We start from the raw sequence: 144,179 nt of genomic DNA, 5'->3' as shown, positions 1-144,179 counted from the left end.
ATATAATTAATAAACTAGAAGAAAGAAATCCTGGAATGTCATATGCACTGAGAAGTGTTTGTGTTGATATGAATCCTAGGTTCCGACTTCCCCGCTAGCCAGGGGGTGCTCAACTCCCTGTCCCCCAGGTCCTGCCCCCACTCCACCCCAGACCACCCCGCCCCACCTCTTCCCACCCCTGTTCTGCCCCTGTCCTACCTGTTTCCCTCCTCTTACCGCCCCCTCCCCTGCGATCGCCCCATCCCCGCTCCTCCCCCTTCCTCCCGGAGCCTCAGGCACACCGTGAAACAGCTGTTCTTCGTGGTGGGCGGGAGGCGCTGGGAGGGAGGGGCAGGAGTAGATCCACAGGGTTGCGGGTGGGCGAGAGGTGCTGGGGAGTTGGGAGGGGAGCTTGGCTGTCGGTGGGTGCTGAACACCCTCTAATTTTTCTCCGTGGGTGCTTCAGCCCCAGAGCACCCACAGAGTCAGAGCCTATGATACGAATAGTGTGCAAGAGAACAGGGCTGAAATGTGCTAGGATAAATGAGGACCTTACACATGCCTCTGTGATCCAGAAGATGCTGTGCAACTCTGGAAAGGCGCCAAAAAATATTGAAGTCAGTGGGAGTAAAAGGGACTCAGGCCCTCACAGGATCAGGCCTGGGGTCAGTCCAAATGTTGGGGACTGCTTTGTTTTAGCACTGATATTCATGAGGAAGAGGGGGGGTACTTTCAGACTCCAACGAGAGATGGCTGAATTGGAATTAATTTGCAAACTGGATACAATTAACTTAGGCTCGAATAGAGACGGGGAGTGGATGTGTCATTACACAAAGTAAAACTATTTCCCCATGTTTATTTCCCCCACCCCCCACTGCTCCTCGGACGTTCCTGTTAACTGCTGGAAATGGCCCACCTTGATTATCACTACAAAAGGTTTTCTCCCCTCCACTCTCCTGCTGGTAATAGCTCATCTTAAGTGATCACTCTCCTTACAGTGTGTATGATAACACCCATTGTTTCATGTTCTGTGTGTATATAAATCTCCTCACTGTATTTTCCACTGAATGCATCCGATGAAGTGAGCTGTAGCTCACGAAAGCTTATGCTCAAATAAATTGGTTAGTCTCTAAGCTGCCACTAGTACTCCTTTTCTTTTTGCGAATACAGACTAACAGGGCTGCTACTCTGAAACATCCCTTAAATAGTTATGCTTCATCAATTGCTTTACAGAGATCTGCCTGACAGCAAGTTACATTCTAGCCCCCCCTAGTGGATGATCACAAATATGAGCCTGAGATGACATGAAGGTGATGTAAGGAGACCTAACGGATAACCTAGATTTTTTCTAAAGTTAAAACAAACCCTGTTAATATTAGGAGGGCCCTGGGCCACAGGAACTGAGGGTGACCCTTCCTTCTCCTAGAGTCAGCCCAAGAGCAGCCAAATATCAGACATTTTCATATGTGTGGCTGAAGGTGGAAGAAGTCATAGCTAGCATTTCCAAATGCTCACCTTTTAACCTGCAGGGGATTAACATATGGTGCAGCTGCTTTCAAAAAGTAATGAAGGCCGCCTGCTTGCATTGCAATATCATGCTGGGGATTTTTTTTAAAGGCTTGCTGCTTTATGATGTGATTTTTGTGCCATAATTGTTTCAGTGCTGAATTAGGTACTTCCGATGTCAACTGTGCTTGTCCAGTGCTGTTGGATGTGCCTGTGATCAGTACCTTTTACTTGGACCAAAACCCAACTACAGAGGTTCCATTCCCTTTCCATATCCCCGTTGCCTCACCCAAGGATGTAAAAAAATACTCAGCAGCCTGAACATAAAGTAATGTGAACCACTAAGGTCTGTTGAAGGATGGGTCCAGGAAGGCCATTCACAGGCCAGGGCCAGCTCCGAAAGCAGATTCTTAGTGAGATGACATTCAGCACCTGGTTTTCTGCATCAGAGGAATCAGGAACCCTGGAGAGACCAACCAGAGCTCTTCGTCCTATCAGAAGCAGCTAGGTCATGTAGAGTCAGTGTTACTGGAAGATTTAAAAACAATTGCATTAGGCCAATGATATTGCCTACAAATGTTGCTCTTAATTTAAAACCTTTATTTGTAATTTATATTTAATTTATCGATTCTGGTAATTAAGGTTGTGGCCTGCCCTAAAGGAGGTTCCAGGGAAAGCCATGGCTGGCTAACTTTCTCTTGAAAGGACATGGATACAGCCCCCCAATCAAGAATAGACAGTCAAGCAGTAAATCTTTGAAAACAAAAGTAATATTTATTTAGAAGTGAGTGGTTATAGTAAAAGAGTACAGATAGATAAAATAAGGTTACAATTAAAAAGGGAATGAAGAGGCACGACAAATAAAAACACAACACTACAATAACAATTTCAATTTAACTCTGGCACACAGCTCCTCCTTGCTTAATGTCATCGTTACATTTTTGAAATATGCGACTAAGCAAAATATTGTTAAGAGAATCCAATTTCCCAATAAGAATGAATGTAAACAGGGAGGGTTAGGTTCCAGAGAAATTTTTTTTGCCAGACAAAAGACATTATATACATATACAGTATAAGTTTTAAATAACTTTAAACAAACAATTTAATACTGTACTCACCAATGATGATTGTGAAGCTTGGTTGAGGTGGTGAAGTCATAGGGTAGAAGACGGTGGATTGTCTGGCTGCTCCTCTTGCTGAACTTTCCCAACTTGAAAAAACACATCTAGAGATTGTTGTTTTGCTTTCCTTTTTTTTCTTCTTTCTTTATAGCAATTTGTTACATCACCAACTCCCCTAATCACTCTGGAGTTGCGTTTCCTGTTAGGATAGTCATCACTAAGGATTTGCAAGCCAGCTTCAATCATTTGGAAAGCTTCAGAAAGACGTTTAGTAGTCAAAATTCAATGGGTTGGTTCCTCTACTTCTTGGCCCTCTTCTTCCATTGCTCTCATCACCTCTAGTAGTAGCTTTTCTCCGTGTGATTGCAGAAGTTGTGTAACATCGGCTTCTTCCACCTCATCAAAACCCACTTTCTTGGCCAAGCCGAGGATATCTTTTTTCATAGCAGGGACATCTTTAAATCCTTTTAAGTCATTGACACATTCAGGCCACAACTTCCCCCACGCACCATTCATGCCTGCCTGAGTAACTTCAGCCCAGGACTCACCAATGCTATCGATGCATTTGAGGATGTTGTAGTCACGCCAAAATTGCTGAAATGTAGGCTTGTCTTCCCCATTGGTGCCTATGATGACTGAGCTGGTCTAAAGTACTGCATAAGTAATATGCCTTAAATGCAGCGATGGCTCCTTGGTCCATGGGTTGGATGAGTGATGTGGTGTTAGGTGGCAGAAAGACAACTTTGACATTTTCGCACAGGTTGTCCAGGTTGATTGGATGAGCCGGTGCATTATCAATAACTAATAAAATCTTGAAATCAAGATTTTCCTTGGCACATTATTTCTTCCATGCAGGGACGGCAGAGAGAGTCAGCCATTCTGAAAAAATAGCTCCAGTTATCCATGCCATCTTATTGGATTTCCAAATGACCCAAAGGTGTTCCTTTGAAAATTCCTTGAGCGCTCATGGTGTTTCAGAGTGGTACACTGTCAGGGGTTTCATCTTCATGTCTCCAGCAACATTACAACCTAGAAGCAAGGTTAGGTGGTCTTTAGCTGCTTTAAATCCGGAAGCTGTCTTCTCCTCTCGGGAAAATGAAACTCTGTTCAGGCATTCTTTTCCAGGAGAGGCCTGTTTCATCAACATTGTAGACTTGCTTAGGTGAATAGACGCCTTCCTCGATTATTTTCTTGAGATAGTTGGGGAATGTTTTAGTTACTGTAGTATCGGCACTATTGGCCTCACCGGACATCTTGATGTTATGCAGGTGGAAGCACCTCTTGAACCGATCAAACCATCCCTGACTTGCCATGAATATCCCTGTCTATGATCTTTCACCTTGGTCTCTCTTCAAATTGTCATACAAACTTTTTGCCTTAGCTTGTATCACTAGCAAACTTAGAGGTATGTTCTGCTGGTTGTGGTCCTCTATCCACACTGCGAGAAGATGCTCCATGTTTTCCATCAAACTGCTTCTTGATCAACTTATTTTAGTAGCACTAAGTGGTGTTACACACTGAGCACTAGCCCTGATCTTGTTGGCATTACTCCGAATTGTTCTCACAGTGGTCAGAGTAAGACCTAGAGCGATGCCAATGTCTACTGCACACTCACCTGCATCAAAACACCTTAAAACATCTCATTTAATACCCAAACTAATGGTTTTCCTGGTTTTCTTACTGCTACTGCTAGGCACTCCACTATCACTTGCTGGGCGTTTTTGACTCATGATACTGGGTGATACAATCACAATGGGTTAGAAATGTTCAGGGAATACTGACACAACGTAAACAATGGCTGCCACACTGAAGCAGGAGTGTCGCTTGGCTTACGTCACAAAGTAGTTACCTACTAGCAGGGGGTGGCCAAACTACATTATAACAGAACATTGTATGACTTTAAACGAGTATGTTCTCTAATAGATCAGTGACATAATAACGAAACAACATTAACCAGGATGACGTTAAGTGAGGAGTTACTGTATAACAATATAATCATTAACTTAATATTCTATAACTTATAACAATAATTGAACAGGTAACCATATATTAAACATTCAATATTAAATACTTAAAACTAAGCATCTAGTAAGCACTGGCCTGGCAATTACTCAATGGGTAGGAGAAGAACTCAGACCACAGGCATTCAGCTTTATTTACAGTTGAAACCCATACGCTCTAGGACAGTGGTGGGCACCTGTGGCCCGCGGGCTGCATGTGGCTCATCAGGGTAATCTGACTGTGGGTGGCGAGACATTTTGCTGACATTGACTGTCTGCAGGCACGGTCCCCCGCAGCTCCCAGTGGCCACAGTTCACCGTTTCCAGACAATGGGAGCTGTGGGAGGCGGTGGCCAGCATGTCCCTGCAGCCCGCTGCTTCCCGTGGCTCCCATAGGCTGGGAACAGTGAACTGCAGCCATTGGGAGCTGCGGGGGGCTGTGCCGGTGGATGGTCAACGTCAGCAAAATGTCTCGCCGCCCACAGTCAGATTACCCTGATGAGCCACATGCGGGCCACAGGTTGCCCACCACTGCTCTAGGATGTTAAAATAGAAGAAAATTCAACTTACAAATTCAGAAGTCCCTCTGAACTGTCTTACAAGGTCCTTCTGCTCTGTCTCAATTAGGGATCGTTTGTAAATTTAGGGAGCGCAGGTTCTCTGGTGAGTTCACCGCAAGCTGCTGCTGAGGTAAATGCTGCTCCGTGGTGGCAGGGACTGAAGCCGGTTGGTAGCTGCTGTGGTGGCTGCTGCAGTGGCCTCCTTGGAACCCGGGGAGGGCTGCTGTTACTGCAACGGCAAGAGCTGCTCGGGAACCAGGCTAGCGAGCGTGCGTTGCAGTGCTATTGTGCGGCGTGGCTGGGATGCCAGTGCTGTGGTTTGTGGTGCTGCTGCAGTAGTAGCTGCTTTGTGAGCGATGGCCTCCAGTGAGCATTGTCTGAGGCTAGCGAGCGTTGTGGATGCTTCTGATAGTGGGTAGCTAGCTTCTTTGCTGCTTGCTGTAAGGAAATGGTTAGCTTTCTTCCCCAGCAGGGTTCCGCTGGTGTGGTTGCTGCAGCTCTGTGAGTGTCTTCTTTCTTCCGGGTGTCCTGCAGCGTTCCGCTCTCCTGCAGGTCCCTGTCCCCTAAAAGGGTTTAGCCTGCTGGCTGTCACCTTTATATATGATTTGCAGCTCATTAGCGATAATTTGGCTGAATTACGATAATAATCCGCTTTCAGGGATTTGCATATGCTAATTTATGTCGTGTACCAACATGACACTCAAGCTCAGCCAATCAGCTTCCAGTTAGTCACATGTACTTGTCGGTCCTCCTCCCATAGACTTCTATGGGCTCAATGTATTCCTATTCAGTTTTTCAGTTGACCTGTGGATGAACCCTAGCTACTTCCTGTTTGAAAGTCCTATGTATTCCTATGGGCTACAATGTATCTGTCTGGGATTTTGCTGAGTCATTCCCCACAGGAAGTGGAATTCACCGTTGCATCACAGAAAGTGAAGTTATTACATCATATGCAATGGACCCCTATGTGCCCTAGAAACTACAGTATTCTTAATTTTTATTTAATTAAAGACTTATTCCTAAAACAAATTACTATCCTAAGCATTCCAAAGGGTCCTGATACTATTATCACTCATTTTATGTCCAATTAATCAGTTTATAATTTTTCCGAATTTAAACCCTTTCCGAGGTTTTTCTGCAAATTTCCAATTTAAAGGTTTTTTGCCCACACTACTCCTTTGGAAGGCTATTCCAGAACTCCATTCCTCTGATGGTTAGAAACCTTTGTCTAATTTCAAGCCTAAACTTGTTGAGGGCCAGTTTATGTGCATTTGCTCTTGTGACAGTGTTGCACCTTAACTTAAATAACTCTTCTCCCTCCCTGCTCTTTATTCCTCTGATGTTTTTAGAGAGAACAACTGTATCTTCCCTCATCCTTTGTTCTGTTAGGCTAAACAAGCCAAGCTCCTTAAGTCTCCTCTTGTATGGCAGGTTCTCCATTTCTCTGATCATCCTTGTAGCCCCCCTCTGCACCTGTTCCAGTTTGAATTCATCTTTCTTAAACATAGGATGCCAGAATTGCACACCGTATTCCAGATGAGGTTTCACCAGTATCTTCTACAATGGTAATAATACTTCCCTACCTCTACTGGAAATACTTTGCCTGATGCATCCTAGGATTACATTAGCCCTTTTCATGGTCGCATCACATTGGTGGCTCATAATCATTCTGTGATTCACCAATACATCCAGGTCTTTCTTATCCTTTATCACTTCCACCTGATACAGCCCCAGCTTACAGCAAACATTTTTGTTGTTAGTCCCTAAATGCATGACTTTGCACTATTAAATTTCATCCCATTTCTATTACTCCAGTTTCCAAGGACATCCAAATCTTCTTGTATGATATTCCTGTCCTCCTCTTTAGTGGCCATACCTCCAAACTTTACCTCATCTGTGAATTTTATTAGCACACGCCCACTTTTTGTGAAAATGTTAAATAATACTGGTCCCAAGACCAATCCTTGAGGAACTCCACTAGTGACGTCCCTCCTGCCTGACAGCTCACCTTTCAGCATGACCTATTGTAGTCTCACCTTTAACCAGTTTCTTACTTTCCTTTCAATTCTAGTATTCATCCCCATCTTCTCTAATTTAACTTCTGTTGAAAAAAGAGACAAGCTTCTGAACTCCACAACACTCTTCAGGCTCCCTGAAAGCTTGTCTCTCTCACCAACAGAAATTGGTCCAATAAAATACATTACCTCATTCACCTTGTCTCTTAAGTATATTTCAGATCACTTCGTACTGTCCATAACCACACTGACCTTCACACCTCCTGAGGCACTCTTCATGGCTTTCATTTCTGTTTGGAAATTGTGTCTCTCACTGTGGGTACTATCACAAATGAAATGTGTAATAAAATTTAGGTAGCAGGAACGCAAACTTCTCCATGCCCTAGGTCTTGTTTTCCCCTCTATTCCCTTCTCCTGTTTCTGCCTCCCCAGAATTTGGATGCTCTCTCCAAAGTGCATATCAACTACTGACTCAGCTAACAGTTATGAGAACTATTTCAGACTCTCTTAAACAAAATAATATTTGGTAGTATTTCTTGGCAATTTACTTGAAATAGAGTTAAATCGTAAAATGAAAAAAAGGTGTAAAAATATTCTAGCCTGGCCAAACTCGATGGAAAATGTTACGTACAAAGTATTGAAACATCTTCTTGGACCTAAATTTCTGTGTCATCTTGACCTTTTCTCCCACTCTTGTCAGGAAACACTGCGCCAGCCTCCAAAAGGAAAATTTCTCTTAGAGCCAAATTTAGCCTGGGAGTTAGTAGGTGCAATTCATACTGAAGTCCATGAGAGTTGTGCCTTCTTATTGAAGCAAAGAAAGCCTACCAGATGCTTCACCAGGTATGTGTTTGTCTGCCTCCATTGTGACTGAAGAACCTCTAGATGCCCCATAACCTCAGAACCTGCGCCAGTGAGGTGGTGAGTATCCTCAGCTCGCTGTAATGTCAATGGAAGTTGATATATGCAGTGTTGTAGTACACATGTTGGTCCCAGGATATTAGGGAGACCAACCGAAGTTGGTCCAATAAACGATATTACTTCCCCCACTTTGTCTTTCTGATGGAAGTTGACATTTACCACCTCTCAAGAGGAGCTCATCCCTTTGCAGAATTGGGCCCCAACTGTTAGCATTTGGCAGTGCCACATCTCCAGTCAATGAATGACCATCACTACCCTTTTGTTTTACAAACCTGTTTTCTTTTCATTTATCAGCAAACTCAGTTATAAGACTTCTTGGGCATGAGCAGAGATAATCTGTTCTTCTCCTGTTAATGTCTGTAAAGCTTAGAGCTAATTGAAATTTTTAAAATGTAAAAAGTCCATTGAAAAATGGCCTTTTTAAAAAAAGAAAAATTGTTGCAAAAACACTGTTGACAGGAGTTCCCCTGCATAAGGACCCCAAAGTACAAGAATCCACCCCTTAATTAAGGAGCCAGTAGTCAAGCTCAGGAAACAACCAATGCTTTATGGGCATGGAGTTGAGCTCCATTTAGTCTTAAATCAGTGGTAACTAAACTTTTCCTGTCATGCCCCCCATTATCAATAATGGAATCTGTCCAACCCCCCTTTCCCCCCCACCATTACTGCATAGTTGGCTCAGCTCAGCAGAGGAGCTTGGGCTGAAGGTGGATCTGGGGGCAGCATTTGGGATGGGGGAGGAGCTGGGGCTAGAAGCAAAGCTGGGCTGGGGGCGGAGAGGGAATGAGGGCAGAGCAGGGACGGAGTGGACCTGCAGCCAGGGTGGGGGTGGAGCAGGTGGCGGAGTGGTGCTGTGACTGGGTGGCAGAACAGGGCTGGGTGGCATTCCCTCCCTGCTTCTTGTGGGGCAGGGAGGGACCCTGCTGTGTGCACCCGCAAACATTCTTCCACTCCTTCCTAGGGGGACACACCCCACAACTTGGGGACCACTGCCTTAAGTGTTTTGATCAGACTAGTGCACATTGTACCAAGAAGCCACTTGGAGCTAAATGTCCTGTACAGAAAAACTACATGAAAAGAATGCAAAAAGAAAAGGAGTACTTGTGGCACCTTAGAGACTAACCAATTTATTTGAGCATGAGCTTTCGTGAGCTACAGTCATGCTCAAATAAATTGGTTAATCTCTAAGGTGCCACAAGTACTCCTTTTCTTTTTGCAAATACAGACTAACACGGCTGTTACTCTGAAACATGAAAAGAATGGTAAGGTTGCAAAATGAAGTGTTCAGGTGTTAGGAAAAGAAAAGAGGTAAAGCTGGTCAGGCCACCTGAATCCGGCCCTCTTCCCCATTTGTGTTTTGATGCAGTCTTTCATTACACAGAATCTGATTATCCACTATACCCAAGACGGGCAGCTGCAGGGAGCTAGTTATGGCTCCATGGTTCAGAGCTGGCATTCTCTGGTGTCAGTTGTGGCTGCACCGGGGCAGCTGTAAATTATGCCATCAGAGGCTTGAGCATCGCAGAGCTCTCCCACACCACCTCCTCCCTGTTCCACCCATGTCCTGAATCCAGAATGCCCGCAATAGGCCTAGGGTTGCCAATTTGGATTGGATGTTTTCCTGGAGGTTTCATCACATGACATAGTCTTTAATTAAAGATTCATCTTTAATTCCTGGAGACTCCAGGACACTCCTTGAGGGTTGGCAACCCTAAACAGGCCTCTTTTCCACCTTACATCCAGAGTGGAGGGGGTAGGTAGATTTAGGATAGTTTGCCAGATTATTATCAACAGAGAGTTCCCCTGCACAACGGCCATTGTCAGCTTCTTTAAAGTCACTTTGCGCTGCGTATGATATATTGAATAGATTCCCCCACCACATCTAGCCACCCCCACACACGCAGTTACACCTAAATATACACAGACTGTCAGACAGCCAGGCGACTGGTCGTGGCTTTAGCAGGAATAGGAGAAGGCACAGTCTGTCAGAACTACCAGGCAGATGGGACTATCCCCAGCAAGGTAGCAATCAGGGTTGTCCTTACACATATGCAAAGTATGCAGCTGCGTAGGGCACCAGGAAATTTGGGGCACCAAATTTCCTGGTGCCCTGTGTAGCTGTGTGCTGCTCCAGGCCCTGCTCCGGCTCTTCCCCAAGGCCCATGCCCTGCTCCGCCTCTGCCCCTTTCCTGCCCCAGCCCTGCCTTTTCCCGCCCTGGCTCCGCTCCCGCCCCACCCCCACTCCCCTGAGCTCTGCAGCAGGGCCGGGCCTGCACTCACCGGCGGCGGCAAGTGCAGCGACCGGGCTTGAGCTGCACCACCGGTGAGTGCTGGGGGGTGGTTCCTCCCTGCCCCCCAAGCCAGCCACCCGTCCCCCCCCTGCGGAGGCCTGCCTCCCCACAGGGGGGCTGCAAAGGCCCCAGAATTGCTAGGGACAGTCCTGGTAGCAATGTTGACCAAGCTGGGGTGACTGCTTTCATTAGGAGCCTATATACCTGCCTCAGAGTGACCTGGTTGGACGCTTGCTTATGGATTGGCTGGACTGTTAGGACTCGCAGGGAGTTACTTCAGATGACTCATCAGGCTCAGAGCACATCAGGCTCACACTCATCACACAGACTATTGTATAATTTAGTAGGAGGGATGCAAATTATAAACCTAAAATTTATCTCAGATCCCATTTAAATATAGCAGCAGTTCTGTCTGCCTCATTGGGAACTACTTGTTTTACTGGTTTTTGTTGTTTCCCTCATGTTGGTTGATTCCAATTCCACAGGTCAAAATGCTGATTTTAAGCTTTGGCAAGTACATTGGGCCACAAACAGGAGATACTCTGGTTTTAATTTAGAATCCGCTCTGCAGAAGCTATCGAACCAAAGAGGACTCAGTTTATTTAAAAAAACAACAGAAAAAATGTATGGGAAAAAATACCTTCATAGTAAACCCTTATATCCCTTCTAGCTGTCCTTACACAACACTTAACTTAGAATTATGTAATGAAGTTGTCTAGAACTGAGTACTTTCTCAGATGGAGAAAGCAGTAACACTCTTCTAATAGCCGGAGGTGACAGAAGCTTTGGGAAGATACTGATATACATTCATTATATTGCTTTTACAGGCTTCAAAATTTCTTCAGGGCATTTCCTGCTCTCAAAGGTGAATTCAATTGAATAATACTGAATCCCTGCTTAAAAAAACACCCCAGACACTCCTTTCCTGTAGAACAATTGGAAATTAAAAGGCCCAGGATTATACAGAAAGGGCACTGGCAGTTATGAATGTAATGCTTTAGGAGATGAGATGGGTTCTCTTGTACAAAATTGAAGAAGAAGTTGCAGCTGGTTGAAAGGCAGGTGGTAGCGTAAAGTAAATGGTAGAGGGGACAGAAATCTACACACACACCGCCCCTTCCTCTGTTCAAAGTACAAACTGATTGAAAGGGGTCCTGTAGTAGCGGTGGGAGAATGAAATCCTTACCCATGAGCTATGTTAAAGAGACGTACTCGAAGTGTATCAGGGGAAAATAAATTACTGGACATTTATTAATATACAGTGTTTGCCATAGAATGCATATAAATTAAATTAATTTAAAAATTATAGGGTGGCTTTAGATTCACAGTGGCAACTTTAAAATATGCAATAATTTTATAACTTTTTGTCCTGTATCAAATATACTGTACATATATTCTGTTTTCTTTTCCCCTTTGTAATCAGGCAAAATTCAGAAACTGTAAATTTCCCCACTCACTCAGAACATGCCAGAGGAAAGAAATGTCTATATATGTGCTAGCTGGTTAACATCGAGTATTGAGCCACTACTCATTAACTCTTACTCAGGATTTGTGTAACTTTCTGGTAATGACAGTATTCTAGGATGGCATTTGTGTAAATTGCTGGATATTATGTAGCGACATTCCCCAGGTGTTATCCAGTCTGGTGGTCTGCTACGTCACTCCAATCCTTGACTCTGGGAGCCACTGCCTCTGGCATGTAAGCTGCTCCTTGGATTGTGCAACCAAGTGACACTAGCCAATATCTCCGGTCCCAGAGGCTACCCTAGGACAGCTTCTGTTATGCTTATGACAACCCTAGGAGCCTCCGCCTTGCAGTGTCCAGGTATGCCCACTGGATACTGCAAGCTTATATGAGTTCGTCAATTTAACAAAGAAATTGATATGCACCAGGCTTGTTATCCCAAGGGGAGTCTCTGACATGCTTCAAACCAAATGCACTGCTTCAGGTAGAATAAACAAACAAATTTATTAACTACAAAGATAGGTAGGCAAAAAGTCAGAGTGGTTACCAAAATAAAATAAAATATAAGCACGCAGTCTAAACTCTCAACCCTATTAGACTGGGCAGCATCTATATTAAGCAGTTTTTGTCACCCCACTGGACATTACAGTCCTTAATATACAGGTTTGTTTCTTAAACCTGGGCCAATCTCCTCTGTTGGAGTCTTGTCTTCTTCTCAGTGTTTTAGGGCTTGTCTACACGGGCAATTTACAGCGCTGCAACTTTCTCGCTTAGGGGTGTGAAACTCCGTCCCCCGAGCGCTGCAAGTTTCAGTGCTGTAAAGTGCCAGTGTAGACAATGCACCAGCATGGGGAGCCATGCTCCCAGCACTAGTAGCTAAACCCCTCATGGAGGTGGTTTCTTTAGAGGGTGGCTTTAGATTCTGCTCTGCTGCGACCACACAAGCCACATTAAAGCGCTGCTGCAGCAGTGCTTTAGCGTTGCCAGTGTAGACTAGCCCTTTGTTGCTTGCAGCAAAGGTGGGGGCAGGAGAAGGGCCCAGTATGTGTCCACTCTGTCTGTTTTATACCCTCAGTCCATGTACGTGGGGAACACAAGTCCAGGCATGTCTGTAGGGCATTGCTGAGCAATTCCTATGGTGTGGCCACATGCAGGTGAGTTATTGCATTGTAGCTCCCTTGCTGGACAATGGCTGCTGATGGGTTTCAGAGTAGCAGCTGTGTTAGTCTGTATCTGCAAAAAGAACAAGGAGGACTTGTGGCACCTTAGAGACTAACAAATTTATTTGAGCATAAGCTTTCGTGGGCTAGAGCCCACTTCATTAGATGCATAGAATGGAACATATAGTAAGAAGATATATATACATACAGAGAACATGAAAAGGTGGAAGTTGCCATACCAACTCTAAGAGGCTAATTAATTACGATGAGCTATTATCAGCAGGAGAGAAAAAAACAAACAAAAAAAAACTTTTGTAGTGATCATCAAGATGGCCCATTTCAGACAGTTGACAAGAAGGTGTGAGGATACTTAACATGGGGAAATAGAGTCAATTTGTGTAATGATCCAGCCACTCCTACATGCCTCCAGCTTCCATCCAGGACACACCACACAATCCATTGTCTACAATCAAGCTCTAAAATACAACTGCATTTGCTCCAATCCCTCAGACAAACACCTACAAGATCTCTATCAAGCATCCTTAAAACTACAATATCCACCTGCTGAAGTGAAAAAACAGATTGACAGAGCCAGAAAAGTACCCAGAAGTCACCTACTACAGGACAGGCCCAACAAAGAAAATAACAGAACGCCACTAGCCATCACATTCAGCCCCCAACTAAAACCTCTCCAGCGCATCATCAAAGATCTGCAACTTATCCTGAAAGATGATCCCTCACTCTCCAGATCTTGGGAGACAGACCAGTTCTCGTTTACAGACAGCCCCCCAACCTGAAGCAAATACTCACCAGCAACCACACACCACACAACAAAATCACTAACCCAGGAACCTATCCTTGCAACAAAGCCCAATGCCAACTCTGTCCACATATGTATTCAAGTGACACCATCATAGGACCTAATCACATCAGCCATGCCATCATGTGCCAGCAATGCCACTCTGCCATGTAAATTGGCCAAACCGGACAGTCTCTACACAAAAGAAGAAATGAACACAAATCTGACATCAGGAATCAAAACATTCAAAAACCAGTCGGAGAACACTTCAACCTCTCTGGTCACTCAGTAACGGACTTAAAGGCGGCAATTTTGCAACAGAAAAGCTTCAGAAACAGACTCCAGCAAGAAACTGCTGAACTGGAATTAATTTGCAAACTAGATACCATTAACTTGGCCTTGAATAGAGACTGGGAGTGGCTGGGTCATTACACAAATTGAATCTATTTCCCCTTGTTAAGTATCCTCACACCTTCTTGTCAACTGTCTGAAATGGGCCATCTTGATTATCACGACAAAAGTTTTTTTTCTCTCCTGCTGATAATAGCTCATCTTAATTAGCCTCTTAGAGTTGGTATGGCAACTTCCACCTTTTCATGTTCTCTGTATGTGTACATATATCTTCTTACTATATGTTCCATTCTATGGATCTGATGAAGTGGGCTGTAGCCCACGAAAGCTTATGCTCAAATAAATTTGTTAGTCTCTAAGGTGCCACAAGTACTCCTGTTCTTTTTGTTGATGGGTTGTTTGACACCCCGCCCAGGCATTGGTTACTTTCCTTGCTGTTGCCTCTGGGGAGCTAGTATCTGGCTGATTCCCCAGTTTACAGCCTGTTTTAGTGACCACCGTACAACACAATTCTCATACCTTCATATGCATTAATGATACACATGTATGGATAGAGAAATGACTTTCAGCAGATCATAACCTTTCCCCTGATACCTTACAAGGCATGCTTTATATGTAAGATCACGATTATATGAAAATGAGGAATATGGGTGTTACAGTACGCTCCCCCAAGGTATGGAATGGCATTTATGTAAATTGCTGGATACTATGTATAAAAGATTTTAAATGTAAACGTACATTGTGTATATTTTCCCCCTTTTTCAGTGGCAGGGAATTAGCTATCCTTTGAAAAACTGGCTTATGACTCCTATTTCTCAATCCTAGAAATAAAATATACTTAAGTCCATCCACTTCGTAGAGTGGTAATTTCAAGAACTTTTGGCATCTCTAAAAATAAGATTTAAATGTCTAGATAAATCAGGTGACACGTGAGAACATTGTGCTTCAAAAGATTACCATACTGTCATGCCAAAGTGTGTAAGATGTTCCTGGCTTGCTGTATGGCACACAAAGTAGCTATTAAACATGCATTATCTTTGAAAAGGCAGAAAGTATTGAGTCAAATGAAAATGATGGATGAAGTGATCTTGATGGGGTACAATTGTAAAAAGTTATGTAGCATTAATACTGTGTAGAACCCAGGAATATCCAGCTCCAATAAAAGAGCACAGTTTCTAAGGTACGTACTTTATATTTGATTCACCCAGTATTGGAGGGCTATATTTGTTATGTTAACCTACTTAGAGGTTGGAATAGATACTTATTTGTAAATACATTGAAATAAAGAAATCAAATCACATGTATCTGTGATCCAGCTATGTAAACATTTCTTTTTTTACTTTTGTTACACAGGGTGATGTTGTCTTGTTGGGAGCTATATTTCTGCAATTTGTCCACCTCAACATAGCAGGTACTAAAATGCTGCTACAAACCTCTACTGCAGACATATTACATTGGTAATTTACTGCACTGTATTACTGGTTTAAGCCCCATTTTAAAATAGTATGGTGTGCCTATATTAGGGTTTTGCACTGGTATAAGTACACTGAGGTATTTACACAATTGCAGATTTCACTAATCTAGATGAGACCGCCCTGAGCCTAATCTTTCTCTTCCAATGTTTTCAAATTCCTGCCTGCATTCAACAGTGCCTCTATTGTGCATGGCAGAGAAGTGCTAGTCGATTGCATCATCTTCACATCTGATACTTAATGCTGTGTGATTATACAATTTATATTAAGCATTACTTGTTACCGATGGAAACAAATTGCAATTTAAGCCCCGATTCAGGCCTCAAATTGAAATTAAGCACATGCTGAAGCACCCTTCCTGCATAGGGACATTTTCCTGAATCAGGGCCTAAGACAGTGGAATTGTTGACATAGCTGTGTCATTTGCTGCACAAAACCACTTGGTGTGTGATATGTTCAGGGACACAGTTGTGAATTCTGTGCACCCCCCAAAGTCCTGTTGATTTCAGTAGGAATTTTGGATGGATAAGGAATAGAGAATGGGAACCCAGGGATTGCTTTACAACTTAAAAATTCTTCTAAATATTAAAAATACAACTTTTTGCAGCCACAGGATCTACTGCATTTAAATGTTTTAATAAAATGTTTTGCATCCTTGAAACAACTGTAAAAAAACAAAACAAAATAAAATTAGAAGTGAGATTTTATTATAGGTAGAAAACAGTTTATATTTTATTAATCCTGAAGCAACTCTAAAACCGAATTCAAAGCCTTCTTCAAAATCTTGAAACAACATTTAAAACACCAGTGGATAAACAATTGCTCTAAAACTCACTACATATTGTGGGAGCAGACATTGTCCCACTGAAATTAATATAATTTTGTCAAATTGCATTGAACAAATTATTATTTTGCAGGCTGGAGGTCTAATCCTGCCATCCTTATCCATGCAGAACTCCAAGTGAAGTCAGTGAGAGTTTGTGTGTGTAATCTTCAGAAATAATCTCTATGATCCTAATTCAGCAATCTATCCCTATTCAGCAAAACACTAAGCATGTTTACTGAACAGAGATGGAATTAAGCATGTGCTTAAACGCTTTCCCAAATTGGGGAGTATGAATACTTTATAATATGTAATCACTATTTAATGTGCCTATTAAAGTGCAAAATAATATATTTGGGTATTTGAAAATTTGACAATATAAATTTGTTACTGATATTCCATTTATTATTGTCAGTAAATTTTCTTTTTGAGGTTGGCATCACTAGTCAATCTTCAGATGTGTCAAAACTGTTGCTTCACTGAGTTGCTGTATAAGGGCACAAGCTAATGAAAACCAAGAAATCATATGGAGAAAAGCTATATAGCTTGTGTTCCTCCCACTTAATTCTAATACTGACCTCTGCACAAGAAAAGTGACCGCTAATATCACAATTGCTATAACATTTGTTCCCACAAGGTGGCATTGATAACACTATTGGGTAAGAAGCATTAGTAAGACTGAGCATCCCATTGAAGGTCAAGAAACTATCTCTACTTTTTTCATCTTCTGGTAAAGAATGGATCAGTTTAATTTGTAGCTGATAGTCACCCATGAAAAATGACACAAGAAGGTAAAACTGGGTGCAAACTGCAGAAGAAAAATAAAAACCTGAATTTACACAGTGTGACCCTAAGCACCACTGTGTTCACGCACTAGTGTAATGATGTTTGTACAAAAGGTGCTTTGTAAGGTAACTTTGAAAACTAACAGCACACTGGTAATTAATATCATTGTAAAATGCATGTGCTAACCTTATACGTGAAGTTATGAATTCCCTCTTTATAATGTTACTAGGCCAGTTTTAAGAGGACAGACTAGCTTAGGTAAAGGTAATAAACAGGTCTGTCCTACCTCAGTTTACATATGAGCCATAAACAAAGCTATTAAGCAAACCAGTGTGGGGGTGGAGAGGCTGTCTTGAGCATGAACTCGAGGGACAGAGATTTAACATGGCACCTGCACCGCAGAGAGACACAAGAGGCTGAATCCCCAGTACACCTTCCTATGTCTAAGAACAAAGAGAGTTCTTTGGGAATATAAGGGACAGAGGGAGATTCCATCTTTTTCTTTCACACCTAAGACAACAAGGGAAACCAACATCTCGTACTTCTGTCGAAGGTCCTGATGGAGAGACAGTCAGCCATGCTGGACCAACAGCAATTGGTGAATAAAACCATCTTAAACAGAAATTGTGCCTTGCCTGATTAAGTTTTAGACTTTTAGATGCGTGTTTTCACTTTTATTTGTTTGTAACCATCTCTAGCTTTATTTCTTTTACCTGGCATCACTTAACCTATGTCCTGCTGTTAATAAATAATCTAAGCCATCCCAGTGCTATTTTTGAATTGAAGTAATTGTTAACTCCATTTAATATGGCTAACTGATGGGTATTGTCTCTTTAAAAGAGCAAACTAATGCTATTATTTCTCTGAGTGGCCTAGAAGAGGGTCAGACACTTCTGGGAAGATGGTTGTGGGGAAATTTGGGATTGGAAGTATTTTTGGGCCATCTTGCCAGGTGTAGCCAAAGTTCATGGAAACCCAGGGCTTCTGTTGTGTTGTGGCAGGCTGCTGGGGTCAGAAGGACTGAACCAGGGCCGCACGTCACATAGACACTTAGGATACTCCACGCTTGTCTGCTGGCTGTGGGCATCCGAGCTGTGAGCCGCAGCAGCAGAGCATTTAAGGCACCGGGGTGACAGGGCAGGTGGTGACACAGCACCTTACTGGTCTGGATTGCACCCCAAAACGTGACACACTGTACATTAGCACACCAGTCAACTGCTTGAAAAATAAAACCCGGGGGGACTTGCAACATCCAAAGGTGTCAGGTGCCGCCTCCTACAAAGCGGAGAGGTTTTACAGAATTCTTTTTGCTAGAAGCAACCTAAATCACAGATAAAAATTATGGTTGTATATAGCAAATATCCTATAACATATTGTGAATGACTTCCTTCCCCTCAATTCTTCTCATTTCACCACTTTTCCTTCTGTATCTTGATACATTAAAAAGCTGTCATTCACAAACAGTGATCTTTTTCAGTGTCTTGTTATTTCCCCCGCAACATTAAAAGCCTCCTGGAGGGGAGGAAGGGCTCTGAAGCTTCTGCCCCCTCATGTCCCACTCACCCCAAGTTTCAGAGCTCCACGCTGAACGACAGCTTCAAAGCACTGTCTGCACAGCTATTTTTAGAGCACTAGTGCAAGTCCTGCTAGCCCAACTCTGTCAACCTGGGCTTGGAGACTTGATCCCGCAGGCTCCAAAATGCTGTGTAGACATAGCCCTAGCCTCCAAGTACTGGACTGTGGCTGCATTAGAGCAGGGCTACAAGAGGGAAGGGAGGAAATTGTTAGCTCAGACCCTTTTCTGCACCAGCACAGGTGACAGCCAGAATTCTGGTGCTTGCACTCCCCGAGTGTTACACAGCTGGGTAAGTGGAGCCAGCAGTCCTCCACACCCTAAATTGGTAGCATGGCCTGCCCCCATTGCTAGTGCTTAAAGGCTATTGCTGGGAGGACTGCATGCTGCTGATGAAACAGTTCGTGAACGCACACCCCAGGACCAGTGGAGGCATTCGGCCTGCCTCAGCACTCCTCACCCAACATCTTTGACAACTGCCGCTTGTGCGGTAGACCTCAGCATCAGCCCTATGAGCTCAGTGAGAATTTAATTCCCTGGATACAGCATTAACTATAGCCCAGGTACATATCAGTCGCTGGAAATTTCAGGAAGAAGTTTTGCAAGCACAGTGGTAAAACATTCCTAACACATGCAGCACACTAGATGGAAGAGTTGTTCAGGACAGGACTACCTAGTGCCCCTAACAAAGTTTGTTGGTGACATCCCTGTGCTTGGGACAATGAAAATATGTGAGCATTTGGTGGTACTCCATCGGAAGAACCTAGAGCCCTTGACAGCCAGTCTCATCATCTCACCAACAGACAATGCTGGAGAACTTGAAATACCTAGATGTATATATTAGAATTATTAATGAAATAGTTAATAGTATTGTCAGTGTTAGACTTCATTTTGATGAATGGGGCAATTCATCCCCCTTGGCAAGTGTTTTAGTTTACCAGAGAATTGATAAGACTGCTTTGGTTTATATTCAGTTCAAATTCTGAAAATCCTCCCTGCAACTGGCTAGAACCATTTGTATTTAAATAAAAGCATACATCCTTCAGGGATTGACAACTACTGCCACTGTCTAGTTGGAGACAGGTTGAAAACTTGGCCCTTAGTGCTTTAGGTGTCATGCCGAAATTTTCATAATTTATTACCTGTAAATCCCAACATTCATTCCTCTAACTTGTTATTAACAACAGATCCAAGCCCTGCCAGCCCTCTAAGAGATATTTGCATCAGAAAGTCACACTTCCTAAGGCAGAGGTGCGCAAACTAAGGCCATGGGCTGAATCTGGCCCTCGAGCTTCCGTTGGGGAGCAGGGTCCAGGGCTTGCCCCGCTCTAGCGCTGATGAGGAAAGGGAGGTTGGAGCAGGGTTGGAAGCTGCTCTGCGTGGCTCCCAGAAGCAGCGGCATGTCCCCACTCCGACTCCTATGCATAGGGGTAGCCAGGAGGCTCCGCTCTGCATGCTGCTCCCTGCAGCTCCCATTGGCCAGCAACCGCGGCCAATGGGAGCTGCATGGGCAGTGCCTGTAGACAGGGCGGTGCACAGCAGAGCTGCCTGGCTACGCCTTCACTTAGGAGCCAGAGGGTGGACATACTGCTACTTCTGGGAGCCGCTTGAGGTAAGCACACCCCAGAGCCTGCACCTCTGAGCCACACCCCCGCCACGCCCCAACCCCATGCCCCAGCCCTAGTCCCCCTCCTGCCCTCCAAACCCCTTGATCCCAGCCCAGAGCACCCTCCCGCATCCTGAACTCATCATTTCTGGCCCCATACTGGAGCCGCACCCCCTCCTGCACCCCAACCCCAATTTCATTAGCATTCATGGCCCGCCATACAATTTCTATAGCCGGATATGGCCCTCGGGCCAAAAAGTTTGCCCACCCCTGTCCTAAGGGGTAGAAGCCAGCCCAGCCCAGATGAGAGGACAAGAGGAAAAGAGGTAGACTAGATCAGACTTGCTTAAGAGAGAGTGGGGTTAATTAGATCAGATGGGTAAGAATGAGTCTGTGGGAGGAGGCAGGCAGGAAAGTGAGACTGTGTCAGCAGGAAACTGTAGTTTGCTACCCAATACCAACGTGAGCAACTGTCCTGTAGAGTCCAAGAAGGCTCACTCGCTTGTGGCTCCTGCAGATGGAAATTGTCACAGCCCTTTTAAATATTCTAAAGTTGCACATCAGGGATAAAGGACAGATGGACATCCCTTGTCTAAGGGCTTGTCTATACTTGAAACGCTATGGTGGTGCTGCGGTAGCACTTCAATGTAAACCCTATGGGAGGAGTTCTCCTGTTAATTCACCTCCCTGAGAGGCGGTAGCTGGGTCAATGGAGGAATTCTTCTGTCGACCTAGCACTATCGACACCGGGGGTTAGGTTGACAATGACGTCGCTCAGGGTAGTGGATTTTTTACACCTGTGAGCAACATAGCTGGGTCGACCTAACTTTTTTGTGTAGACCAGGCAAAAGGGAAAAAGGATTAAATAATGTGAAATTTTAAAGTTATTTCAAAGTTTGAAACCTTGGAAGATTTCCTGTAACATATGTTCATTATAGCATAAAAAGCTTTCTTGGACTTCTGAAGGACTATATAATTCTTATATTTTTAAGCCATTTCTTAAATTTGTCTTCTGAATAAATCTGCTAATTCAGTCATTTGGAATACATCCAAGTATTTGCAGCATGGTTTCTGGGTAAGGGTTATTTCTGTGTAGGAGGAAATTAGACCAGCAGTATAGAATTATCCCTTACATTTTCTGTGCCCTGGCCGGCCTGTTAACTTTTTCTTCTCATTTTGAACACATGCTGTAGAAAGTCTTCTATCTTCTGGACAGACAGCTCTTATCTCCTAGGTCAATGAAAGTTAACCATGCACCTTGGCCCAAAAAGTGAACATGCACTGGGATAATACATTTTGACAAAGATGTCCTTGAGTATCATGACAAGCAGAAGAAATGTATGCAGACAGAAGAACATATTTCAAAATAAATATTGCCATATTATAAATAAAATAAACTTTACAGATAGTTTCCAGTACTCCAATTTGAACTGTCAGTGCAAAAAAAAAAAAAAAAAAGTGTTAATCTGAAGATCAGTGAGCAATCACCCAGCCCCTTTTAACTTGGAGGCTTTTTTTAAATTAAGAAGTGTGCTTGGTACATATTTAGGGACACTTGCAGCTTAGATGGGTGATGAGTCTAATGGAGAATGCTCCTCGCTTCCCTTTGAGGTATAAAATAAATATTTGGTAATTTGTTAAAGAGGCTTACCTATACACTTAAAGACAGTTGCCAAAACATTAATAGTTGATCAGCTGGCAAGAGCAAGCAGGACAAATGTGCACTTTTGTCAAAAAGTGGGGTCCAGAGGAACACGCGGGAGGGAGGGGAGAGCGGTGACGCAATCCCTGTGCGGGGGGGAGGCAGGGCTTGAGTGAGAAGCAACAGCAGCCCCAGTCTCACGCTGCGGGCAGGCAGGGCTCAGGCAATCAGTGGGGGAGGAGGGGCTTGGGCTAGCCCCACGTGGTGTCCCGTTTTCCCTTTGGGAAATATAGTCACCCTAGTAAACCATCTCCTGTTTGTCACAAAGTGTTAAATTGTCTTGTCGCACACAAAAAGGAGACACTTTGGTCAAGAAAATTAGATAAGTTGCTTCAGTCTGTGCTAAGTAGTTGCTGCTCTTAACATTTACAAAATAATAAAATACAAATAAAATAGAATATTTCAGATATCTTATGTCACAATCTGATATGACTCAATGTGATAGGACACCTCATATTATGCACTGCTACTAGTGACGCTCTCAAACGGATCCTCACAGCTCCTACCACAGTGAGGTAGGCAGGAGAGGCTTGTTATCCTTACTTGACAGGAGAAACTAAGGCTGAGAAAGGTGAAGTGACTTGTCTTAGGTCATGAACTGCTCAGGGACAATTATTGGAGAGAAGCAGCAAGATTAATCAGACACATGATTGGTTATGATTTATTTGCTTGGTCTTAAGTTAAAAGAGAACAAAATGATCTGAGTCTCCTCCGCGTCAACAGCCCCCTGCTCGGCCAATCAGCATTCAGACTCTCGGAGCTGGGAGGCTGAGCAGTCTCAGGAGATGCCCCGAAGGATGGGATCACTCTCAGAGCACTATTCCAGCCCCCCACCCCTCTTTGTGAGGGTAACCTCTTCACCCCACAAAACACAAACATCCTTGGGGGAGGGGGTGAAGAGGGAAAACAGAAGCAAGAGAAGATGAGAAAGGAGGGAGGGAAAGAGTAAAAGGACAAACCCCAATTTCCCCAGTGATTCTACAGGACAAAGTCCAAGCGGGAACGTGGCATGCTCAGGGGAGGAGGTGAGACCAGGGCAGGGATTTGGGGAAGGAGTCCAATAGGGGCTGGGTGGGGGCTGAGTTGGGGCGGCAACTTTGGGGAAGGGGTTGGAATGGGGGAGGGGCAGGGGCAGGAGGGGGCATGGCTGGAAGCTGGGGGTGCGAGCACCCACCCGTGCCAGGAGAAGTTGGCACCTATGCCTACAGCACAGCAGGAAAAAGCCATCCAGCCCTGGTGTTACATAGGGGCTAAGCATAGAACAAACACATGCTTAGGACCTGTGTTATCCAGAGGCACTGAGCAACATGTGGGGGTTAGCAGCTTACAAATGCATTATAATCGTACAGTGTAGACAGGCCTCAACTGTGTCTCAGTCTCTCACCCCATAAAATGGGGATAATAAATGAAACCTTGATTATCTCTATTTTCTAGTTGGGGAAACTGAGGCACACAGAGGTGAAGAGACTTGCTCATAGTCACAAAGCCAGAAACAGAAAACAGCAGGTCGTCTGCTTGCCAGTCCTGGGCCCTAGCTCTGATTATCCTGGCCTCTCTGCTCTAACTTTAGTCTCAGCCCAACTCGAGGGTTTCTTCTTCTCTGTGTCCCTTAACTCCACATCACTACAGAAAAAAGATTTTCTCTTAGCCACCTGGCTCTCATGCCTTTCCAAAAGCCGTGCTTTGGCTCAGTCACGTTATAGGTTTGATGGAGGAACCACTTGGTGACATTGTACGGCCTGTTATACAGGAGGTCAGACAAGAAGGACAGAATGGTCCTTTCTGACCTTAAAATCTGTGAATCTACACATTTTCCTGCTGCTGCTAGTAAGATAACTCTGGTCATATTTTCTATCATTCACTTTCAGTTGGAATAATAAAACAATACTTACAAGCAGGCAATTTATTTATCCAGTATTGGCTCCTAATCCATAACACCAAATTAGCTTTCTTCCTTCTCTTAGCATGTGCTATATCTTGCCTCCTTTCCCACCTCCACCCGCACTCTCTCTTTGAAAAGGAACTACCAGCAGTTTGCAGTAATACAGGGTAGAAGCAGGCAGAGTTATATGAAGAGAGCATGAGAGAGATCGGATGAGTTAGCAGCAGATACACACTGATTATAGCATCATCTGCTTACTTTTTATTAATGAACAACCTCAGAGAGGGGTGCATATAGTTAGCACTGGAAAAGCAATTACATACCGTCTGCATCCATAGAGTAGTGTGCTGTTGTAAGATTTCACAAGATAAGCAGGGTTGGTTGGTGCTTGGATAAGTGACCTCTAAAGAAAACAAAATGTGCTGTTGGGAGTACTGTGGATGTTTTAGTAGGAGGCACGTCTGTTTGAGGCAGTTTGGAATCAATGTCCCAGCAGGGTGCTCTTGGACATGCAGCTTTTTGGCAAAGATGGAAAACGATGCTACTGACCACCACTCTCATGCTCAAAAATCCTAGTCCTAGACAAAAAGAAAAGGAGTACTTGTGGCACCTTAGAGACTAACCAATTTATTTGAGCATAAGCTTTCCTGAGCTACAGCTCACTTCATCGGATGCATACTTTGGAAACTGTAGAAGATCTTTTTATATACACACAAAGCATGAAAAAATACCTCCTCCCACCCCACTCTCCTGCTGGTAATAGCTTATCTAAAGTGATCACTCTCCTTACAATGTGTATGATAATCAAGTTGGGCCATCCCAGACAGTCTCCTGGCCAGATGCCAATATAAGAAGCTACAATCTGCCTACCCAACTCCCCTTTGAATATAGTATGCTTTCCGAAATACGTGTCCTCAACGGTTTTCCCAGAGCTTGCACAATTATCACCTTCCTCCCCAGAGGTAGCTGCATTTCAATACAAGATAAAATGGTTCCTCTTTCATGAATCTGATTCAAAACCCAGCGAAGTCAACGAAGTTGACAGAAAGACTCATAATGAATGTTGGCGCAGGTCCTATTGGCATTAAGGATAGCCTTATTAGATCATAACCTGATCAGACCTTTCCAAGAGTTACTTTGTATAAGAAGAACCTACTATAAAGGTTAATCCTATGGTAAGGAATTCATCAGCCTTCTGAAGATCCCTTAATTATGTCTGGAATGGATTTCAGGGCAGCCAGAGAAGTGAAGGATTCTGGAGATTAGACACCTCTATGATGGGCTTCATTATAAAACAGGAAAGTGAATGTAAAGAATTTTTAAATTTGTTTTATTATAAATTAACTTAAATTTCAAAACAAAGTTGTATCACCTCCAAAAATTAGAACTTCTTTGTTTAGAAAACGTTAAAAGTGATGGGGAGGTCTTTCGATAATTTTGAAAATATTTTTTCAATTTTTTGTTTAGCGGGAAATTTGTCACAACCATTCTTTTTCCATGAACCAGAGTGGATAAAAATCAATGATTTAAAAAAAAATCTGATTTTTAAAATTTAAATAGGATTTTTTTGACAACATGCTTTTTGAGGAAAAAAAACCTATCTAAAGATAGTTTTAATTAAGATACATTATAGCTCAAAGATATCTCATCGTGGAATAAGGATTATAAATTCTAATTCTATAGTATGAGACAATATATTCATGTAACATTTAAGAAAAAGTTTTCTAAATGAGTTCCAATCATTCATGGATTAGGGACCCAATCTTATGGGGTTCCAGGGGCTTTTGTATAGATTATTTAGGTCTTATATAGAATCTTTCTATCTACCCAATGGGACTCAGTGCTCAGTCTAGAAGATACCATCAGAGATGCTTAGTTTTGCAGTTCTTAGACTGTGGATTTGTGTCTCCAGAGGTAACATGCTTGTTAACAGCAAAAATGTTTTAAATAAATAAATAATATATAGAGGTGAGAAATAACAGACCTCAACACTATTATCTCTCTGCAAATTTGTGTACACACAGTCAATCCCTTACCTCTCTATAAAAGTGCAAAGTTTCAAAAAGTTCAGTGAATAGAAGATTGTTGGGCGCGGAATAGATCTGGACAAGGACAAGAAATCTCAAGATAAATGTGAGAAGCGAGGGACATATGCTTCTTTTGTTAAAATATTATATGTTTGCTGCTGAAGAAAAAAATCCAGAATACTTAACGTGGTTTTAGTTAAATAAAACAATTTAAATGTCTGTCTGGTGATGTTCTCCTCCTAATACAGCATGGCAAGAAAATCCTCCAAATATTAATGATTAACCTGTTGAATTGGAGATAGTTCACCTCCCAATGACTTCATAAATATCTGCTTCAATTATCTTTGGTAAATGAAATAACCAAACAATCATTCATTTTCTGATATAGCTGTAAAACTAATCTGAAAAGTTTTCAAAATAAATCACTGTTTAAAAATGTATAGTGTGTACCTTCTAAAAATGAAACCTACATCTATTTCTGAGTTGTGAAGAATATGTATTAAGTTTATAACAACCAGCAAGAATGCACTTTTATGTAGAAAACCATGATTAAATCGAGTATTCCTAACTAGTGATTTAAATAATGATTTAAATCAAATCCACCCTGCCATGAACAGTTTCGGTTTGAACAAATCAGCATTTTCCAATGAAAGCACCTTTCAGGAAGAAATTCCCATCCTGCTCTAGATCTGAGGGTTAGCCCCATTGTTGCTGTGAAGCTCCAAGTAGCCATGACATGAAAACTATGAGCTCAACTATGAGCTCCAAGGTGACTTCTGGCTTCTTGCTTAATTCAATCCAACTAAAATGCTAGAATGCTGGATTCAGACACTGCCAGTCTCTCCTGTTGGAGCTGTTCCACTTGGTATAAATATTCATTGAGCCAGAAACAAAGACTGACTCTATAACCGGGTGAGTAGGAATCTGAGGACCAAGTCCCTGCGCTGGCTGATTCAGTTCAGGGACTTAAGCTGGGGACTCCCACATCCGAGAAAACTGTCCCAACTACTGGTATTCTGGGGTCTCTTTCTCCCTTGGTTTTTTTGACAACAGATTTCAAGAGGCCTCATTTTCCTTCTGCATTGGAATGTAAATGAACTTCAAAACCTTGCAAATTTTTGCAAAATAGAATTGTTGTTTTCCAGTCAGTTCCAGGTACTGCCCCAATGCACTTTGTGGGTCATGGAGAAAAATAAATACATATTCTATGGCAGCCACTTCTAATGCCTGACTGCCTCGCGGTGGGTAGCTCATCATGAGATAACGGGTAGAGGGTTGGGCAGGGCACCACGCAGCCTCACAGTTCAATTCTTTATGAGCAAAATCGTAAAATACCTTTTCCTCTTCAACAGGAAGAACAGTTCCCACTGAAGTTAACAGAAGCACTGGACAATCACCCCCATTAAAATTCTTGGAAGTACTTTTGAAAATCAGACCACTTATCTAGATGCCTCATTTTAGGCACCTACTTTTGAAAATCTTAGCCCACTGAAACAAAAAATTAACTGGTTGCTGCATCTGTAATCTTTTATTTCAACTTTGTGTTGCATCTGTCATGTGCTAGTAAATTCACCTTTGGTAATCCTTTCTAGCTTTATTTAGCTTGCATGAATATATTTGGCATAGTACTTAAAAATTAAAATATAAATAAAGGTTTGCAAGCAAGGTTTTTGCTACACTTGTTCCTGAACATCAACACCTGAAACACAATTAGCTAGAAGACTGGCACCATCCTATTGTCTAAAAATAGAAGCTGTATTATGTAACTTAAAATTATAACTCTCACTATACTAAAATCCAATCCTTTGGAAATAATATAGCTAATATTTTCATGAAGTTTCCAAGTTACGTAAGATTTTTTAAACTGATTTTCTAAACTGCTGAGCACTCACAATTCCTACTACTGTTGGTGCAAGTTGCGGGTGCTCAGACCTCTGAGACTACGTTAAGATTTGACTGAGTACGGACAGCTCCCATCAACTGGAATTGTTAGTGTTCAGAAATTTTGAAAATCAGATAATCTCAATAGAGTTTAAGTATCTCAGTTCCCACTTGTAAAATGAGAATAATAATAATAATTCTTTGTATCAGAGGTGTACTGAGGATAAGAACATAAGAATGGCCATACTGGGTCAGACCAAAGGTCCATCCAGCCCAATATACTGTCTCCCGACAGTGGCCAATGCAGCCCCAGAGGGAGTGAACCTAACAGGTAATGATCTAGTGATCTCTCTCCTGCCATCCATCTCCACCCTCTGACACACACAGGCTAGGGACACCATTCCTTACCCATCCTGGCAAATAGCCATTAATGAACTTCACCTCCATGAATTTATCCAGTTCTCTTTTAAACCCTGTTATAGTTCTAGCCTTCACAACCTCCTCAGGCAAGAAGTTCCACAAGTTGACTGTGCGCTGTGTGAAGAAGAACTTCCTTTTATTTGTTTTAAACCTGCTGCCCATTAATTTCATTTGGTGGCCCCTAGTTCTTATATTATGGGAACAAGTAAATAACTTTTCCTTATTCACTTTCTCCACACCACTCATGATTTTATATACCTCTATCATCTCCCCCCTTAGTCTCCTTTTAAAATAAAATAAATTTATTAATGTATTAGAAGTGTCTGAGTGTCTTTAAAATAAAATAAATTTATTAATGTATTAGAAGTGCTCAGATAAGGGTGTGCTGGGAGCCATAAAAGTACCCTGATAAAGCCATTCCTTGTAATAAGTGTGTCAAATGTATCAATCTCAGACCAAACTGTAAAGGACTTGGCTTCAGTCTTACATCGTGCTCCATTAGGGTCTGCACCCATGTGAAACCTCAGTGGGCCACTGTGTGGGCACAGAGATCAAGGCATTGAAGTCTAAGACCCTGATCCTGCAAACACTTTCTCACATGCTTAACTTTACCTCTGTGAATCATCCTGTTGAAATCAAAGTGTGAGTGTTTTACATGATTTGGGCCTTACAGAGCTCTTATATGAGGGTGCAATGTAAAAGCCTGTGTGAGATATGGCACCCCTTTCTCTGTTGCACCATAAGCTACTTGTCTTCACTTTCAAGGCCCTTCATGACCTATCCCCACCACACCTATCATCTGTCATTTTCCACCACTGCCTTCATTGCCCACATGTTAAACTTTCAAGCACCTTGTGCTTTCTCTCATGCCACTTCTCATGCCTGGGAGGTGCTGCCTGTAAACATCTGCAAAACTATCTCATTATCTTTCTTCAAAACCCTCCTTTATTGTGATGCCTACAAAAACTTTACAGTGACTAAGCTTCTGGCACAACTAGACCACTGCCTGTCATTCTGACTAATACTGTTTCATTGTCTTTTGTCCTCCCCATCAATCTGTCCAAATCTGTCTGTCTCCTGTCTTATACTCAGATTGTAAGCTCCCTGGGGCAGGGACCTGCTTTATGTTCTGCTCACACAGCCCCTAGCACAATGTAATCTTGCTCCACACCTGCGGCTCCCCTAGGCACTACGGGAACACGAATAATCAAAAATATATCCCAGGTGATGGCAGGACCTTGCTGCAGAAATCCCTGCCCCGCTTTGGCTTCTTTTCTCTCCAGCCACCTGTAAAACAGCGCTGCTCCGAAGGGCGTTACCCGCCTGGCACTGCTCCGCCAGGGGGCTGCCCAGGGCAGCGTTAGCGTCGCCGCCCTGGGTCACCGACCCAGCCCGGCTGCCCCAGGAGCCCCGCTGGGATGGGCGCACCCGGGGGAAGCCCCCTGAAGTCACGGGGGGTTGCAGGAGGCTTCCGCGGGGCCGGGATTTCACCCCGGGCCCTTGTCCCCGCCGCCGGGGAAGCTGGCTCCGCACTGCTGGCTTGCAGCCGTCAGGCTCCCGCCGCCAAGCAGGAGCCGCCCCACGGCGGACGGGCTCCGAGCGGGCCGCAGTCCTCGGAGTCTCCAGCCCCGGAGCGGCCCCGCTCGCTCGGCCCACCTGTATCCGGGTCTCGGCAGCCCCTGGGCGGCCCCCTGCGCTGCGCCCGCCCCCTCCGTCCTCCCAGGCGGAGCCGCGTCTCCTCTCCGAGCCGGAGCCCCGCTGCCCGGTACGTAACCGGGGCTGAATGGGCCCCCGGGGTCCCGCTACCGCCCTCCGGCTGCAGGCCGCCCGCCAGCACCCAGCCTCCCACCAGGCAGGAGGCGGCGCCTGGGGCTCCGCACGCCGCAGAGGGGTGCAGCCCGGCCGCCCGGGGTATGGGCTGTGGAGCTGCCCTCCCCGCCGCGCCCTGAGCTCAGAAACCCGGCCGGGCGAGTCGCCCCGCGCCGCCTGCTGAGAAGGCGCCAGCTCGGCAGAGGCACCTGACCCCGCAGGCAGGGTCCAGCTCCTGTCCCCCGGGGAGAAGGGGCCTGAGGGGTCAGTCACGGGCCCCGGGTCCCTGACGCCGCCGACCGGGATGGCCTTGGACTGTGCTCTCTGCTCCCCAGTTAACATGTCCTGGCTGGGGTGCGAGAGAGAGCCGCAGTGAACGCTCCAGTGCCGGGGCAGGTGTATCTTCCTCTGCTCCTCTAACCCGTCCCTCTTTTCACTCACTTGTGCTTTAATAAAATATCCCCCCTTTGGGCTGAACGTGCCCTGCTTGGGGGTCAGCTGGCAGGGGAAGACTTTTGTGAAGTCTGAAGACCATCTGTCCCTTTTGGCTCTTTTTTGATCAAGGGGGTGAGGGGAAGATAGTGCTTCTACCTCTTAAAAAATTGTTACGACTACTTTTGTGCATGGAAATCTCTAAGCCAACTTTCAAACGCCAAGGTAATCCTTGAGTGTCTTTGAAAACAATTTAAAAATTATGAAGATACAAGCCATTTTTTAAAAGGCTCCATGCACGCACAATAGACATTTTATTAAACTATGTCAGTGCCTGCTGTAGAACAGGCTGTGCCACTCCATAGAGCCATAGCTAGGTATTTTGTGTATGTGCAAACTAAGGCAGCCCCCTTTGACTTTCATGGTTTCTTTGGGGGCATTGCAGGAGGGCAGATCCACATGCAGAATCTGACCCTGATCTTGCAAACCTCTATGCATGTACATAATTTTTAAGCGCATGCAGGCAGGATCATATCTGAAGTTACACAAAAAAAGTCTGTAAAATCAGGGCTTAAATTTGTAAAGTGCTGTGAAAATATAAATCCCAAAGTAAATGTTAAGTGTTGTTAGAAAATTTTGTAGTTTAAAAACCACAGAATTTTATAAAACCAAACTACACAGGTTTCTTCTTTTAAAATAGAAACGCCCAAGAACATTAACTACAATATTAAAGTTACAAATGAAGGCCCCAGTCCTGTACACACGTAAGTGTGTTTGCAGAACGGAGGTCCTTGAACACAAAAAAACTGGGAAGTACATAAGTTAAGGTCGTCATTGCAACATTGTCGCCCTCATTGCATGTATGTAGTATTTTATTACTACTGAGGCTAATAAATGTATGATATATAAATATATACCGTATCTGCTGGCTGGTATAGATTTAGATTTATATATTTAAAGGTAAGAGTATTCTGACAGAGTGAAAAAGTAGATTTCATTCTCTCCCCCTTCCTTCATTTTCAGATAAACAGAAATGTCTCACTCTGAAAACAAAGGGCTGATTTTGGGCATAATGGCAGGGGCTGCAGGAATAAGCTTGGTACTGGTTTGGTATCACAAGATCCGAAAACCTGGGGCAACTGCATTACTAGATTTACGCAACAGATTTCATTATGTAGATTTGCAAAATGAAATGCATAACGAGCAAGGAACAGTGATGGCTTTACAAAGAAGACAGCTTCAGATACTGGAAAAATTGAATGGCTTACTATTGAATGTGGAAGAACTGAAGAGAGAGGTGAAGTTTCTTAAAGAAGCTGTTCCAAAGCTGGAAGAGCTTGTTCGAGATGAGCTTCAAGGGAAGGCTGATGTTCGTCGGATTAGCCCTTCACACAGAGCCACCAGAAAAAGAAGAGCTGAGACAGCTTATGGAGCAACTGAAACTACCAGTTCTGAGGAGGCAGATAGTGAAGGCGGGTGAGTCTAAAATATTTCATGCACAGTACACTTTAAAATTGGCATGCAAACATTTCATATATGTGGAATTATGTTCTGTAAACAGCAGTCCAATTTATTTATGTTTCACATGTACTTATTATTCTATATCTCAGCATCTGATAAAGCTTTCCAAATCAGTAGGGCCAGATCCTGTACGCTGCTGTGGCTGATTTGCACAGGTCTTCTAGGAATGTCTCAATTTTGATTGAAAAAACAAATAAAAATAAAGCATTTTGGAACAAATGGGATGGGGTGGTTCAATATTTTGTTTCAACGTGACTTTTAATATTGAAATTTAGATTTTCTATTATAATATAAAATTTTAGAGGTCAACATCAGAACAAACTGTTTCAATTTTATCAAAATTTAACAGTTTGATTTGAAATAATTTTTTCTAAAATACTTATTTTGCCTGAAATTTTAAGTTTTTTGGGTTTGTTCCTATTCAGAATGAAAACAGATTTTGAAATCTTGAAATTTCCTGCATAACATAATTTCTGGCTCCTGCATAGCTCTGCTCCTGACCTTCTCATGGAGGCATCCCATATCGCCACAACTTCAGATGAGATGTTTAAAAAGAAACTCCTGGATCATTTTTTAAGGGTCCCGGTTGTGTCTAACAGTTATTTAGTGCTTTCTCTTCAAAGTGCGTTATACTCATTACTAATTGTGTTCAATGCTCCCTATTGCCTGAGAAGTGAGTATACTGTTTTCTTAGTGCTGTCATCATTTGCTGGCCTGGAGACACAGAATCTAAGCTTCAGTTTCGGTTCTCACTTTCTGTAAATTTAAACAGGTACAACATGGGCAGTGGCAATACAGATTTCACAATATTGCCCTGATAATGCATCTAAATCCTGACCTGGAGGGCCCACTTTTCGGGTCAAGAGGTCTCCGTACCATTCAGTCCTTGGCCTTTTTTCTCGGGCTGCTAATAAATGCCAGTTGTCATGGTGGGTTATGTGGAATTTTATTAATGGGTTACTTTTATAATTAATTTTCCCTTTTAAGGGAAGGAAAGAAATATGAGCAGTTTGCCCCAACTGTGTGTTCTCAACTCTTCAGTGCATATATTGACAAATCTGCTACACCACTTAAAGACTGTTCTGAAGAGAGCTCTCTTTATGTCCATGCAAATATCCTCATGGAATGACTGCACTCAACTCTAAACATACTGTAGAATTGTAAAGGCCTGCATTTAGTAACAGTCTAAGATAGGGGTATGCAACCTATGGCACGCGTGCCAAAGACGGCACGTGAGCTGATTTTCAGTGGCACTCACACTGCCCAGGTTCTGGCCACCAGTCTGGGGGCTCTGCATTTTAATTTAATTTTAAATGAAGCTTCTTAAACATTTTAAAAACATTATTTACTTTATTGTTTAGTTATATATTATAGACTTATAGAAAGAGACCTTCTAAAAATGTTAAAATGTATTACTGGCATGCAAAACCTTAAATTAGAGTGAATAAATGAAGACTCAGCGCACCACTTCTGAAAGGTTGCCAGCCCCTGGTCTAAGTCATTATAGATAGCCAGCTTCTATGATCGGTCTTTAATGTGATGAAGGCAAAAGTTCTGGGATCATGCTTTTGGTTTAATTGTGTTTTAGTAGGTAAATTCCCCAGAGAGAGCCTCTGTCTCTCTCCTTTGACATACTAAAGGTGTGATACCATCAGAGAAATACAGAACGGCTCTTTTTCGGTTTTATGCCTTTTCTTTTATTTCTGACTTCTAGTAGCTTTAAAGGTAGTTATTGAATGGTTCTATAAACAGGTGTTGCATATTATGGTAACCTGTTGTGTCTGAATGTTACATATGTGTAGAGTAGACTGCATCTAACATGAATACTGAATGCATCCGATGAAGTGAGCTGTAGCTCACGAAAGCTTATGCTCTAATAAATGTGTTAGTCTCTAAGGTGCCACAGGTACTCCTTTTCTTTTTACGAATACAGACTAACACGGCTGCTACTCTGAAAACTGAAAATTAGTAAATCTAACTAATCAAATATATTTGACCAACAATAATCATTTTGTATAAGTTGTTGTTAGACTTCAGCAGTAAGATATTCCCCAGATGTATTTGAAGTTATATGTAGGGTGTCTTTTAAATCAGATCAGATTAATGTAATAATAAACTATGATATTCTTGGATTATTAGTTTGATTGTCATAGGAAAATGTTTTAATAACATACAGACTTACCTGAGGCTGAAATAATCAGTAGCAATTTTTTTCATACTAAGGTAACCTGTAAAGGTGAAAGAACAACACTTTTCTACTGAAATATATTTTATTTTGAGCCTGAGTGGATACTCTACACCTTACCATCATAGTTCTTTGCAGTAGTCTTTCCTTTACAAATGCTTAATAACTTTACTTAAATTTCAAAGCATATACACAATATAACAAAACACCAAAGTGCAAAGCTGCCCCTCTTGTCATTGAAATTGTTCCTTAAGATTCACTTTTTCTTTGTTACCAATAAGAATCACAATTATAATAAAAAAACCCCCTAAACACTACCTTTTACTTGAATTGTGAAGCTGTGCACATGCCTAACCTGAGTCTGAAACATATTGCTCTGAAATCTAAGCTTGCTCATAATAGTGCTCTCCACCTTTTTGTTACTCTCACTCACTGGATCATTTCTAAGTTTAGGTTCTGATCCTGCAAACACTTACGTATGAGCCTAACATTATGTACATGAGAAATTAGATTACACACATGGGTCAGTGCTTGCAAGGTTGGCCTTAGATTGCAAGTTCTTTAGGGCTCGAATTCATTAAGGTACTTAAGCACATACATATGTAATCCCATTGACTTCAGTGGAAGTACTGATGTGATTAAAATTAGTCCTGATTAAAATGTGCAGGGTGTTTTCCAATCTTTACGCATAACTTTTAGAACCAGGGTGATATAAAAGGCTGCTAGCTTGTTCCGGTGAAACCAGTCATTGGGCTCCCTTTAGCATTTTTCACATCAGTAATTTTTAATATTGTCTTACTTTGTCATTTAACAATTGGAAGAATTCTCTACTTTGAGGTAAAACAGCCTCTGATTCCAACTGATAAACTGCATATAATCCTTGCTTTAAATCAGAAGATACCTTTGTTGATTAGTTGTCTTAATATCTGTGTTCCCTTCTTAGTATGTAATGCTTTCATACTGAAAATATTTAAAATATGTTATAAAGGTGTAGGGGAGAGAATAGTGAGTAAATCCATAGGTCAAAGACACTCAAAATGTATTTGTTCCCTGATCCTGCAAACAGTTAAGCAGATGCTTAAATTATGTACTTGAGTATTCTCATTGCTCTGTGTCAGTAGGGCTACTAAAGTGTGAAGTTATGCATGTGTTACTATTTGCAGGATCAGAGCCATAGATTGTACTCTCTTTGGATGTTTTGCTGTGGGGACAAGTAGTTTTCAACTTATCTGAAAAAGGGTGAAAAGGTCAAGATAGGAGAAGATTTTAAAAATTGCTGTACTACATCTGGGCTATCAGCATCCATCACTGCTAGTTTTTTTTGGTGCCCAGTTCCCTGGTGGACTAATTGAGTGTCTTGTGACTCTTTTCAGGAAGAATGGAGTTGTAGTATAATACATTATAGCTCTCAGAAACCAGTGGTTTTGCCTTAATAATGTAAAATTGTTTCAGCATGTTTCATTTAATAATATACCGAGCATTTTTCCTTTGTCAGAAATGATTTGAGATACTTAAAAAAAAAAAAAAAGAGAAAACAATATCAAAATGAACAATGTCATTTATCTTTATCAAGGGAACAGATTGTCTCCTCCACATGTTTCTGTGAGGATTCACAAGCATGGGGGTGAGGAAGTGCTACATATGAATATTAATACAGACTAGGAGAGGTTTTTTTTTTAAATGCACTTCCATGGGATCAGAGGGGGATGATGTGCAACCACCTGCCCATTCCTGTTCCAACTCACCTTATCTCCTCCCTCGTCCCCCGCACAGGCTGTGGACTGGAAAAGGAGTTCTTCTCTCTTGTTCTGGGAAGTGAGGAAAGGCACATTATGTGGATTGATGGGGATATGATCTGGCCATAGAACATTATTACTTCCCTGATATTTTTATGTTTTGTTATTGATGAAGCTTATTCACTTGTTATAATTTCCAAAACAAAATATTGCTCAGCTGTGACCTGCTTACAGATTTTCCAAGTGAAGTTGCTGAAAAATAGTATTTTATGATCTGGCTGTCTGGAGCTGATGCTTGGTATTGTCAGGTTGACATGAGACCCTTTGGAGTTCTCTGATGAGCTTGCTTTTGAGTGCTTCTCAGCATAAACTTGACCTTGGCATTTTTTGCTTATATGGGAACATCTTGCAGTAATCATATTAGTCTGTTTTTCAGCCTTGGACAGACAATGTTTTTACAGGGGGAAAAAGAAACAAATGGGGGAGGAGATGTTATTTCTGCTAGTTATCGTTAATGATCATTGATAACACTGAGACCTTGATTCCCATGAGCAAAATCAAACACTTTAAACCTTAAAGAGTGTTTGACGTGGTTCGGAAAAGCTTTTAACTCTACACTTTTACAGTTAGTGTCGTACCGGAACATGTAGTTCCATTTACAATGACTATTTAATCATTGCTACTTTACACTATCTAACCAAGCTTTTTCAATTCGTAGTTAAACAAAACAGCCCTTTTGACCTGAGTAAGATTTCCAACTGATTTGAGAGAAGGAGTTCAGCACTGAAGCATGCATTACAGCCAAAGAAGCATTTAAAAATGTACTGCTTTTTTGGTGGTTTATATAGTCATTATATACACAACACTTACATATGCAATAGCTTTACAACCAGTTCAAAATAATAATGAAATAGCAACATATTGCACTTTTAAATATGTTTTAGCAGACTACAGTAAATATTTAACAACTTTCAAATCCTGACTCTAATGAAGTCAAGGGAACTTTTGCCATTGGACTTCAGTGGTGTGAGGATTCAGCTCTAAATAAATAAACTAAATATATAAAAATCTGTTCTGAATATTTCACTTCTTTGGTCCATCATACTTCGCTTTTCAATTTTTCACTAAGAAGCTTGTGTTCCTCTTCTTTCCCTTACCAGTGGGGTAATTTAGGTTTAGAAACTACTGTGCTAAATCTGGCAATTCTGTTATTCAGTAAGCAGCTGCATACGTACTTTAACTTATCCAAGCAAGACGTAAATGCACAGTGTCATTTTAATTCTGGTAGTTTTCTTAGAATGATTTATTGAAGACAGGATTATTTAAATAAGCCTATCAAAAATCATGTAGCTCTATATTTCCAACACACTATAGTGATCATATTTCTATAAAATCATTTGTGTGTTTTGGTTGTTCTGAGCAAATTTGAGGGAATTATTTATTGCTTAAGGTGTGAAATAAATATTAAAAATATGAAATTTGTATTTTATTCTGGTCATGATAACTTTGAGTGCTTTGTGCTTGGTAGAAAATAATTTCTAAAGAGTACTGCAAAGAGATTGTTCCATAAGAACATGATTTTCAAAAAATGGATGTCAACAGTTACTTACTTTTTTTTTTTTTCTTTTGGGTATGTGCACCTAAATAGATGGCCAGAACTTCAAATGTCTTTTGGAGTTAGTGGAAATTGTTGGCTGGTCAGCTCTTTGGAAAATAAGGCCACTTATTTATCTCTGCGTGGCAATTTATAAAATAGGATTCTTTCCTTAGTTGTATTTTCCCATAACTCAGTCAGTGAAGTTAGTGAACTACTTTAGTTTTTCCAGTGTGGGATATTAATCTTCTGAATGTACAAAATATATTGATGTAATTGATCATGCTTAACATGTAAATAGCATTTGACATCGTTAAAGCATTTTAAAAATGCTGTGTCATTGATTTTTGCAGCATTCTTATGCAGTTGGCTCGTATTTACACCTGCATTTCACAGATGGGGAAAATGAGGCACAGAGGTCAAGTGAGTTTTTCAAGGCTACTGTAATGGAATGTTAAACTGTATTGTACGGTTCAGGCACTAGATGTCTCTGTGCATAAAATACCATACTTAAGCTAACCTCAGCCACACCTGGCAGTGCCTTAAAGGATCTTATGATGAACACACCTGCTATGTATCTTGCTCAGAAGCAAGCTCTGTAGCCAGCCCATATCTGGTAACGGGATCATGTAACAACTACTGAGACAGTGTCAGAAACAGAATAAGAACTCTCTGTATTCCTGTGCTCTAACCACTAGGCAATGCCTCTGACAATCACGTTTTGCAGACTTTGGCAGAGTGCATCAAGATTATTTGCCTAATATGCTAGTGATAATGAATCTATTCTCCAGTTCAGAGTAGGGATACTGTAAAATGAATGTGAAATTATCAGGAACTGAGCTAACTTTTTTAAAGTTGGGGAACTGGCACAAATTGTTATAGAATGTTTTGTCAATATTTTTAGAATATATAATTATTGTTTCTATAATTTTAGCTATATTACAGCTCACACTGATACTGAAGGAGAATCCGAAGAAGAAAGGCGATGGATTAGTTTACCTGCAGAATCTGCGAGACCAGAAAAGGAAACAGAATTATTTAATCTTCTGCAGCAGGTGGACAGTTTGCGTTGTGGTTCAGATGATGATAAAAAGGAGAGCTTCAGACTGTTACTTGAGAAAGAGGAAAAGGTACTAAGGGATAAATGTACAATTATTTTCATGGTCCTGGCTCTAGGTTCACTACTGTATATGTCATCCTTCTTAACTCTTTGAAATATTAGAACTATAGTACAGAAGAATAGAAGGTTTTGTACAACAATTGACATTAAAAACAAAAATTCTTTCAAAGTATCATCACATCAGTATTTTTATTAGGGTAGCTGTAAAGGTTTAATTGTTTTGTTTTGCACTAAAGTTAAAATATATCAAGTTCCAGTTTGTTACAGCTTCTTAAGAAACAGACATGGCATGGACTTTTTTAGACCATAGTTTTTTCCAGCTCTTAAATTTGTCTATATGGAAAAGTCCTATGGAATTAAATAGTGAAGAAACCAATAGGGGTCTAAAGAAATTTAACAAGTGTTTATCGAAATTACACTAAAAACCAATAGAGGAGAGATCCACTGAAGCCAATGGAGCTATGACAGTTTACATCACCTGAGGATCTGCCCCATAAAATCAAATAGAGTGATCATTAGTGTGTAGTTTTTTTAAGTGTCCTATAGGAGGGTATGATGGCACACTCACCTCGAGTGCCTTCTAGTGGCTGGATGTGGTATTGTGGGCCTTTCTTGCACCTGTCTGTAGGTTGTCAACCGCTCTTGGTGGGTCTTCTGTGGCTGAGCTCTCCAGCCACGTCTCACAGTCCGTATGAATGAATGAACCCCTTTTGGGGTAACAAGGTTCCAACAAGGACTACCAGTTTGTCCTTATTAGTGTCTTCAGCAATGTCTCTGGACCCTTGAGTCTAGCCTCTTTATTGGGCTTTTAGTAAAGAGCTCCACCAGGAATGTTGGTCTACCCTCATCTGGGCCCTGTTTCTTGGCCCTTTAAATCTAGTCCCTTTTCTTGGACTTTTAAACTAGCTGTGTCCCTTTCCAGGGCTTAGGCCACTCCAGCACTTGCTGGTGGGGGACCCAGGTCCATCTACTACTCCAGGTACCAACACACAGCAGCCACTTACTGCTCCCTCCAGTTTGCTGCTGCTATTCCTTGGGCCTTTTCTCATACTTCAGAGGTGAAGTTCTCAGAGCCTCTTCCTCCTGTCTGAATGCAAATACCACAGAACCCTTCTGCTTCCCTCTGGAGCTCCTGTGACCAGAGAGGAGCACCCTTCCCTGCTTCTCTGGTCACAACCAGCAACTGACCTGCTCAGGTCTTGCAGCTTCTTTTATCTGAGTCTACTGGGCTCTGCTTGGCTCCTTCCATATAGCCTGTCTAGGCAGGCCTATAGGACCCACCTTTGCTGCTCTTTTCCAATGGCAGGGTGTAGTAGGACCACAGGACCTCCAGCAGGGGGCCACAAAGGCCCAGTACACCCCATTACAGAGGGATATAATTCTCTATTAAATTCTAAAGAATGATTTGAAAAACGAGTAGAAAGTTACAATTGTCTGGTATATTCTCTAGGACAGGGATAGTAAATTATTATTTGCCAAAGTCCAAATTTCTTGGTCAAGGTATAGTCAAGGTCCAGACTTCAGAGAAAATAATAATAATAAAAAAACCCAATAATGATGATAAGTAAAAAAAAAAAAAAAAAAGATTTCAGGGTCTGTTAAAAAGTGTCTGTTAATCCGAATTTGGCCCGCAGTCTGCCTATTTACTATCCCTGCTCCAGGACTTTTCCTTTAAGGTGAGCTTGACCTTTCAGCACTTACGCTCTCATTGAAATCACAGGGAGTTTTAGGTGCAGGAATCAATACAGTGCTCACTCTTCATACATTTCTTCTGGTTAGGCATATATTAGTGCTTCTGGTAGTGTTCCTCATTTAATAAGTGTAGAAAATAGCTGTCAGACTGGTAGATATGATACTTACTGTGAGTGTATGATGAGACTTTTATTTCATGCACAAAGAAAACATTGTAATTGCTTACTGCATGATATTTGTATAATGGATTACCTTTTTAATTGTAATAATGAACAGTTATAGAAAGTCCTTTGGTAATGAAAAGAGGAAAAAAAACCTGAACAGACCTAATACATGGGTTCCAGCTAAGTGTCCCAATATTTATCTTCTCTTCCTAGAGGAAAAATTCATCTATCTTGCTCTCCAAACATAATAAACATAGTGTGGCAGGAATAAAAATAGCCCAAGATTCACCATCTTTCAATGAGGGGAACGAGGGGAGAGAATAAATATGTGTTAAATTATTTTAACTATTATTCAAGGAAACTGTATAAAATTAAATTTACATTTTGGTCAATTTAATGGTCTAATATATCTGCTTCTTTCTTCTTCTTTCAGTATGGAAACCATGAAGGGTTTCTTTGGAGACTTGCACGAGCTTATGGAGATATGTTTGAGATGACTACAGATATTGAAGAAAAGAAGAAATATGTTGCTAATGGTAGGGGGAGCAAAAAACTGGCTAGATAAAATGACACCTGATTATTGTAGAAAGGCTCATACTGTGAACTTTTAGTGGTACTTTTCCCTGAAATGTCATAGTCCAAGCAATTTGTAATCTGGTTTTATAAGGATAGCATTTAGACTTCGATGAAAATGTTTTGCATGATAAAACTGCCAAGCGTTTTGGCATCAAGCACTTAGTTTCACTCTACTCAAAAGAGGTCCAGGACTGGATTAGAGGGGGTTTTGCCAGCCAGAATTGGCTCCAATCAGTGCTTTTAATCCTTAAATGTGAGCCAGACTGACACAGAACTAAAATAAAAAGACTCATGAGCCTGATGACAGCTAAATAAATGCCAAGGCTGAGACAATTTTTTTCCTAGGGCAAAGGTGGGGGTCCAGGGTTTCCTCTCTGCTCACCCTCCCCTGGCCCCACAGTTTAGTAACCCCATCTCAGGTGAGGAGGGCTGAGTATGGCTCTTTCGGGAGCCTGGGAATACTGTGGACTAGAAGCAGTGCTAAAGAATGAAAAGCAGAACATGCTGCATCCACTGCACCTAGCCTGTGTATCCAACATCTCTTCCTAGATGTCCTGTTGTCAGCTTAATCTCAAACTGGTCCAAACTAAATTCCTGATTTTTTTTCCCCTCTCACTACCTCCATTTTTCCTCTGCAACTTTCCAAAGCACCACCATCCTGGCCATCACTCGGGTTCATAACTGGGAGGTCATCATTTGCTTTCTCTCCTTGGTCCTGCACATTTAAGCTGTATCTAAATCCTGCCACCTCTTCCTTTTCAGTACCTCTAGCATCTTCCTTTCTCAATGAGAAATTCTCACCCAGGCTGTCTTGACCTCGACTACTGCAAAATTCTTCTCTTGCCTCTCTGACATCCCCATTGCCCCCTCCCTGTCCATACAACACACTGCCACCAAAATAATCCTCTTTGCCCATATCTTTGATTACATCACTCCCTCTGTACCTCATCCACTGGCTCCCCCTGCATCAAATTTAACTTCTCGTTATTGCCTTCAGAACCCTACATAATCCTGCCTCTCCATACTTATCTCTTTGTCTTGTTCTGAGTTTTCATTAACCCACTCTGTTCCTCCAGGGATGCCAGCCTGGACCACTCATTTGACAGCTTCTCTCTCACACACACACACACCTCTCCATGCCTTCTTTCTCGCTATCCTTACACATGTAGTGTCCTTCCTGAGCTGCTCTGCAGGGTACCTACTCTGTCTGCCATCACATCTCTTGTGAAGACTCATCTCTGTCTTGATTCCTATAAGAAACTTGCTAACTGACATTGTCTTGCTTCATGACTAACTTGGATATAACTTACAAGCTCGGTATGTGTTTAATATTAACACAAGTATATCTTTGTTACTCCCTTCCCCTTACTCACTGTCCATTTGTTTACATGTCTGTCTGTACGGTGAGCTCCTTTGGGCAGGGATGTTCCCTTCTTTGTTTGGAAAGTGCTCAGCACACTGGAGCTACCAAAAATAAATAATAAAATAATAATAAAAATATACTTTGATCTCACATAATTTGCTGCTGCTTGTGATTAATTTTAGCACCTGTTGATGGGAGAAATGAGAAGCAATGGTGGTATGTGAAATGGGTCAGAGGTATTCATGTGATCAGCAGTGCGGCATCACAGCCTGTTCAGATATTTATCCTGCAATGGCTGGGTGTTCTGAGTTCTGAAGTCTCTTGCAGCATTTCTTAATTATTTTTAGTTTGGGAAGAGGCTCAGAGAGAACTTTTTCTAAAGCGGACTTGGCACAGTAACTTATTTTTAATTCCACCAGGACAGAGGATTGTTTGCTTTACCTCTTGCTTTTAAAGTTTATTTTTAATAATAATAATAATAATAATAAAAAGTGTGGCTTAATTGGTTACAGCTAAGGCTTTAGAAACAGCAAGCTCATCATCTGGACTCCTACTCAAAATGTGAATTTGGCCAAGTCGTTTAATTTCTTCATTCCTGAGTCAAAAGCAGAACATCACTGAAAACCAGTTGGTTGCATCTGAATTGAACTATCCTAAGTAAACAAAAGGATAAAAAATACATTTGTGTATGTATTGTGAATCCATAATGTTACAATATCCCTCTCAGTGTTTAAATGGAAAATCAGATTGGTTTCTTTTATATCTAAAATATATTATCTCATAATGTAGTTCCTGGCTTAATCTAAGATGGAGAGATGCTTTAGTATATCTTTTTCTTTTACAGGAAAAATTGTAGCTGAAAAAGCTATTCAGCTGGATACCATGAGCGCTGACAGCCACCAATGGTAAGTTTGAATAATGGAGAAATATTGTCTGTATTTTGGTTTTCTGCAAAGTCAGAAAGCTGAAATTGTCTATAAACAATTTCCACAACAAGTCCTATAAGAGTTACAGGCTTCATACTTTATCATTGTAGATTATTGGTTGGATATCAGTTTTGCAAGTTAGCTATTTATAACTTTATATGGTTTTATTTACCCAGCATAATGCAGTTACATCTAATAATTACATTAAAATATTTTGAGAAAAGCTTGCTATAGTACATGAAACCTCATTTTTTTTGGTGAAACACTAAACAGTTTTCCAGTAAGTATGATGAAATGCAGGAATGAGTATTTGATTATACCAGTATCTCATAACATTCATGCAAACTACTATTTTCCATTTTCTTTCTTTTCCTAAACTATTCAAAACAGTTGTTTAACATGATTTTCTTTTTCATGTTATTTTTCTTATGTCATTCAAATGCACCCATCCAAAGCTCTAGATGAACTTACAGTCTGTAGCAATGAAAGTTAAACAATAGGGCCAAATTCTGGTATGTATAGAGTAGTATCTTTCTATGTAAGTATTCCCTCTGGAATCCAGAGTTTTAGACAGATGCATTGTAATAATAAATTAAATGTACACTATATTCATAGGAATACTTTAGGAATAGCTAATTATGAAAAAAGACAAAACGAAAAGTAAACAATGTAATGGAAGAGAGAGACAAATGGAAAATTATGGCTTGTGTGAACATTTGGAGATATGGGTATATCTGGATACTAATTTCTGCATTTTATCATGTTGCTTACTGAAATGGTGTTGGTTTGAGACCTCAAGATATTGGCCCATTGTCCATCCAAAATTGAAAATCCTCCCACATCCCCAGAATTGAGACTTTTCCATCATTCTTCCCAAATTAATTCCTCCTCCACACAACAAGAAGGAAACTGTGAGGGTAGTTAATGACTTGCAGCATTAATTGGAGACCAACAAATTTGGTTCTGGTGGACCAATAGGGAAAGGAAGCTCCAAAATCATATCTTCAGCCCCCTGTTATAAACAAGGGAGTTATTTGCTGCAGCCTTCAGCTAATCTCCTAATATATTGTGAGGAGTAGGTGATTTATGAGATGTTCAGGCCTTTCCTGGTTAACTCCAATAATATAAATTACACCTAGAAATGAATTGGTGGCCAGTGCAGATCATAAAGATCAAATGTGATGTGCTCTCTGTGAGGAACATTACATAGGAAATAAACCACTGCTTTCTACACTAGCAGAACTATTTTTACTGACTTACATTTGAAAATTAATATATATTTTTTTCCTGTAGCTTAATGTAAAAATTAGGAACATGAACAAAATGACATATGAAAAGTTGGTAATAGAATTGGGCAAAATTTAGAATTTCTTTTGCATGAGAAATTCCAACATTTCAAAATTGTCTTTAGTCCCAAATTGGAACTGAAAAGTCAAAATTTCCTGAAAAAAGAAGTGTGACAGGGTTGGGCCAGATGGCTATAGGAGAGTAATAAGAAGGCAGATATACTAGCCCCAGGCTAAGTAGGTCCCTTTTCCCTGGGTAAGGTAACAGGGAAGGGTCCAGAACCATCAGAAACCTTCTGGAGACAATTAAGACAGGCTGATTGGCTTCAGGTGTTCTAATCAAGAAGCTGCTAGAATCAATTAAGGCAGGCTAATCAGGGCACCTGGGTTTTAAAAAGGAGCTCACTTCAGTTTGTGGTGTGCCTGTGAGGAGCTGAGAGCGAGAACGTGGACTGTTGGAGGACTGAGGTGTACAAGCATTATCAGACACCAGGAGGAAGGTTCTATGGTGAGGATAAAGAAGGTGTCGGGAGGAGGCCATGGGGAAGTAGCCCAGGGAGTTGTAGCTGTCACACAGCTGTTCCAGGAGGCACTCTAGACAGCTGCATTCCACAGGGCTCTGGGCTGGAACCCGGAGTAGAGGGCGGGCCCGGGTTCCCCCCAAATCCTCCCAACTCCTGGTCAGACACAGGAGGAGTTGACCTGGACTGTGAATTCAGAAAAACGGCCAAGCTGAGGGCTGCCTTGAAGCTCCAAGGCGAGCTAATCCGCCAATAAGCGCAAGACCCACCAAGGTAGAGCAGGAACTTTGTCACAAAAGTTTTTAAAAATTTAGTTTTGGCGATATCAAAATGACCTCATTAAGGCACTTTGCTTTAGTTGAAACGAATTGTTTTTCCCTTATTAAAATAAAGCACTTATCAAAGTCTGTATGTTCCCATGAAATGTTCCAAGTTTGGCAAATCAGCATTTCTGACAGAAACATATTCCATCAAAAAAATTTCTGCTAGCTTTAGCTGGGGTCTCCTCAGTGCTGCTATTTTATTTATTGTTTACTTTTCTCCTTTCTGATGAAAGTTTTGTTTCTGTTTCTTTCATTCCAGTGTTAGTTTATTAATTATTTGCTAATTATTGCATCAGTTTAGTCTGTCTGCTGCTATGCTGAGATCCGCACTTTGTGTTGTTCCTGCACAGGGGTTCCTGAGAGAGTTGCTATGCTTTTAAAATGGTGTATTTCCCCTTTCTTTGATGTTAATCTCACCTCTCCTTGATCCAGCTCTGCTTTCTGGCTCTAGGCCATTAAAGAGGCATACTATGGAAGGGGAGTTTAGTCTGTGCTAGAGGACATTACCCCTTGAGACTTTTAATTTATCCCCTCCTCCTTGCCAACTGTGTCATAGTTGAGAAGTAAAATACTGTAATGACAGGCCCCGCTAGCAGGGAAAAATAAGTACAAAAGTAAGGAAAGAAAAGGTGTCCCAAAATTAGATAGATCAAAAAACTTGTTCTAGAGGTTGAAGTGTGGAAGGAAATCCCATGGTGTCTTATTGCAAAAAAAAATTATATACGTTCTACAATTTCATCCTTGTATTTCTGTCCTTAGTAAGTGTGAACTTTTCTTTTACTATGCAACCAGAGGTATGGTGGCTTTCCAAAAGTATAATGGCATTGTAGGTTTCGTTCGTTTGGAATGATCAAGTGTTCAGCATTGGTGGCGATTTTAAGGATTAATATGGTATAGACTCTAAAGTAGTTTATAATCCCACTTTGTTTATGAAGAATATTGTAATATTTGATATTATTCCCCTGACTAGTACTGGATAAGGGTTATCTCTAATTCACTTTGCAAATGTGATATAGACGGGCTGCAATAATAAAAGCAATAATATTATAGTATAATTCCTAGCAGGCAGCTAAGTCTACTTATCTGCTTTTATTAAGGCCATGTCTACACTTGCACTTACGTCGGCAAAATTTTTGTTGCCTGAGCGATAGAAATTTTGCCAGCGTAAGCGCTCGTGTGCACAGCGTTATGTTGGCGGAAGATGCTCTCCCACTGACATAGCTACCGGTGCTCATTGAGCTGGTTTTATTATGTTGATGGGAGAGGTCTCTCGTGGCTACACAAGTGCTGCTGTAAGTGGAGACATGGCCTTAGTTCGTACAGTTCTTTCTCTTTCTTGATTACACAGACACTTGTAATCTAATAATTTGGGGAGAAATGAACTTTAATTAGACAACTCTGAAATTGTATATCAAATTGTTATTCCTTCCTTTTGTGGGAGAAAATTTGTTTTATAAATTGGCACTAATGTTTCCCTGGATTTTATTCTGTTTGTCTATTGGGAACATAAAATATATGTCTCAGAGGATTAGGATAATAGGCTTCTTTGAAAGCTTTTCTTAGGAGCTTATCTCTAATAATTAGGAGCTCTAATTAGAACATAAATTTCTATATGTACAAGTGAAGGAAGTTCAGCAACTGTGAAGTATAATTGATTGAGGGGAAATTGCTAATTCTGCCCTTCTTTTACCACCCATACAGATTTTTTTTAGATTTATTTGACCTGGTAACCATATTTTATATGTTATATGTCAACTTGGTGACTTCATTTAGTCTGTTCAGAGAAGTCCTATGATCTGAGAACAAGTGATGGGCTTTCTGGGCAAAGACAAATATGCCGTTCAACAAAAAAATACCTTCATGTCTACCTATCTCTATACTTAAAAGTTTTTTAGCATAACGTGTTGGTTAGGAGTATGAAAAAAATCACACGCACTCCTACTAGCATAGCTGTGCTGGCAAAAGCCCTATTGTATACACAGTAATATCAGCAAAAAAGTCCTATTGCCAGTATATCTTTTTTAGTTTGCGGAACTGGTATAAGTTATTTATTTGGGCAGAAGCACTCTTTTGCTGGTATAAGTAATGTCTTCATTAGGAGGGTTTGCTGATATAGCTAAGGTCGTTTTTTAAGTACTTTCCACATCTGCCTCCAAAAAATGCCTGGAATTGGGCCCACTGCCTGTCTGTGTTTAGTTGTGTGATCTGTCAGTGCAGAAGATAATCTTTTTGCCAAAAAGATATCAGTACCAGAGGTAATCAGTGTTTTTACCAGCAGCGTGCCAGGTACTCAATATTCATCTTCAAATTAAATTTAATCAGTGGGATAAATATAAAAAGTACAGACCAAAACGTCTTTTATCAATCAGTCAGCCTTGGCAATTGATTTTTTTTTCAGCTGCTAATAATCTCAAAATTAATAGATGCATCCAGACTTCAGCTGTTGAGTGGTCATACTTTATTTTATGGTTCCTGGATATATCATGAAGCCCTTAGATTGTTTGTTTGATTAGAGATGTTTTAAACTGTTACTTCCAAGAAAACTGTTGACAATGAAAATCAGCTGTAATTTTCATGTCTAATCAGTCCAGTAGCCTGTGAAGAGGGATTAGAACGATAGTAAGATTTTAGCGAAGGATATAAATGTGCACTCAAATGTTTGAACACCTTGCAGCATTTTAACTTGTGCAACTTGTTGCAAGTTCCATGGGAGTGGAATGCAAAAATTGGCGTTTGTCAGTTAACCAGCTTTTTAAAAAAAAAAAAAAAAAAGCAAACCCAGCAACCTCAAACAGAATCTTGTTTGTGATTGTTTTATGACCAAATTCATGGTCCATTTTGGTCAATTTCATGGCGGGGGTATAAAATTAGTCAGCTTCATGTTCTCAGATGTTTAGATCTGAAATTTCACTGGGTTGTAACTGTGGGGGTCCTGACCCAAAAGGCAGTCAGGGTTGTGGGGGGGTTGCAAGGCTATTGTAACAGGGTCATGGAATTGCCACTCTTACTTCTGCCTTGCTGCTGGCAGGGGTGCTGTCTTCAGAGCTGGGCAGTTAGAGACGAAGGCTGCTGGCCAGACGCCCAGCTTGAAAGCCAGCACCACTGCCAGCAGCAGCTCAGAAGTCATGGTCGGAGGTATGTGGGGTTGATTACCGTATGGTTTTCCTGGCAGTCTACCGCCCAAGTGTGGGGCTGACAGCCGGAGCCGCAGCTTCCCTGTGCAGATGGGTGGGGGTGACAGCTAGAGCCGCTGAGTTTCCTGCAGCCGGGGGAGGTTCCCAGAGGTAGGTCTGCCCCGTCTTGAGAGTGGCACCTGCGGGGGAAGAGCAAGTCCCGTCCCTCCCCGTACCCGGCCGGGAGTAGAAACTGGAGCCCTGCACAGGGTAGGGGCTCCTAGCTGGGCACCAGATTTCACAGGGGAGAACAGATTTCATGGACTGTGATGCGTTTTTCACGACCATGAATTTGGTAGGGCCCTATTTATGTCAGATGTTTTCAACCTTTTTTCATTTGCGTACTCCTAAAAAATTCTGAAAGGAGATGAGGACTACTTTGGAAATCTTAGACATAGTTTGCGGACCCTAGTTTGAAAAACACTGTTCTATTACCTTAATAAATACTAGGAGCTCTTAGAATATAACAGGTACATTTTTTATTTCAGCTACAGCATTATTTACGAAAACATCCATTCTGCTGTTTTTTCTAAGCCACTTTTCTAGAACAATTGATAAAACTAAATAAATGTTTTTCTGTGAGTAGCAAAATCTTTCACACTTTTTTCTCTTTACGCTTTTCATATGCCACTGCTCAATCCACCGTACCCACTTTTTGGAAGAGGAAGGTTGGTTACAAGCTCTGCAAAGAGCAGAAAGATTTCTAAATATTATCTCTTTTGACTGACATTTGTTTACACAGAACATTTTCTATACTTTACAGGGCCGATGTATATGTTAGCCACAAAACTAACTGCGGCAGTAAGTTAATTATTTCTATGCGTTTGTAGGATGTCGCTGATTACAGAACGTCTGAGAGCGCGCGCACACACTATTTAATACAAATGACTTTTCAAAGTGAAATCTGCACACAGTACAACCACACCCACCAGTCTTCTTCCCCATGTATGTTAAGCAAAAGCTCAGGGTCTGTCAGATCAGCAGGGGAAGTGAATTCTATAGTTGACCATGCTGAGCCAGCTGGGGCGGGATATTCTGGTATGATGGTGACTATTGACTGTCGTTGGCGGCTCCCTGCATAGTGTGCTGGTTTTGTGGATTGCATTCTCAGGCATCTGTCTCTCCCCATGTATTGTATAGGGAGCTTAGGCTTTTAACTCAGGCTTTGTGGGTCCCATTATTGTTCCAGGGATTTTCTAGGCACGTAAAAGTTAGGTGTTGCAACACGCAGTTACACCTCGGTCCTTTGGTGGATCTGGGCCTCTGAGGCTAACACTGCCAACTAGGAAGTCATTTGTATGCTCTACTACAGAGGTGGGCAAACTATGGCCTGTGGGCCATATCCGGCCCGTGGGACTGTCCTGCCCGGCCCCTGAGTTCCCGGCCGGGGAGGCTTCCCCTCTCCTGCAGTGATGCCGCCGTGCAGGCAGTGCTCTGGCCTGCTGCTCCTACTGGGCAGTGCAGGGAGCGCAGCTGGCTTCGGCCGGGCGGCGCGCTCCTGCTGCTCTGAGCAGCATGGTAAGGGGACAGGAGGTCCTGGGGGGGGGGGCAGTCAGGGAGCAGAGGGCGGTTGAATGGGGTGGAGGTTCTGTGGGGCAGTCAGGGGATGGGGAACAGGGAGGGTTGGGAGTGGGAGTCCCAGGGGGCCTGTCAGGAGGGGGTATGGATAGGGTTTGGGGCAGTCAGGGGACAGGGAGCGGAGGGGGGTGGATAGGGGGTGTGAGTCCCAGGGGGCCTGTCAGGGTGGGGGTGTGGATAGGAGTCAGGGGGGCAGTCAGAGAACAGGGAGCGGGGGGGTTGGATAAGGGAGTGAGATCCCGGGGGGCAGTTAGGGGTGGGGGGGTCCCAGAAGAGGGCAGTCAGGGGATGAGGAGCAGAGGGCGGTTGGTTAGAGGGTGGGAGTCCCAGGGGGGCTGTCAGGGGGTGGGGGTGTGGATAGGGGACAGGGAGCAGGGGGTGTTGGAGAGGGGGTGGGATTCCAGGGGGCGGTTAGGGGCAGATTTCCGGGGAGGGGGGCGGTCAGGGGACAAGGAGCAGGGAGGGTTAGATGGGTCGGGGGTTCTGAGGGGGGCAGTCAGGGAGCGGCAAGTGGGAGGGGGCGGATGGGGGTGGGGGCCAGGCTGTTTGAGGAGGCACAGCCTTCCCTACTCGGCCCTCGGTACAGTTTTGCAACCCCGATGTGACCGTCGGGCCAAAAAGTTTGCCCACCCCTGCTCTACTAGCTTAAACTTCAGTGTGACATTAAGGGTAGTTGTTCTGTGTTATGTTTATTTTGTAAAGAGCAAAAGTCCAATGTAGAGTACATTGTAATTTCCGGACTGGCTTATTGCAAAGTCATGGAGATGTCTGGCTATGTAAATGTGTAAATGCCCAGCCAGAAGGTGCTTTCGGCTTCCTATCACCCCTGAGAATCCAAAAATAGTCAGGTATCTGAATGCACTCTCAAACTGTGAATTTCCTGAACTAAAGGGGAACAGCTCCCTCAGGAGTAGGGACATGCATTATAACCATTCCCATTATAATTTGGGAATCTTACTCATCATTTTGACTTTACCAGGATTAAGCTTCACCCAACTCACAGCTGGTGTTATGCTCCCAGTTCTAGCAGAAATTACTACTGCATGTGCATGAAACCAAGTCTGTAAATGCCTTAACTTGGTGGTTATACATCTGTGCACATGTGTGACTAACAAAAGCATCTAGTCCTCAGGGCTAGGCAACTTGGACATTTCAAATTTTAAAGTATTTGAGTTGTGTGAGGACAGGAGAGGGCTAGGGAAGGGAGCTATTTATATGGGGGGAAAATCTTTTATTTAACCCTCATCTAATACAGGGCTGAAGGGATTTTACAGAAAGTTCCCAGCAAAATAGAGAATGCTGACAGGCCCCCACAATAGAAGAAATGTTCTAGATAATGTCCGGGTTTGAAGGGGGAATGGCTGTAAAATGTTTCCCTAGGGAAACAAAATTCATCAAGTGTGACAGACCCAGACCAGTGGGGTACAGGAGTCTGATAGAAGGCAAATATACTGGCCAAAGGATGAATAGTTTTCTGTTCCCTGAGTGACCAGAGCAGGGGCTGACCTAGAGCAATAAGGAACCTGCTAGAACCAATGGACAGGCAAGCTAATTAAGACACCTGGAGCCAATTAAGAACATACAAGAATCAATTATGGCAGGCAGACGAATCAGGACACCTGGTTTAAAAAGGACCTCCCATCAGTTAGTGGGGGGTGTGCAAGGAGCAGGGAGTGAGAAGGTGTGCTGCTGGAGGACTGAGGAGTACAAGCGTGATCAGGCTTCAGGAGGAAGATACTGCAGTGAGGATAAAGAAGGTGCTGGGGGGAGGCCATGGGGAAGTAGCCCAGGGAGCTTTAGCTGTCTCCCAGCTGATACAGGAGACGTAGAGAGCTGCTATCCACAGCGCCCTGGGCTGGAACCCAGTGTAGTGGGTGGGCTCAGGTTCCCCTCATTCCCGCAACTCCTGATTGGACACAGGAAGAGCTGGTCTGTGAGCAACACCAGAAGGGAGGGTCTAATTTGGAAAGGGTTCTGGCCTGTCCCTGACCCACTAGGTGGGACAACAGAGACTGTGGAGATTGTTCTCTGTTTTCCCCCATTCTGGCCAGTGATGAGGTCAGCTGAGTGAACTGCAGGTTTAAGCCTCTAGCAGAAGCGGCCAAACTGAGGGCTGCTGTGAACCTCTGAGATGAGCAAATCCACCAAAAAGTGCAGGACCCGCCAAGGCAGAGGAGGAACTTTGTCACACAAGACAGAAATATGTGTGAGGATAATAATTTACAGCTAAGGAAACTTTCAAACTTGGAAGTAATATTTTTACACACTTTTATAGCTAAGGTTCATAACACTTTTCTCCTTGAATTACACATATATTTTTATATTATAGCTGAGCCAGATAGCGCCACTGTGCCTAAGGTGAGCAGCTGTTTCCATTATAAATTCTTCATTTTTTAAAGGATTGACACTTCGGTCAGAAAACTTGCCCTCAGCTGAAACTTGGCATAACGATGTCTCAGGTTGGGGAAAGATTTTTTCCCATGTTTGATTTATGAGGAGACACAAATAACGTGTGTGTGTGTATGGATCTATGCTTTTTTATGTTTTTTAATTATGTTTAGTGTCGACACATTGTATACACTAATCACTTATTATTTTGACAGAAGTAATGTAAAACTTCAAATATATAGGCCCAGATGCAGAAGAGATGTTTCAGGAGCTGCAAATTGCTGGTTGGTAAATGGGCCTAAGGGAGACCTTATATAATTTACTCTATATTTCTAGCCTCTAAGCGGGTAAATTATGCACATTTAGACAACTGGTAGAGAGCTACAGCAGTAAGATTACTTAATTGCTGAAGCTAGTGATTAGAGTTGATTTAAAATTTTCTGCAGGAAAAAAATTACAGGCTATTTATTTATTTATTTATTTTGCAGAAAACAGAAATATTTTTATTCGAAAATGCTAGTGTAGAGTCTCCTGGGAGTTGTAATTCAGGTGGCTCATGCTCCCAGACTCCTTTATAATATGGGCTCCCTGGTCAGATTACATCTTCCATGATTAAGGCTGTGAGTCTGTCGTGGAAGTCATGGATTCTGTGACTTCTGCAGCAGCTGGTGCTGGCTCAGGGGCTGCCCAAGGCATGCAGCCCCTGGGTCAGCAGTTTGGGTATGTGGGAGGGGGCTAGGGGCATGGGGTGCTGGGGGGTTCTTAACTCAGGGTGGGGGACTCCCGGGCTCCCACTGGCATGGCCCTGCAGCTCCTATGCGGCAGCGGGGAGGGGGCTCTACGCTGCATGCTGCCTGCCCCTGCAGGCCCCGCCCCCATAGCTCCCGTTGGCTGTGGTTCCCAGCCAATGGGAACTGTGGCAGCCGGCACTTGTGGTGGGAGTAGCAGAGCCCCTGCCCTGGTCCCTCCGCCGCCTAGGATTGCAGGAATGTGGAGGCGGGTAGGAAGCCCCCCCCTCACCCCCAAACATCCCCTAGTCATGGGGCTATTTTTAGTAAAAGTCATGGGCAGGTCACAGGCCCATGAATTTTTGTTTACGGCCCATGACCTGCCCATGACTTTTACTAAAAATACCTGTGACTAAAACATAGCCTTGATAAACCGTGGTCTCCTTCTTGGTGAAGGGGAACGGTGAATCATGGGAGATAGAACCCAGCTTATAGAGAGGTATGAGGCACCTTCTGCAGCAAGGTCCTTTGATTAGTGACACTCTGGTGGAAATTCTGCAGCAATTCACTGCAGGTGAATGGGACATAGTTTGGGATTGTGGCATAAACACACCAGTTGGATGTTTCTGTTAAAATAGTCAGTAAAGGAAATAACGACAATTAAATTATGATAGGTTTCAGAATGAACACCCAGTTGAGGTTAACAGAGCTATTCACACCTCTGAGAGCTATTGTTTCACACAGTGCAGATTCATGAAGATATGACTGTTGATTTATGCTCTGTTTATATTTTCAGAGTTATATCTGCAGCCATACGAGATAAGAACAAATATTTTAAAAATTAAAGTTTAGTTTCTAGGGGACAGTTCTGCTACAAATTCCATGGCCACAGAAATGCAGAAGGCCCATAATATTCTGTTAATGTTGTTTTGGGTACAACAAATTAATCTGCATTGAATACTAGTCTAAAATGTGTGCCTTTGGATTCCTCTTTGTGTATTGCTGTGTCCTTTACAATGTTTTACTATATGGAAAATTCTCAAATTTAGTTTGCATTCGTGTGGGTATTTTTTTAAATCTGTTGGTTTTTTCCCAGTGTGTTTGCTTGTGTTAGCTGCACGTGTCATGTGCACCTGACATTTCCATGGAGCTCAGCTTTATTACTTTTATGAGATCTTACAACAAAAACTACTGTCCCTGCCAGCCTGGATTAACCAATGTGTACTCTTGGAACTTGCACAGGGCCCCTATCTCACGGGGACCATCCGATGACCAGGGGTAGGATGGGGGAACCCTGAGCAGCACTGCATTTCAATGCCACTTGCTCAAATTTGGCCTGGCTGCCCGCCACCCATGCAGAACAAGCAGAACTGGGCGACCAGGACCAGGAGAAGCTGCCCTAGCCCAGGATGGCACTGATGAATGGCCAGCAAGGTTGCGGGGATGGTGGGTGAGTTGATGGTGGGCTATGGGTTTAGTGAAGTGAGCAGTTGGGGATGTTGATGGTGGCAGGGTTGGAGACTTGGATGTTGGGAGCTGTGCCCGGTGGGGCTGAGGTGCTGAGGGCTGTGTGAACAGGATGTATGTCTGGGTTGCTGGAATGTGTGGGAGGGCTGTCAGGTTAAGTGGAGGCTTGTTAGAGAATATGTGGAGTAGGAGGGGCACTCGGGGGTCTGTGGGGAGAGTGGGGAATTGGTAGTATGTGTGTGGGGTGGGGCATGTAGGAGGTGGGGGTGCTTTGCTGTCTATTTTATGAAAGGTTCAGAGCAGGCAATTTCCACAGTGCACAAGGCCCAAAAATTCTTTCTTCCAGGCCTGGTTCCTGCCAGAGTCTACAGTGTAGGCTCTGTTGCATTGCAAGTAAGGAAAAACTCAGGACTTCGCTTTGCATCTTGGCGGGCTTGCAGATTCCTAACCCCAACCCCACACTTTCACCAACATAAGTAAATGAGCATCCCACTGATGCTTTCCGTGTGCCCTGAGACTAATCAGATGCATTTTTATAACTAAAACACTCTATAAATAGTGGTAAGAAAAGCTATAACTTCAGGTACAAACCCATGATATCTGTAGTGTAAAATCACAGAGCTGAGAGCAACTCTATAAGGCTTTAACATCTCATTCAAAGCCAGACTTAGAAAGGAAGCCTAGGAGGCTAGTTGCACTACCACAGAAGCAATCCGTGTGTGTCTGAGGCTGTGTAAGCAGCACATACAGCCGCGAGAGGGGGGGAGAGTGTGCTGCTCTTCTGGCTGATACAGGGAACTCTGCAGACGGACTCGGGGGGGAGGGGGGAAAAAGGTCCAGTGGTGGGATGATAATTGTGAGACAGGACCTCTGAGAGGAGCAGTGAAAGGGAAAAGGGAGGGGATGAATGAGGCTCCCATGGCCGGGGGGGTGGGGGAGGGGGAAGGAGAATTAGGATCAGCATTGATAACTGTGTGAAAATGAACCCTTCTTTTCCTGGGCTTTGCATGTATTTGAACATTACCCTTCAAATAAAAAGGATGGAATGGATGGAAAATTGCCTGGCATTCACAAATGGCGCTAACCCTTTCCCCGTTTTCCAAATTATAGAGCTTTGATTACAGTATATCTAGCGAGCCCACGCCTATGGAAATGAGAATGTTTAAAACCTTCCTAGGAGACCTCAAAGCTCTTCCCCTGTGGGGGAATAGTGGGTGGGTTTCCAGTCTAGGGTCCATCTGGGAGGAAAGGGAAGGAGAGCAGGAACTGGGGTGGACTGAGGGAGGTGGGGGTAGGTCAGGAGCAGGTCTAGAGGGTTGCATATCATTTCCCTGGCTCTGAACTCATGGAACTTATCTGGAAAAAGTAACAGCCTTTGCTGTGGATCCACCTCCTGGGGACCCATGCAGGAGGCTATGTTGCCAGAGACCACCCCTGGCTGCTAGCACCCACCCATTTAGAGATGCCAATACAGAAGGTGAAAGTCATGAATTTAGGAGTGTCTCAATCTGATGCATGCATTACATGTCCTAGGCATGAGGCACTCTTTCGGAATGGACCTTTTAAAGTCGGACGCACTGCAGTATGAACAAGGAGACCACCAGGGTCCAGAGTAATAACGGGATATGAGACTTCTGTAGTGATGACTCTGCCTTTCCATCAGCCCTCAGGGATCTTTAGGCAAACCCCAGCCTCTTCTCTCTCCTCCCCCTTCCATCAATGGCATGGGGTGGAGTAATCGCTGTGAAAGTATCCTCACAGAGATTTCCACTGAAAATATGCCCTCCCTCTGCTTTTCATGCTTGTGCAGAGATGATCTGTATCATTAATGTTTAGCAGATCATTAGAGTTTGCCTCTGTAGGAAAAATTAACAATAAAGATTCTGGAAATTCTTGGATTTTATCTTCTGAATGGAATGCCAAACTCACAAAACCCTTTTGGCTTTGTTCACGAGATCACATCATAAATCTCATGGATGTGCAGCAAGCAGTCACATGTCAAATGTTACTTCCCCTGAGTGAATGGGGCAGAGGGATGGTGGTATTAGCTATATGTACCGATGAAGCAGCAATATGCTTCAAGCATTCCTAGCAAGGCTAGCAGCAGAATTGCTACTAATTATTGTTGAATTGCATTTTCAAAATTAATCATACCATGCAAAATAACTCTTGAGTCATTTAATCAACATGACTATATTTAGAGATACTTCACACAGAACTATTACAGGACATTTTCTGAACAGTACGCCTCAACTTGTTTATAAAAGTGTGATGACGCAAGATCCATTTATTACCGAGAAGGATGGGTTTATAGAAGTTAGAAGAGGGTCCCAGGACTGACTACGTGCTAAGATCTTGGTCTCCCTGTAGAGTTTTTCATATTTGACACACTGTTGTAATACACATGAAGACAAAACTCAGATTTGTCTTGTAGGTTTTAATAGTTTGTATTACTAAAGCAGACTAGTTGGAGCTATTTCATTTACAACTTCAGAAACAACCTATACATTCTTCTTCAGCTGTGCTGATTTGGATGGCCTCCTAAGTCACTTAGATGCTTTGGCAAATATTTTAAACTACATCTTGTTTTATTACTGCAGGAGAATAACTTAGGCCACTAGCATATCTGCTGAGAATCATGTTTCTTCTGTCAAGATTTAGGGGATAGACTAGGTAGAACAAATGTTCATCCATAAATTTCCTTGTTTTTAAGACAGATATAAATCCTAGAACCATCTACATTTTCTGTTAACATTTGGGCTGTTTATGAACATGCAAGGTAAAATGGGCTGAATGAACTTGCTGTACTTCTGACTGTAACAGGTATGCCCTAATATGTCTTAGTTTTGACTGAATGCCAATAGACCACCTGGAGCACCATCAGAGGAAAGGTTAATTCATTGTATGCTGATCTTCAAGGAGCTTCATGTAGGCAGACCCATCCACCTGCATAGAGCTTCATTTCAACAGGTCTCCATGTGGGCACTGGGATCCATCCAGCCAAAGCTCATTTCAAGATCAGATCCTTGGTGACTGCTGAAAGCTAGCTGATTTTTATTGTGTGTGTTTGTGCAAAAACAAAAAAACAAAAACGTTAACTGCAGGAGAATAATTCTTTTTTTTCTTCCAGAAATCTAGACATTTTATCTTCATTTCCATTTTTCTTGGTTTGTCTGTTTCTGTTTGCTTTTTTTCAGTGTCTCTCATACAGTGATTGTACTAAAGCATATTTCCAAGTTCATAATTTGATTTAACTTTAACAAACAATGTTTGCTCATACAAAAGTAATTATAACTGTATCCATTATGTTTGTTTAATGAGCATGTTTGAATGTATGGGTATTTGATATTAGTTAAGTACCAACATTAACTCAAAAAGAAAAGGAGTACTTGTGGCACCTTAGAGACTAACAAATTTATTTGAGCAAAAGCTTTCGTGAGTTACAGCTCACTTCATGGGATGCATCAGATGACTGAATGCATCTGATGAAGTGAGCTGTAGCTCATGAAAGCTTTTGCTCAAATAAATTTGTTAGTCTCTAAGGTGCCTCAAGTACTTCTTTTCTTTTTGCAAATACAGACTAACACAGCCGCTACTCTGAAACCTAACATTAACTCAGTCGTGGTGTCACTGTTGTAGGTCCCTAGTCTTTAAAGATTTGCTCTTTATTTTTCCAGACCTAGATGTTATAAAGTTTTATTCTTTTTATACAGTATTTGAACATTTTATTTTTCACAAATTTTATAATACCGTAGTGGAATTACATTGTCATACCAAGAATTACTAAATACTCCCCGCTTTAAAGGTGTCTGCTGGTTCCTAATTGAACCACTAGGTGGGGCAAGTGACTGTGGAGTGGTATACTCTTAAGAGGGAAGTTCCCTAGCAGTGCGCAGCTCTGAACCCTGAACATGCAGATAAATGATGAATTTGGATAAAAGGAGGTTAATATTTCAATATGTGTAATAAAAGCAATGTTCCAGTTTTATTTCTTTTGCTAGCTTTGCTAATAAATATGCCAGAAGTCCGTACAGGGATCTTTATGCAGCGAAGACTCTTTCATCTCGCTGTTGATTGTTTAATTCCCCTTGATTTATTTTCTCTAGTGAAACATTTTACCAGGTGTGAAAGTATTATTTGTCATAAAGTAACATCCAAAATGTTGGGCAGGACAATGATTAGCACATGTTTTGTTAGTCCCATGCTCTGGTTTAGTGTTAAGGTGCTCCTGTAACTAGCCACAGGTGTCCAGATTATCAATTTACAAATAAGGATAAAATTTCACCTTCCCCACCCTCTTTTTTTTGTACTCAAATGCATCCACACCTGGAAATCTGAAAAGTTATGAATTCTGTCTTTAACCAACCACTATCCACAAATGATTGTCCAACGTGCTTTGCAATTTTAACACTACATAATTAAGTAATTTGTACACACAAGTTGCCAGCATTACTGTTTGTTCAGATAGAAAAGTGTAAAGTAGAACAATGAAGCAAGTATGTGAGAGATTTCCTTATTTTTAGAAAAGGGAATGTATTTAAAATTGATATTTTGGCTTGTTTGTTTTTCATTTTGTGTGTATTTTGTTGGGATCTCTTCATATTAGAGATAATCGCTATAAATAAAAGTACTGCTCTGAAGTGGTTTAAGCTAGGGCCCTTTTTCCCTTGTCACGCACAGACAGGAAAATACTGCAAGATGCGGGATTAACTTGTTCGCTTTTCATTGTTTTCTTTTCCAGCAGCAATCCGTTTAGCTATGGTATGCTGAGTTTATCTGATTAGCACCTAATGAGTAAAGGGGGTAGGAGACATGTTGCCTAGATTTGAGTAATTTATGCCAAATAACATTTTTAGTACCTTTCCCCTCTCTCTAAATACCTGAACTTTCTTGACCTTCCTAGTTTCGTTCTTCCTCACCAGCTCTTTCCCATATGAAATCATGCTGTTTAAGTTGACTCCGTACCAGCGTGATTAGCCAGATTCTGCTCAGTGTACATCTTGCTCAACAATGTTTGACAATCTGTCTGAGAGTCCCATGAATTCAACAACTGTTGTTATGCCCACTTTAATGCCCTACCAGGAAACATTGGCAGTATCAGAAATCAACAGTTCATAACATGATTACTTTTATCATTGATTTTTATAGTAAAAGCATTGGATTTATTTATAAGCAGTAAAATGATATTTTAGTACTTGTGTCAACAATTCCAGTATATACATTTAAAAAGGATTCACTAGTAGTTCGAACTGTTAAATTTTGTAAAGAAGCCAATAAAGCTGAGATTTAATAATGCTTAAAATAAATGAATACTAACATAGACTGTTCTTCTTTTACTGTCATTTACTTGCTAAGTTTTTTGCATAATTCTCACTTTAACTCGATACTTCAGCTTATTTTTTCTCTTTTAGATTACTCTTTATTTTGATTTGATAATGCATTGTGAAATCTTAAATGTCTTAGCCGAACTCTACAAGATTTAAGAAACCATATTTATGAGTTTATGCTGCTTTAATACTTCTATACAGTGGTGTAAAGTGGCCTTAGGGCAAATTAAAATCAGGCCTAGGGGGGTCTGTTTTCCCCTCTGTATGCATGCATGATTCCATTATAATTGAAGTAATATGTGCACATCAGTAAGCATGCATAAGCTCCTGGAGTTTCAAGAAGATGAGAATATTGTTCAGATAATACAAACCTAGAGAGGGAGTCCATTTAAAATTATTTCTAAAACAGCATATTTTCCCCAATTGTAACTGTTTTTGAGGGACCCTAAATTTCCTTTTGAAATGCTAATGTCTCCATACCTAGTAATTTTATTATAATTTGAAAAGTCTTGTAATTATAGACAGTTTGGAATGAAGGCCTTGATCCTCCAAGCACTTAATGTACATGCTTAACTTTATGCCCGTGAGTCATCCCATAGAAATCGATGTATATAAAAGATAAACATTCCAGAATTGGGGCCTAAACAAATAGCTCAACTGGGACCTCATGGCTGCCCTATTAAAATGCTGCTTGCCTCCAACAATTGATCATGGGCTCATATAGAAACAGGGAGGAGGAAAAAAACCAAGATATAATAGGGTGTTTTTTTTTAAAAAAAAAATAGGCGTGAATTTTCTCTGTGAAATTATTATTTTTAAATAATTAAGGTAACAGGTCCTAAGATGCACTGAGAGGGGAGGAATGTGATAGAAGTCAGTAGGTGACTAGGCTTGGAATCATGGAAAGAGCAGCATTGTGTGGTTTGCTGTAACAGAACACACATTTTAGGAAATTTAAAAAATAACTGGACAAAGAATATTAGAAATGCCAGAACAACTAACGAACATGGAGGAATGGGTAAAAGGGAGATGAGACATTCTGAAAAGTGACTAAGATATTTGAAGAACTTCTAAAAAGCTAGGCAGCAGCAAAGAGTGAAAACATTGCTTAACTCAGTTACAGCAGAAAAAGCCATAAATAAAATACATAAGATTTGAAGTGTCTGTTTATATTCTGATTGTTCACTCGTGAACAAAGAGCCCCACCTTTAGCTGAGAATACTCTGGTTATAGCCAGTGCTACATCATTGAGTACAGTGTAATCTATTTATATACATTTCCATAACAGAATCTACCTCAAGAGAAAGTTAAGGTAGCATTCACAAGTCAAGAAATGGGAGTTAAGATTGTGCACACTCTTAACACTCTTCTCCCTTGTACATAAGAACGGCCATACTGGGTCAGACCAATGGTCCATCTAGCCCAGTATCGTGTCTTCTGACAGTGGCCCATGCCAGGTGCTTCAGAGGGAATGAACAGAACAGGCAATCATTGAGTGATCCATCTCTTGTCATCCACTCACAGTTTCTGGCATACAGAGGCTAGGGACACTCAGAGCATGGTGTTGCATCCCTGACTGTCCTGGCTAATAGCCATTGATGGACCTTCCTTCATGAATATGCAGTCTGGTACAGTCTTTAATTACATGATCACATACAGTTTCTCAAATACAATGTCATAGACTAGTCTCTGTGTAGCTGCATCTTCTACTTCTGTGTGCTTTCCTGCATATGACAGACAAACAGAATCTGCAAAAGTTATTTATACAGAAGATGTACGTACAAGATCTTCTGTGAGTTCTGCATGCCATGAACGATCAGTTTTATCCTTTGCTTTCGCTCATATTTCTAACATCCCTATCAAACCTCTCCTGCACCATGTAACTGATGTGACAATCATTGCATTCTTGTAATAATTAATAAATGATTTCTGTGAACCTTGCTAGCCTATAAATACATGAATGATGCAACCATGTGATTTGAGAGCCAATCTTGTACTCTTTCAGTCATAGCTGCCAATTGCTGCAGTTACATTCCTATCAAATGTGTGTGGTCCTGCTGGCCTTTTTCGCCTCTCAGGTATATTATCAGTAGCAGCTTGATGTGAGGATACGTGTTTGCAGATGGGGATGGTGTTAATATCTCATGGTCAATTCGTGCAGTTAAAATAATTGCAACTCATGCTGGCTGCCCACCTTGCCCTAAGTCCATGCCCCTGAACACACCTTGGAATTATCACAAGCTCAGTATTTCCATGCTATCTATTAGGTGAGTATTTGTCTTTGCTTGTGGACATCGTGGGTTTCCTTCCTGGGCGCTGTCCGGGGCCTGTCTTGTCACCCCCACTGGCATTCTTGACATATCACTGACACAACATAGTGTTCAGCTAATCTACTTGGTGCTGCTTAGTTGTGGTACTGTGTGTACTGATTGCTCCACCATTGAGGTGAAATGATTTGCTCCAGCAGATTCACTGCTGGCTCCAGGTTCTGAAAGACAGGATATGATAATGCTGTTTTCTATGTATAGCGAGCTGGGCTCCTTTTTCAAGCTCGACAACCTCATCTGTGGCAACTTTCACCCTTCTCTGTATGCCAGGATATATGTGTGCTGCTTATGTAATCCATATTAAGAGAGTGTGGATCTTTCTCCACCTCTCATGGCTGGTCCACATAAGGTTAATTAGTTTGGGTTCTAGCTGTCAGCTATAATAAAGGGTAAAAATGTTCAGAAGTGCCTAATTCCAATTGGGAGGGTGGGGGGGAAGTGATCTAGGCACTCAGGAGAAAGTCAATGGATTTAGGCTCCTAAGTGCCTAGGTCACTTTTGTAATTGGCACTTTGGTGCCTGAGTCACTTGGTACTTTTAAAAATGTTATCCTTAGTCCTTTGACTTAAGTAGTGGAAACTCATACTTTCAGTTCTGAAGGAGGGTCCCTGGTTCAAACCCCATTGATGGACTATATCAGTTATACTTTCTCAGTGTCTGGCAACTTTTTTGCTGCCAGTTTATCATGTTTTTCTATTTTCCAAATATGCACAACTCGCATTAAATTTTGGGCCAGCCATACATTGCTAGACTATTCCTGAAGATTTACTGAAGTAATTATGGAAATATTTTATAATTTGGTTTAAAGGGGTTTGACTAAAATGATCATAAATGTGTGAACTTTATTTTTGCTGCTTTGTTTCCCCCTTTCTTCCCCACTCCAGGTTTGCAATTATGTGTGGCTATATGTCTGAGTTTGACAGTATACAAAACAAAATCAAGAATGGCTGTCTCTTTAAGGTATGTTTTTTGGTAGTTTCATTAGCAACTCTTCTTAATTTACTTTCCCCGATAGTATAAAAGAGAGGTTTTTCCAGCAAACTAACTTAGCCTCAGGGTATGTTGCAATGCCAGTGTTATGGTTAAGAAATTATTTGTATGTGCTCCTACCACATATTGTCCATTAGCTTTCAAACTACAAAGATTTAAATATGACTTCATATGTCAATGCCAAGATTTTTTTGCTTTATTCCTTGTCCTAAGTAAAGTGGGGAAAAGTGATTCTGCTGTTGTAATTAAAGAAAAAAAAATAGAAAATTGAAACAAGTTTAACACTAAATGCTGCAGTTTCCTACAGTGATTGGTGTTGCTTCATGTCACCCTGGGGAAGTGATAATTTTGTTTAATGTTTTCCATTTGCAGATACATGTATATTTCACATTCAGAAATTTGGGCCATGTCACTTAGCATTATAACATGGGGGAAGGTCTTGCTGGGGGCTTTGTCCATATCCTCCTTTTCTAGCTTTACATCTTTCCCAGGGATTCTCATACACACACATGGCTTCAATTATCATCTTTACATGGGTGACTCATAAATCTGCCTTTTTCTCCTGACTCATCTCTGCTCCCCCAAGCCTGTATTTCAACCTCTTTCCAGCATCTCCTCTACAGCAGCAGATTACACCCCCCCAGAGACCCTCAGCCTGCTTCTTGAAATCCTGGCCCCTAGGATACTGGCAAGAGAATGCCGTGGCTAGCATCCCTGCTTCTATTAGCTACACCAACCAGTGCCCAGTGTCTTTGTGTTATTTTCTCTGTAGCTCCAGTTTTTAAGGTTTCGTCTGATGTTTAATTTTTATCTATTACATGGCACCATGGATGTGCATCACACTTTATAAAACAAAAAGAAGGAACTAAGTCTCTGCCACAGAAAGCTTAAAATTTTAGTTGTAACTTAAAGGTGTCTAAGGAGAGGTTTTGCCGTCTGCTGTTGTATTGTACATGTTATTTATTGAGGCCCACACGCACCTATACAATCCATGTTGCATACCGCCTTGCTGCACAAGTAGTCCCAATGAATGAATGAGACCCAGAAATAGAAGGCTGATAAACTTGTGTTGCTATTCAACAAGAGCAAGGGTAGCAGAATTGTCTCTTATATAGCACTATTCAGCGGTATCAGGGCATTTTACATTACACAGTAAATAACAAAAAGAAAAGGGGGAAAAAAAAGCACAACTAATAAACACCTATGCCAAATAAGGCAGTTTATATCAATGAAAATGCTTCCATAATTAAGTAAAATTGTTAGCAATTGTCTAAATTGTAAGGTGTAATTTAAGTCGGGATGTAAAAAAGCATATTGTATACTATCAATAGAGTATACATCTCATCTTAAAGAGCATTCCACCCTAACAGTACCAAGTGAGTGAAGCCTAGAATATCTGGACACACAGCAAAGGGCAAGAACTGAGGAAAATGGATCGATCATGAGCCAGATATAATGTCAAGAGGTCATATATTTAAGAAGCAATTTTTGCAGTTATAAAAGGAATGAGTTTAAGAAGTGTCTCAAATGTTAACTGTACAATTTTCAGTAAGATTCTCCTCTTCAGAGGTAACTTCTGAAATCACATGAATAGTATAGAAACATGGGAATGACAGGGAAAAATAGATTGAAAGAGTAGTATATATGTGAATAGTTTGCCAAAAAAAAATGAAATAGGGAGCTCTCAGATCTGCAAGAAAAGATCATTTGAGTGGTTCAGATGAGAAGTTATAATACCACTATTTTAGTGATTGGCTTAGTTAAAAAAAATAGAGATGTAGGAAAAGTGAAACCTAAAGTATCTGACAATTGAGTTCTGTTGAGAGGCAAATGATAAATCAGGGTTGGAAAAAATTCCTTATTCTTTATTCTTGAAATACTGATTATGCAGAAATAATTTGCCTCAAAAATGAGACCTGAAAATGGAGGGAGGAGGGGAAAGGTGGGTTTGGAAGAAAACATCTCATTTGATTTTTATTATCCTTTGTATTGTTTAATTCAGACCCATTTTATCTCCAGAACTGCGGGGTGCGGGCACAGGAGCTGTACTTCAAGTCACATTTCAATTGAAAAGTTAGGTCTGTGGTTCAATTCCTGTCCTATGTCCAATTAATTCTAGGTTTCTGACTACCTGCCGTGGATGTATTTTCACACTATCTACCTCTCAGAAAACCAGGTCCTGCTTCTAAATACAAAAGGTTATGTGGTGCCATGTTCCACACCAGAGAAGGTTACACTTCAGTGGTTGATCATTAGTTCAAGCATACGTTATCTAGGAAGCAAAATAGGAGTGTTCGCATGGGGTTGATGCATTATACTTTTCTAATACCCGATAGGGATAAAACCAAAGTTTAGTAGGTTTGGAGTACGTCAGTCTCTTGTTTGTTTGTTTTTAAAGCTCTTTCAGCTGTTTGTTTGAACTTCAGAGTTGTTAGGTCATATTCTAAATGCAATGTTATGGTACGTTATGTGCAGAGTTGTTAAATAATTGTGTTTGTGGTTTTCTTCTGTAAGCAAGGCTATTGCCAGGTAAAATATTTACAGATCATTTGAACTGTAGCAAAAGCAGTCACAAAAGAGAATTTAAATAAATTTGCACTGATTTTGCAATGCAGTTTTAAAGTTTGAAGGCAACTCCCAACCAGAAATGAATATCCCGTTTTCTTTCTTTTGAACTTATTTCTGACAGGAGCATCTAGATAAAGCAATTGAACTTAAGCCTCAAGATCCCTTTTTATATTACCTAAATGGAAGATGGTGCTATTCAGTAAGTTGTTTTCTATGCCTAACAGTTGACTTGAATGTGCTGAAAAATGATAATGTGTTTACAATGGAATAGTGTAACTGAAATCTGAGAGAAATGACACGTTTATTGAAGTGGAAACTTTGAAACTGTAAACAAAGCATTGCTATGTACTTGTCATGAAATCATTTCTACGTGCCTGGTTATTAATACAGACTGTCCTTGTTACCCATCATTCTCCCATGTGTTAACTATACCACATACTGCTATTCAAAGCCCCTTGTTTTGCATTTTGTTTTATTATTTACACATATCAATGGTAACTAAGATTTGGAGAGGAAGCATGGGTGGTTAGGTGTTAGGTACAAGCTCCTTTCTGCAAGCCCCTCTATTGTTTTTTTTTTTTTTTCCCCTTTAGTCTGGTGGTACTTCTATAGCACAACTTTCCTAGCTTGGCCCCTGTTTTAGGCTTACCTCCCTTTTCAAAGTCCTCACCCAGTCCTGCCCTTCTCTTTGGCCTACAATCCAGGAGTGTTCCCTTCTCCTGCTCCCTACTTTTCTTCCCAGCCTTCTCCTAGTCTGGCTAGGATCCCAGGGCTTCCTCCTCCCCACCTCTCTATTTTCAGAGACTGATTATAGATTCTCCCTGCAGCCCCCTTTCTGCTTTTAACTTCCTGACTTTTAGTAAACACACAGCTCCTTCCCAGCTGGCACTCATGTTTCATTAAATCTGGCTCTTCCTCCCGGTGCATCCAAGTACATAACTGGCCTTCCCAGCCCACATTAGCTCTTTCAGGCCCCAGGTGGGGCAGACATCCCATCTTAGTACTGTAGCTTTGTTAAATTTTCTTGAAAGTTATACAAACAAATACATGGCTTTTTTTATAATAAAGTTTTTCATTGCTCCAGTTAATGTAAAGGAGCTGTAATCCTGACCTAAGTATCTGGCTGAGATGGAGTTATGGCTGCTTTGTATCACAGGAGTGATGCAGAACAGCCAAAACATACCAGTGAAGCTGTACCAAGGCCTCTAATAAAGGCCACTTAAATGTTAAAAGTCGACTCTCTTGAGTTTTCTTTTTGCAGATTACTCACAATTGCCAGACTCACCGTTGGTGTAACTCAAATGATTTCAGTGATGTTACACAAGGAATCAATTTGACCCAATTACTTATACCATATTCTTTGTAATTCTCTTCCTCTCATTCAGTGGTAAGTGAAAAGCCTAAGGAGTTTGTGCTGGATAAATGGGTAGGTACATATGCAGACTATTATGGCATTTCTCAACTCTTACATGGCAAACATGAAAGTATTTGCATTGGAAGCTGATAGTTTACAACAAGGCTGCTGTCCAGTTACTTAATTTCTGCCAAAAGTCCTGAGACATTATACAATTACTTAATTCAATTCCATCTTAATATACTTAAAAACAAAAAGAATCTCTCATGATATTTAAGTAGGTGACAGTAATATTTTTGCTAAAATTGGATGGATTGGAAGGTTTTATTGAGAACAATTGTTTTGTGTGTTTTAGTTAGCTATTACCAAGGAAGCACTGAGGGAGGGAATTCTTTAGGGATGCAAGTCTCTTCCAGGCTGAATTTTCAGATTGAATGGGTTTGTGTCCTTGGTAGAAGATTCCTGGTATTTGAAAAAGACTTTGAATGGACACAGTTTGCATTTTGTTAATTAGCTGATAGCAATAAGTTCTGGTACTGCTGGATCCTGGGAGAAAGGGAGGCTGCTAGGAACTTCTCATGTAGCCTTAAAATCTCCAGTAGAGAATTGAAGTCTGCTCCCCATCCTCCAATAGCAGGATTTTGTATGAGATTTTTGGCAGCCACTGCCTCTGGCAGCAGCCTTTGGGTAGCTTTCTTTCCTCCCTGGCAGCAACAGAAAGACTCAGCTGCCAGTCCCCTTCCCCCTCCATGGTTTCTGGAGGTGTCATCTGATTGTTCCCCTCTTTTGGCAGTAGGTGGGATATCTTGGTGACCTCTCCCCCGTCAACATTAGTAGGGTTAATCTGGGAGTTGATGACTCCTTGGGCTCTCTCCTCTAAGTACCTTTTTCAAGCAGGGCAAACAAAAAGAAGCATGGGAAAGGGAAAAGACCAAACCCCCCTCATCCTCAGATGTTGGAGAACGGTCGTCGTCTTCAGACTCCCAGGAGTATGACAGACTCCAGTGGGGAAAGCAGGCTTTTTTAAGACAGGCACCCTCCAAAAGCTAATTGTTCATCCTTCAAATTTGATCCTGATGGTGGTATGGATTCTATTCCTCCAAGGGACATCAGGAAACAATAAAATTCTGGGATGATGCCTTGTTTTCAATATCTGATTTCCAGAAAGTATAATGGACTCTGAATGGAAAGACCCCACAAAAAGAGGGGCATCTTCCGATTATGCCAGAAGGTGTATAAAGTTCAAAGAGGGAGAGCATCAAAATTCTCCAGAGATCTCAAAGGGGATTCCCCCATTTGTAAGATGCTAATAAACCCACTGTCCCAGTAGAAGGGACAGGCACCCTCAAGGATCCCGGTGACAAGAACCTAATGTTTCTTCTGAAATGAGGCCATAACGCTTCCTCCCTTGCCCTTTGCAATGCCATCAGGGTAGCTTCAAGCTATTAAGTTAGAGCCATGGGCTAGCTTCAAAAATACTAACCTAAGGAAGGTTCAAAAGTCAATCAGAGGCCAGGCTTGTTCTTCCTTTACTGTGTTCCTGTGATATCAGCCACATCCTGCTCTGCTCTCCACTCCCAGGAGGAACCTGTGGTTCTGAGCCCAGGAAGCAGATAGTGGGTGAAATCCTGGCCCAGCTGAAGTCAAGGGAATTTTGCCACGGACATTGAGAGGGTCCGCATTTCACCTAGTCTTTCTGAAACCCCTCTTGTACAGGCCTCCGCAGCTATCTCACACTCTTTGGGATAACCCTGAACATCGTAATTAAAGGGTTTTTTTAAACTGGAATACATTTGAGTTCAACAGCTCCAATACAATTCTTTCTTGGCATCATTATAGCCCTGAAACACCTTTTAAAAAATAATACACATTCTGGGCCAACATTGTCCCTTCTATTTTTGCACCACTTCCATGACCCAAAGGGGATGGAGAGCAGCTCCAGTAGGATGGGTGGGGATTCTCTTTGCATAGGGGAAGCAGTTAGAGTATAAATGAATATGAGTATAAATGAGTCTGAATGCTTAAAGCTCTGTAGAAGCCAGTAGGATGCTTATGTATTATCCATAATAATAGTACCAAACCCTGAGCACCCTAAATATTATTAAAAACTGAAATATTGCCCATGCATACTTCTAAAATGAAGATAACTGTGTTGCTTTAAATTGGTGTTTCTTTTTAATATAAAAAATGCAGAGCAAAGCTATTTATTTTAGTCTGAGCAGTGCAAACGCACACCCAAGTCAGCCAAAATATAAAACCAGACCCCAGTAAAGTAATTCTGATTAAATCTAGTAAGAAAACAAGACAACTGCCAGACAGAACTTGTATTTAAATTTCAGGTTGCAGAATTAAAGCAGCTAATTATAAATTGCACCGTGGAAAAATTTGGAAGTCCCTTCGCTATTGAATCATATTAGGGGAGTGTGTGTGTAGTGATTGTATCTATGTAGTGTGTCTGTGTGTATAACTCTAGAATTTTGGGTGGTCCAGAGAGGTTCAATATGAGCAGTTTCTCTCCCTTACTTTTTCTCTCCTACCCTACTAATGGGTTCACTGCACCTGGATCAGATGGACCTAAAGATATCAGTAATAACTTCCTCCCATTCCAAGAGAGCAAAGATCATTGCAGCAATGGATTGGCCTGAAGAAAGCAATATATTCTTTTAAACTCTGCTGCAACTTCCCTGTCCCACGCAATGAGCTTTAGAAAATAAAGAGCAGGTGAAAAGTGCAGCATGAGGAGGAGGAATCATTTTATCTACACACTAACTTACATTTGTATGTTTTAACTCACAGGCTGCACTTAGTAGCACAATATTGGCACTATGCATTGTGGGGGTGAAACAAGTTTTAATGAACAGGAAACAGTGAGCTTGTCAAAGAGTATGTCTCTCGAAACCAGGTCTTTGAAAGAGGCATTGGGAGGGAGAAAGATAATGAACATAGCTAAAGTTACTTCTTAATATTGTTTATCTTCAGAATATTATTTTTAGTGGTTTCAAGTGAAAGACTCACTGATGAAGTCATTCCTCAGGAACTGGCTTTTGCCAGAAGACCAGCAAGATTTGGCCAGGTTGCTTTGTCTCCATGCAGTGCTACTCAAACTTGGCCAAAATGATTGAGGTCAGACAAGAAAATAGTCTGTATACACTTTACTGTTGTATGCTGGCTAAATTAATACTTTGCAATGGCATATTTTACAGAACAGTTTATAATAAGAAATATTAAAAAATTCACATCCCGTGAAAATTAAAAAATTGTAGTGGATGGCAGTGGCTAGGCATATGTTATGATAGTTAGTTCTGGATAGATTCTTTTTTTTAATGGAAAGCTATCAGCTTTCAAAATCTGGTGGATAATCGGTAACTGCAGCAGCAAAGAGCAGAGGAGCAACTAAGTAAGGGTTTGAGGGTTCTGAAGCTCTCCATCCCCTTCTCATTCACCACCAGTCATCAGTACTGTGGCAGAAGAGATATGAATTTTAAAGGCCCAAGTCTTTGGTTACAATGTGACGCTCTGTCTAAGCTGAGACTGGGTTGGCTCACCACATTTTCCAGCTCCTGGTTCTCACATGAATTCTTCACATCTCTTCATTCGTTGGCTGCATCCCCTCCTCTCTGGCCCCTCTATTTAGGTCATGCCAGCAGTTGCCAAGGAATCATAGTGCCTAACTTCTTGGGCATATGTCTTGTGAGTCCTAGTCAATTTCAGTAAGCATCAGGTGTACGGTTAAAGTACAGATGTGCAGGAGAATCATCCTGCTTTTCCTCTCCAGAAGCACTAGTTTTCCTCCAAACATTAGTTGGGGGAAAACAGATAGTTCCTCCACTCAGTGAAGTGGCATTACATTTGAGAAAACCAGGGGAAAACTCGGGGGGGGTCACAAGGTTATTACATGGCGAGTCGTGAGCTGTCAGCCTCCACCCCAAACCCCGCTTTGCCTCCACCGTTTATAATGGTGTTAAATATATTTAAAAGTGTTTAATAGATAAGGGGGGGTTGCACTCAGAGACTTGCTATGTGAAAGGGGTCACCAGTACAAAAGTTCAAGAACCACTGCTGTATTGTTATCTCTTTGCTGTTCCTGCTTTGATTAGGGATTTGGAGTCTCTGGTTCATTGGGTTAGGTGGTGGAACTAAAAATATTATGGCAGTAACCCACTCACTCTCAAGAATCCTTTCATGTGACTGCTGGAGTATGCCTAGATATATATGGGAAGGAAATGGCATACAGTATATACTGTAGTGTGACAATGGCAACACAGAATGAAGAAAACTCCAGAAGGTCCCTTTACACCAGCCTGTAATCCTGGGAAGTTAGAGGCTCCTTGGCATGTGCTATTGGTGAGAATTCAAGCGGATAGCTGGGCACCTATTTAGTGATATCTGTGTCACACCACTGCACAAAAAATGAACTTGTCTTAGAAGAGCATTAGCTACCCACATAATGACCATATCAACAACTGCCTCTAATGGTCAGAAACGTTCAGTAGATGGGCTATCAAGCTATATCATCTATTTCTCTATACCCTCTAACTCAGACATTATAAAACTGATGTGGGTAGTGATAATCGCATGTCGGTTTAACCAGTATTTTGCACTGAATTTCTCATGATGTGTGTAGTGTATTTTTATAGTAAAAAGGGATTTATTAAAAAACCCTTTAAATTATGTCAAATATTCAGTGTGTGTATACTCTTTGGGGTAGTGAAGCAAATATATTTTATTAAAGACTCCTTTGGGTGTTCCTTTGCACACCAAATTGTATAACTATACAGTAATACAAGGCAATATTTTGCTCCACAACTGAAAAATAAGCCTTAAGTGTATTTTCCTTCTCTGATTTTATTATAGGTAGCACAGTTGTCTTGGATTGAGAAGAAAGTAGCTGCTACTCTTTTTGGGACTCCACCAACTTCAACAGTACAGGAAGCTTTGCAGAATTTCCTTAAGGTAGATCCTATCCAACAGTTTTTCTGAGTAGCTATTTACCAAATACTCTGTGTGACTGTTTTCAAGAGATCAGCGTAGCAGCTATAAATTCAAGGTTCTATCACATTTCTGCAATACTTTTTTTTTTTTTAAAGTTAGTGTGGGGTAGAGTGAGTAGCACCACTTATTTATTCTCTTTTTAAAAATTTCAGTAACCTCCCAGGTTAATTGCTATCAGATTTCATGTCAAAGCTACAGATGCCTTTGAGACAAAAGTAATCGTAGTGAATAACTTTTATGTTAAGCCCATTTTTTAAGGGACTTGCATAAGTGAGGATGATTTTTATGCAATTTCAATGGAAAACTCTGACACTGTGGCAGTTTCCTCTTTCTAATCTAAACTTTGCATTCTGTAGCTTTCAGTGGTACATTCTTCCTTGTGTGGGAGATGAGTAAATACTGAGTACACGTAATATGAAGCAAAATGGATGGTTCCATCACATAGAAGCATGTTCCTGTGCATTTGTCTTTGAATTCACAATTTTAAGAAAACTGTGTGTGCATGCGTTAAAGCTGCCATTGGGCAACTTTTATCAGTTACTGCTATTTCTGCAGTTGATAAGTATAAACCAGTTAACAAATTCAAAAGGGTAAATTTTCATAAATGTGATTCCTTAGAATCATAGATTAGGTTGGAAGAGACCTCAGGAGGTCATCTAGTCCAACCCCCTCCTCAAAGCAGGACCAACCCCAATTCAATCATCTCAGCCAGGGCTTTATCAAGCCAGGACTTAAAAACCTCTAAGGATGGAGATTCCACCACCTCCCTAGGTAACCCTTCCCGTGCTTTGCCACCCTCCTACTGAAATAATGTTTCCTAATATCCAACCGAGACCTTCCTCACTGCAACTTGAGACCGTTGCTCCTTGTTCTGTCATCTGCCACCACTGAGAACAGCATAGCTCCATCCTCTTTGGAACCCTCTTTCAGGTAGTTGAAGGCTGCTATCAAATTCCCCCCTCATTCTTCTCTTCTGCAGACTAAATAACCCCAGTTCCCTCAGCCTCTCCACGTAAGTCATGTGTCCCAGCCCCCTAATTTTCGTTGCCTTCTGCTGGACTCTCTCCAATTTGTCTGCATCCTTTCTGTAGTGGGAGACCAAAAACTGGACGCAGTACTCCAGATGTGGCCTCACCAATGCTGAATACAGGGGAGTAATCACTTCCCTCGATCTGCTGGCAATGCTCCTACTAATGCAGCCCAATATGCCATTAGCCTGCTTGGAAACAAGGGCACACTGACTCATATACAGCTTCTCGTCCACTGTAATTCCCAGGCCTGGTCTACAGTACGCGGTTATTTCAGAATTAGCCGAGTTACTTCAAAATAAAACTGATTCCGTTCACACGAGCAAACCAATTTTTTTTGATTTAAAGGGCTCTTTAATCCGATTTCTGTACTCCACCTCAGCACGTGGAGTAGCGCTAAAATCGAGATCGCAGTTCCGGGTTACAGGTACTGTGGTCGCAATTCGACATTATTGGCCTCCGGGAGCTATCCCAGAATGCTCCCTTGTGACCGCTCTGGACAACACTCTCAACTCCGATGCACTAGCCAGGTAGGCAGTAAAAGCCCCAGGAACTTTTGAATTTCCTGTTTGGTCACCACCAGCACAGGCGACCGTGCAGAGTCCACTAGCACAGGCGACCACGCAGTCCCAGATTCGCAAACAAGCTCCAGCATGGTCCGAATGGGAGGTACTAGATCTCATCGCATGTTGGGGAGACAAATCTGTTATGGCAGAACTATGTTCCAAAAAAAGGAATGCAAATACGTACACTAAAGTCTCCAGGACCATGACGGAAAGAGGCTACTCCAGGGACACAGGGCTACTCCAGGGACACAGAGCAGTGTCGTACAAAAATCAAGGAGCTCAGGCAAGAGTACCAAAAAGCCAGGGAGGTGAACAGGCGCTCTGGGTTACAGCCCTATACATGCTGCTTCTACCGTGAGCTGCATACAATTATGGGGGGTGACGCCACCACTACTCCACCACTGTTCGTGGACACCTGCAAGGGGTGAGTAGCACGGAGCGAGGAGGATGAGTTTTTGGAGGAGGAGGAGGACAGTGCACAGGTGGCAAGTGGGAAATCCGTTTCCCCCCCTCCAGGAACTATTCTTAACGCTGGAGACAATAGCCTTCTCTCACTCCCAAGGCATGCTCCCGGACCATGACCCTGGAGAAGACACTTCTGGTGAGTGAGAGCTTGATTGGAGCCATGGGGTGGGGGGAAACCCAGCTGCGCTGGGGTGTTCGTGTTTAGTTTAAAGGGCTTGCTCATCCCTGCTCAGAGCCTCATCGGAGCCACATGGCGGGGGGGGGGGGGGAAGGGGGAGAAGGGTGTTGTGTGAAGCGATCATCCCAGAGAGCCTGGCAGTTTGAAAGCATTGAAATGAATGTGGAAGAAGCAGAACCCTGTGTGCCCCTAAGCCAGGGCTTACCATGGCTGCCTGCAAGCTGAATTCTGTTGCCCGGTCGCATGTGATGGCTTACTCACACCAGAGTGGCAGTCACTTCAGTATAAGAGTGTGCAGAAAGAACATGTGTTGTGTACTATGAATTGCCTGTTTCACTGAGAAAGAGTGTCCTCTTTGTTCTCTAAAATGTATCTTTTAAAATACTATCTTCCCTTTTTCTCCTCTTGCAGGTGCAAATGTTTCAACGTGGCCCCTATCTACTCCGTCCCAGAGGCTGGTCCAGATTAGAAGGCGGAAAAAACGAACTTGGGACAACATGTTTGCCGAGCTCATGCAGTCCCCCCCACACTGATAGGGCCCAGCTGAAAGCGTGGAGGCAAACAATTAATATGAAGAGAGGAGGGACTCACGCGATGAGAGCAGGCAGGATGCTATGGTCAAGCTCATGGGGGAGCAAACTGACATGCTCTGCTGTATGGTGGATCTAATGCAGGAAAGGCAGCAAGGCCACAGACTGCCGCTGCAGCCCCTGTATAACTGCCCTCCCTCCTCCCCAAGTTCCATAGCCTCCTCACCCAGACACCCAAGAACATGGGGTGGAGGGAAGGTTACGGGGACCCACACAGTCAACCCCGGGGGATTGCACAAGCAGCAGAAAGCTGGCATATCTGAAATTTGGTTTCTGGACTTGTCCTTCCCTCCTCTTCCACCCCCCTAACCTAATACTCCCTCCCACTCCCCAGTCTAGCTCGGGGGCAGGTAACTTTGAGAAACAAACACAACTGTCACACCGTAGCCTGGCCAGTCATGAAACTGGTTTTCAAAGCTTCTCTGATGTGCAGCATGCCCTGCTGCGCTCTTCTAATAGCCCTGTTGACTGGCTGTGCAAAACTGGCCACCAGGCAAGTTGCCTCAACCTCCCACCCTGCCAGAAACGTCTCCCCCTTACTCTCACAGATATTGTGGAGCACACAACAAGCAGCAATTACAATGGGAATAATGGTTGTGCTGAGATCTAAACCGAGTCAGTAAACTGCTCCAGCGCGCTTTCAAACGTCCAAACGCACATTCTGCACTTGCTCAGCCTATAGTTGAACTGCTCCTTACTACTGTCCAGGCTGCCTGTGTACGGCTTCATAAGCCATGGCATTAAGGGCTGGGTCCCCGAGGATGACTATAGGCATTTCAACATCCCCAATGGTTATTTTCTGGTCTGGGAAGTAAGTCCCTTCCTGCAGCTGTTCAAACAGACCAGAGTTCCTGAAGATGTGAGCGTCATGCACCTTTCCTGGCCATCCCACGCTGATGTTGGTGAAACGTCCCTTGTGATCCATCAGTGCTTGCAGCACCATTGAGAAGTACCCCTTGCAGTTTACGTACTGGCTGCCAAGTTGGTCCGGTCCCAAGATAGGGATATGCGTTCCATCTATCGCCTCACCACAGTTAGGGGACCCCATTGCAGCAAAGCCATCCACTATGACCTGCACATTTCCCAGAGTCACTACCCTTGATAGCAGCTGGTCCATGATTGTGTTAACTACTTGGATCACAGCAGCCCCCACAGTAGATTTCCCCACTCCAAACTGATTCCCAACTGACGGGTAGCTGTCGGTTGTTGCAAGCTTCCGCAGGGCTATGGCCACTCGCTCCTCAGCTGTGAGGGCTGCTCTCATTTTGGTGTCTTTGCGCTTCAGGGCAGGGGACAGCAAGTCACAAAGTTCCATGAAAGTGGCCCTACACATACGAAAATTTCACAGCCACTGGGAATCATCCCATACCAGTCTGTGCTTGTTTCCCGGGCCCAGAATCGGTGTTCCATGGCATGAACCTGGCCCAACACCACCATGATCTCCCAATTGCCACATGCCATGCTTCTAGGAACATCTGTGTCCATGTCCTCATCAGTATAGTAATCGCGCTGTCATCACTTCCTCGCCCGATTTTGCAGGCACTGCACATATTGCTGGATAATGCGCAAGGTATTTACAATGGTCAAAACTGCAGCAGAGATCTGAGCGGGCTCCATGGCTATGGCACCTGCATGGGTAATCTTGGAAAAAGGGTGCGAAATGTAGGAGAGCAGAGTGGCAGCAGAACAGGTGCTGTTCGGTTCACGATAGCCATAAAAAGGTGGGAAAAGGTTGTCTTCTGTAGCTTTCACGGACGCGGGAGCCCAGGACAGACAACATGGAGAAGCTTGGTAGCGCGGCAAGAGCGGGAGAGCAGAGTTGGCGGCGGAAGCTGTGCTGCTCGGTTCACGATGGCCGAGCAGAGTTGGCAGCGGAAGTGTTCGATGAGGAAGAGAACGAGTAGATACTAGAGATTACGAGAGGAAATGCGAGGTGGATTCATAGTAGCAGGAGAGCAGCGGTGCACCGTCTGCTGAAAGCAGTATGGCATCTGCATGCCAAAAAGGTGCAAAACGATTGTCTGCCATAGCTTTCACGAAGGGAGGAGCGACTGATGACACACACCCAGAAACACCTGAGAGAATGTTTTTGCCCCTTCATGCACTGGGAGCTTAACCCAGAATTCCAATGGGCGGCGGGGACGGCGGGAACTGTGGGATAGCTACCCACAGTGCACCACTCCGACATTCGATGCTAGCCTCGATACTGTGGACGCACTCCGCCCAATTCACGGGCTTTAGTGGGGACACAGAAGACTGAATGTATAAAATCGCTTCCAAAAATTTGAATAGAATAAATTTGAAATAATTTTGTACTGTAGAAGTGCATGGATTCTTCCGTCCTAAGTGCAGGACTCTGCACTTGTCTTGTTGAACCTCATCAGATTTCTTTTGGCCCAATCCTCCAATTTGTCTAGGTCACTCTGATCCCTATCCCTACCCTCCAGGAGGTTCTACCTCTCCCCCAGCTTAGTGTCATCCATGAACTTCCTGAAGGTGCAATCCATCTCATCATCCAGATCATTAATGAAGATGTGGAACAAAATTGACCCCAGGGCAGTCTGCTTGATACCGGCTGCCAGCTAGACATCAAGCCATTGATCACTACCCATTGAGCCTGACGATCTAGCCAGCTTTCTATCCACCTTATAGTCCATTCATCCAAACCGTACTTCTTTAACTTGCTGGCAAGAATACTGTGGGACACCGTATCAAAAGCTTTGCTAAAGTCAAGGAATCAACTTTCCCCATATCCACAGAGCCAGTTATCTCATCATAGAAGGCAATCAGGTTGGTCAGGCATGACTTGCCCTTTGGTGAATCCATGTTGACTGTAGCTGATCACTTTCCTCTCCTCCAAGTGCTTCAAAATGGATTTCTTGAGGACCTGCACTATCATATTTCCAGGAACTGATGTGAGGCTGACCGGTCTGTAGTTCCCTGGATTCTTCTTCTTCCCTTTTTTAAAGATGGGCACTATATTTGCCCTTTTCCAATCGTCTGGGACCTCCCCTGATCACCAGGAGTTTTTAAAGATAATGGCCAATAGCTATGCAATCACATCAGCCAACTCCCTCTGCACCCTTGGATGCATTGCATCAGGCCCCATGGACTTGTGCCTGTCCAGCTTTTCTAAATAGTCCTTAACCTGTTCTTTCACCACTGAGGGCTGCTCACCTCCTCCACATACTGTGTTGCGCAGTGCATCAGTCTGGGAGCTGACCTTGTCTGTGAAGACAGAGGCAAAAAAAGCATGGAGTACTTCAGCTTTTTCCACATCATCTGTCACTAGGTTGCTCCCCCATTCAGTAAGGGTCCCACACTTTCCCTGACCACCTTCTTGTTGCTAGCATACCTGTAGAAACTCTTCTTGTTACCCTTCACATCCCTTGCTAGCTGCAACTCCAATTGTGCTTTGGCCTTCTTGGTTACACCCCTGCATGTTCAAGCAATATTTTTATACTCCTCCTAGTCATCTGTCCAAGTTTCCACTTCTTGTAAGCTTCCTTTGTGTGTTTAAGTTCACCAAAGAGTTCTCTGTTAAGCCAAGCTGGTCACCTGCCATATTTGTTATTCTTTCTGCACATTGGGGTGGTTTGTTCCTTTGCCCTCAATAAGGCTTCTTTAAAATACAGCCAGCTCTCCTGGGTTCCTTTCCCCCTCATGTTAGCCTCCCAGAGGATCCTGCCCATTAGTTCCCTGAGGGAGTCAGTCTGCTTTTCTGAAGTCCAGGGTCCATTTTCTGCTGCTCTCCTTTCTTCCTTTTGTCAGGATCCTGAACTCGACTATCTCATGGTCACTGCTGCCCAGGTTGCCACCTTCTTCTACTTCCCCTACTAATTCTTCCCTGTTTATGAGCAGCAGGTCAAGAGGAGTATGGTCCCTAGTTGGTTCCTCCAGTACTTGCACCAGGAAGGTGTCCCCAACACTCTCCAAAAACTTCCTGGATTGTCTGCACTGCTGTATTGCTCTCCCAGCAGATGTCCAGATGATTGAAGTCCCCCATGAGAACCAGGGCCTGTGATCTGGAAACTTCTGTTAGGTAGTTGTCCAAAGAAAGCCTCATCTACCTCATCCTCTTGCTCTGGTGGTCTATAGCAGATGCCCACCACAACATCACCCTTGTTGCACTCACCTCTAAACTTAACCCAAAGAGACTCAACGGGCTTTTCTCCAGTTTCATACTGGAGCTCTGAGCAATCAGACTGCTCTCTTATATACAGTGCAACTCCTCCACCTTTTCTCCCCCGCCTGTCCTTCCTGAACAGTTTATACCCATCCATGACAGTGCTCCAGTCATGTGAGTTACCCCACCAAGTCTCTGTTGTTCCAATCCCATCCTAGTTCCTTGACTGTGCCAGGACTTCCAATTCTTCATGCTGGTTTCCCAGGCTTTTTGTGTTTGTGTACAGGCACCTAAGGTAACTAGCTGATTGCCCTACTTTCTCAGTATGAATCAGGAGACCTCCCCTGTTGCATCCTCCTCCTTGTGTTCCTCCCTGTATCCCACTTACCTCAGGACTTAGGTCTCCATCCCCTTCTTGAGCTATTTTTCAGATTTATTGGACAAACACATTTTTCCTCAATATCAAGCTTGCTTTTTTCATGTCCCTACTTTGTTTAAAAATAAACACAAATTCCTGTATTGTTGGACAATACATATCTACATCTACACTACCACCCTGCCTATATAACCAATGTTTATTCTATTTAAGGGTCACTTTCCACTAAGTCAGTGGAAAAACTCCCATTGACATCAGTGGACTTTGGCTCAGGCTCCAGTGCTGTAAAGTAACTGTAGTTTTAAGTGATCTTCTGCACCTGTCTAAAGCCTGATGATAAATGTTTGTGCATTTTTTTTCCACAGTACCACCAATAACAGCGAATGTTTTGGCCTAAGAAATAGCAGCAATAGTAAATTCCGCTGAGATACTTCATAACTACTGTCCTTATGGTTACCAATTATTTTGTAAAGTGTTCAATCATCATTAAGATTTGCACATCTCTTGTATATTCAAAAAGGGGTAATATCTGTGGCTCGTGCCGAGATAAGATTTTTTGAATACATGTATCCAACTCTGCAGGGCATCAGAGGAGTCTATCCAGAGCTCTTACAACAAAGTTAGCATTAGGGGAGTCAGATGCTCCCAAATATATTTTAAAGACATCTTGAACCTTCCCGGAGAGAGGGTGAAGAAGAGGGTGGAGACACAGATAAAAGAGAGAAGGAGAAGAGGGGAAGGGTGAAAAAAATCGTTAAAGCAACTATGCATAGTTCTTGCTCACTTGCCTAGAGTGAGCAATGGTTTCTTGGTTATTTGACAGCAGAGTAAAATACCACTTTTTAAAAAAAATTATCTTCCACCTGGTATGAATGGGTGAACGCTGTTAATTTTGTATCTGGGGTGATGCATTTTCTTGATCCTTTTACAAGCGTTTAAGAGACAGAAGCCCCAGGACTTGAGCAAAGTCTCAAAAAACTACTTTTCCAGCTTTTGCGTGTTAACCATAAGAATGTTACATGTATATATTTTTTAAACAGTGATAAAGGAATTATGGAGCATTGGTATGAGATGATTCAGACAGAAGGGACCCAGTCTAAATCTTTGAGGAAGCTTTGTGCTTTATTGGAAATTGAATCTTGATCACATTAGTCTCATCACGCTATATTTGTATTTCTGTTGTTTCCTGTATTTTATTATCCAGGCTGAAGAAATGCATCCTGGATATTCCAAATACAATTATGTGTTTTTGGCAAAGGTAACTAAAACAGTTTACTTTAAAAAAATATATGTATAATTCATAGAGTCTGGTATTATAGATGGCCTGGTTAGTTTTTACACAGTTTTTTTCTTTCAGTGCTACAAAGATCTTGGCCATAGAAGCAATGCACTGAAATACTGTGATTTTGCATCATCAGTGTTACCAGTTACCAATGAGGTAAGTACCGAAAGTGACAACAAGTTTCTGTTGTAATTGTTGTCCTCTCTTTGGCACTCATCACTGTTGTGTCCAAATGCACTATGGTAATAAAGCTACACCACTTTACCTCTTGAAGGTGAAACCCTCCTCCTTTCTTTTTAAGCCAGTTTATTACAATAGTTGATTGCATCTGTGTGAAATATCTTACAAAATGGTTGTTTGGGAAGCTTCCTAAAGCTTGCTCTGAAGAGTCTGGTTTACGCCAAAGAGTTGACCCATTTGTAATTCATCTATTTGTATTAAACTAACTTAAGCTCAAACTGTTCTGTGTGTCCACACTAGCCATTCTTGTTACCCAAACAGTCCAGGGCACCCCAACTTTACCCTTCTGTGGGCTCAAGGCGTAACCCAGTTAATTTAGGCACCCTCACCCTTTCACAATTCCTAGGCACCTATCCTTACCCAGTTCCTAGAGCTCAGGGCCACCCATAGAGCTCAGGGCATAACTTGCTTAATTTAAGTACCCACCCTAAGGCTTAGAGTGGGTTTGCAGGGCCTGATACCGGTGAAAGAGCCTTACAGAGTAATATCCTTAACCTCTATTTATTAACAGTTACCAAAACAGAATACACACGCTAAGCATACAATGCTCATCACTCCCAATAAGGCAGATAAACTTTTCTTAGTGGCCAGTCAGGGATCAGGTCATCCGGGGCTCCTCCACCTTCTGCACGATATATAGCTGACAGGCTGTTGAAGTCTGGCAGCTCTGATCTTGGACTATGTCCTGGAGTTAATTTCCAAAGAACTTCCTTTTGGACCCCCGTTTATATAGTTAAACTTGAGTCCTGCTTAGCTGTACCATAATCAAAGTGCTACAAAACAGTATTTTCCACCAATCCTAGCCCATTACAAAACAGTTCTTTAACCAATCAGACCCCACCACCTTAATGGATATAAATCTTGCAAAATTAGTTATGTAACAGACAGAAACCATACAGCTAAACAATAGAGAAGTGGGGACCATAAAGGCAAAACAATAAAGAAGTATAGATTTCACAGTCACATCTGTTGATGAGTGATTCCTTGCCAGACAGAATGCTATCAAACAAAGTTTTCTTTAACCATCTTAAGATCTGTTTCTTTATCTGGTGATGGTCAGCACTTACGACAGGAGCGCCGCCTTAACAGCCCAATGTTACATTGTTTTGATGCGATTTACATGGAATGTGGGGATGTGACTTTCTGCTTCTTAGCTCATGGTTGCTGCTGTCCTAATGTGGCTGCAGAAAAAGGCCTCAGACCTTACATGCTGCAAAGTTTTGCCCCACGTCCACATTTGCACTGCCCTAAATAATGTCGGTCTCAGTGACTCTGGATTGTGGATTTCTGGTTCTGCTTCTAAAAGCAGTGTACTCTGGAACCCGGTGATTCTGCAAGACCACCAGCGCATTGTGGGTCAGTAGCAGAAGGAGGATAAGTTTCAACTTGTCTTCAGCCACAGTACTATTAAACTAGTACAGTCTGAACCTGTTACACCTGCTGAAGAAAGTCTGTTCTAACTGACTATTAGATCCTTTGTTGACCATTTGGAGTGCTTTGGTATGTGGACACAACATGTTCTATAACTACCCTAGAGACTTCAACTGGTTTAATTTCTCCAGTGTAGACCAGGTTGTGGCAATAAAATCCATACATATTCTCTGATCTCCTGTAGAAGCAAGTTCCACAGTTACAGACCTTCCACTGAAAATGCCTTAATGTCCTAGAGCATCACAAGTTCAAACCTGAGCTTTGTCAGCCTAAGACCCCACTGTGAGCATAGCAGATGTGGTGGGACAGGAGAGAGATATGAGGTGGTTCCTGAGAGGAAATGGCCGTATCCCATTCAGTTCTTGAAGTTAAGGAAATAAGACCTTTAAGTGGCCCCATAGTTTGATTGATAACTGTGTCAAATGTTCCTGCTCAGAAGACAGACCACTGCCTGCTGCACCAAGAGCAGCTTCTGGGTGGGCCTTAGTATCAGCCAAAGTTAGGGTATATTATAATATAATATATTAAATATAATAAATCAACCATGACATTTTCTGGTAATATATATTGGTACAAATATTAATATTAATCTCCTTAGCAGTGTTTCATTCTTTACTTAATGCTAAGATATGCCTTGAGTTTATCTTTTTTTTATACTAAAGTTAAGAGGATCTGTCATCAGTTAGCAGAACACAGTAGTACACAGTAGATCTGTCATCAGTTAGCATTACACAGTAGATTGTAGAAAAATCAAGACCACAGGCTTTGGGGAACAGTTTGTAACTGAACTGGTTTAAGCAGAGACAGTTTAGCATGTCTACATTAGTCATAGAATCATAAGACTGGAAGGGACCTTGAGAGGTCATCTAGTCCAGTCCCCTGCACTCATGGCAGGACTAAGTATGCTGAATGGTTTTGCCCCCATGTTCACCCTTGTGCTATCCACATGATGTTGCAATGAGCTCTGGGTGAAAAAGTAGAGGAAATAATTTCAGATATTACACAGTAAAAATGCATCAAAATAGAACAGACAGATCCCAGAAGGTTATGGTGGGCACACGATCCCTCAAATACAGCAAGCCAAAAGGATCAATTCTCTTCAAGATATATGTGAAAACTGGTTAAAGAAAGCTTGAGGCAAACAGCACTATGTTAAAATGCACTAGAGAACATTTGAACACCAGCAACGTCTACATGGACCAACTAATGCTCAGCACGTTATTGTGCTTTAGAAATCACACCCTGTAGAGCGCAGCACCCCACTGTGTAGACAAGCCTAAGAGTGGGGACCAATTGAGCCCCTCTTAGCAACAAAATACTTGTTCAACTAAAACACTTAAATGATTCACCCTTTTCTGTTTTGCATGATTTTAAAGATATCACAACATTCTGTCCCTGGATTGTTGTTTGCGTGACTTGGCTTTGTTTACATGTGAAATGTTTTGGATTAGATTTAGAAGAAAGTCCAGGAAAAAGAGACATTGGGGTCACAGTGAGTAATGCAGTAAAACCAATGTGTGTGATCAAACAACAAGCAAAGTCTGTGAAACAAGTAAATATAATGTAGAGATTTGAAAGATGAATTGTGCCAAATGTCAGCTCTAATTACATCTGAATTAGAATATTGTGGATTATTCTGTTTATTGAATAAGGGAAGGACTATTATTGAAATTGGAAAAAATGTGATGGAAAAGCTCCTGAAATGATTCAGGGTTTGGAGATTAAGGCGGGAAGAATATCTAGTCAGATTACTTTGGGGAGGGAAGACGTACTGAGAATGCAGAGGCTCATGGAAAGAAAATAGTAAATAGATACCAGTAAAGTTTCTAAAGTGGAAACAGATCTGAAAATAAGGAGGTCATAGATTGAAGATGGAGAGGAGGAGAAGGAATTCAGGCAGAATGTATTCAATGTGAAGGTTACTTCAGTATAATTGTGCAGTCTCAAAGTTCATCATATGACACATGGCTTAAGATGCTGTCACAGTCATGCTAGAAATCTGTCATTTCCGTCTGTAACCCTCTTCTCAAGTGGTTTAAAATGTCAATTCAGCAGGGGAATTCTTTGATTATACTTTTTTTAAAGATTGGTTCTTGAGAAATATGTACATTTATATAAAAAGCAGAAGCATAATATAATAATACTGTGGACAACACTATCATTCTACCTGTCACTCAGGCCCGTAACCTGGGTATCATCTTTGCTTTGAACCTCTTTCTAAGTCCTCATTTCCAGGCTGTGTCTAAGTCTTGAAGATTCTTTCTGTGTAACATCTCTAAAATATGACCTTTTGATTGATTGATCCATCCATCCATCCAGCTAAAACCTTTGTCCAGGCTCTCATCTCGTGTCTTGATTCCTGTGACATCCTTTTCTCTGCTCTAGGGCCTACAACAAGCTTGACTGCAGTTAGACAGCTGGTGTGCTGAGACCACTGCCTGTTGTGCTGATAAATATTATTGTCTCATTGTTTCCCAATGCTTCCCCCCCGCCTGTTGATATCCACCTGTTTGTCTCTTGTCTTGTAATTAGATTGTGAGCTCTTTGGAGAAGGGACTGTCTCCTTGTTCTGTGTTTGTACAACACCTAGCACAATGGAGGTCTTGGTCCATGACTGAGATTCTTAGGTTCTATAATAATACAAATAATAATAGACTAAGGGCTAGATCCACAAAGGGGACTTAGTCTCAGCATTGCAATGTCTAACATTTAAGTCTCCTGCCACCTAATGGAATTCATTCTCAAGTTAGGCAGCTAGGCTCCTATACAAAGCATGGGGAGAGTTAGAAGCCTAATGGGAGTTACAAAGGCCACTATGTGGACAAGGAGCTGCTTAAACTAGCCTGTAGGAAATACTGAGGAGGGAGATGTGTCCTAAGCCCCAGCCCTCAAAGGGACTTAGGCGCTTAATACTGGGCCAGAAGGAGGTGCCTCATGTACTCGGGATTCACAGCCATGAACCCGCTCCTGGAGTTAGGTGCCTAAGCCGCGTCATCCTCTTTCTCACAAAAAATGGAGGAGGTGGTAATAGTGGCCTTCTATTCAATATCCCAGTGGCTAGAGCGCTCACCCAGGGTACGGGAGACCCCGATTCAAATCCCCACTCTGTCTAATTTGTATCAGGGATTTGAACCCAGGTCTCCACCATCTCAGATGAGTTCCTAACTACTGCTTTCTGAGGTGGGAATCTATCCTGTGGAAACTGTTCCACTTTGTACGAAATAGTTAGATATTCACTGGACCAGGGACTGGAACCATCAGGTGAGTGCCCTAACCATTGGGCGAGAGAGCTGTTCTCTCTCTGTTTAAGTATTTCCTACAAATTGGAACAGCTTCAAAAGCAAGAAAGAGTGACCCACCCCAGAACACCCTAAAGCCCAGTGGTTAGGCGCACACCTGGGAAGGGAAAGAGATCTTGCTCCACATCAGGCAGAGTAGGAACTTGAACCCTGGTTTCCTAGATCTTGGGTGAATTCTCTAACTTCTGACTATGAGGGTGCCGCTGTTGCCATCACCACCTCTTTTTCCTGGGCTGCGTTTTTGGTGGATGGGTGGGGGCAATCTGATAGGTGGCTTCTGAGGATGCCTACCGGATTGGGCCTTGCAGGTGAGATAGGTAGAAGAACACCTACTTTGTGTATAGTCACCAAGCTGTTTGGCGTCATCAGGAGACGTTACCAGAGGAAACTTAGGTGCCTACCGGGTTAAGCAGCAATTTAGTGGGTATTTTGAGGATCTAAATTTTGGGCTTAGGTACCTAAAGTGGCAGTTAGGTGCCTAGATCCCTTTGTGGATCCAGCCCTAAATGACAAATTTCTGGAGTGGTGCAACAATGGGTTTTAAGTAATAAGCACTTAAAGCTGTTTGTGGTGCAATTTATGCTGCTGCATAAACACTAGAAATAATAGTCAGTGATGGCCTGATTTCTCAGAGCTGCTGAGCACTCACAGCTTGCACTGAGTTCTGTGCGGGCTACAGGTACTAAGCATCTCTGAAAATCAGGCCATTCTCATATTCACGTTCGTCCCTAATGAATTTTGATCCTAGAAAACATAGGCCCAGATCTTCAGCTGGTTTAAATGAACATAGATCCAGGACAGTAGTCACATCCAAATATCCTCTTTTTCTCTGCTCTCCCTGCTACCGAATATGCACTTATTCCCAGGGGGCCACTTCCAAGTTGGGAGCATCTCTAAGTAGACAGGTTTCAAAGTAGCAGCCGTGTTAGTCTGTATTCGCAAAAAGAAAAGGCATACTTGTGGCACCTTAGAGACTAACACATTTATTTGAGCATAAGCTTTCGTGAGCTACAGCTCACTTCATCGGATGCACGAAAGCTTATACTCAAATAAATTTGTTAGTCTCTGAGGTGCCATAAGTACGCCTTTTCTTTTTTCTAAGTAGACAATATCCCTCATGAAGGAAAAAAAAATTCAGTGGGCCAGTTTCAAACTGGGAGTAATTCTTCAAAGGGGGCACAAAAGAAGTCTTCAAGTAAAATGACAAGCTACTTCTCAAAGAGAATTTATTATCCTTCATGTTCATTGTTCCTATAAGTCCCTATATCTTGAGGTTTTGGAAATGGGCAACTTGGCATCTCTGAACAGGGGGCCACAATCATATACACAGTTTTTTTTAAAAACAAGGGAATACACGAGTAATGTCACAAACTAGATTTGGGGGTTAAATTGGTGGTACAGCCCTATTTTAGATTTCTTTGCCTTTATCCCCTGTACTAAACAGAAGGCTTTGATGAATCGTATGGTCTTCCATAAATCTCATATTGTAAAGTTAGAAGTGCATGAGACATTACGTTGTCCTGCTTGTCTCTGGTAGCTCTCCAGGTGGATAACCTCAGGGTCCTGGGAAACATTTGCCCTCTCAATAAAACAGGTCCTAATGTGCAAGACTGTTTGTGAACTATAGTTGAATGCATAATGGCTGCTCTGTTTAGCCAGTGGTCATTACGCTACCATTACTTTGAAATGTGCTCTGAGGAACTGAGTGTGTGAAAGGCATTATATAAATTCTGTCCAAAGCAGATGTGGTGAACTACCTAAATGAAAACAATACTTTTTGAAATCTTGGGAGAAAAATGTGATGATTTAATTTGAAAATATGAACAGTCATTTGAAATTTAAAAAGGAGGTGTGAGTTTGTATATGCATATAGTATTAAAAATACAGTTCTCAGCAAGCAAAGGAGGCCTAGTGTTGCAGAACTGAAAGCACCGATTCCTTGTTTTTAACAAAGAATCTTGTATATTGTCAGTGGTGAAACTTGTAGCAGCAAGAACCTAAAAATATAGTTTTAATATGTCCAAGTATAAAAAGCAAAACAAGAAAAATAACTTGCTTTTATATCCTCCATGTGGGCCACAGTGAAGATACCATGCTTGTCTATTGGGAACAATGAATTAATCGCTAAGCAGTATAATAAAAGATTTAGTAGCATGTTACCCGAAAAAATTAGAAGGTTCCAATCATCCATGGCCCCATATAAAAATAAACGTGAGGAACTGTGGTTATAAACGCCTGCCTCCCCTATCCCCCAAAAAAGAGTTGTCATTTCAGAAGAGCTGAAAACAGCAAAGCAGGAAGCGCTATCCATTTACACTGGAAGATGTATCCAATCCAGACAAAAATTATATTAAACTGGAGTTAAGATGGAGACTATATATAAGTATATTAATGGTGGTACAATGTATTGGCATACTGTAGTTATCAAAAAACTACTACTAAAAACACAAGAAATTCAGAATTAAGGTTAAACATCAAAGAAACAAGGAGGGTGAGGTAATATCTTTTATTGGACCAACTTCTGTTGGTGAGAAAGACAAGCTTTCAAGCTACGCCTGAAGAAGAGCTCTTGTGTCGCTTGGAAGCTTGTCTCTCTCACCAACAGAAGCTGGTCCAATAAAAGATATTACCTCATTTATAATCTCTCTTAATTCCTGGGACCAACATGGCTACAATAACCCTGCAGACATTAAAGAAACACACATTTGAATGTTATAGAAATGCACAATGAAGATATTGTCAGGAGACCGGGTCTGAGGCATTCATGCCTAGTGGTCAGAGTCCAAATGCCAGAGCCCTGGCTCAAGACAAGGCCAGAACCAGGGTCGAAGGTCAGAACTGGAGTCAGAAGCCAAATGACAGAGCCAATGGTAAAGACCGAGTCAGAATCAGGAATCAGAGCTGAGGATCAAAACTGGATTACCGGGGTGTCCGGGAAGAACATAAGAATGGCCATACTGGGTCAGACCCAAGGTCCATCCAGCTCAGTATCCTATCTACTGACAGTGGCCAATGCCAGGTTTCCCAGAGGGAGTGAACCTAACAGGTAATGATCAAGTGATCTCTCTCCTGCCATCCATCTCCACCCTCTGACAAACAGAGTCTAGGAACACCATTCCTTACCCATCCTGGCTAATAGCCATTAATGGACTTCACCTCCATGAATTTATCCAATTCTCTTTTAAACCCTGTTATAGTTCTAGCCTTCACAACCTTCTCAGGCAAGGAGTTCCACAGGTTGACTGTGCACTGTGTGAAGAAGGACTTCCTTTTATTTGTTTTAAACCTGCTGCCCATTAATTTCATTTGGTGGCCCCTAGTTCTTATATTATGGGAACAAGTAAATAACTTTTCCTTATTCACTTTCTCCACACCACTCATGATTTTATATACCTCTATCATATCCCCCCTTAGTCTCCTCTTTTCCAAGCTGAAAAGTCCTAGCCTCTTTAATCTGTCCTCATATGGGACCCGTTCCAAACCCCTAATCATCTTAGTTGCCCTTCTCTGAACCTTTTCTAATGCCAGTATATATTTTTTGAGATGAGACCACATCTGTACGCAATATTCAAGAGGTGGGCATACCATGGATTTATATAAGGGCAATAAGATATTCTCCGTCTTATTCTCTATCCCTTTTTTAATTATTCCTAACATCCTGTTTGCTTTTTTGACTGCCGTTGCACACTGCATGAACGTCTTCAGAGAACTATCCATGATGACTCCAAGATCTCTTTCCTGATTAGTTGTAGCTAAATTAACCCCCATCATATTGTATGTATAGTTAGGGTTATTTTTTTTCAATGTGGATTACTTTACATTTATCCACATTAAATTTCATTTGCCATTTTGTTGCCTAATCACTTAGTTTTGTGAGATCTTTTTGAAGTTCTTCACAGTCTGCTTTGGTCTTAACTATCTTGAGCAGTGTAGTATCATCTGCAAACTTTGCCACCTCACTGATTACCCCTTTCTCCAGATCATTTATGAATAAGTTGAATAGGATTGGTCCTAGGACTGACCCTTGAGGAACACCACTGGTTACCCCTCTCCATACTGAAAATTTACCATTTATTCCTACCCTTTGTTCCCTGTCTTTTAACCAGTTCTCAATCCATGAAAGGATCTTCCCTCTTATCCCATGACAACTTAATTTACATAAGAGCCTTTGGTGAGGGACTTCGTCGAAGGCTTTCTGGAAATCTAAGTACACTATGTCTACTGGATCCCCGTTGTCCACATGTTTGTTGACCTCTTCAAAGAACTCTAATAGATTAGTAAGACATGATTTCCCTTTACAGAAACCATGCTGATTTTTGCCCAACAATTTATGTTCTTCTATGTGTCTGACAATTTTATTCTTTACTATTGTCTCAACTAATTTAGCAAGAATTTTTAATGACTCTGTAAACTGAGGGGTTGTACTGTATGATTGAAGAATTGCTAACATAGTTCCTATTTTTAAGAAAGGGGAAAAAAAAAGTCATCCGGGTAATTATAGGCCTGTTAGTTTGACATCTGTGGTATGCAAGGTCTTGGAAAAAATTTTGAAGGAGAAGGTAGTTAAGGACATTGAAGTCAATGGTAAATGGGACAAAATACAACATAGTTTTACAAAAGGTAGATCGTGCCAAACCAACCTGATCTCCTTCTTTGAGAAAGTAACAGATTTTTTAGACAAAGAAAACGCAGTGGATCGATTTTAGTAAAGCATTTGATACCGTGCCACATGGGGAATTATGAGTTAAATTGGATAAGATGGGGCTCAATGGGAAAATTGAAAGGTGGATAAGGAACTGGTTAAAGGGGAGACTACAACGGGTCCTACTGAAAGGTGAACTGTCAGGCTGGAGGGAGGTTACCAGTGGAGTTCCTCAAGGATCGGTTTTGGGACCAGTCTTATTTAATCTTTTTATTACTGACCTTGGCACAAAAAGTGGGAGTGTGCTAATAAAGTTTGCGGATGATACAAAGCTGGGAGGTATTGCCAATTTAGAGGAGGACAGGGATACCCTACAGGAGGATCTGGATGACGTTGTAAACTGGAGTAATAGTAATAGGATGAAATTTAATAGTGAGAAGTGTAAGGGCATGCATTTAGGGATTAATAACAAGAATTTTAGTTATAAGCTAGGGACGCATCAATTAGAAGTAACGGAGGAGGAAAAGGACCTTGGAGTATTGGTTGATCATAAGATGACTATGAGCCGCCAGTGTGATATGGCTGTGAAAAAAGCTAATGCGGTCTTGGGATGCATCAGAAGAGGTATTTCCAGTAGGGATAAGGAGGTTTTAGTACCGTTATACAAGGCACTGGTGAGACCTCACCTGGAATACTGTGTGCAGTTCTGGTCTCCCATGTTTAAGAAGGATGAATTCAGATTGGAACAGGTACAGAGAAGGGCTACTAGGATGATCCGAGGAATGGAAAACTTGTCTTATGAAAGGAGACTCAAGGAGCTTGGCTTGTTTAGCCTAACTAAAAGAAGGTTGAGGGGAGATATGATTGCTCTCTATAAATATATCAGAGGGATAAATACCGGAGAGGGAGAGGAATTAGTTAAGCTCCGTACCAATGTGGACACAAGAACAAATGGATATAAACTGGCCACTAGGAAATTTAGACTAGAAATTAGACGAAGGTTTTTAACCATCAGAGGAGTGAAGTTTTGGAATAGCCTTCCAAGGGAAGCAGTGGGGGCAAAAGATCTATCTGGCTTTAAGATTAAACTCGATAAGTTTATGGAGGAGATGGTATGATGGGATAACATGGTTTTGGTAATTATATATTCATGGTAAATAGGCCTAATGGCCTGTGATGGGCTATTAGATGGGGTGGGATCTGAGTTACCCAGGAAAGAATTTTCTGTAGTATCTGGCTGATGAGTCTTGCCCATATGCTCAGGATTTAGCTGACTGCCATATTTGGGGTTGGGAAGGAATTTTCCTCCAGAGCAGATTGGAAGAGGCCCTGGAGGTTTTTCACCTTCTTCTTTAGCATGGGGCACGGGTCACTTGCTGGAGGATTCTCTGTTCCTTGAAGTCTTTAAACTACGATTTGAGGACTTCAATAGTACAGATATAGGTGTGAGGTTTTTTTTGTAGGAGTGGTGGGTGAAATTCTTTGGCCTGCGTTGTGCAGGAGGTCAGGCTAGATGATCATAATGGTCCCTTCTGACCTAAATATCTATGAATCTATGAATTTGCCCGGTACAGACGTTAGACCTACCGGTCTGTAATTGCCGGGATCACCTCAAGAGCCCTTCTTAAATATTGGCGTTACATTAGCTATCTTCCAGTCATTGAATACAGAAGTGGATTTAAAGGACAGGTGACAAACCATAGTTAATAGTTCCGCAATTTCACATTTGAGTTCTTTCAGAACTCTTGCGTGAATGCCATCTGGTCCCAGTGACTTGTTACTGTTAAGTTTCTCAATTAATTCCAAAATCACCTCTAGTGACACTTCAATCTGTGACAATTCCTCAGATTTGTCATCTACGAAAGACAGCTCAGGTTTGGGACTCTCCCTTACATCCTCAGCTGTGAAGGAATTCATTTAGCAAAGAATTCATTTAGTTTCGCTGCAATGACTTTATCATCTTTAAGTGCTCCTTTTGTATCTCGATCGTCCAGGGGCCCCACTGGTTGTTTAGCAGGCTTCCTGCTTCTGATGTACTTAAAAAACATTTTATTATCTTTTGAGTTTTTGGCTAGCTGTTTTTCAAACTCCTTTTTGGCTTTTCTTATTACATTTAATTTGACAATGTTTATGCTCCTTTCTATTTACCTCAATAGGATTTGACTTCCACTTTTTAAAAGATGTCTTTTTATCTCTCACTGCTTCTTTTAACACTTTAGCACGTAAATAGTGTGGCACTGATCCTGAACATGCTATGTTCAAATACAGCTGTCTGACCAGTCACCAAAACATCAACTATGACTACAGCTATGACATCCAAGAGTGCTATATGACCCATTTTGCCACCAGATGGATTAAATGATGTGTTGCTACAGTAAAAATGTTATTAAAGTAAGTTTTAGTTAAGAGAATACTTTACCATTTCATTTTACAGTTTGTTACAAAATTAGATTTTGCTTTAAGATAACTTTCTCTGAATATTAGGATCTATGTCACAATAGTAAAAGACTAAGAGCTAAATATATACAGCTTGACTGAGTGATCATTAATACCCTGATCCTCCATATAGGCAGCCCATTGGGCTGACATAGAGCCCCACTGATGTCGATGAGGTCTGCCTATGAACAGCTCCATTAAAGGATCAGGGTGTAAGGTGGCACATGATAACCATTCAAGAGTATTTGAAAGTACAAATAATTTCTCCCTTCTCAGTGTTAAGACTAAGGTAGTATAACAAGTAGTAATGGAGTAAAACTAAGACGAGCATTAAGACTATTGGCAGGAGCAGGTCTGGTTCTGAGGTAAGAGCAGGGCTGGGACAGGATGGGAACAAGACGAGATGCAGGGCACGATCTGGGCTGGAGCTGTAGAGGAGCAGGGTTTGGTGAGAGGTAAGCACAAGAAAGCAGGGAGGGCGTGGGTGTATTTAAGAACTGGCCTGCTAGCTTCCTGAGCTAATCAGGCAGGGCAGTCCATCAGGCAGCCTAGGTGACTCATTAGGGCATCAGGAATACTGCAGCTGCAGGGCCTTACTCCTGACCGGCATCCATTGCCTGATGACCGTAGTAGGTTAGCAGGAGCCAGGGATTTACTAAGGATTACAGCAGCTCTTGAAAATATTAAAAAGTCCATGAGGAGGAGGCAGATGGACTGGAAACAAGGATTAAGATCTGGAACTTGTGGGATCAAGAGTAGAGGGCAGATGAGTCAAGGTACTTAGCTGGGAAATGTGAAAATCTGAAGAATCCCTTGATATTGGACAAGAATGCAGCAACAGGGGAAGAACTCAGCCTGTGCAGGTTTTTTTGTGTATATAAATAACCATGACAGACCTCCCTAGTGATAGATTCACATTTTCAACAGTTTGCATAGGAAAGGGCTAAAGACACTCACATGTATATTTTTGCACTATATATATGTGCATGTGTATATATAGAGAGAAAGTATGTGTGTGTATACACACACACACACACACACACACACACACAAAATAAATGAGTGTGTATATGAGAGAAAGAGAGAGAATTGCAGTCTCCATCAGTCATTTGACCCCTTTGAAAGTTTGCTGTACCTGCGCAGGGGTGGCAGGTGTGTAGAAATTTTGGTGGTGCCCACAACCCACCCACGCCAAACTCCGCCCCCCACCTGCCTAAGGCTCTGGGAGGGAGTTTGGGTGGGGGAGGGGGTCTGGGGTGCATGCTCTGGGATGGAGTTTGGGTGCTGGGTGTAGGCTCCGGGCTGGGGCAGGGGGTGGGGGTGCAGGAGGGGATGAGGGGTGCAGGCTCTGGGAGGGAGTTTGGGGGTGCAAGGGTAAGGGCTGTGGGGCTGAGGATGAGAGGTTTGTGGTGTGGGAGGGGGCTCAGGGCTGGGGCAGAGGATTAAGGTGCGGGGGGATGAGGGCTGGGGATGAGAGGTTTGGGGTGTGGGAGGGCAGGATAAGAATAGGGGGCACTAGGACCCTGCGGCAGCAGTTGATGCGGGGAGCTGGCAGAGCAGAGTCAGCATGAGCTTCAGGCTCCGGGGTGGAGGAGGTGAGCAGGGGCGGCAAGTGGGGGCCTGGGGACATTCGGGGGAGGGGCGGCAGGCGGGGCCGGGGGAGAGACCTGGCCCCAAACATTGGTGGAACCGGGCCCTGAATATTGCTGGAGCCCAGGCACCACGAGTGTATATAACTCACCGCCCCACAGGTTATTTTGATGTTTGAAACACTCTTGCATCATCTTAAATGTGCTTTTCCCAATCTCACGAACTGTTCACCCTTACTAGGTCTTGCCAAGATACTTCAAATAAACCTAATCTGAAATTTCTGTGACAAGTTGGTTTGTAGATATGGCATGGGAGTACAAAAGTACCAAATTTTAAGGGGAAATTACCTTTATTGAGTATTTGGGATTGGGGAGGAATCAGGATTTTTCGTCAAAAATAAGTCTCAAACTCAACCATAGAGAGGCTGCCTCTTTTCCATAATCCTGCCATGGGAAGAGAGCTAGAAATCTTGGTAAACCACCATGGTTGTATGATTGGAGCAGAGAAGGGCATGGGTTATATTCTGTTTGTGGAGAAATTGATACCAAAGGCATTAGATATTGATTTGGTTGGGGATTCCCTTTGCACTGAATGTGACTGTTTGAATTTCAGTAAAGGGCCCAGCCAGAATAGGCAATCTTTGGGGCACCATAATTTACTCTTACAGACTAACAACTGAAACATGCTGCTTAAAAACAGACTATATGTTAAGGTACTAAATTTATAAAACAGAAGATTAACACCTTCTATATTCTCCTTTTCTTTTTTTTACCTCTCTCTCATACATTATAATCTACATGGTTTTTAAGTTATTGCCAAAAGGCTTGACTTTTTCTATTGCTTACATTTTTTTCACAGTCCAAAAAAGTATATGGGGAGATGACCTGGATATTTGCATTTTTTTGATTGGGGGCACACTTGTGTGGTAATTTTTATACATATTAATAAACTATCCTACCTCTATGTATTGAGTTTAACATGTTATGATGAAACTGATGATTAGTTTATTACTAAGCAGTCATGGCAGCATACTCTCAAATGTAAGTAGGGTGACCAGACATTCCGACATTATCAGGACCGTTCCTATATTAGGGGCTTTGTCTTATATATGCAATATACCTAATGCCCTGGGGAGAAAAAAAAATGGTCATCCCGATTTTTCATACTTGCTATCCAGTCACCCTAAATGTTTGAACATAGGTGTCAGTGTAATAAAAATGTGATTGATTGATTGCAGTGTGGGCCATGTTGGTGCTTCAAGGACTAGTTACGGACATGTAGGAGAAATATAAATTGAGATGGTAGCACATGCCAGGATTGAAAGGAGGTGCAATTAGTTTCATTTTCCTGAAGGGAGGCTCAGCTTTCAAAAATTTGGGATATGCTGCTGCTAACTGTGCTAAAATGAAACCAAATTAAGTGGTGAAATTTGGTTTTCAAGGTTGGACAAAGAGCCAGTCAGGATATAAAACTTTACATAACTGATGATCAGTATAAATTGAACCTCAAGTCATCTGTCGAAGACATACCTCTGCAACACAAATCCTAGAAATAGCTGAAATATGAGTTTTCAGTCATTTTGATAATTTTTTAAATAAAGTGTCATTAGAACATGCAGCATTGCAAACAGTCAACTGCATGTTTTTCATTTTGGTGGCATTGATAATTAGAAGTCTTGAGAAATCATGGCTCATTTCCAGAGGAAGACATTAGAAATATGTGAGACAGTAAAACGCCCTGTCTTGTGACATACAGTAACAACACAGAAAATTGCAAGTGGGTGACTGCAGTGATTTATTGAAATATCTAAGGAGGAAAGCAATATTATGAAATTATATTTAAACTGATGACTACTGCAGTTATGCTTATTATATATGAAGTGCCTGCGGTAGTTATTAAATTGGGAACAGGCAGCAGGTTAGTTTATATAACTAAATATATTGTCCACAAGAGATTTTACTCTAATTGGCCACCATTGTGTGTGATTGGGTCTCTCTCGTAGTGTACTTGAGGGTGTCTCATGGACCTGTACAGGAATTATATAGCTATAACCAGAAGTTATGAGAGTGGTTCTCAAAACATGGTAACATCAATGCTGTCCATTTAATGAATATTAGAGTATAGTTTTGGACCCTGATGGCCAAACTCTGAACTGATGAAACAAGCCTTGTAGCCCCATTGACTTCAGTGAAGTCATACCTGATGGATAGCAGTCTAGAATTTGGCCCCAATAGCACAAAGTTATGTTCTGGTTTGCTGGTGCACCCATTTTGCAATGTTGCCATGATGTGTCGACTCCCAGTGATGCACAGTTGGGGCTTTATCACCAAACACACGTTAAGTATCCATTGTGCTGAATGTTTCATGCATAAGGAAATAGCTGAGAGATGGGAGGTAAAAATAAAGATTTTTATCTTTCTCCCATATTTTTATTTGCAGTTAAAGAAAAACATTCAGAAATTAGCTGCAAAACACCCGCAGATTAAGGCTAGCAAACCTCTCTCCCCAACAACCTCTTCTCCCTTTCCTGTTCTCAACAACCTCCCTTTCCTCTTTGTCCCCTTTCTCAGCTGCCTCTCTTTACTTTTTCTATCTCTAATCCCTCAGATCTTTCTCTCCGTTGCTAAATTCCCTGAAGTTGATGGACAAAAGAGAGACATCTAAACAGGAAGAGAAGGGAGCGGGGGGTGGATGAGCCCATAACCTTAAATGTCCTTTAGGGAGCAGTTTATGGCCCACAGAACATATGGAACTCACATTTGATTGTAAAAATATATTAGAAGCGTTTAACCAATGTGTGTTTTTCAGTAGAAAGTCAAAGTTGAAAATGGCAATTGGTCCTACCTACTCAGCTAGAGCCAATCTTCAACCTAGGAGTGAACAACTGGGTCTCTTGCCAACAAACTGCTTTCCTGGTCTCCAGAAGGAGATCAAGGCCTTCCCATCCTCCCAGCTACAAATGAATCAATATGATTGTTCATCCCTAGAAGATGAGACCCAGTGAATTTCTAAAATGCCTTAAGGGAGAAAGCTGTGCAGGACCAGTGATCCTCTACTCCCACAATAATCAGTGATCTCCTTTACCTCCACACTGCACCTCCGCATGCCAGGTTGACAGCCCTGGAATCTGAGCTCTTCCTCCATAAAGCACGGTCACAGTCAACAGCAGTGCAAGCTTTTCTTCCCTGCCAGTGTGCTACAACCCTCACCTGGAGGGACCTGTTTCTATTCAGTGTTTGGTTTCTTTGTTGGTATTGCCAGCAAAAATTCCAGTAGTTGTGCTTTTTGCAATGTGGTCTCTTCTCTCTGGATAGAACAATTCACATAGGCCATTAAGCAGGCTCCATGCTATTACCAATCTCTTCTTTCAAGTAGTTTTTAGAGCAGCCACATTTTGGTTTCTTTCTCTAATTTCTTTTCTTAGCAGCAGAGGCAGATGCAGGAAAGATTGCCCAACCTTTAGCTCTGGGTGTGTTGCAACTGTCTGAAAAGATTGCCCAATGTATTAGTCTTGTTTTTCTTCTAAGGAAAGAGAGAAATATGCACGGCTATTTTGGAGATGATTTTTAAAAGGGATAATTTGTGGTGTGAATAAGGAACTCAATCCGTCTTTGAAATACTGAATAAAATTCCCTAGGATATGACAGAACCTGAGAGAAGTATTTATACCTTTTGGCTGAGAGAAGTGTGAAAAGACTAGAACTATTTTTTTTTCCCTAACTGTAGCAAGAGTGCCTGTTCAGTTACTTCTGCGTTTAGCCCTGAAAATCATTTCTGAATTCCACTGAATGAACAGTCGTAAATTTGTAAACCTATTATACTTCTGAACCAAGATTGTGGCAGTTTCTTGATGCGAGGATTGTGTGTTTTCCAACTCTGTATTAAGAGCCAATGGCTATGGCTACACTGGCACTTGACAGCACTGTAACTTTCTCGCTCAGGGGTGTGAAAAAACACCCCCTCGCACGCAGCAAGTTACAGCGCTGCAAAGCGCCAGTGTGAACAGTGCCCCAGCGCTCTAAGCTAATCCCCTCGTGGAGGTGGACTACCAGGAGCGCTGGGAGAGCTCTCCCCCAGCGCTGGAGCATGACCATGCTCTCACTTCAGAGCACTGCCACGGGAGCGCTTTGAAGTTTTGAGTGTAGCCATACTCTTAGACCAGACACTCTGCGGGGGTGCAGTGGCATGAAATTTAAGAGGTGTGGGATATAATGTGATATTTCTTCCCGTTACCAAGAGTATTCTGGCAAGAGTGTACAGGCTGTACGATATGTGCCTTTCAAGACTCTGATAAATGATTAGGTGGATAGTATAGCCTATTGTTGCCAGTGAGAGCACATATTCAAAGGACTTATACAGCTAACGTATTTATGCCTTAATCCGGCCTGATAGTATAATATCATTTGACATTTCTTGCATATGTTTTCTATCAGTTTCAAATATTTCTCTTTATTCCACCATGTCATTATAGACAACTAACCAAAATAAAGAGGAGCAGGAGTTTATTCACCCATAAACTATATTTTAAAATGTTCTGTATTTTGTTCCAGTTCTTTGATTGAATAACACAGTGATCCTGAAATTAAGTGATTGCTTCACTGTCTTGGTCTGCAGAATTTTCTTTTAGAAAATTTCCTTTGCAGCATTACCTTGGCGGTTGAAGAAACCACGGCTTCTAATTTTGGAAATACTAGTACAGAACACCTGTTGTGTGCATGCCTATGCTTTGGTGCATGTGAACCCCGAACTTGTGTGTGTGAATCAGGTGTTTTCACCCCTACTTCTTTGTGTGCATCATGTACAGACTTTTAAAAATGTAGCTTTATCTGAATTGATACTGGCTTTGTGAGATGGAAGTTTGTGCATGGGCAGGGAGAAGTAACACACAGGTGGCAATTTTCAGGAGAAATGCTTCAATGACTAGATCATCATATTTTAGAGCTGATATTTTGTATAAATACAAAAATACCTTTGGATAATGGATTATATTTAATGGCCAAAACGTAATCATTTATGACCTTCAAAAGAATTCGGTTGGCCAGGTTTTGCCTTTAGGCACGGCCTTGTGTAAGCTGTTTACCTGTATACTGCCCTAGGAGGAGCCCAAAGTTATTTTCCTGCTCCCCGCTTATTTCCAAGTGAGAGTAACCTGCCGTACTATAGCAGTAGCAGATTACTACCTTTGCCCCCATGATGCCTCAACTCTACTGGCTGTAGTATGTGTAAGGGGGGGAGGAGGGCTGGGGGTGGAGCCAAAACTGTATCACCCCTCCACTCCTCACCCACATGTACAGGGGAGGGGGAACTACCAGGCATGCAGCCCCTTCTCTTCCACTGCATGCCTGGAACTGGGAGGAGGGGAGGGAAGGGTATATCGACACATAGGGTTAGGGCAGGATCTGGCCCTAAATCATTAGGTATGTTTCTCATATTTTCTTGATAATTGGATGATAGAGTTCCAAAGAAGAGTCAGAGATGCATCCTCTTAGACACAGTATATTCACAGCATACAAACTTCCACACAGAATAGAAGCCAAATGTCTGTTGACCCACACTGTACCCATAAAAGTGTGGGCCTCGCACCAATGCTTCCACACTAAGGATATTACTGGTAAGGTGGAAGTGCTTTGTCAGAGCTGTGTGAAGAAGACTGCCATGGGCTCTACTTCCCCCTCTTCCCCCCCCCCCCCCGTTTTACTTGTACGATCACTGAAAAAGAAAAAGTAACTAGTTCAACGATTTGTAGTTGTGGACATTCCATGGCTATTAATTTTACGTAATATCTTTTGTTAATAGAGAAACGTGCGTGAGCACATATTAGCATGATAAAAACAAACTGCAACACACGGGGCATCCCACATCTCATCGCATGTTTGTTTGTTTTCTTGTCTTAGGATAAAGAAGCCCAGAAAGATTTAGAAGCTTTACTTCTAACGTTGCAGCTGTGACGAAAAGCACTTTTAGCTCTTCATGCCATGATGATCTTGTAGAAGAACCATAGAGAATAGTCCCTGGGAGTCTGATCCAAAGCTCATGGAAGCTAGTAGAAAGACTACCTTTGACTTCAGTCATTTTTGGATCAGGCCCTGTAAGTGGATGGCAATTGGGATATGAAATTGATGCATTCTATCTTTTTGATTCATAGCTTTATTTTTAATTTTTGGATCTACGGTTTGTTTTAAATTATTTTTGCTGGAAGTATAATCTCTCATTATAAAGTCCACTGCTGGCAATGGACACCACATAGGCAAGAACACCAAATGCATTAACTGTGTTCTTGGAATGATTAATCAACTAAACTGCAATGCTAGCACAGAATTGTATGGAGCAATTTCTTTGTTTCTACATTAAATTATGTTTCTACGAATTTATCTATATAAATGTATATGAAGGTACATCATAAACCTATGTATGTGTGTTCCTCTGCTTTTACTCACAAGAAATGTGTAAGACTGATGGAAGTTAAGGAAAAAGGGATAGTCTTAAAAAAAACTATTTTGACTTTAGCCTATTTTTAATTTTAGATGGAAGTGTGAACACTTTATAAATCATGTTTTAAAGTCCTATTTTATGTTACTTGAAGGGAAAATATTAAAAATTGGACCAATGAAATGAAATATTGTGGTTAAATCTGTTAGAAGTGTGATACTTGAGCCCCACCAGGTAGATGAATCCTGGTCATTTGTCTTTGAATAATAAATAGCCTGTTGCGGTATTGTCAGTCTGGCTTTGAGAGCCCCTTCCCCCATGTGTAACATTTGTTGATCTTTCATGTCATTTGTGTAATGTGGCTTATGTATACATATGTAATAACTGAGACCAGTTTCTTCTGCTTAATCAAACCAAGAGTTTATGGAACAGAAGGAGTTTAAATGTTAGAGGAAAGGCAGAGAAATCGTTTTGTTTGCTCAGGGCCTGATCCAAAATCCACTGAAGTCAGTGAAAAAACTCCGACTGCCCTTAATGAATTATGGGTCATGATCTTAATCTGGATTAAAGTATGTGGCCAGAACAAGAAAATGTTCCCATAAATGAAACATAAAAACAGGTGAATATATAAGCAAGAGCCAGTGAATATATGAGCAAGAGCAAGCATCATTTCAGACAAAGGGCCATATATTTTCCTTTATGTTTAAAACATCCAGGAGAGGAGCACTCACTTCCCTAGTTTCATGCAATTTTGTTATAGCCATGTTGGTCCGAGGATATCAGAGAGACAAGGTGGGTGAGGTAACATCTTTTATTGGACCAACTTCTGTTGGTGAAAGACCTGAAGGAGAGCTCTGTGTATCTCAAAAGCTTGTCTCTTTCACCAGCAGAAGTTCGACCAGTGAAAGATATTTCCTCACCCACCTTGGTTCCCTAGTTTCATCACCTTTAGGGAGCTACTGATTGACTTCATTAACTTCTTGGAACCTTTAGGCAGCGTGGAAGAGACCGAGCTACTACCAATATATAGCTGTGACCTCTGCTTATCATGCTGACTAGTATTATTGTTTTCTTATGCTCTCCCAATCTGCTTGAATCTCTGTCTCTTTTCTTATGCTTAGATTGTAAGCTCTCTGGGACAATGATTTTTTTGTACCGTGTTGTATAGGGCTAAGTGCAGTGCTTTACTGCAATAAAAGTAATACTCTCAGATATTGCTTGCTGATCTCCATCCTAGTCATGGATCAGGATTACATTGCAGCAGGCACGTACATTCACATAGTAAGAGACAGTCCCTGCCTCAAAGAGCTTACAGTCTCAATCATGTTTTGTAATATTAATTTAGTAGGTCGTATATCAACAGTAATTATGTCATAATGAAAATTTTACATTTAGAGAGCTACCATCTTTCATTCTGCAGAATCCCAAAGTTCTTTACCAAGCTTCACTAAATTCGCTAAACCACCATCTCTCAAAGCAATATAGAAGCTGTTCAAAAGCACTAGGTGACCAAATAGTTTAGTAAAAAAAGTGAAAACTCCTCTATCCAATTATTTTTTAAAACTCTTATAATATTTAAAGCATCTCCAAAAATATGGAAAGGAAGCTACCAGGGGAATGTAGGTAGACATGGATTTACTATCTATCTACCTATTTCTGTCTCTATATAGATCTTTGCATTCTTACTTCTGCCCCTCACGATTGTATCTGAACATCTTCCATGTAAAGTTGTTAGCACCTGTGAAGTCCCTAGTGAACTCCAGGGAATTTGGGGGATTTACCTACAAAGGAATGTATGTGGTCCTCCAGTTTTTTTAATGAGCACAAGAAGTCACAACCTATACTTTAAATCTTATCCAAAACACAGCAACTCCTGTGGTACAGTGACCACCAGCCATCCTAGTTTTCCGTGATATAAAAGCCCAAAATTCTCCAATAAAAACACACAAAAATGCACGTTTTTTTCTGTGATTAAAATGAAAGCTGACAGCCGGAGCCCCACTGCCTGGGGCTGACAGCCAGAGCCCAGCCGCCCGAGGCTGAAGTGTCAATTTCCCATATTCCTGTGCATGCACTAGTGGTATGCGGTTCTATTGTATATGGCTTTTTTTTTTCCACAAAATGTAAAAACTAAATATTCTTTGTAAAAATGCAAATTCCACATTTTTCCATGGGAAATGGATCCCTCGTGACCATGAATACTATGCTCCAACATTTATTCAATACAAATTCAGAGGAGAGAGCAGTACCTGCTTAATCACCAACATCACTTCCTGCAGCACCTGGATTTTCCTTTATACCTAAAGTTATGCTGTGATTTTTAGTGCTTTATGTACCACAGATCCTCTCAAGTAGACCTTGAAACAAATCAAACTGACTGTGAGATCATTCCTGGCAGTGTATAAAAAGCAAGCTTTTCTGATCCATTGTATGTCTGTGTAACCCCTGCATTATGTCACTGGTAAACAAAATACTAGAATGAAAATGAGAACAGGTTTCTGTTTCCTTAAAATGTTAACCCTTTTCAATAAAACGTTTTACTAAATTTCAGTAAACAGGCAGAGATTTTAGAACTGTATTAAGAGGGCTAGAGCAATAGACTGGGACTCAGGAGCTCTGGGTTTCAGTCCTGGTTCTGTCAGTGATCTGCTGGGTGAGCTTAGACAAGTCACCTCACCTCTGTTTCCTTTCCCATCCCATGTCTTCCTAGACTGTAAGCTGTCTGAGAGGGACTGTCTGCTACTCTGTGTTTGTACAGCACCTAGCCCAAATGAGGCACTGCTGTCATATAAATGATTTTCACTGGGTACCAATGGGGCTCTGATAGAAAAAACATATTTAAAGGCTGTCAGCTGTGAATGGGGATAAACTTTTCCAGCCTAACAAGTAAAGAGAACTGGAGTTATGGTTTCTAGTTTATAGAAAGAGATGACCAGTGTGGCAGATAGAATTTCAACAGCTGGATATGTCCGAAAGAGTCATTCTTCTTTGAATAGTGTCCCTATGGATAGAATCATAGAACTGAACCTCGAGAAGTCATCTAGTTCAGTCCCCTGCACTCAAGGCAGGACTAAGTATTATCTAGACCATCCCTGACAGGTGTTTGTCCAACCCACTCTTAAAAATCCCCAATGATGGAGTTTCCACCACTTCCCTAGGCAGTTTATTCCAGTGCTTAACCATCCTGACAAATAGAAAACTTTTCTTAATGTCCAACCTAAACCTGTCTTGCTGCAATTTAAGCCCGTTGCTTCTTCTCCTATCCTCAGAGGTTAAGAAAAACAATTTTTGTTCCTTCTCCTTGTAACCACCTTTTACATAATTGAAAACTGTTATCATGTCCCCCCTCAGTCTTCTCTTCTCCAGACTAAACAAACCCAGCTTTTTCAATCTTCCCTCATAGGTCATTTTTTCTAGAACTTTAATCAGTTTTGTTGCTCTTCTCTGGATTTTCTCCAATTTGTCCACATCTTTCCTGAAATGTGGTGCCCTGAACTGGGCACAATACTCCAGCTGAAGCCTAATCATCACGGAGTAGAGCAGAAGAATTACTTCTCGTGTCTTGCTTACAATACTGCCAGTACATCCCAGAATGCTGTTTGCTTCTTTTGCAACAGCGTTACACTGTTGACTTATATTTAGCTTGTGGTCCACACCACCAGATCCCTTCCCACAGTACTCCCTCCTAGGCTGTCATTTCCCATTGTGTAGGTGTGCAACTGATTGTTCCTTCCTAAGTGGAGTTCTTTCGATTTGTCTTTATTGAATTTCATCCTGTTTACTTCAGACCATTTCTCAAGTTTGTCCAGATCATTTTGAATTTTAATCCTCTCCTCCAAAGCACTTGCAACCCCTCTCAGCTTTGTGTCATCCGCAGACTTTATAAGTGTACTCTCTATGCCATTATCTAAATCATTGATGAAGATATTGAACAGAACTGTACCCCGAATCGATCCCTGTGGGATCCCACTCATTATGCCCTTCCAGCATGACTGGGAACCACTGATAACTACTCTCTGGAACGATTTTCCAACCAGTTATGCACCCACCTTATAGTAGATCCATCTAGGTTGTATTTCCCTGGTTTGTTTATGAGACGATAATGCGAGACAGTATCAAAAGCCTTACGAAAGTCAAGATATACCACATCTACCGCTTACCCCCATCCACAAGGCTTGTTACCCTGTCAAAGAAAGCTATCAGGTTGGTTTGACACAATTTGTTCTTGACAAATCCATGCTGATTGTTGTTTATCACCTTATTATCTTCTGGTGTTTGGAAATTGATTGCTTCATTATTTGCTCCATTATCTTTCGGGGTACAGAAGTTAAGCTGACTGGTCTGTAATTCCCCGGGTTGTCCTTATTTCCCTTTTAATAAATGGGCACTATATTTGCCCTTTTCCAAGATGCTCCACTTCAGGTGCATGTATGCATCTTGAGCCCTTGATCAGAGATTTTTAGCTAGCAGTGCCCATTTGGCCCACACGTGCTCCCCATGCCTCCTTGTGGCGGACAGCAAGACTATATAGGGACATATGGGTGAACCACCCTCAGTTCTTTCTCTCCCTCTTCAGCCCAAGACAGAACACTAGTGTGTCCACCTATTCATATCCTAATGAATAGGTGTAAGGGGGCTCCCATTTCTGCCCAAAGACTTTCAAAATGGATATTGGGTCAAGTCTGCAGGTGCTCAGACCCCTGCTGGTGGTGAGAGCACATTCAACCAGATCAGAAGTGCCGTCTACTGCTTTTTTGAAGAATACCCTGGTATCTGAGATAGGTAGCGCCGCTACCAGGTCTTCAGTCCATCGTTTTCAAAACATTACACCCTGTTCCGTGCCATCAGATCTGATGTGGTACTTGGCTCTGCAGTACTATCTTCAGTTCTGGATCCTGTTCTGAAGCTCCTTTCTCCTTCTGGGGATACTGTTTGGAAATCACCCGACGTGGAGCACCGCTAGGGATGCTACTCGAAGAAGGAGGAAATGTTACTCACCCTGTACAGTAACTATAGTTCTTCAAGATGTGTCCCCCTATGGGTGCTCCAGTACCCATCCTGCTTCCCCTCTGCTTCAGTCGTTCCCTAGGGGATGACTGAGAGGAAAAGGAACTGGGGGTGGTTCACCCACACACCCCTATATAGCCCCGGTCTTGGTGTCTGCCACTAGGAGGCATAGGACACCTGTGTGGGCCAAATGGGCACTGCTAGCTAGAAATTTCTGATCAAGGTTTCAGGAGGCGCATGTGCACCTGAAGTGGAACACCCGTCCGAAGAAAGAATTGCAGTTACTTCACAGGGTAACATTTCCTTTACAATGTTGAGGAGTCAAATAAGGGCCAGGATAGCAAAGTTGCTGCAAGTTGTTTCCCAAGTTTAGGAACTCAGACGTTCATTTTTTCATCTTGCTGATGCTGGAGAGAATCTTCTAGGGAGAAATAAAAATCTTCTGTAAGACTCCTGATTGTGTCTTGTTATCTAGCGTGGGTAGTTTCCAAAACACTGGGTAAAATCTTATAATGTCTCTCCTCCTTCGGTTCACAATATAAAGTAATGTATTAAGTTTTAAAGCAATACCTAAGGTTATCAGATCTTCAAAATAAAAAAACAGGATGCTTTCGTGGGAACATTTTTAGTGTGACAAAATATTCATACAAAAGAACATTTAAGAATGCGTGTTGGTATCACTGTATGCCAGCTTCTGACTCAGCAGAACATGTGCTCTTTGCTCCGGAGTGGAGAATGTGTTCTGCTTAATGTTCTGAATGAGTTTATCATGTAACCCTGCACAATCATAATGAACATTCAGTTAAGAGTAGTTTGAGGAGTGTCTACACTCATTTGACTTTTCTGTTTGCTCAACACACTGTGGATCACACTAAACACTGGTTGTACTGGACTGTTTATTCCTGGCAAAGGCCCCACTGAAATCAATGGCAAAACTCCCTTTGACTTCAGTGGGGTCAGGATTGCACCCTGAGAGTGAGATTTTCAAAAGCAGCCAGCTGACTTTCAGTGGGATTTGTTGCTCCTTAGCAGTTAGGCACTTTTGAAAATCTCACCCAGAGTAAATTCTACTCATTATAGAAAAGCCTTGAACAAATGTTTTGCAGTTATTATATAACTAATTTTTTTATTGGTTAAATGAAAAACTGAGACTTTTCCGGTGTCTTGAAAGAAGTTCCTGGGATAATGGGACATCATATGAAAAACCAGGACAAATGGTCATTTCAGCAATAGCTTAAATCAATAGTCCATCAGCAGTGGTTTTCTTAAAACCCATTAGTTCTATATTTTTTATTACGATTAATAGATTTTAAGGCCAGAAGGGACTGTTATGAGCATCTAATCTGACCTCCTATATAACACAGGCTATAGTTTTTCACCCTGTTATTACACTGTTTATGCTGCCTTGAAGGCGTGTCTAATTACATCACTTAGGGTGGGGTTCACAAAGGTACTTAGATACTTAAGTCCTGTTTTTAGGTGCCAGTGTGATTCACAAAAATTCCTATTCATCTGGAACCTAACCATGTAGGTGCCTAAAGTATTCTGGTGCCTATATTTTTTGCAGTAAAAGTTCTGAAGACATCTGTGTTTCTGCCTCTGAGCAAGTGTGCTGCTGGCTCACTCTAGGCATCTGGGTATCTATCTCCCACCTAAGCCCCAGAGTGATCCACAAACCAGAAGAAAGATTGACATGTGGCTGGCTGAGTCACAAGTGGGGCCTTATCCATTAGTAAGGCTATGGTTTAATCATGGGTATTTTTAGTAAAAGTCATGGACAGGTCACGGGCAAGAAACAAAATCATGACTCATGACCTGTCCATGACTTATACCATAAATACCTCTGACTGAATCTTAGGAGAGGAGCGCTGCTGGAGGAGGAGGGGAGCCTTTGGCACCCAGGACAGGGGCTCCCGCAGCCCCTGTGACCACTGCTCAGGCGGTCCCCGGGGCCAGCTGCATCAGCCGCTGCTCAGGCGGTCCCTGGGGCCAGCTGCATTGGCTGCTGCTCGGGCGGTCCCCTGGGCCAGCTGCCCGGGACCGTCTGAGCAGCAGCCGGGACTGGGGCTGCTCCAGCAGCACAAGTCAGCTCACTGTGGGGCTGCCCAGGCGGCTGGCTGCAGAGCCATTTCAGAAGCAGCCATTGGGGGCTCCCCCAGGGCCTCCTGAGCAGCTGGCCGCAGGGTCAGCCACGCTGGCCGCTGCAGAAGTCACAGAAAGTCACGGAATCCATAACCTCTGTGACAAACCTGGACCCCTATCCATTAGGTGTATGCAAAGGTTGCCTAACTCTACAAAACAGCCAAGGGGACGGCCCCCTCTCTTGTAAACTTTAGCCCACTGGCTAGGGCACTCACTTGTGTTGTGAGAAACTGCTAATTCAATTCCTCCCCCTGCCTGAAGAAGAGGAAGTTATCTGCTACCTCTGAGGTGAGTGCCTAACCGCTAGGCTATAGAATGACTGTCTATCCCAGTGGTTAGATCACTTACCTGAGGGGTGGCAGAGCCTTGTTTAAATCCCTTGTCCTTATTAGGCAGAAGGAGGGACATGAACTAGGGGTCTCCCACCTCCTGGGTGAGTTACACCAGCCACTAGGCTAAAGGCTAGAACAGAAGTCAGCCTCAGCCTCTTCTTCCTACCCCGCTGGTGGTTTTGTAGTGGTAGGTGCATTTCTGTTTCAATTCGAGTCTCTTTTTGTTCTGGAGAAATTGATTTTTAAAACTGTGGCAAATGAGAATGGAAGTATTTGTAGCACACACAGTGCTGCAGGCATTGTAGCCAATGCTGTCAAATTTGGGTGCCTAAAGTTGTCCCCCAAAGTCTGTGTCTGAATCCTGATGTAAACCTGTGTCCTGAAGCACTAGAGATGGGAGTTCGCTATTGACATCTGTTGGTGAAATGGGAGAAGAGCAGCCCAGAGCTGCTTGAGAGCTCATGCACAGGGACAGAGGCTCCACAGGGGAGGGAGCTTTGCCAGCATTTGTTGGTGAACAACAGGGAATGACTGAATGGGCCAGGCCCTATTTGCATTTCAGTTGTGACAGTTTGGGGGCATTTTGGTTAACAAACAGTTAACGTTCTACATTTGGGGGCAATAAAATGGTTCCTGTTGGGAAATTAAGGGACAAGAGAACTGCACTACCTGTGTCTGGAGTGAGGGGTCACCCTAACCTTTACCACAGTTGGGTGGGGCAGCTTTAAGAGAGAGCGAGAAAGAACGTGAGTGTGGGAAAGAAAAAGGTTCTATCCTCTGAGGGGAGGGTGTCTCCTAGTAAGGATTCTGTTATAGGTCCTGCGTACTGTAGAGCCCTCTCCAAAGACCTGAGCTGAGCTAGCTACAAAACAGTGACTAGCACACAGCTGAGACAGTGGGTGGATGTTCTAGAGGTGAGGTGGCTTTGAGGTAGTGGATAGTGCAGAGTTGAGGTGTCTTGGGCTGAAGTTGCAGCAGCCTATTTGAAAGACTCTGGTGCAGGCCTTCCTATGCAGCAATCAAAGCTGACCTCACTCCAGCTGGGTCAGGTTGTAAAGCCTCTGGAGCTTCACTGACCTTCCAGAATGCTTGGATACCACGCACCCAGGACAACAAACTGTGAGTGGGGAAGCTGGGCAGGAGGGAAGTGGGTAGAATGTATGAGCCACTCCCGAGAGCAAGTGGAGGTCTGAGGTTGGGACTACTGTTAAAACAAAACAGCCTGTGGGGGTGGGAGTCTTGCCTAACAGATCTTGTTCATGTAGTAATTGCTGCCTTTCCCAAGTTCATTCTGTTGTTCCCCTCTTCCCTCCCTCTAAAGTTCTCTGTTTTAAACTCCTACACTCGGTGCTTGTGAGTAGGGAAATATTGCTTATCAAGGGCGCCTAGGGTGATTGTATGTAGTTTCCTAGGTTTCTGGGTGGGGGCTCAAGCTGGAGATATTTGTTTTCAGAAGGAACCTCCAGAAAATTGAACGTGGCCCTTTTTGCTGTTGACAACACCTGGAAGACGGGTTACCCTTAAGTAGGTAAATTATATTTTTGGGGGGCTAACAAAGAGGAAGACAGAAATTAGAGTCATAGACTTTAAGGTCAGAAGGGACCATTATGATCATCTAGTCTGACCTCCTGCACGATGCAGGCCACAGAATCTCACCCACCTACTCCTGTAATAAACCCCTAACCTATGTCTGAGCTATTGAAGTCCTCAAATCATGATTTAAAGACTTCAAGGTGCATAGAATCCTCCAGCAAGTGACCCGTGCCCCACACTGCAGAGGAAGGCAAAAAACCCCTACAGCCTCTGCCAATCTGCCCCAACCCCAAATATGGTGATCAGCTAAACCCTGAGCATGTGGGCAACGCTCACCAGCCAGATACCCAGGAAAGAGTTCTCTGTGGTAACTCAGATCCCACCCCATCTAACATTCCATCACAAGCCATTGAGCATATTTACCACTAATATTCAAAGATAAATTAATTGCCACAATTAGGCTATCCCATCATACCATCCCCTCCATAAACTTATCAAGCTTAGTCTTGAAGCCAGATAGGTCTTTTGCCCCCACTACTCCCCTTGGAAGGCTGTTCCAGAACTTTACTCTTCTGATGGTTAGAAATCTTAATCTAATTTCAAGTCTAAACTTCCCGATGGCCGGTTCATATCCATTTATTCTTGTGTCCACATTGGTACTGAGCTTAAATAATTCCTCTCCCTCCCTGGTATTTATCCCTCTGATATATTTATAGAGAGCAATCATATCTCCCTTCAGCCTTCTTTTGGTTAGGCTAAACAAGCCAAGCTCTTTGAGTCTCCTTTCATAAGACAGGTTTTCCATTCCTTGGATCATCCTAGTAGCCCTTCTCAGTACCTGTTACAGTTGGAATTCATCCTTCTTAAACACAGGAGACCAGAACTGCAGTGCCTTGTATAACGGTACTAACACCTGCTTATCTCTACTGGAAACACCTTGCCTGATGCACCCCAAGACCGCATTAGCTTTTTTCACGGCCATATCACATTGGCGGCTCATAGTCATCCTGTGATCAACCAATACTCCGAGGTCCTTCTCCGCCTCTGTTACTTCCAACTGATGAGTTCCCAGCTTATAACAAAAATTATTGTTATTAATCCCTAAATGCATGACCTTGCACTTTTCACTATTAAATTTCATCCTATTGCTATTACTCCAGTTTACAAGGTCATCCAGATCTTCCTGTATGATATCCCGGTCCTTCTCTGTATTGGCAATACCTACAAGCTTTGTGTTATCCGCACACTTTATTAGCACACTCCCACTTTTTGTGCCAAGGTCAGTAATAAAAAGATTAAATAAGATTAGCCCCAAAACTGATCCCTGAGGAACTCCACTAGTAACCTCCCTCCAGCCTGACAGTTCACCTTTCAGTATGACCCGTTGTAGTCTCTCCTTTAACCAGTTCCTTATCCACCTTTCAATTTTCATATAGATCCCCATCTTTTCCAATTTATCTAATCATTCCCCATGTGGAACCGTATCAAATGCCTTTCTGAAATCGAGGTAAATTAGATCCACTGCATTTCCTTTATCTAAAAAATCTGTTACCTTCTCAAAAAAGGAGATCAGGTTGGTTTGGCACGATCTACCTTTTGTAAAACCAAGTTGTATTTTGTCCCAATTACCATTGACCTCAATGTCCTTAACTACTTTCTCCTTCAACATTTTTTTGAAGACCTTGCATACTACAGATGTCAAACTAACAGGCCTGTAGTTACCCGGATCACTTTTTTGTCCTTTCTTAAAAATAGGAACTATGTTAGCAATTCTCCAGTCATACGGTACAACCCCTGAGTTTACAGATTCATTAAAAATTCTTGCTAATGGGCTTGCAATTTCATGTGCCAGTTCCTTTAATATTCTTGGATGAAGATTATCTGGGACCCCCCATTTAGTCCCAGTAAGGTGTTCGAGTTTGGCTTCTCCCTCGAATGTGGTAATATCTACCTCCATATCGTCATTCCCATTTGTCATCCTGCCATTATCCCTAAGCTCCTCATTAGCCTCATTAAAGACTGAGGCAAAGTATTTGTTTAGATATTGGGCCATGCCTAGATTATCCTTAACCGCCACTCCATCCTCAGTGTCTAGCGGTCCCACTTCTTCTTTCTTTGTTTTCTTCTTATTTATATGGCTATAGAACCTTTTACTATTGGTTTTAATTCCCTTTGCAAGGTCCAGCTCCACATGGCTTTTCGCCTTTGTCACTTTATCCCTACATGTTCTGACCTTATTAACGTAGTTTTGCTTGCTGATCCCTCCCATCTTCCACTTCTTGTAGGCTTTCTGCTTTTTCTTAATGACCTCTCTGAGATGCTTGCTCATCCAGCTTGGTCTACAACTCCTGCCCATGAATTTTTTCCCCTTTCTTGGGATGCAGGTTTCTAATAGTTTCTGCAACTTTGACTTGCAGTAATTCTAGGCCTCTTCCGCCTTTAGATCCACAAGTTCTTCAGTCCAATCCACTTCCCTAACTAATTTCCTTAATTTTTTAAAGTTAGCCCTTTTGAAATCAAAAACCCTAGTCACAGATCTATTTTTGTTTATCCTTCCATTTAGTCTGAACTGAATTAGCTCATGATTGCTCGAACCAAGGTTGTCCCCTACAGCCATTTCTTCTATGAGATCTTCACTACACACCAAAACCAAATCTAAAATGGCATCCCCTCTTGTTGGTTCAGCAACTACTTGATGAAGGAATCCATCAACTATCTCATCCAGGAAAATCTGAGCCCTATTATTATTACTAGCACTTGTCCTCCAGTCTATATCCAGGAAGTTAAGTCTTCCATGATCACCCAATTCCTATTAGTATTTACTTCATTAAAAACATTAAAGAGGTCTCTATCTTTATCTAAATCAGATCCCGGTGGTCTGTAGCACACCCCAAGCACTATCCCAGGGGAGGCTCTAGTAGCTTTCTTCCCCAATGTGATTTTTGCCCAGACTCTGTCATATCCATTCCATCACTTCTTATTTCTTTACAGTCTACCTCATCATTGATATACGCTACTCCAACACCTTTGCCTTTATTTCTGTCTTTCCTAAACAGCACATACTCTTCAATACCTGTATGCCAGCCATGACTACTATTCCATCATGTTTCTGTTATCCCTATAATATCTGGTTTCACTTCCTGCACTGTTGGTAGGGATGTTACCCATAGGCATGATAGTATTTATTTTATGAAATCCCTTATGTCCTGAAAAGGAGGACTTCAAGGCCCTGATCCTGCAGTTTTGTTCCATGCAGGAAGACAAATGCCTATGTGGAGCCTGTTGACTTCAATTAGGTCCCTGTGGCTTCAATGGCATTCCCAGAGGGCACAAGAGCCTACCTGTGTTGAACCAGTTACAGCATTGGGGCCCTAGTTACTAAAACAAGCCATGTCCTACGTGGATTATTTGTGCTCTCTCTCTGCACCTAGCATTCATGTTTATATGCATTGGTAAGTAGGATAACAGAATGAAGGGTTTGAAAAAATGTTGAACACCTTGATTTTTCTGATCATTGTTTGTTGCATATAATTAGAAATTTTCAGCACTTTAATTTTTAGCAGAATTTCATGCACACTAAAAGTCTTTTAAAATACAACACAAGGAAAAGACCTTTAATAGTGTAAATATGTTTGCCACTTGTTGCCTTGTCTGAGAACAGTTAATTAACATAAAACAAATATTTATGTGGGTTGAGCTCCAAAATGCTAATGTGACTATTTTTTATTTGATTTGTATTGTTTTATTTTATCTCTTCTTACTCTGGTTAATTACAGTCTTCACTACTGGACCTTTATAAAAGTACTGTACCCATTGCAGGTCAGCTCCTCAGCTGATGTAAATCAGTATAGCTCCTTTATGTAGCTCTGTTAGCAATGAGCTATGCCAGTTTAGACAGGGAGAGGAGGGTCTGGCTCATTTGCCTCAATTAAGCTATACTGATTTATACCAGCTGAGGACCTGGTTTGCAGTTCTAAGTGAAGACTACTCTGTGAGAAGCTTTGAAACAGATGATCAATCTGTTGATGTATTTAAAAAAATCCAGAGTAGTAGAAACTTGTTGAGTGAGGGAATGTTTCTCCTGATGAAGAACAGTGTGCAGTTGAACAATAGCATACAGTAAGGTCTTATTTACATTGTGTGTTGAGTATTATTGGATAAAAACCATGGGGCTTGACTGATTTCATTGGAAACCAGTGTAACTCCATTGGCTTCTGTGAAAATATTTCTGATTTGCATTGGTGTAAATCAGATCAGATTCAAGTTCTTAATCTCTGCCTTACCTTTGAATACTGAAATGAATGCATAGATATGAAAAATGGATGAGGACTACATTTTTCTCTAAACACCATAAAACAGTGGAGTTGTGAAGTTTGATTCGTGCAGTAGTTCATCTTAGAGTTAGGCAAAAATTACTTGGCCTTCTTGTGTTTAGGCATTTAGGTGGGTTCACAGAGTGTTTTCCCAAGAGACAGGATAAGACAGGGCATAGTATAGGCCATGTCCAGTGTTGGGTAGGGAGAGAGTTAAAACCCATCCTATAAAAAGAGAAGAAATTGCAGCTGACTACCTTAAGTTCAGCAACTCCAATGGAACTCAGCCGTGGGATGGGGTCTAGGTGGAGATAATTACTCTATCAGAGGAAGATATGAGCAGCTGTGGACTTTTTATTAGAGAGGGAGAAAGTGCTAGCTAATAGTCACACAATGCACACTGATTTTGGTGTTGGCCAGTCAGTTTCTGTCACTGGCCACTCATCCCCTTTTTCAGGGAGGGACAGAAGAAGGGTAAATGCTGTTGCAAATCAATGTGTTGACCTTCCTTTGCTAGGGACCTGAGTTCAGATCCTAATCTGAGTCCATAAAAGAGAAAAATTCTTCTTTTCCAAGGTTGTAATCCAAAGCCCACTAAAGTCAATGGGAAGACTCTCATTGACTTCAGTGGACTTTGGCTCAATTCTCTAGTTCTTAGCAGACGTATATCACTAAACCACCACACAATTCAGCATGAATATAAAAAGTCTCTACTTAAAGGGGGTCTGGCACTTGCACAGCAAATGTACTGTAGCAGAGTACTGAGCTGCGGTAGGAGAAATGCTTGAGGAAAGCTTACTCAGCACTTGCCTGGCTTCCTTCATCATCTTGAGCTCTGAATTCACTCTCAAATCTTTTTTTAAAAGAAAATGGGTACAAAAAATATAGTGCAGAGGGTATGGATCCAAAACCAATTGAAGACCCTGAAGCATAGAAAATTACTAAAACAGCTGTCCTCCAGAATATCCTTTTGGAACTCTTAATTTACACTCTTTGGAAGGATAAGGTGGCTTGAAAAAAAAGTGTTTTGTACTCTTGAGAAAATTCAAATGCCTCTTGAATATTCCCATCTTGCATACAAGGGCATGAAAGTGCCAGTGTGTTTCGTTAATTTTAGTTCCCTTTTTTTGCTGAATTGTCTTCCTTGCAGGAGATTATTTCTAATTGGTTAAACATGGCTGTTATGCATTAGGGGTTGCAGCCTAGGTAGGGCTCTGATCAAATTGCAGTCTGTGCTCTCAGGGCCGTGCAAAGAGTCCCTCACTACTTCGCCAGTGGTGCATGGATCTCAGGAAGGGAGTAGGTGAAACCATGGCTCTGACCCCTGCCACATGCTAGCCAGCAGACCAGGCTAGCAGGGGGGAGTATACCAAATCACATGAAGGGGTGTAGCATTGTGCAGGCTTCCTCTGTGCACTAGGGAGCTCTGGGAGCAGTCTTCTAGTGTTCCTCTGCCTGCCTTTTTGTGGCAGAGCCACACTGCCCAAATTTCCTAAATCAAAAGCCAGGCTGTAGTATCTGCCCAGTATAGGATTACTAGAATGTGCATCTGTATCCCTCCTCCTCTCTAAAGAGCTAAAAATCTCAAGATTGTAATCAGCAAACCACCCACCAATGCTGCATTAAATCCACTCCAGTTTTCTTGCCAAACCCAATGGTATTTTCAGTCGAGTTCCAAGTCAGAAAGAGCCAAAATGTAACCTTAAGCCAATGAGCTTAGAGCCAGGATTTCAAGGCTTGTTAAGTTGATTCTGCACCAAGCAGATGGGCGGGCCATTCAACACCAACCACAAGCCTGTCAATAGGTTTGACATGAGACAGATGAGCCTGTGCCCAGAAAGAAATATGTCCATAAAAATAAAATCCTGGGCAGAACTGTGTAAAACTTGATGGTTTTAGTTTGCAGGAATTCTGGCAAACTCCTGTATGTTGTTGTCTGTTTGCATAGTTCCCACCCCCTGAAGTTTGGCTTTGATTTTTCCCTGATTCCCCTGACACACTAAACAGTCAGAAAACACAGAAGTGAAGAGTCTCAAAGTAAAATTTGCTCTCCCACAGCCACATGCAGAGTAGTTTTGATTACTAGTTAGGCTACTTAATTTATTTTGTATTTAATACATACAGCATGTTCAATGCAAGGGAGGAGGTGATGCACTAACTGATGTTATTTCTGTATCTGTTTCAATCCTTAATCTTGCACTAGCAGAACTGGGTTGGATTTTGGTCAGAAGGTGTTTGACCTGGAGTCATGTCATCTCTTCTCTCCCCTTCCCCCCTCCCATGACCTGTCAGGTAGTGTTTTCATGAGAATAGGTTGTATTTTTTTTGTGTGTGTCCACTGTCTGAATGCAGACTGGTCTTATTGTAAGTGACATAAATGTAATTTAGCCACAAACTAACATGAGATGATATTGAACAATCTGTCCCCTCTCTGCCTTTCCCAAAACTGGGAAGATACAGTGAAACTGTAGCAGCCGAAGAAATCAGACAAGGCAACTGGAAAGAACAGGCTTTTCCACTCGAGGATCCCAGCCCTTGGTGGTTTCTGCATAACTTTCTTCCTGGTATTTCAGCCCAAACCAGGAAGTACAGAAGCACCTGAAAGGTTTAAAACAAGAAAGATTAGGGAAAGTTAACCCAAACATGCCAGCCCCCTTATTCACTCAACCCTTATATGAGTGAACAGTGTCACACTCTTGCAAAAAAAGCAAACATTCTGGGATGTATAATTAGCAGGAGTGTTGTAAGCAAGACACGAGAAGTAATTCTGCTCATCTCCATGCTGATTAGGCCTCAACTGGAGTATTGTGTCCAGTTCTGGGCTCCAAGTTTCAGGAAAGATGTGGACAAACTGGAGAAAGTCCAGAGAAGAGCAACAAAAATGATTAAAGATCTAGAAAACATGACCTATGAGGGAAGATTGAAAAAACAGGATTCTTTTAGTATGGAGAAAAGACGACTGAGAGGGGACATAACAGTTTTCAAGTGCATAAAAGGCTGTTACAAGGAGGAGGGAGAAAAAAATTAAGACGCAATGGGCTTAAATTGCAGTAAGGGTGGTTTCGGTTGGACATGAGGAAAAACTTCCTAACTGTCAGGATGGTTAAGCACTGGAATAAATTGCTCAAAGTTGTGGAATCTCCATCATTTGAGATTAAGAGCAGGTTAGACAAACACCTGTCAGGGATGGTCTAAATAATACTTAGTCCTGCCATGAGTGTAGGGGACCGGAATAGAAGATCTCTCGAGTCCTTCAATCTATGAAGGTCCCTTCCAGTCCTTCAATTCTATGATTATAAGCTGTTTCCCCTCTGGTTAGCAAGAGAAACTAAGTCTGCATTACAAGACCAATATTTCTTTACAGTGAAAACCATCACATTGACAAATACTATTTCTCTGCCTGTCACCATCTGAAACTAGACAGTTCTCACTCATTTGACATTTGGTAAAAATAAAATTTTCATTAAGGTCCTGATCCAAAGACCACTGAAGCCAATGGAAAGACTCCCATTGCCTTGAGTGGGTTTTGCATCATTTCCATTTGTTATCTGCCTTGGTCAGTTAATCACTTTGTTTAATTGAAGTATGTGTCTGTCCTTTTTAATTATCCATCAAAGATATTTTGGCAGTTATAGCAACAAGAAAAGCACTGGGAGAACAATAAGATATATTTAAGGCCTAATTCAGGAAAGCACTCCATTTTCAGGAAGTCAAGAGGACTGAAGCACGTCAGTCCTGAATCAGGGCTTTGGTATTTTGCTTCTGTTTTGTCCCATAGTCTCATTTCCCAACTCACAGTCTAGCTCAATGGGTTCTTCTGCCTTGAGCCTCCTTTGCCTGATAAGATTTATGGAGAGGCAAAAGCAGCTCAGTGAAAAATTTTATTTCTGCCCACTTTGTTTCATTTCCTGTTTAATCTGGGACAAGGTGGCAGACCTTATTAAAGACATGGTCCAAAGTCTACTGAAGTCTCTGGAGGTCTTTCCTTCAACAGACTTCAACAGACATTGCCTTCAACAGACTTTGGATTAGGCCCCAGCAGTGTCTCTTGTGATGAGCAAAAGGAAATAAAAATAGATTTGATGAAAGAAAGCCCTGTGAAATTACTTGTGACGGGTTGGATCACATAAACCTTCTTGGGGCTGCCAACTGATGTGCCAAGACTACTTCTGCCCTTGCTTTCCCTGCCAGCTTGGGACTCCAGCGCCAGCTTGCTGAGCCAGAAACGCCAGTCTGCTCCAACACAGACCCAGGGTCTGATCCACGGGCCCCAAAGCTGCAGACTTAACTGAAAGCAATTTAAGAAGTGTGTCTGTCTTTTACACTCAGATGCCCAACTCCCATTGGGGTCCAAACCCCAAATAAATTGGTTTTACCCTGTATAAAGCTCATAACTTGTTCGCCCTCTATAGCACTGACAGAGAGATACGCACAGCTGTTTGACCCCCCCCCCCACACCCAGTTATTTAATACATACTCTGGGTTAATTAATAAGTAAAAAGTGATTTTATTAAATACAGAAAGTAGGATTTAAATGGTTCCAAGTAGTAACAGACAGAACAAAGTGAATTACCAAGCAAAATAAATAAAACATGCAAGTCTAAGTCTAGTACAGTAATAAAAACTGAATACAGAAAATCTCACCCTTAGAGATGCTACAATAAGTTTTTTTTTCACAGACTAGACACCTTCCTAGTCTGGGCACAATCCTTTCCCGTGGTACAGCCCTTGTTCCAGCTCAGGTGGTATCTAGGGGATTACTCATGATGGCTGCCTCCCTTTGTTCTGTTCCACCCACTTATATATCTTTTGCATAAGGTGGGAATCCGTTTTCCCTCTCTGGGTTCCCACCCCCTCCTTCTCAATGGAAAGCACCAGGTTAAAGATGGATTCCAGTTCAGGTGACATGATCACATGTCACTGTAAGACTTCATTACCCACTTGCCAGCACACACACATACAGGAAGACTTACAAGTAAAACAGAACTATCTACAGACAACTGTCCTGATTAATGGGAGCCATCAAGATTCCAAACCACCATTAAAGGCCCACACTTTGCATAATTACAATAGGCCCTCAGAGTTATATTTCATATTTCTAGTTTCAGATACAAGAATGATACATTTATACAAATAGGATGACCACACTCAATGGATGATAAGCTTTGTAATGATACCTTACAAGAGACCTTTTGCATGAAGCATATTCCAGTTACATTATATTCATATTGATTAGCATATTTTTACAAAATCCTATAGACTGCAACATCCCATTACTCACCCACTCATTCATGGAGAGTAACTTTTTAAATGAGTGTGTAGTATTTCATTCATTATTTCATAATCATCATGGTAAAAGGTGGGCTTGTATCTGTGGGTTTCTTTTCCTATTTTGTGAGGTGGTTTTAATCCATGCAACGTATATGTTTTAAAAAACCCAATAACTACCAGAACAAGACACTCCACTGCACCCATTTCTCTGGGGAGAGGATGAGAGAACGGACAACACTTGACGGGTGTTAAGTCATGTTGCTTAATGCACCAGTGGAAGGTGCTCAGACTACAGTGATGAGTGCCATATGAGACCAAATATAGAATGGACTAGACTTCATGAAGCCCTTTAGGGACTTTGCTATTGATTTTCTATGGAAGGCACTCAGATACCATGGTGATGGACATCCATATATAATTCTAAGGTGGAGAAACAGATTAAGAATCCAAATGCAACTTAGAAAAACTACTGAGCTAAATAGGAACTGAAGTGAATGCACAGGGCAGAGAGAACCTGGGCTTCCCTTCCATCCCCCGGCAGGCTGATAAGTGAGGACAGACTCACACAATGAAGCACAAATCAGAACACTTTCTCATTGGCTGAATTTACTCTGAGGGCATAGTGCTGTTTGTAGCAGCTTCTGAAAGCTTCAGTTTCCAAATTAACCCTTTCATGGGCATCACATACGCCACAAAATTGACCTAATATATGTCCCTGGAATAGGAAGAAAATAACGGATTCCTGAGGTTTTGCCTGCCCATGATCTCAGAAGCAATAAAAAATAAAGATGAAAAATCCCTCCAGTTTAATCACCATATGTCTCCAGAAATTAACTGTGAACTATTTTTGCTACTCCATCCAAAGGTTTGCTGTACTGAAAGTGGTTTTAGAGATTTTTTTTTTCCTATCTGTGCCTTTTGCCATATTTCTCCCCATGTTAATGTGCAGGGAAGCATGTCTGAGAAACATGAAATCCAGTACTAGAGTGGTTTTCCTAGGAACAGTGACCACATGAAAGCGCCTAGTTCTACCCCAACATGTGGAACTATTTAGCTATTCTGATAGTATTGATAGAAAAAAGAAATGAAAATATAGAAAGATGGTGTGATGGCAACAGTGATATTGTGCTGCTTGCGCAGCTGCTGAGCGGTGAGGCAGGAAAGCTGACATAAAATGAACCATGTATATCACCTCTTATGTTCCTTGCTAAGCATATAGGTAAGGGCCCCAATTCAGGGAGGTGCTTAAGCTCATGCCTAATGTAACATGTTTAATCATGGTTCACTGATATGATGGTAGACATAGTTTGTTCTGGTCTACACTAAACCGTGTTGCAAATCTCATTAGCTAATACGCTTGTTGACCCCAATCCCAGGGAAGGGTGGTCCTGTGGGTTTAGAGTGCTCACTGGGGACTGGTGAAACCTGACTTTGCTTCCTCTCTCTGCTAAACTTTCTGTGTCTGACTTTTGGCAACTCACTTGGGGTGTGATCCACAAAGGTACTTAGGTGCCCAAGTCCTATTTTTAGACGTCACTGTAATCCACAAAACTCCCACTTGGCAGCTTCCTGACCCTACAGGTGCCTAAATTCACTCGGCACTTAAATTTTTGCAGTAAAAATTCCCTAGGCTCCTATGTGTCTGTCTGGGGATGTACACTGCTTCCTCCCTCTAGGCATCTGGGCACTATCTGCCATCTAAGCCCCAGAGTGATGCACAGGCCAGAGAAGAAAGTCCTTTGGCCACCCGAGTTGTGTGTGGGGAGAGGGAGAGGGGCAGAAATCTGGTATGTGTGCTCAGAGGCTGCTCTACCAGATGCAGCCCCTCAGGTGAGTTCACACTGAGTGGGGGAAAGAGGGAGGAGCTCTCTCGTAACATTTAGTCTCATGGATCGGTACTCACCCAGAATGTGGGAGACTCCTAGTTCAAGTCCCGCCTCCTCTAGGGGAGAAGGGATTTGAACAGATACTGGCCACCCCTCAGATGACTGTCCTAACTACGAGACTATGAAGTCATTCTAATTAATAGTTAATTAACTATTTTGTACAATTAAAGTGGAACAACTTCAATAGGAGAGATTGAGGGAGACCCACATCAGAATATTCCATAGCTTAGTTAAAAGGAAACCGCTAACTATACCAGTTGCACATGTCTCTTTTTCTGTGCAAATACTCAAATGTAGTTAGCAGTGTTTCTGCTGCCAGTTTGTGTGGAGATTATGTAGGGTTTTGGTGGTTTGTTTTCAATTTTCATGTAACGATTAAGGGTGACACCTTCATAAATGCCAAAGAAGCATGAAAATCAGCATGTGGTCTTAAGTCACTTAGCTGCCTTTGAAAGTCCCTCTTTAATGTTAAGTATCAGGGGGTAGCCATGTTAGTCTGTATCCACAAAAACAACAAGGAGTCCAGTGACACCTTAAAGACTTGACAGATTTATTTGAGCATAAGCTTTTGTGGGTAAAAACCCCTCTTCTTCAGCTGTTCAAATAAATCTGTTAGTCTTTAAGGTGCTACCGGACTCCTCTTTAACGTTATAACATATGAACACCATAGTACATATTGGCCCACTCATCTACCAACAGTATTATATTTCTGTTTCAACTGATTCCCATATACTAGAAACAGATGACTCACATTGTGCTAGGTTCTCATTCTGTGTGTTGAGAGTTTTGTTCTTTTAATGTAACAGATTTTCAGTTCCCCATCAGGTTGGGGAAATCAGTTGTGAATTGCCTTGGCCACAAGTAAATGGAATATTTTCCATTCGCTGTCACCTGAGTAGCTACCTGCTTAGGACTCTATTTCTAAACCTTTACAGCTAAAGTGGAGCCATCACTGAATAATTTAAATCTGTATGTAATCTATTGCATGTGAACAATGGTTAGTCCCATTTCAAAGAGACCAGAGAGGGTACCCGCTAAGGTAATTCTTACAAGCACATCAGTGGAGTGTGAAATGGAACATAAAATATGCCTCCTAATTTGGTGTGAGTTTTATAGAAAGATGGAAAAATGCACTTTTCCTGTGTGGATAAAAGAAAAAAGAAGTAATAAAGTTTTTTTTTTTTTTTTAAAAAACCAATGTAGACAAGTAAATAGTCTGTGACTCCAAAACAGGTGCAGTCAGAAAGTGTTTCCAGCTGTGGCATATAAAGTATGTGCATGTTCTTAAAATCTACCCCCACAAAGCAAACAGCAGACTCTTTTAGTTCCAAGAGACATTAGTAATTTACAAACCACCAAAGTACAAATTGCTGTTGTTGACGGTGGCAAATCCTCACCTTTGTGCCCGGCCTGGGCGCAGGGCAGATGTGTGTGGGGAGGTGAGGAATCCCCCTCACCAGAGCCCCTTAGTCAACTCTGCTATACATTGGTGGGACCCCCTCCCTGTACCTTACTTGCCCTTCGCAAGGGATCCCCAGAGAGTGGGTCTTTTCATCGCACAAGGGCTGCGCACCCTCTGCGTGACCCATTCAAATTGTACCTCCCTTTCTACAACAGAACAGCTCTCGCTAACAAGGGCAAGGTTTGTCTGTGCTCAAACCATCTCCAGTTTGCAGTGTTGACAGTATGTTAAATGGCTTTTTACTTGGAATTGAACTCTTTGGCTCTGGTAGCATATGGGAGGCTCCGGCCGCAGAACCCCTCTCTACCACGTTCACAGCATTGCTTTTCTGAGGAGAGTTGCACTTTCACAGCTAGATAAGATAAGCAACCCATGAATTCTAATGTCCCAGCTCATGTGGTAAGACCCATATTTCAGCAGTTTTCATTTCGAATGACGAACTGTGATATCTTGGAGCTTAGGTGAAGAGGTGCTGTGCTGCGAGCCAGAAGACCTTGAGTTCAAATCTTCTCTTCCACTGCCTGCTTACCCACAATAGATGTGGTTAGTACTGAATTAAAGCAATTCAAAGCCAAAAGAACAACATAACATGGGGCTCCTAATGACACCAACCCTGCAGCCTTGCTCACATGCTATGGTCCCACCCCTCCTTTGGAGTAGCATAGAAGTGGGGTCCCCTTCCATGCAGGTATTGGCATAAGACCCCTGAGGAGCAGCATTAAAGGTAGTAGCAGGGATCCACTCTCTGCCTCCTTTTCCCCACCCCCCAAAGCAGAGTCTTCAGCAGGAGGCACCCTCTTTACTTACCTGAGCAGTTGTCATGTATCTACTTGGGTGGGGGAGCCAAGCCCTCTGTACTCATCTCTTCCTGCCACACACACTGTCTTCTGGGTTTGTGTGGTGGTTCCTGGAGCTCACGTTCCAGTGAGATAAATGGAGCAGTTCACATCTCCTGGAGCTGATACCTTAGGCTCTCAGTATACTCAGACAGGGATCACTCCAATAGTTACACTTGGTTCATGTTTTCTGACTTTTCTTCATAACCCTGAGGTCAAGAAACTTACATTTTTTTCAAAAATGAAAATTTAGCTTGATGTAATCACATTCAGGAGCTGGGTGTTAAATTTTCTATCACTTGGTGTTTCTAAGTTAAGACCAGATGGCTCTCTTAAGGAGAACAAAAGTTTGACAGATTATTGATGTCAGTGCAGGAATAAATGCGTGAAATTCTATGAGCTGTAGTATTCATGAGATTAGAGACTATCATAATGTTCCCTAGACCTTAAAATCTGTGCATCCGTGTTATGCCATGAGAGAAATCCTCAACCGGTACAACTGGAGGGTGACTAGGGCAGGGATCTGCCTACTGGTATTCATGTTCAGGCTTCCCAGTGTTCATGCAGTTTAGACGTGCTCGAACATGCAATCGTCCATGGTGAAAATCCTCCTGTGCAGACAACATGCACCAGGCTTACGTGCTACTTATGTCATATTTAAAATCTATTATGAAGATTTCAGTGTGACTTAAATGGCACATAGACCTTGTGTAGTCCCTCTGAATGGGATACATTTCTTCATATTTTTTTGTATCTTGTCTTCAAATGTCAGGAACAGTAGGTACAAAACCAGATGTTTTTATGCATATTGCTTTTGCAGTATGCTCGGAACACTTTGGTTTTTGAGTATGTGATAATCATATCTTATTATGACTTTAGCAGAGCTGTCCAATTTCCCTGTACTCAAGAACAAGCATTATTCTCATCCTGTTTTAGATTAATCATTTTATAAGCTAAAAACATACTAGGTTGCAAAGAGCTGAAGGTAGCCTGGAGTCAGGTACCTGAGGCCAATTCTTGCAAGAATGAGTTAGCTGCCTGCCTAACACCACACAAAATGGCCAGAGGAGGCAGCAGCTTCCTTTATAACTTGTTAGCCCAGTGGATAAGGTACTCACCTGGGATATGGAAGACCCTGGTTCAGTTCAGTTCCCCCTCTGCCTGATGAGGAGATGGGATTTGAACATGAGTTCCCCACTTCTCAGGTGAGTGCCCTAGCCCTGAGCTATAGTCCTTCTCACTTTTCTCTGGCTCATTTAATATTTAATTATTTAACACACAGTGGAACAGCTAAAACAACAGAGCTGGAGAGAGAGCCACAGCAGAATAGTCCATAGCTCAGTGATTAGGGCACTTACCGGAGATGTGAGAAACCCCTGTTTAGATCTTTTGTGCTCATCAGGGAGAGGGAGGTATTATACCAGGTCCTCACACATCATAAATGAGTGCCCCAACCTCTAGGATAAAGGTTATAAATGAGGCAACCTCCTCTTCCCCCTCCCCAGTCTTCCAAATTTTGTGTTGAGGGGACATTGGTAAGAATTTGCATAGGCCGTTGTTTTGATTCTTAGTATGACTACTGTCATAAATATAAAGGGAAGGCTAACCACCTTTCTGTATACAAAACTATAAAATCCCTCCTGGCCAGAGGCAAAACCCTTTCACCTGTAAAGGGTTAAGAAGCTAGGATAACCTTGCTGGCACCTGACCAAAATGACCAATGAGGAGACAAGTTACTTTCAAAGCTGGGGGGTGTGTGTGTGAGGGAACAAAGAGTCGGTAGGTCTGTCTGTCTGTGTGATGCTTTTGCCGGGAACAGAACAGGAATGGAGTATTAGAACTTGTTAGTAAGTAATCTAGCTTGAAATGCGTTAGATTTCCTTTTGTTTAAATGGCTGGTAAATAAGCTGTGCTGAATGGAATGTATATTCCTGTTTTTGTGTCTTTTTGTAACTTAAGGTTTTGCCTAGAGGGATTCTCTATGTTTTGAATCTGATTACCCTGTAAGGTATTTACCATCCTGATTTTACAGAGGTGATTCTTTTACTTTTTCTTGAATTAAAATTCTTCTTTTAAAATCCTGATTGCTTTTTCATTGTTCATAGAATCATAGAATATCAGGGTTGGAAGGGACCTCAGGAGGTCATCTAGTCCAACCCCCTGCTCAAAGCAGGACCAATCCCCAATTAAATCATCCCAGCCAGGGCTTTGTCAAGCCTGACCTTAAAAACTTCTAAGGAAGAAGATTCTACCACCTCCCTAGGTAACGCATTCCAGTGTTTCACCACCCTCCTAGTGAAAAAGTTTTTCCTAATATCCAACCTAAACCTCCCCCACTGCAACTTGAGACCATTACTCCTTGTCCTGTCCTCTTCTACCACTGAGAATAGTCTAGAACCATCGTCTCTGGAACCACCTCTCAGGTAGTTGAAAGCAGCTATCAAATCCCCCCTCATTCTTCTCTTCTGCAGACTAAACAATCCCAGTTCCCTCAGCCTCTCCTCATAAGTCATGTGTTCCAGACCCCTAATAATTTTTGTTGCCCTTCGCTGGACTCTTTCCAATTTATCCACATCCTTCTTGTAGTGTGGGGCCCAAAACTGGACACAGTACTCCAGATGAGGCCTCACCAATGTCGAATAGAGGGGAACGATCACGTCCCTCGATCTGCTCGCTATGCCCCTACTTATACATCCCAAAATGCCATTGGCCTTCTTGGCAACAAGGGCACACTGCTGACTCATATCCAGCTTCTCGTCCACTGTCACCCCTAGGTCCTTTTCCGCAGAACTGCTGCCTAGCCATTCGGTCCCTAGTCTGTAGCTGTGCATTGGGTTCTTCCGTCCTAAGTGCAGGACTCTGCACTTATCCTTATTGAACCTCATCAGATTTCTTTTGGCCCAATCCTCCAATTTGTCTAGGTCCCTCTGTATCCTATCCCTGCCCTCCAGCGTATCTACCACTCCTCTCAGCAAATTTGTGGATGATACTAAACTGGGAGTGCAATCCACACCATCCTCCAGATCATTTATGAAGATATTGAACAAAACCAGCCCCAGGACTGACCCCTGGGGCACTCCACTTTGTCACCGGCTGCCAACTAGACATGGAGCCATTGATCACTACCCGTTGAGCCTGACAATCTAGCCAACTTTCTACCCACCTTATAGTGCATTCATCCAGCCCATACTTTTTTAACTTGCTGACAAGAATACTGTGGGAGACCGTGTCAAAAGCTTTGCTAAAGTCAAGAAACAATACATCCACTGCTTTCCCTTCATCCACAGAACCAGTAATCTCATCATAGAAGGCGATTAGATTAGTCAGGCATGACCTTCCCTTGGTGAATCCATGCTGACTGTTCCTGATCACTTTCCTCTCATGTAAGTGCTTCAGGATTGATTCTTTGAGGACCTGCTCCATGATTTTTCCGGGGACTGAGGTGAGGCTGACTGGCCTGTAGTTCCCAGGATCCTCCTTCTTCCCTTTTTTAAAGATTGGCACTACATTAGCCTTTTTCCAGTCATCCGGGACTTCCCCCGTTCGCCACGAGTTTTCAAAGAAAATGGCCAATGGCTCTGCAATCACAGCCGCCAATTCCTTTAGCACTCTTGGATGCAACTCGTCCGGCCCCATGGACTTGTGCACGTTCAGCTTTTCTAAATAGTCCCTAACCACCTCTTTCTCCACAGAGGGCTGGCCATCTATTCCCCATGTTGTGATGCCCAGCGCAGCAGTCTGGGAGCTGACCTTGTTCGTGAAGACAGAGGCAAAAAAAGCATTGAGTACATTAGCTTTTTCCACATCCTCTGTCACTAGGTTGCCTCCCTCATTCATTAAGGGGCCCACACTTTCCTTGGCTTTCTTCTTGTTGCCAACATACCTGAAGAAACCCTTCTTGTTACTCTTGACATCTCTTGCTAGCTGCAGCTCCAGGTGCGATTTGGCCCTCCTGATTTCATTCCTACATGCCCGAGCAATATTTTTATACTCTTCCCTAGTCATATGTTCAACCTTCCACTTCTTGTAAGCTTCTTTTTTATGTTTAAGATCCGCTAGGATTTCACCGTTAAGCCAAGCTGGTCGCCTGCCATATTTACTATTCTTTCAACACATCGGGGTGGTTTGTCCCTGTAACCTCAACAGGGATTCCTTGAAATACAGCGAGCTCTCCTGGACTCCTTTCCCCTTCATGTTAGTCCTCCAGGGGATCCTACCCATCTGTTCCCTGAGGGAGTCGAAGTCTGCTTTCCTGAAGTCCAGGGTCCGTATCCTGCTGCTTACCTTTCTTCCCTGTGTCAGGATCCTGAACTCAACCAACTCATGGTCACTGCCTCCCAGATTCCCATCCACTTTTGCTTCCCCCACTAATTCTTCCCGGTTTGTGAGCAGCAGGTCAAGAAAAGCTCCCCCCCTAGTTGGCTCCTCTTGCACTTGCACCAGGAAATTGTCCCCTACGCTTTCCAAAAACTTCCTGGATTGTCTATGCACCGCTGTATTGCTCTCCCAGCAGATACCAGGAAAATTAAAGTCACCCATGAGAACCAGGGCGTGCAATCTAGTAGCTTCTGTGAGCTGCCGGAAGAAAGCCTCATCCACCTCATCCCCCTGGTCCGGTGGTCTATAGCAGACTCCCACCACTACATCACTCTTGTTGCTCACACTTCTAAACTTAATCCAGAGACACTCAGGTTTTTCTGCAGTTTCGTACCGGAGCTCTGAGCAGTCTTACTGCTCCCTTACATACAGTGCTACTCCCCCACCTTTTCTGCCCTGCCTGTCCTTCCTGAACAGTTTATAACCATCCATGACAGTACTCCAGTCATGTGAGTTATCCCACCAAGTCTCTGTTATTCCAATCACGTCATAATTCCTTGACATCACCAGGACCTCCAGTTCTCCCTGCTTGTTTCCAAGGCTTTGTGCATTCATATATAAGCACTTGAGATAACCTGCTGATTGCCCCTCATTCTCAGTATGAGGCAGGAGCCCTCCCCTCACAGACATTCCTGCCTGTGCTTCCTCCCGGTATCCCGCTTTCTCACTTACCTCAGGGCTTTGGTCTCCTTCCCCCCGGTGAACCTAGTTTAAAGCCTTCCTCACTAGGTTAGCCAGCCTGCTGGCAAAGATGCTCTTCCCTCTCTTCGTAAGGTGGAGCCCGTCTCTGCCCAGCACTCCTCCTTCATGGAACACCATCCCACGGTCAAAGAATCCAAAGCCTTCTCTCCGACACCACCTGAGTAGCCATTCGTTGACTTCCACGATTCGACGGTCCGTACCCAGGCCTTTTCCTTCCGCGGGGAGGATGGACGAGAACACCACTTGCACCTCAAACTCCTTTATCCTTCTTCCCAGAGCCACGTAGTCCGCAGTGATCCGCTCAAGGTCATTCTTGGCAGTATCATTGGTGCCCACGTGGAGAAGCAGGAAGGGGTAGCGATCCGAGGGCTTGATGAGTCTCGGCAGTCTCTCCATCACATCGCGAATCTTAGCCCCTGGCAAGCAGCAGACCTCTCGGTTTTCCCGGTCAGGGCGGCAGATAGATGACTCAGTCCCCCGGAGGAGAGAGTCCCCGACCACCACCACCCGCCTCCTTCTCTTGGGAGTGGTGGTCGTGGAACCCCCCATCTCAGGACAGTGCATCTCATGCCTTCCAACCAGCGGAGTCTCCTTCTGCTTTCTGCCCCCAGACCTATCATCTGGTCCACTCTCCGCAGTGGTGCCTGTGGAGAGAACATGAAAGCGGTTAGTTACCTGTGTCCACGTTGCTGGAACCCGGACATTCCCCCTTCTTCTCCTGGAGGTCACATGTTGCCAAGCTTCTTCACTGGCCTCTTGGCTCCGCTGTGCAACCTGCTCTAAATCTTTAGAGCTTTGTGCCCGTAGAAGCATATCCTGACTTTTGTCCAGAAAATCCTCCGTTTCTCGTATGCAACTCAGGGTCGTTATCTGTTGCTCCAGACCTTCAATCTTCTCTTCCAATATGGAGACCAGCTTGCACTTTGTACAGACAAAGTTGCTTCTGTCCTGTGGAAGAAAGACAAACATGGCACATCCAGTGCAGGTCACAACAGCTGAACCCCCCCCCCCTTCCATATCACCTTCCTACTATGAGCTTCTTCAGAGAAGTTGGCAAGATGTAAGCCTCACTGGGCTCACTCCAGGCGAACTCCCAGGCAAACTCCTGCTGTGTGCTGCTCTGCTGTTCCCCGCTGCTCAGCTGGTTCGCCGCCGCTTAAGATCCAAGGGTTTGGGTCTGTGTTCACCTATGCAAATTGGTGAGGATTTTTATCAAGCCTTCCCCAGGAAAGGGGGTGTAGGGCTTGGGGGGATATTTTCGGGGAAGACGTTTCCAAGTGGGCTCTTTCCCTGTTCTTTGTTTAACATGCTTGGTGGTGGCAGCATAGGGTTCAAGGACAAGGCAAAGTTTGTACCTTGAGGAAGTTTTTAACTTAAGCTGGTAAGAATAAGCTTAGGGGGGTCTTTCATGCAGGTCCCCACATCTGTACCCTAAAGTTCAGAGTGGGGAAGGAACCTTGACAACTACCTAGGTTTACAACTCCATTGAAATGAACAAGTGAAATGTAATACGTCATCTTTGGTGAGATAGTTTTACAATGTTTACATTTAGCGAAGGAAATGGTAAAACAATAAACCACGCTCTTAAATATAAGAGAAACTGCACTGTACCTTATGAACCTTCTAAAATTCTCAGGGCGGATGCATTTCCTAGAGTATAATGTATAAAATTGGTTGCATCAGTTATCTATAGATATATGTGAATATGTACAAGCATCAGGAAGGGTACTGGGAAAAGACCCAGTCTTCTAACATGAGTCTTTGGGTACTGGTCTTATTAAAATAACATGATGAAGCTTAGTTTGGGGTTTTGTAGGTCTTCATTTACTATGGTTTAAGACGATTCTTTTGAGCATGTAATTTTAGTCCTGAGCAGCAAGTGATGAAAGCAAAGAAGAGATCAACAGAGATGAGCAAGGGAGCAGAATTTAATTTCTAATTGCATTTTTCATATTTTTATTTCATTTTTTATCTGAATTGCGCCTACCTATATTTGAAGTGTATCTTCATTTTAGAACTGTTTATATTTAATGGATACCCACATTCAAATTATACAGCAAGGAAAGGATTAAAAGAAACCCTGCTAATGTTAATAAGTCAAACAAATTTTTACTTTGTAGTCAGAAGGTAAAAGAAAACAAATTCCAGAGCAACACACATTTATCATATTTACACACAGAAACACATGTTCATAGTAATAGTATTGAAGTAACTTTTGGAATGACAGGGAGGAAAACTTAAATGTTCAAACATCACAGTTCAGTATTCAACCAAATGACTGAGTTCATATGCCAAACCGGCACTGGGTAACCAAGGCCCTGTTTCAATCCTTATTTGAAACAGAATGGCTATTCTGCTTAGTGTCAGTACGGTAAGAGCTCTGACAGTGAAGCTAAATGCCTACAGTTCTCTGTTTTTCAAAGGGGAATTATGACATCATTCAAAATTTTAATAGTGCTAAAACTGATTAAAAGATGAGGGAAGTTTCACTGATGGAGACATGTTCACACCTAAAGATTCCAGTTCTCCATTTGTTGTCCTTTGCTCCTGATTACTCTTGTCCTGATCCTGTGGGCAAGACAGCTCTTGGTTCCCCATGTCAAGTGGTGAATTTTTCTCTTGATTGTGCTGGGATTGGTTTTTAGGGGAGATTAGATAGTGCATATGGTTCTCATTAGTTCAGAAAACAGAACCATCTGTGGAAGTCATGAATGACTTGCTAGGACAATGCAGCAGCAGAAAAGCCTCTGATGGATCATTCTGGGCCAAGAGATCCCCTACGTTACTCAGAAGGAACAAAATGTGCATAAAACCACATTAAATCTGGTCTAACAAACCAGAAGGAGGGCAGTAGTGGCTATGTTACATTGCCTTATCTTCTTCCTACACCAGTGGATGCTCCTCCAGGGAACAACGCAGGTTTGGGGTACATCAACCAGCCATTCAACATGGTATTGTTACCCCTTTTGACTGAGCAGTTAGCTAAATTGGTGGTTTTGTGGGTTGTTCCAGTTAGGGAGAGAAATTGATGGATGCAGCCAAACCCAAGTAACTTCTTTGATGCCATCTTTTTTTCTCTGTGTTCAGAGAAAAGTCCTGTTTCTCTGAACACAGTTGCAATCAAACAGTGGGAGACAGTTTCTTTGCTGCTGTTCCAGACCTGCCTTTCCAGCCAGCACTCTGTGCCCAAATAGCTTTCTTTCGGGGCCCCATTACCAGCATTTCTGCTACTCTCTGCTTGGCTGCTTCTGTGTCTCTGCCCTCTTTCTCTCTCTCAAACACACCCTTACCCAAACAACGACCAGCTCAGTCCCAGCCTATGTAGTTCAAATTTCTGAGTTTCAGCTGGGGATGTGGGCCTGTGTTTGGGATGGAGGCGGGTGAATTGTTTCAGTCATATGATTGCAACGATTTCGTTAGATTTATCCTGAATGCAAAGTGGTGGTTACGCTTGACTCATAAGTTAAAATCCAACCCATAATAGTATGCTCCTGTAGCACACTGGCAAAAATTCCCAGGATGAAGTTAATGCTGCTCCAAACAGAAGATGCTAGAAAGAGAAGCCATGTCGGGTGTGTGTGTTTGTGTGTGTGTGTGTGTGTATATATATATATATATATATATATATATATCAAATTGAAAAAGAACAGAATAAAGGCTGGTCCACACACACTTTTTGTGCTGCTATAACTTTATAAATTCAGAAATCAATATAGTTAAATCAGTACAACCCACTAGTGTGAACACATGTATATCCGTATTTAAAGGTGCTTGTATCAGTGTAGCTTATTCCCTAGGGGTGTCTCCTCTAGAGTAGTTGCTTTCAACCTGTGGTCTAATATTTCAAAGGGTTCTGCACCGCCCTTTGAAATTTTTTAGGGGTCTGTAAATGAAAAAAGGTTGAAAACCGCTGCTCTAGAGGAATATATTATAGCAATATAAGCACCTTTATACTGGAATAACTGCTGCCATGCTAGAGGATTGCACTGCTTTAACTAGATCTGTTTCTAAACTGTACTGCATGCTGCTTAACAAATATAGTAAAGATTTGTCTCAGGTTGATTTCTTCCTATCTTCAAGATTTGACCTTGTTTCATTTTTTTTTTAACTTTATTTTTGGAAGTACTTTTTCTCAGGATGTATTAGCTAATTTGCAGTCAACTCACTGTGGCAGGTGTACTTCTCACGCACTTGGAAGATGCTGGCTTGGCAAGAATACACAAGGTGTCCCAGAAAGAGAGAGACCTGAGAGAAAGCTTACGGAAAACACTTCCCCTTTGTTCTTGTGCCACTTGGAAAGGATACCCAGAAAGCTTCTCTGCAGGGCATATTGTTCTACAGTGTAGGTACAGCTCTACCTCCTCTCTGCCAGGAACAGAAAGATGAGTGTAGTTCTAACATGGAACAAGTGGAAGCATGACACTATGTTCCAGCAGCTATATGCTTGAATGAACTTCACCAAGCGAAGGGAAAGCCATGATACAAACCGATTCCTCTTTTTTTTTTTTTTTTTTTTTTAAATCTACTTGTCATTAGAGTAACTATGAAAGCTGCTGATTTAATCTTCAGTGGCACTTTTTGCTTGAGCGAACAACAGAGAATCAGTCCATGGTCCATACCTTTTATGGTTTTCTAAGTAGAGTGAAAAAACTATAATTAACCATCAATTGAAATATAAAACAGGGTTAAAATATAAACTATGATAGGCCGGTTTCTCTCTCACACAATGTTCAAGAGGTACGCAGCACCAATTCTCAGTGCTCTGCAGCAGATTGGACATCACACTCATTTTATGCCATCAGAATCTGACATAAGGAGCTTTTCAGAGCCTTACTGCTCAACAAGGAAGGCAGAAATGACCTCTCCATTTCAGCCACATTATTATGATTACACATATATACAAAAGAACTGAAAGCGTCGTCTTTTCCCTCTTGTGGGAATAATTTAAATTCACCTTCAGATATGGATTAGCTGGCAGACTTCTATCTCTAGTTACTGAACCATTGGGTCACAATATCACCAAGTGTCAGATGCGGGGTATGGGTAGGGAGGGAATACGTGGTGGTATTTAGTGAAGGTTCCCCTCCACAAAAAAAGAAATTCCATCCCCCACTGAAAATCGATAACTGAGTCAGTCACCCACCACCAGTTCATTCTGGTGCTCCCCTTAGTACAGCTATTTAATTCTACCCCACTCCATTCTGCCTCTCCATACACACCCCTGATACAGACCTGTCTACACAAGCTCATACATAACTGATGCAAATCCCCACACAGTAAAGATCCTCTCCACAATTGGTACAGACCTTCCCACGCACACAGCGTCTCACACAAATGATGACTCCACACACTTTACAGATTTTCCCCAAATACAGAGCCCCCCTGTAATCAATGCGCACACACACACACACAACTCATGTTCCCTACGTAGCCCCTTCCACAGACTACTCCACAATTCAAACACTCCTTCCCACACAGGTCATCCCCACAGCCTTCTCCACAGGCTCCTGCAGAATTCATATCTCCCACCGCACCTCACTCCCTCTGTCAATTGACGCACTCCGCCTACACAGGTCACCCTCCAGCACCAGCATCAAGGGATCTTCATTCCCACTCCCAGATCTGGTGAGAACAGCCTTAGTGGATCTTCACCCCTCAGGCTGGGTGGAGAATAGAGGGAGCAGGAGGCCCTGCTCTGAGCTGGCACATTCCACCCTTATGCTTTCAGGAGGGAGCACAAACTGCTCCAAGTGCTGAGGGACAATGGGGTAATAGGCCCCAGAGGGTCCTGGGGCAAGAATTTTCCAATTTTGAAATCTGCCCTCTCCATCTCCCCCACAGTGCCAGTCCAGCTCCCCATTCCCTAGCTCCACATTCCAACCCCCACCACCTCCCGCTCTAATTCCTCCTCCCCCAGTTTCCCCCACACTTCCATGCAAAGTGGCAAAATACTTTTACTTTGCACCCTGCCTCTTGGGAGGGTGCATCTCCACACCCCTGCACGTCCCCTGGCACTGTGATCTCCCCCACATGCCTTTTCTACGTGCCCTTGCGCTAGGGGGCCAATAGGCTCCACTCTTCCCAGCAGCTCCCCTGGATGGGCCCCATAACCTTGGCCCTGGTGTGACTGCACCACTGACACCATTTTAGCTATACCACCGAAGAAGGACTAGTTGTCCTTCAGTACATGGAGCAGCTTCGAGTGACCAGTGTAGGTGACAGGAGCAGGACAAGATGGCAGGCAGCTCATAAATGTGCTAGCATGGTGTATGGGCACACCACAGTTGTTTCCAGTCCCTGATTGTCTCACACTGTCTCCATTTGAAGTTGGTGCTTGTGGCTCCTTTTAGCTTCTCTTGAGTAAGCTGCATTTTCTCCCTCTCTTGTGCTACTGCTTCTCTGCTCAGTGTCCCAGTCTGCATTATTGCACTGCCTGGGCAGTCCCCATTGATACCCTAAGACCCTCTCAATTAGGTCTTGGTTGTTAATCCTCTCCAGGTCTGTCTTCACCTCCTTCATAGTTTCCCCGGTCCTGGGCTGATGGCCCTATTCGCCTCTCCTTCTACTGATTGTGAATTGTTCCCCAGACCCTGCTCACCTGGTTCCCACTAGCCACTGAAAATCATTTTCCACCACAGAACTGGTTCTTTAGCATTTTGTCATTTGTTCTTCTCATTCTGGGTCTAATCTTGCTCCCATTGTAATCAATGGAAGTTTTGCTTTTGGCTTTAATGGAGACATGATAGTGCCCTTGGTTAGTATGTGTTCCTAGTTTCTACTGTATTTATTGCTTCAGCTTACATGACTCCCTCTCTTGCATGTATGTTGACACAGTTCAGGAGCTACTGATTTTCCAAGAAACCCATGGCAGCTGTGTAACTCTCTCAGTATCTTCCAATTCTTTATTACCACTGAACCCGATTCACAGCCTGAATAGAAGGCGCAATCATTGCTTTCAGGAGCTGACCAAGACAAGGAAAAGAAAGCGATAACTCTTCCGATGAGAAGAGGATGAACGTGCTGGAGGCTGTCTTCACAAGCTCTGTGAAATCACTGAGCCCTTGAGACCTTTTGTGTTAATTTCGATGGAATAAAAGGACCAGGACAGTCAAAGGCATTAACATGATTTTGCCATTATTCAACACTAAATAGTCACATGGTTTGGGGTTTTGAGTACGAAGACATGGGCCTGCTGAGTTCCATAGCAAACGCACTTATAAATTCACACCAATATTTGGATATCTATTGATTAGGATACGGAGCAGGAAAAGAATCTGAAACAAAATATAAAGCATTCTGAAATTGTGGTTTTGCAGAACAAGCTTAATCAAAAATTATCAAAGTTATTATTCAGAGAGAGGCTGTTGTTTAGTCCAGTGGTTTTCAATCTTTTTTCATTTGCGAATCCCTAAAATATTTCAAATGGAGGTGCAGATACCTTTGGAAATCTTAGACATAGTCTGTGGACCCCCAGAGGTCCGGGACCATGGGCTGAAAACCACTGGGTTAGTTTCTTATTTCTCTAGCATTCCTTCACAGTGGGGAAGAAAAGGTTAGTTCTTCTGTTCGATTCTGAATTGCAAATGATCGTTGTCCTTGCCCTTGACAAAACAGACACAAGGGGGAGAGAGAGAGAGGACAGTAAATGTGGGGGGAAATTCAGCTTTTGTTGATCTTGAAGTACAAGGTTACTAGACAATCATGCAAGGGCAGCTATGGTAGCTGTTGTTCTGCATTCTGGTTCATTTCTGCAGTCTGGGATGTCATCTGGCTGGTCTGGTCAAGTCCCTCTCCTTCAGCGGTCTGTCTCAGGCTGGGCAGAAGTAGATATGCCGTCTCATTTCATTATGCTTGTGCCATGAGGTACAGCTGGTCTCGGGATCAGATGAAAAGCTGAGTGAGAGACAGTGGGGAAGGGAAGGGAGACAGTGAGGGATAGAAAAGAACATACAAGGGGAGGAAAGACAGAAGAATCTCCCATGTATACAGATGATGTCCTCGCTGGTGCAGGGATGATGGTCAGAGGTCCTCACTGATGCGTTGAGGTCTGGGAGTCATGATGACCCTTCAGACTCATGAACAAAGGACCGTATCTGGAGTGAAGTGGGGGCCTATCAGCCTTTCCCCTGAAAATCCCCCAAGAATGGAATCCCGATTCAATTTCCCCACCCCAACGTCTCTCTTTATGAACCCCGAAAGCAGATGATGGGCAGGAGAGCCCTGTCACAATTCCTGATTTAATTGCACCTCTGACCCCTTAGGGGTCACCTCGAGGCACCCCGCTTTGGTCTCTGGTCTGTAGATGTCACCTTTCTGGGGACAGAATTCTGCCATTCTCTCCTTCCTGGCTGGGTTTTTAGGTTGCAGACTCCCACAATTCACTGTGATCACCTGAGCAGATCTGACTTCAGTTCAGCACCTGCAGTCCTGTTCTCTGAGGCAGTGAAAATGTTATTCAGTGACTAGCCAACTTTCACAAAGCCAAGTACTCTTGGTTCAGAACAAAAGCATGATAAAGAAAACTTACCTTAAAAAAAAATATCAACAGCTTGTATGCATGCCTGACTTACCAGGTGATCACCCATCCTCTAGTCTACAAGAAGACCCTGGCATGTTTTTAAAGTACTTAGGGTCTCTGCCCACATTGTTTCAGCAGTGAAGATTTGCATTAATTATCTGTAGTGTCTTTACTTCCTGCATGCTGACAATCACTAGCAAAGCCTTAAAGATACATATAACATTAATACAATAGTCTTTGACTATTCCATTTCCAAAGCATCTATCACAAGCCCATGTTCTCATTATTTTGACACCATAGACCTACTCTCAAATAAACCCATTTTGATCCTTTAATTTCTGGTTTGTAACCCAAACTCCCATTATTTTATGTTTCATGTCCTTATTGGAAGTAGATCACATTAATAGTACATGATGAACCACCATAGGCGTAATTTTAACTCCAGCTAATAGAATGATTACAGGAACATAACTATATCTATTCCACATGTTATTCCCCTAACTCCCATGGATTTCCTGGTATCAGGAGACCAATCAGGTATTATGACTAATCCAGTCGTTCTGTCTCCCTTTTATACCTCTCTACATCCACGCTTATTGCTATAAGGGATTGGGAAGTGGGTTTTTAAAAGGTTCTGACCGTTGAGGTCACAATTGGGGTAGACCTGCTAGGCCCCCATTTTTACAACACAGCAAGAGCATTTCAGAAATAATTTGGGGATTTGAATAAGATATTTCTGTAATGTATTTGTTTAACTGTGACTCACTTTTCTACTTGTTTCTATCATGATGCAGATCCGTCTCAGAGCACCACCCATTTTCCCCTCGTTGCCATAATAACCGCCTGTCACAGGTTAGGGAGGTGACGACCCTATGCCATTAGGCAATCTGACGGGGGTGTGACTTGTCTGCTGTTGGATACACCCTTGCCCAATCTAGAATCATTGCTACAGCCATCATCATTTTTAAACTGGGATCTGGTGGAGTCTAACAGAAAGTTTAGCACTTCACTCAGCCTCACTTCTGTACGCTGCAATTGCTGGCCTAAAATGACATGATTTAGAAGTTTCTTGTTGTCTGTTCAGCAGCTGTAAATTCTACCCCCACATCTTTCCTCAGGCTAGTTGAGAACTGGCAGGAACAGGCTGCTGCTGTTGCCCTGTCTAAACCTCAAGCCAAATTCCCCTGGCTGCATCAGCACAAGAGGGTCTGTTAGCACTGAAGAAGCAACAATGGAGAGTCAAAATGTGTCAGTTAACCTCGAAGAGGGAGTCTGAGTTCCAGCTTTGGACAGCTGGCTAGCCAATATATTCTGCTATGAAGCACAGACATTAGGTGGGTTGGTTAGCTGGAAGACAATGGGCAAGGGGGTGAGGAGACAAGAAAATCAGTCAGGAGTGGTGGAACCAGTGAAAGGGGGGAGGAACCAGGAAAGGAGGAACACAAAGTGATGTGACAGAGATTGGGGAAAGGTGAACAGGAGGTGGGGGAGATAACTCTGCCACAATCTCTCGATGCTAACAGGGAATGTTTTTCACATAAACGAAATTGGGGGAAGAAAAAAATAAGAGATTGTGAGGGGGAAGTTTTGGGAAGACCAAGAGGTGGGATGGGTACCCAAAGATAAAAGGGGGAGGGGAAAGATGGAGAAAGAGCAAAGAATGCAAAAAGACTAGAAGAATAATACCCCAAACTGATTCTGCCTTAATCTCAGGGGGAAAATATTTAGGTCACTGCAGTCTAGCAGGGACAAAGCAATTCTTTGGCCTGACTAACTCTGGGGGGGCCACGCCATCATTTGACTTTTCCCAGGTTAAGCATGCAACAGAAATAATGGTTTTGTTTATCCAAATCCCAAAAAATGAAGTATAAACTCAGCAGATTTATTGTAAGAATAATTTTTATTTAATATTTTGGTAATACAGTGATCCATCTTAAAATGACCACAAAGATTAGCTGTTTAAGAACTGCATATATTCTGAGTATTAATAAACTTGAAGAATTTTACAGTGATAGTATGATGCACATATATGACAAGCATTTATACGGTGTATCACCTGATCATAGAAATCCACAGAAATCAGTTTTGACTGTATGAATGACAGTTATGTTTGAAGCCAGATACATATTTTAAAGCTTTTGGGAGAAGTACAAAATTACAAAAAAGGTATTGTTTTTTTACTGAAATAGAAAACAATGATCCTTGAGTTAGAATAACTATTCTGTTGAAGTTTAGAGCCTTTATTATGGACATAAAAGTATAAATGAAAAATGTGTTGATCTGAGTATGAACATGTTAAGTATGTTATACAGCATTTCACAGATATAGGCTAAGTTCTGGGATATCAAAGATTATTATGTAGTCCACAAAATAACTGAGGGATACCCCTTTTAGATTTTAAAAAAGCCTTTGATTTTTAATGTTTAGTTTTGAAAAACATGGACGTACATTCCCTACAAAATCAGAGATTTGGAATAGCTGAGTCAGGTGTGTCCCTACTACCTGGGTTTAGGGAGCAATGCTTTAAAGACCCTGACAGATTCCTTTGAAGTTAATAGCAAAGCTCCTATGTACTTCAGTGGGATCAGGATCAGGACCTCAATGTTGCTCCCATCCAACACCACTGTGAGTTTTGCCATTGCTATCAATAGAGGGTAGGATTGTTACCTACTGTATAATATAGGGCTCAGTCCTTCAAATCTTTATTCATGTGAACAGTCCTCACTCTATCAGGTAGTCTCATTGTTTATAGCACCAGGCCCATATTCCTCTATATACCATAGGGTCTGATTTTGCAATAGCCTATTCACCTCAAGCAATGTGCTGAGTGCCCCTAACTCCCATGGATTTCATTTAGAGTAGAGGGTGGTTTGTGTCTCACAGGAGGTGCCCAACACTTTGCAGGGTCTGCATTTTTATATATTAAAAAGCAGGTTCTCTGAGTGTTGTTCATTATCCCATATAACCATTACACAGTGGTTCAAGACTGAAATACTTCTCATGTATGTTTTACTTAACAGCTGATCACAAGGCTCTTTATTTGAAATTTTTTAAGCGTTTTGTGAAATAATGCAAACTACAAAATGTTCAAATTATCCTGATTGGGGCCCCAATAATTGTATGTAACCCAAACTCCCATTATTTTATGTTTCATGTCCTTACTGGAAGTAGATCACATTAATAGTACATGATGAACCACCATAGGCATAATTTTAACTCCAGCTAATAGAATGATTATAGGAACATAACTATATCTATTCCACATGTTATTTGATTAGTGGCACAAAAGTTCTAAGAGACAAGTCCTCCTGCAAACCTATGTGAATTTTAATGGCACTTCTCATGTGATTAAGTGTTGGCATGTGCCTAAAGATTGGCAAAATCTGGCATAAGCTTTTAGCTGAGAAAATAAACAATCCACAATAAAAGGCCATCCTTAAGGTTTTCCTAATGAAAATATCTACTATTTTTCCTTTGATCAGTACCTTTGCTTCTGCTTATGAATAAATTAATGGATTATATATCATATCTGCCATTTGGTGACTTACCACTTTTAATCTTTCTGCTTGAGATGTAATGAATTTCAGTACATTCCATTTGTTCACATATAGATTATGAAATACATTTCAAAATTCCGTTGTGCTCATAAACAAGTCTCTTTGTAGTCATACTTTAAATACTTTGGAATGTTAAAGGCAAGCTTGGCATTTTACCCAACTTCATTTGAAAGTTTATCATCAAGGCACTGAAACACATCCCAGCGCATGTCCCAGGACACAACACGAGCCCATGGCAGTTCCCTGCATAGGGCGCTTGCAGAATCTGGCTCCAACAATCTAGGCACCTGTTTCCAGATAAGATTTCACTTTGGGATGTAGAGTCTTGGAAGGCAAACTAGAGCTGAGAGCTGCAATGAGACATGGAACGTGTTGTGCAAGGAGTGGCGGACAGGACACTGCAGCCAGGCAGTTAATGAGGAGGGTGTTAAAATAACTGTTTTCTTCTGCCTGTTCACCAAAAACAAATTTACTTACAAATCACATATTTTTTGCCTGTATTTCAGCACTTAATGTATTTATAAGGCTCCCCTGGCACGCTCTCTCTCTCTCTCTCTCTCTCTCTCTGGAATTAAAAAAGAGGACCTGCTTAATGCTTGGGCAATTCCACTCCCCTGTGTTTTGTGGTACTTGGTATATTACAAAGAGCTCACCAGCACAGCATATTATTATTATTTATTTTATTTTAAGTCTAAAAAAGAGAGAGGCGGGAGCATCCTTATATATTTTATTCAAATGTCAGTGTTCATAGATTTGCTGATAGATGATTTTCAGTAGCTGTTTTCTCTGCTTGTAATCTTTGGACAGCTTTATCTAGCAAATCCATAGTCTCCCTAAGAGTGACATTAACTGTAAATGGCTTAGGTTTAATGGTCAACCCATAGGTGAAGTCCATTTTAGAGTCCTCATTTGGATTAGCAATAAAATTGCACTGGTGTACCAGTATGGAGGTAAAGAGAAAGAGCTGCATCTTGGATAACTCCTCTCCAATGCACCTACGTTTACCCAATGAGAAAATCATCACATTGCTAGTAAGATCTTTGTTAATGAATCCATTCTCATCCAGGAATCTTGTTGGATCAAAATCCTCGGGGTTGGACCATTTTTCTGGGTCATGATTCACTGACCACTGATTGATGAATATGACTGTATCTTTTGGAATGAGGTAGCCCATTATGGAGGTGTCGACTGTGGTGGCATGTGGAATAGTGACTGGCACAAAGCTGCTGAAACGCATGGATTCATAAAGGAAAGCCATAACATAGGGCAAATGAGGTTGATCTTCTGCACAGGGCAAGCGATCTCTGCCAACAATCCTATCTACTTCTTCTTGCATTTTAACCTGCACCTTTGGATATCTGTTGGGATTTAAAATATATTTATTACATATATACAAGTCATCTATGCAAATATAATCTACATTTTCAAACAACAGACTTCCTTTTCGAAAGAATTGTATTTAACTAGAGCTGCTCAAACTTTGTCACAATTTTTCGCAAATATAGTTGTGTCAAAATAAAGTATTTCATGGAAACGTTGATTTTGACAAATTTTCAGTGGGGAAAAAGTCAAAATGATTTGTTTCAATAGTGTTTCAATTTGTTTAATTTAGACTGCTATATTAAATTTTTATTTTATATTACATTTAATATTTCACATGTGTATTATATATTTTAATGCAATATAAAAGTTGAAACAAAATGGATTTAAATGACACTAAATGAATCTTTTTGGAATTTTTGTTTTGTAGAAAATTTTTGAATTTCAGCTTTTCCTTCTAAATCAGAATTACTTCTCCCCTTCCCCGCCCCCAGTAGGAATTTCTCACAGAATGGAAATTCTGGTTCTTAACCAGCTCTGTAGGTAACCCTAAATCTGTTTGCATTGGTATTTGAATTAACACATACGAGACTACATACAGCTCTAAACCATGTGTAATATAGTGTTTTTAAAACTAAAATATTTATCTGATAAATTATCATAATAAGAAAGTTCATGAGCTCTTTGTTTGTGGATATTTACATATCAAAATACACCTTTTCATGGTACTGCATTGTATTTCGGATCACTAGCAAAAAATTATTCCAAATTTGTTATATAAACTTGGAGAAGGATTTCCAAGTGAGAGATTATAAAAAAATAAACAAGCAAAAATGTCAGAGAGAGAGAGGAAAAAATAGACTGATCTCCTTGTTGAGGTTTTTTTTTTTTTTTTTAAGCCCTCATTCCTTCCCTGTCTAAAAGCAACATAGCTCTATTGTCTTCAAAACATTACAGATGCGGGAAGTTTTGATTTTTAACTTTTCATGTTCTTGTATCTCCCCCTCTCTCAGTATGTATGCATGAGACAAGGTAGGTGAGGTAATATCTTTTATTGGACTAAGTTCTGTTGGTGAGAGAGACAAGCTTTAGAGCTACACCGAGCTCTTCCTCCCGTCTGGGAAAGGTATTCAGAGTGTCACAGCTAATACAAGGATCAAACGGATAAAAAAGCACTACTTATGCTAAACTAAGGGACTATTCCAGGTGAAGTGGCCCATTAACACCTCTGTAGTCATAAGACAAAAAGGGGAAATAGTGGGTTACAAATTGTTGTAATAAACCATAAATCCAGTGTCTTTACTAAGACTATGATTTTTAGTGTCTTGCAAAGTTATGAATTTAAGCTCTCAGGCTCATCTTTTGAAAATGTTGTAAAGGTTTCCTTTGAGGATGAGGACTGAGGTCAGATCGCTTTGTGAAATATATGTCTGCATGGCAAACAAAGTCCAAATGTAAAGTACTCCAGTTAGAATGCCAGACAGCTTATGTAAATATTAGAAATTATCCCCCTACTTTTCAGGTGTTAAATATGTCCGCTTTTTAAGCAGCAGCTAAGTAGATGAGCCTAAGAAGATAAGGTCCACAGAAAATGCAAATGATTAAGGAAACGCGGGGAGATGAAAAGGAGGTAAACACCAGTTTCTTGCTATTTAAATGCCTCTTCCAACCATAAGATTTTTGCTGAGTCCAATCATTTTCAGAGAGGTGAATATTATGGTGCGTTTATATGCACACGCTGCCCAAGGGGTCTACCTGTTCTAAT

The 144,179-nt window shown here is 42.2% G+C and overlaps 2 protein-coding genes across 7 annotated transcripts in view; one reads left to right on the top strand and one right to left on the bottom strand.

Moving 5' to 3' along the window:
• The first annotated feature begins 29,688 nt into the window (after positions 1-29,688).
• RMDN2 (regulator of microtubule dynamics 2) lies at positions 29,689-103,671 on the top strand. Of its 6 annotated transcripts, XR_012158182.1 has the most exons (12): positions 29,690-30,105; positions 31,605-32,057; positions 38,552-38,747; positions 41,027-41,129; positions 43,377-43,437; positions 63,461-63,536; positions 66,256-66,333; positions 72,343-72,441; positions 81,014-81,067; positions 81,167-81,247; positions 92,923-93,094; positions 100,624-100,713. XR_012158182.1 is itself a non-coding variant. In XM_073338402.1 (11 exons), exons 2-11 carry the CDS (start codon positions 31,615-31,617, stop codon positions 100,675-100,677), a joined length of 1,245 nt encoding a protein of 414 aa, XP_073194503.1. In that variant the 5' UTR covers positions 29,691-30,105; positions 31,605-31,614; the 3' UTR covers positions 100,678-103,671. The 6 variants fall into 6 exon arrangements, 4 of the variants coding, with proteins under 4 accessions (XP_073194501.1, XP_073194505.1, XP_073194503.1 ...); XR_012158181.1 differs by lacking the exons at positions 81,167-81,247; positions 92,923-93,094; positions 100,624-100,713 and adding exons at positions 74,591-74,675; positions 75,129-76,877 and having other exon boundaries at positions 29,689-30,105; XM_073338402.1 differs by lacking the exon at positions 92,923-93,094 and having other exon boundaries at positions 29,691-30,105; positions 100,624-103,671.
• Positions 103,672-139,486: 35,815 nt separating this feature from the next.
• Positions 139,487-144,179, bottom strand: part of CYP1B1 (cytochrome P450 family 1 subfamily B member 1) — a 9,193-nt gene continuing 4,500 nt past the window's right edge. The window contains exon 4 of the mRNA XM_073338399.1: positions 139,487-142,452. Coding sequence (XP_073194500.1) covers positions 141,840-142,452 — 613 coding nt within the window. The 3' untranslated portion in view covers positions 139,487-141,839. The remainder of the gene's footprint in view (positions 142,453-144,179) is intronic.

Source organism: Lepidochelys kempii, chromosome 3, assembly GCF_965140265.1.
Source record: "Lepidochelys kempii isolate rLepKem1 chromosome 3, rLepKem1.hap2, whole genome shotgun sequence".
Lineage (NCBI taxonomy): Eukaryota > Metazoa > Chordata > Testudines > Cheloniidae > Lepidochelys > Lepidochelys kempii.
Note: the sequence above shows the minus strand (reverse complement) of the source record. Positions and strands in the feature narration are given on the sequence as shown.

Coding starts and splice junctions, on each gene's coding strand:
- RMDN2 (XM_073338400.1), top strand. CDS start 31,615: ATGTCTCACTCTGAAAACAAAGGGCTGATTTTGGGCATAATGGCAGGG. Junction 41,130..43,376: donor GAAGAAATATGTTGCTAATG/GTAGGGGGAGCA, acceptor TTTCTTTTACAG/GAAAAATTGTAGCTGAAAAA. Junction 43,438..63,460: donor AGCGCTGACAGCCACCAATG/GTAAGTTTGAAT, acceptor TCCCCACTCCAG/GTTTGCAATTATGTGTGGCT.